Below are 144,179 nucleotides of genomic sequence, written 5' to 3' on the forward strand. Positions count from 1 at the left end.
TATTCAGTTTGTTATGATTCTATTATATTGTAACAGACCTTCATGAGAAATGTATGTCATGTGAAAACTTATTCAATCATTTCATTAAGGATAGAATTTGCAAATATATGGTCATTTAATTTAATTTGTAAACACATCATATACTAATTCATTTCATTAAATTACACGTGTGCCATGACTTTTGTATAGTGTTGATAACATTCATGTTGTCAGGTAAGGTGTGGGGGGTGCAAACTTAGTTTTGAGCACCGTGGGTACCATTTTGGGCCTGAGAAAATAGGAAATAGGAGCGCCACTTCACTCACTGTTTCACCCTCTGAAGTTTAGGCAGTACTCCGCCTGTCTGTTGGCGATGACCGACAAGCTGTTTGTTTGTTTGTACCGCCGTGGCGGTCGGAGTGTTAAAGTGGCTGTCTTTGTTGGCGGTTTCCGCCACGGTCGTAATTCCAAAATTTTTATCGCCGGCCTGTTGGCGGTCTTACCGCCGCTTTAACACCGTCCACCAGGATTGTAATGACCACCTATATCTTTATTGGTTCTAGTATCGAGACTTTTTTGTTTTGTTTTTTACACATAGTAACCTGGGAGTCTTTTTAATGTGAGTCCTTCCTTTATTTTTACTCCCCGACTTCGGGAGTCCGCTTTGCATTGCAATGAGTTGACGTTGACGAGCGTAGTCAAATCAAATCATTAACATTTATAAAGCGCGCTACTCACCCGTGCGGGTCTCAAGGCGCTAGGGGAAAAAGGGGGGGGTTACTGCTGCTCGAAAAGCCAGGTTTTTAGGAGTCTCCGGAATGCGGAGTGGTCCTGGGTGGTCCTGAGGTTGGTGGGGAGGGAGTTCCAGGTCTTGGCTGCCAGGAAGGAGAAAGTCCTCCCACCCGCCGTGGAGCGGCGGATGCGAGGGACGGCAGCGAGCGCTAGGCCAGAGGAACGGAGGAGGCGGGTGGGGACGTAGAAGCTGAGGCGTCGGTTGAGGTATTCCGGTCCCTTGTTGTGGAGGGCTTTGTGTGCGTGGGTGAGAAGTCGAAAGGTGATTCTTTTGCTGACTGGGAGCCAATGCAGGTGTCTTAGGTGTGCGGAGATGTGGCTGTTGCGGGGTACGTCGAGGATGAGGCGGGCCGAGGCGTTTTGAATGCGTTGCAGGCGTTTTTGGAGTTTGGCTGTGGTCCCAGCGTAGAGGGTGTTGCCGTAGTCCAGGCGGCTCGTGACGAGGGCGTGGGTCACGGTTTTTCTAGTGTCGGCGGGGATCCAGCGGAAGATCTTGCGGAGCATGCGGAGGGTGAGGAAGCAGGCGGAGGACACGTCGTTGACTTGCTTGGTCATGGTGACAAGAGGGTCCAAGATGAAGCCTAGGTTGCGGGCGTGGTCTGCGGGGGTCGGTGTGGTGCCGAGGGCCGTGGGCCACCAGGAGTCATCCCCAGCGGATGGGGTGTTGCCGAGGATGAGGACTTCCGTTTTGTCAGAGTTCAGCTTTAGGCGGCTGAGCCTCATCCAATCTGCGACGTCCTTCATACCCTCTTGTAGGTTGGTTTTGGCGCTGGCGGGGTCCTTGGTGAGGGAGAGTATAAGTTGGGTGTCGTCGGCGTAGGAGGTGATGATGATGTCGTGCTTGCGTATGATGTCGGCGAGGGGGCTCATGTAGACATTGAAGAGTGTCAGGCTGAGCGATGAGCCTTGAGGTACGCCGCAGATGATCTCGGTGGGGTTTGAGCGAAACAGTGGGAGGTAAACTCTTTGGGAATGGTTTGAGAGGAAGGAGGCGATCCAGTCCAGGGCCTGGCCTTGGATCCCGGTGGAGCGGAGGCGGGTGATTAGTGTGCGGTGACAGACGGTGTCGAAGGCAGCCGAGAGGTCGAGGAGGATGAGGGCGACTGTTTCACCGTTGTCCATCAGGGTTCTGATGTCGTCTGTGACTGAGATGAGGGCGGTTTCTGTGCTGTGGTTGGTTCGGAATCCGGTTTGTGAAGGGTCGAGCAGGTTGTTGTTTTCCAGGAAGGTGGTCAGCTGTTTGTTGACGGTCTTCTCTATTACCTTGGCTGGGAAGGGCAGGAGAGAGATGGGGCGGAAGTTTTTCAGGTCGCTCGGGTCAGCCGTAGGTTTCTTTAGTAGGGCGTTGACTTCGGCGTGTTTCCAGCATTCGGGGAAGGTAGCAGAAGAAAAAGAAGAGTTGATGACGGTCTGGAGGTGCGGGTCGGCTTTATTAAAGATGAAGTGAGGGCAGGGGTCCGAAGGGGCGCCGGAGTGGATAGAGTTCATGATGGATTTGGTTTCTTCAGTGTTGATGTGGGTCCAGTCGTTGAGGGTGATGGCCGGGGGTGCGGGTTCGGTGATGCTTGGTTGGATCTGGTGTCCGAAGCTGTCGTGGAGGTCGCTGATCTTGCGATGGAAGAAGGTGGCGAGGGATTCGCACAAATCCTGTGAGGGCGTGACGGTGTTGGCAATGGCGTTGGGGTTGGAGAACTCCTTGACGATGCTAAAAAGTTCTCTGCTGTTGTGGCTGTTTTTGTCCAGTCTGTCGGTGAAAAAGTTCCTTTTGGCAGCGCGGATCAGGTGGTGGTGTTCGCGGGTAGCGTTCTTGAGGGCGGTCATGTTGTCAGCGGTGTGGTCCTTGCGCCAGGCCTTCTCGAGGGCGCAACACGTTTTCTTTGATTCTTTGAGGGTGTCAGAGAACCAGAGAGGTCTTTTGGTGTTGGCCTGTCGATGCGTGCGTTTGAGGGGAGCAAGGTTGTCTGCGCAGTTGGAGATCCAATTCGTGAGGCTGAGGGCTGCGTCGGTGGGGTCGGTGGTGAGGGTGGGTTGGTTGGCGGCGAGTGCGGAGAAGAGTTGCTCTTCGGGGATCTTGTTCCACTGTCGGCGAGGGATGGGTTGAGTGCGGAGGTGGCGGGTCTCGCGTCGGAATGTGAAGTGGACACAGCTGTGGTCGGTCCAGTGTAGAGCGGAGGTGTGGCTGAAGAAGATGTGTTTGCTGGCAGAGAAGATAGGGTCAAGCGTGTGTCCGGCGATGTGGGTGGCGGTGTTCACCAGTTGTTTGAGGCCGAGGTTGTCGAGGTTGTCGAGCAGGGCGGTGGTGTTGGGGTCATTGTTCTGTTCCAGATGGAAGTTGAGGTCGCCTAGGAGAATGTAGTCTGGCGAGGCGAGGGCGTGCGGTGAGATGAAGTCGGCGATGGCGTCGCTGAAAGGGGCGCGCGGTCCGGGGGGACGGTAGACGAGGGATCCTCTGAGGGTGGTCCTGGGGTCGGTGTGAATCTGAAAATGCAGATGTTCAGCGGCGAGAGGGGTGTCTTTGGTGGAGGTGGTGACGCTGATGGAGTCTTTGAAGACGATGGCGATACCTCCTCCTACTTGGTTGGTGCGGTCTTTTTTGGAGATCTTGTTGCCTTCGGGGATGGCAGTGGCGATGTCTGGAGCTGATGAGGCGTTCAGCCAGGTTTCCGTGATGAAGGCGACGTCCGGAGCTGTGGAGTCCAGGAGGTCCCAGATTTCAACGGCGTGCTTGTGGACAGAGCGAGTGTTGACCAGGATGCACTTGAGGTGGTTGATGGCGCGTGGGCTGGTGGTCGTGGTAGTTGCGTGGTGGAAGATGCGTTTGCAGGAGTTACAGGCGAAGGGTCCATGGGTGCGTTTGGGGTGGGCTTGGAAGCAGGTGTTGGAGCGCCCGGGGTTGAGGGCGTGGATGGTGGTGGGGTCGTAGCGGGTCAGCGGGGTACGGGAGAGCTGGGGACCAGGGGTCCTGGCGCTGGGCGCCATAAGAGGGAGGACGGGGGGAGGGGTCAGCTGGGGGCGAATGGGAGCTGGGGGGCGGGGGCGTGCAGGAGGTCGCGGCGGGAAAGCGCGAGGGAGGGGGGGACAGGTAGAGTGAGAAGAGCTGGGGGAGGGGGGTTTAAGGGTGGAGGGGGGTGAGTGTTAGAGTTTTAGGAGAATAGGGAGATAGATAGGAGTAGGGTTGAGAAGATAGGGGAGGGGGGGTGGTAGAGGTGGGTGAGGGTGAGAGGTAGAGTGAGAGGATAGGAAGATAGGTAACAGAGGGGGTGTCAGGACGGGGGGAGAGATAGGGAAATAGATAGATGGAGAAAAAGGTGGAGAGATAGAAAAATAGGTAGATAGGAGGAGGGGGTGAGTGAGGGAGTTTGATGGAGAGATAGGTAGAGGAGTGAGGGAGGCAGGTAGCGAAAGGGTAGATAGGGGTGATAGTGAGGGGGAGGCGAGTGAGGGAGGGGGGTGAGGCAGAAGCAGGAGGGCAGAGACAGGGGCGGGAAGAGACAGAAGTCGGAGAAAACCGAAGAGCAGAAGAACACAGGAGAGCAGAAGAACACAGATGAACAGAAGAGAAGAAAACAGAAGAACAGAAGAACACGGAAGAACAGAAGAGAAGAACACAGAAGAACAGAGGAAGATGCAGGGGACGTAGAAGCAGAAGAGCAGAAGAACACAGAAGAACAGAAGAGAAGAACACAGAAGAGCAGAAGAACACGGAAGAACAGAAGAGAAGAACACAGAAGAACAGAGGAAGATGCAGGGGACGGACAAGCAGAAGAGCAGACGAACAGAAGATCACCAAAGAAGATGCAGAGGACGACGAGCAGAAGGCAGAAGACCAAAGAACAAGATGAGGAAGAAGAGAGGCGACAGGAGAGGCTGAGGAGCACACAGAAGAAGAGAGAAGACGGGGAAAAGAAGAGTACAGAAGAAGATTGCAGAGGAGGAGCGAGGAGGAAGAGACAGAGAGGAGGAAAAGAAGCAGGAGCAGGAGAGAGGGTGAGTAGCGCGGGGCAGGGCGAGGGGCTGGGAGGTACTTACTGTGAGGTGGGTCTCAGGAACCTGGAGGAGCTGGAGGAGCTGCAGCGGCAGGGGGAGCGACCTACCCTTGGGTCAAGGGTCGCTACCACTGTCGCGCAGCGGCCGCCATAAGAGGGAGGAGGGGGGGAGGGGTCAGCTGGGGGCGAATGGGAGCTGGGGGGCGGGGGCGTGCAGGAGGTCGCGGCGGGAAAGCACGAGGGAGTCTTGTTTATTGTTAGCTCTGTTGCTATGCAACACGAGCGTCAGAAGGACGGGCCTACTTCCGGCAGCCCGGGTCTTTTGAACCAGCCGGACCGTGGCGTCCCCAGTAATCCGGGAGCACGGCTGTGGGTAGGTTCCCCGTCTCGGCTTGGAGCGCTCTCAAGTAAGTGTTATTGACTGCGCGTATACTGACCCCACCACGCGCGCCTATTTTGCGCTGGTGTTTGGGTGGACTTTGTTTCTGTTTTTGAAAACTATGAGTGCAAGTATGCATTTCTTTAATAGGCACGCACTAGTCGGCTTAATGAACATGTGTGTCTTTGGGTGATTCTCAGTTTTATATATTTAATTAACTATGAAACATATTTGTACATGAAGTTGATTATAGGGAACCTTAATTTCGCCCATGAATGCAATGGACTCTCTTTTAAATGCACAATCATCGCTTTGTGACTAGTGACAATCTAGAGTACTCTAATCTTTTGTGTACAACTATTCCTTGTCCATGATGAGTTTTCTCTTTATTGGAAAGTTAGCTTTCTGCACAACTACATTCACTAAGTCATTGGGTTAGTAGTTTTTGTGAACTACCTAGGCCGGGTGAGGCAGGATAGAATCAGTTGTATTGTCTCATTGGGTATTTGTCCATGAGCATTCTGCACACGCTAATGGTTTCACATTGTTGTTTTGCTAATTACCCTGACTCATTTTTAGAGTACTTCGAGCCCGGCCATTGGCCTTTGTGGTCCCATGAAGCACGTTCCTTGACAAGGGATGGTAAGCTGCCAATCAAAAATCCTCCCCTTCTTTTTTGCATGCATACATGTGTCACGGCTGCCACTATCACCGTGTTCTCCACTGTTTGACACCGCCTTGTTGATGTCATGAATCTATGACATCATTACAACGTAGTTACTTGGTATGATTGCTACGTCTGATTGACCCGTATTCATTTCTATTACAGGGCGACTTGTAGAAATAGTACAGTCAGGCGAATGTAAGTGACTGGATACATTATTACTGATAATTTCAGTGGTTAGTAGTCTTTATAGTTTACTTAAAGGAGAAGTTTGATGTTATCAAGGTCCTGAAGAAGCGTCGTTGGATCCGGTTGGACCAGAGAGAGCCGCGAAACATGTTGACTCTCTGTTAGGGATGGATGGCAGTCCCTCCTTCCTTTGTTTTTGATACTTGTTGGTTAGAGTGTCAGACCATTATCTCTGTGCCACTCTCCTGATTGTTTTTAACCTTGGCCACAACCCCTCGGATGGATTAATAAATTTACCCTTGGTTGGGATTGTGAGCCAATTTTAGTCTTTAGTGTTACTCTCCTTGTTTTCCAAACCCACTCTTGGGGTGTTGGCATCATCAAGAAAAGATCTCCGCCAAAGACCCCCTCTTTGGGGGGTGCCGGTCAGACATTGCAGCGCCGGTCTGACGAGGAGCAACGCCGATGATGAAGCATGACACCCAGCTTGGTGTGTGAGGTTTCTTGCTCCTAAAGTTTAGGACTCAGCTGTATCTCGTTACTCTTTTTTTCTTCTTTTGGAACAGTGTATTTGTTTTTTCATAGTATTAACCCCGGGAGGATATACACTGGACAATTATCCCTCCCCATCCCTCTGTTTATTGATTTATCTAGTACAGCAGGTTAGCTATGGAATTTCTTTGTTGCCTTGAATATGGATAATTTCCAGGGGGTTAGTTTTGATGATGATATCGTGTCTGCTATCTTGCAGACTCTATCTATTTTAGGAAACGACGGTGCTGGACCTTCTGGTCCATCTAAAGAAGAGTGGGACAAACTGTCTACACTCAAACGTGGTCTCATTAAGACAGTCCTACATGGGACCATTATGACCGAGTATCTAAGAGCAAACATAGCCCCTAATGGGTTGTTTGTATCCAACATACCCAGGATTTTCTTACAGGATCTGGCCTTCAGAAAAGATTGGGCTCAGATCGCCTCGAAGTGCACCAGAGATTGGCTTGTCCTTATTATCAACACATCGAAACGGATAGCTGAATCTATCATGATACAGATCAATCTCATGGAAAGCACTTTGAAAACAACTGTCTCACTTGCCGCTTTCAAGAATCGGCTAACAGAGATCAATTCTGAACCTAATGAAACGAAAGACAGGGAGAAAGTCTATCCATACATTATGGAAGACTTTGCTGTCGACACTCAGTCCCTCTCTTCGGATGAGTCTGCCTCCTCGGTTAAGAAGCTCAGCAAATATAGCAACAGCTCCTCATCTGATGGGTGGAGCACAGATGATGATAGACCACAACCATTTTTTCACTTTCCACAATATCCTCCTGGGCAACCTCTAGCATGGCAACAGCTCTTTCCTTTCTACCAACCACGCCCCATGCTACCGTACTTGCCTTTTTTAGGCCGCTGCCGGGGCAGAGGAAGAGGCAGAAGGCGAGGAAGAGGAAGGAGAGTTCATTGGGCTCAGGACGAACCGCAAATGGTGACTCGGAGTCAGGGGAAGATTCAACCAAATCGGACTTAGTAGTGAACCTGTCACCTAGACCACTCTCCCCTGATGAGACGAAGGTCCTGAACAAGGGTTTCGGTTTTGTTCCCACCCCAAGAGAAGACTTCTTCCATCTTCAATGTGAATAATCCCAATTCTTCAGAAAGATCAGACTTCAGTTTTTCTTTAAGAACAAACCCAATGACAATCAATCTGAGGACTCAGGCCGCAGGAAACCATCCAAATCTATGTCTCTGACTTCATCAATACCTTGTGAAGTTTTGGCATTTGAGAAAGCAGTAACGAGTGATCTCTTGATGTTACAACCTAAACAGTGTTTTGTTAATATTTCCAATACTGAGAGGCATGCCTTGAGAACTTTGGCATCCGACACAAGCATTGTGATCAAATCAGCAGATAAAGGTGCGGCTATAGTCGTGATGAACTCTGTTGACTATAGACAGGAATACCTGCGTTTGCTTGATGACTCTACTTATTATGCCCAGATTAGACAGGACCCAACCGAGAGACTTCAAACAGAGATACATGGGATGATAGAGGAGGCTCTCAGTAATTCATGGATCTCCAAGAAAGAAGCTGAATTTTTAACTACCGAGAACCCCCGTACCTCCTATATTTACTGCCTCCCCAAAATTCATAAGGGGAGGATTTCTCCCCCGGGACGACCAATAGTCTTGGGAATCGGGTCAATTCTGGAGCCATTGTCCACCTTCTGTGATCACTTTTTACAACCCATTGTTCGGGAGTCGTCTACTTACCGTAAGGACACCAAGGATGTTCTTAATCTAATAGAAACTATCAATTTGACTGTCCATGTCCACGCTCTCATTACCTTAGATGTCGAAGCTTTATATACGAATATACCGCAAGAAGCAACACTGCAGGTAGTCGAGACTACTCTCTTATCCACCTCCCGGGAGTATACCACGCCAGTTCATTTCATCATGCACTGCGCTACACTGGCTATGAAAGAGAATTTCTTCCAGTTTGAGGAACTTCTCTTTCACCAGATACGCGGCACATCAATGATAGGCACCTTTGCCCCGAGTCTAGCTTGTCTATCCATGTATGATTTTGAAAAAAGATTCATACTGCCGGATTCAAATCCATTTCACTGCAATATCAAACTATGGCGAAGGTATATCGATGATATCCTGGTGGTCTGGCAAGGCGCACTTGATGAGGTACACCTATTCACGTCATGGATCAATGATTTAGACCCCTTTTTACATTTCACCTCATCGGTATCTAGAACACAGATACCTTTTTTGGATCTGCTGATTAACATAGAGGGTTGCAAATTGTACACGTGCACCTATCAATAAACTACTGACCGTAACAGTTTGTTGTTATATGAGAGTCATCACCCAAAAGCATTGCGAGACAACCTCCCTTATGGTCAGTTCCTCCAATTACGACGCAACTGCAGTAGTACTCACACCTTTGTTTCTCAATCTAACGATTTGTTTAACAAACTCAGTAATCATCACTATCCTAATCAGGTGGTGAATACAGCCTACAAGCGGGCCAAATCTTGTAACAGGGAGATACTACTATCCACAGCCTCCCATCCCACAGAAACCTGTCTGACCTGTGTGTCCACATTCACCCCCTTGTCCAATACTATTAAGAAAGTGGTGAACAAGACATGGGCAATCTTATGCAGTGGAGGAGAACAGCTGTCTAAACCCCTCTTTGCTTTTAAAAGAACAACCAACATCAAAGACTTATTAGTCCATACCCGACCTCGTCCTGTCTCTTCCCTCCCCAGACAGAGATTGCTATGGGATACTCCACCCGTTGTAGGCCATTTCCCATGTGGGAACTGCAATGTTTGTACCTTAACCAAACGTCTGAAGAGTCTTGATTTAGAATCAATAGGTACTTGGCACCTATTAACACATACTAATTGTAACACTCGCAATTGTGTTTATCTGATTACATGCCCCTGTGGGTTACGTTATGTGGGTATGACTTCCCGAGCAGTCAAATTACGAGTTAACGAACACCGCAGCAATGGGAGATGTGGCCACGTCACAACTAAATTGAGTATACATTATATGGAGGTTAAGCACAGCCCTGATGATATGTGGTGGGTTGTCCTCCAGACTAGCCCACACAAGGACACTAGGGTGGTCATTACAACCCTGGCGGATGGTGTTAAAGCGGCGGTAGGACCGCCAACATGCTGGCGGTAAAAAAACTGCAATTATGACCGTGGCGGAAACCGCCAACAACGACAGCCACTTTAACACTCCGACCGCCACAGCGGTACAAACAAACAGCGCGGCAGTCACCGCCAACAGACAGGCGGGAGACAATGTACTGCCCACACTATTATGACAGGCCAATCCGCCACCTTTTCCGGGGCGGATTCACCGCGGATAAAAACACGGCGGAAACAGGAATTTTGAAGGGAAAACGCTCACCTCTACACACTCCACGAGGAACAAGGACATCATGGATCCGGAACACCAAATTCTACCTGCGATAGTCTTCTTGCTCCTCTACCAGGAGCACGAACGCTGGCGGCGAAGACCACGGTGAGTACTGCACCTCCGACACAGGGGAGGGGGGAGGCAAAAAACAGGGACACACGCAACACCCCACACCCAACCCCACCCTCACCCACTACAACACACACACTAATGCATATCAATACATCACAGTTACACCCCCCAAGCCCCCCCGGAAGAATGCAAAGACCAAAGAAAATGAGTGTAACCATCAGAATATATTACAAACAAGTAGGGAGAAATATATATATACACCATGTACAAAATATATACCAGGCATAGTAGTCCAGGTACTGCACAAAGAAAGTCCGTGGAACACTGGGACCACACAATGTGGGCGAGGCCCACACAAGATCCCTGACCATGATGGAGAGAACACTGCAATGGCATCAGACAGCAACTAAACAGGCACCTCACGGGGAGGGAAAGGGGAGGCACCTCAGCCGCTTGAGTGCACGACGCCAAATCCACGAGAGGGCCACATGCCCACTGTTCAATCCTGGGGAGTGAAAAGCCACAGTCTCTCAAGTCTCTACAGTGGGTGGGTTACCCACTGATCAATCCTGGGGAGTGCAAAGCCACAGCTCCTCGAGTCTCTACAGTGGGTGGGTTGCCCACTGTTCCATCCGGGGAGTGCAAAGCCACAGTCTCTCAAGTCTCTACAGTTGGTGGGTTGCCCACTGTTCCATCCTGGGGAGTGCAAAGCCACAGTCTCTCAAATCTCTACAGTGGGTGGGTTCCCCACTGCTTTATCCTGGGGAGTGCAAAGCCACAGTCTCTCAAGTCTCACAAGTGGGTGGTTTGCCCACAGCTGCATCCTGGGGAGTGCAAAGCCACAGTCTCTCAAGTCTCTACAGTGGGTGGTTTGGCCACTGCTGCATCCTGGGGAGTGCAAAGCCACAGCCTCTCAAGTCTCTACAGTGGGTGGTTTGCCCACTGCTGCATCCTGGGGAGGGCAAAGCCACAGTCTCTCAAGTCTCTACAGTGGGTGGTTTGCCCACTGCTGCATCCTGGGGCGTGCAAAGCCACAGTTTCTCAAGTCTCACAAGTGGGTGGTTTGCCCACTGCTGCATCCTGGAGAGTGCAAAGCCACAGTCTCTCAAGTCTCTACAGTGGGTGGTTTGCCCACTGCTGCATCCTGGGGAGTGCAAAGCCACAGTCTCTCAAGTCTCACAAGTGGGTGGTTTGCCCACTGCTGCATCCTGGGGAGTGCAAAGCCACAGTCCCTCAAGTGGATAACATTCTCCACTGGTTTCTGGAGGGGGCTTTGTGCCCAGAGTGCTTCATCCTGCCAAGGACAGACATAGTGGATGTGTTTCTCCACTGGTCTCTGGAGGGGGCTTTGTGCCCAGAGTGCATCATCCTGCCAAGGACAGATGCAGTGGATGTGTTTCTCCACTGGTTCTGGAGGGGGATTTGTGCCCAGAGTGCTTCATCCTGCCAAGGACTGAGGTAGTGGATGTGTTTCTCCACTGGTTCTGGAGGGGGACTGGTGCCCAAAGTGCTTCATCCTGTGAAGGACAGAGGTAGTGGATGGATGTCTCCATTGGTTCTGGAGGGGGACTGGTGCCCAGAGTGCTTCATCCTGTGTAGGACAGAGGTAGTGGATGGATGTCTCCATTGGTTCTGGAGGGGGACTGGTGCCCAGAGTGCTTCATCCTGTGTAGGACAGAGGTAGTGGATGGATGTCTCCACTGGTTCTGGAGGGGGACTGGTGCCCAGAGTGCTTCATCCTGTGAAGGACCGAGGTAGTGGATGGATGTCTCCACTGGTTCTGGAGGGGGACTGGTGCCCAGAGTGCTTCATCCTGTGAAGGACAGAGGTAGTGGATGGATGTCTCCACTGGTTCTGGAGGGGGACTGGTATCCAGAGTGCATCACTCACCCCATGACGGACCCAGTTGCGTCAGTGCCCCTGCCGCTCATGGGCTAGCGGTGCTTGAGTTGGTGGTGCCCTGTGCAGTGGTGCTTGAGTTGGCGGTGCCCTGTTCAGCGGTGCTTGAGTTGGCGGTGCCCTGTTCAGCGGTGCTTGACTTGGCGGTGCCCTGTTCAGTGGTGATTGAGTTGGCCCAGCGGGGCTTGTGCTGGTGGTCCTTCATGGCCCTGCGTGGCTTGTGCTGGCGGTCCTTCATGGCCCAGCGGGGCTTGTGCTGGCAGTCCTTCATGGCCCAGCGGGGCTTGTGCTGGCGGTCCTTCATGGATCAGCTGGGCTGGGGCTGGCGGTGCCCTCCTGGGCAGCTGGGCTGGCGGTGGCCTCCTGGGCAGCTGGGCTGTTGCTGGCGGTGGCCTCCTGGGCAGCTGGGCTGGGGCTGTCGGGGTCCTCCTGGGCAGCTGGGCTGGGGCTGGCAGTGGCCTCCTGGGCAGCGGGGATGATGGCGGTCTTCTCCGCCGTGCAGCTCTTCCCAGACTTGCCAGGTTTCTTGTGGCCCTTCCCCAACTTGGAAGGTGTCACAGCTGACTCCACACTCCCACCAGGACCCCTGGGAGCGGCTTTGGTGGCTGGAGTCTTCCCCCTCTCCCGCCGGGCACTGGCCAACTTCTGATGCTTCACAGGTGGGGGACTGTCTGTGCTGTGGCTCCGTGCCACACTGGCTGTCCTGGTGGCCTGTGCACCCCACATACCGGTGACTACAGGCACCACTGGTCCCAGAGATGTTGTGGCTGAGGTGCTAGTTCGGGACCTATGAGATCGACGGGGTGGGGGAGGTGTGGGAAAAAGGTCAAGGCTGGACAGGAAAAGTTTTTTGGACACACTGGGGCGGGTAGCTGGAGGGGGTTTGGGAGTGGAGGAAGAGGTGGTGGTAGTAGGAGGTGTACGTTTGGTGACTTTGGTTGCAGGTGCATGCACTGGAGGCTGTCGTGAGGTGGATGGCTGTTGGGTGGGTGTGTGCCTGCGTTTGTGTATCTTGGGAGGGGGTGTCACAGACACACTGGGAGAGGACACAGGGGATGTGTGAATGGTAGTGGGGGTGGTGACTGCACGTGAGCGGGGTGTGCTGGTGGGTGTGCTCGTGAGGGACGTAGTGGCTGTAGAAGTAGTGCATGCAGGTGTGTGTGTAGACGAGACTGGGAGGGAGGAGGGAGACGAGGAGGAGGGGGACACAGTGGAGGCAGTGGATGTTGTTGTGTCTGCATGTGTGTGTGTTGCTTGCGTGAGTGCCTGTGGGATGTGTGGTGCTTATATTTGCGTGAGCTTCCCTTGTGTGTTGACGTGTGTGCATGCTGGTCTGTAGGTGTGCTTGGGATAAGCAGAGGTACTGGGGATTGGGCCTGGGTGGAGGAAGTTGGAGGGGGGAGGCTAGAGACGGGGACAATGGCTGCCATCAGTGCTGAGGCCAGACTTTGAAAAGCTCGGTGAAGGGCTGCCTGACCAGAATGAATGCCCTCCAGGAATACATTAGTTTGTTGCAACTGCCTTTCTACACCCTGGATGGCATTCAAAATGGTAGATTGCCCAACAGTGAGGGACCTGAGGAGGTCAAAGGCCTCCTCACTGAGGGCAGCAGGTGTGACTGGGGCATGGCCTGAGGTGCCTGGGGCGAAGGTGATGCCCACCCTCCTGGGTGAGCGGGCACAGGGCGAAGGCTGAGGGGCTGCTGGGAGGGCGGTGCTGGTAGGGGGGGTGGCGGCTGTACCTGTAGATGCGAGGGGCACAGATGTTGCCGCCACCACTAGGGAGCTCCCATCACAGGACTTGTCCATGTTGCTGGTCTCAACTCCTGTCCGTGCTGTGAAGCTCCCCTCGCCCTCCGTCCCACTGGTGAATTCCGAGTCCGTAGTCTCGCCCTCCAGGTCCATGTGGGATGCAGCTCCCTCGTGCTCCGGTGCCACTGCTCCTCCGCCTGATGATGCTAATGCACACAAGAACAGGGAGACCACAAAAGGGGGTGGGGACGACAGAAGAAAGACATGTTGAGTGCATGGATTACCGCTTCTGTTGGCGGACAAGACAGACACAGAAGCCCCCTGCCCCTACGCCGCGCTCTTGGGCTTCACTGTTCAATTCATGGGAAATGGCCTACAAGGCTATGGACGACATCTGCACACATAGATGACACAGGGGCATGAATAGCTGTACTTGGCAGTCTACAGAGGTGGGCTGGGGTGCCACATGGCCTGCCTTACGGAGGGGCCTTGCCTACGGAACTCGCCCTGGCCTAGGGAAACCCACATCCCTCCTCCCCCACCCAGACAACTCCACTGCGCGCAAAGTCGGCAGAATGAGAGTGCACTCACCCCTTGTGTCTGCTGTGATGCCCTCAAGCGCCCATTCAACTCCGGGTAGGCCACCGCCAGAATCCTGAACATCAGGGGGGTCATGGTGCGACGGGCACCCCTCCCACGTTGGAAGGCCATCCCTAGCTGAGCCTCCGCCGTCTTCTTGCTCCAGCGGCGAATGTCCTCCCATCTTTTCTGGCAGTGGGTGCTCCGTCTGTGGTAGACCCCCAGGGTCCGGACGTCTTTCGCGATGGCACGCCAAATATCTTTTTTTGGGTGGGCGCTGACGTACATGAAATGTACAGGGGAAAAAGAGAAGTTATTACCAGCTGCACCGTCAAAGTGATTGGCCCCCATCCCTACCCTTGCCATGTGGCACATGCATTCACCGTCTTTCAAGCACGCAGCACTCTGCCCCCTTCCTTCTTACATCCAGCCCTCTCCATACAAGCATAGCCCATACAACATGCACCCTGTGTACTTACCTGTTTGTCTGGAGGACCGTAGAGTAGCGTGTACTGGGAGAGGACCCCATCCATGAGCTTCTCCAACTCCTCCGATGTGAAGGCAGGGGCCCTATCCCCAGACGCACGAGCCATTGTCTCTTCCAGACCGAGGTCACAGCAGCACTTGCAGTGTAGGTCCTCTCCTGTCGAAGATCAGGTATCGAGTGATTGAACAGATAGAAAATGGCGGTCACGTCTGCGGCGGTGCGTACCGTCACCGCCGGCATACATCGTCATTGGCTCCTGGGACCCATAGGGTCCACTGTTAACCAATGCAACATTGCGTCGCGGTCTTCGACCGCCTACCGCAATGGTGTACAACGCCAGCGCAGTTACCTCACATCCCATTGTCCCACTTTACAGGTCAGGCAGCCGCCATTTCAGGGGCACACATGGCTTCATTTTCAACTGTGTCACACATACCTAGGCCTAGTCTCAACACACATACAGGCCACCTTTTGTGTATGATTGGTGTTCTGGGTAAACTGTGGGTAAGTACCTCTGAGTTGTTTGACTCTGTGCTTGCTGTTGTCCTTCATAGGCACCGTCCGCTGGGACATGTGAGGAGATGGCGGCATCCTCCGGTGTACCGACCGTTGGTGGACCTGTCGACAATGGAGGAGCGACATTTGATAATCACCTACGGGCTTGACCGTGCCACAATTCAGGAACTGTGTACCCAGTTGGAGCCAGACGTGATGTCAGCAATCCGCCATCCCACAGGAATCCCCCCTCAAGTGCAGGTGCTGTCAGTGCTCCATTTCCTTGCAAGTGGCTCTTTTCAAACAACTGTGGCCATGGCATCAGGGATGTCCCAGCCTATGTTTTCCAACGTATTGTCCAGAGTGTTGTCTGCCCTTCTGAAACACATGCAGAGCTACATCGTTTTCCCTCAGGTGGAGGATTTGCCTACAGTGAAAGGTGATTTCTGATGGATACAACTACCTGTGGATTCCTCACCTTATGAATTCGATCCTTGCGCCAGCATCCGACGGAAAGTCTTCTTCCTAGCTGTCTACGTCGACGAGGATGTCATAATGGCACGGCTCCGCGTGACTCCGTCTGACGTCAGCGTGCCAATAAGAGGTCCCCGTCGGCGTACTAACGTCAGTTTTTCCTTTTTCCGTGCATTCGACTTCAACGGTTTTCTTCCTGGCCCTTTGGTTACTGTAGTGATCTCTTGAAGTTACAATGTCGCCTCCGAAGAAGTCCGGTTTTAAGCCGTGTAGGGAATGCGGGGGTCGGATGTCAGTGACCGACCCCCATTCGGATTGTATTTGGTGTTTGAGCTCTGAGCAGTTCTTCGTGCCAGAGCATGAATCCAAAGGCTCTGAAGGAACGAGAAGCGAAGCTCTTCTTGGCCAAGGCAAAGAAGAAGGAACACAAGAAGTTTTCTTCCCATGCTTCTCCCAAAAAACATAAGAAGCGGCGTCATCATGACTCTCGGCGCCGTCATGACTCTCGGCGCCGTTCGGAGCGGAGCCGATCGAGGAGTCGTTCGAGGTCGAGGTCTCGTTCGTCACGGCGCCAGAAGACGTGGGAGATGAGTCCTACGGGCACGCCTCAGCCGGAGAGTCCGAAGTTGTCACCGGCGCCTTCAGTCTATGAGGTCACTCAAGGTAGTCCTCGTTTCTCACCGGCGCCGAGGGATCCTGATGTTCCCCAGACATCTACACAGCAGTACCCAGCGTTCCCGACTCCAGGGACGGATCCGGCCGCATTTTTGAATGCGATGTATGCTGTGTTTCAAGCCATGGCCCTGCTGGTGCACCAGCGGGTCCCACGGGGCGATTGGCATTCAATTTGGGCTCGCCGGCGTCGTACAGGGCTGCTCCATTCATGCCCTTCTGCCCTTCAGAGCCTGGTGGTCTGGTGCCGGGGGTTTCCCCTGGCAGGAGTCCTTCGCCTGGGACTGTGGATCCGTCCGCTTCTCGTCCGACTCCTTCTCCGCGCCATCCGGCGTCATTGGTGGCCTCATCCAGACCGGCTCCATCTCCCTCTGCACATTTGGCGTCGAGGAGGTCATCTGCCGACTTCGAGCCGGCACCAGCTCCGGCGCCGGTTGAATTCGGGGGCCTTCCGGAACCAACTCAAGGTCTGAGATCATCGGCGTCGATGGAGTCCTTGTCGACGCCGGCTCTGGAAACGCATTTAAGATCACGAAGGAAGGCATTGAGGCTTCTGGAGGAAGAGGAATACAGAATGCTTGAGGAAGGTGAGATAGAGCCTTCCGATGATTTCCAAGGACTTGCCACTGCAAGTGGTTTGGATACTTCCCCGGAGTGGGACATTGCTTCTCCGGGGGAGTTTACTGAGGAGGCCTCCTCTTTCCATGCTGTGGTGAGGAAGGCGGCTGACTATCTGGATTTGCCTTTGTCCTCGGCAGAAGTTAAGACTAACCTGCTCACGGAGGTTCTTCATCCTTCTTCCTCCAATGCTGACCCCTTGTTGCCTTTTAATGAGGCGTTGACTGAGCCTATTATGGACCTGTGGAAAAAGACGGTGACATCTCCGGCGGTGAACAGGGCAGTGGCGAGAAGGCATAGGAGTGCCCCAGGAGATCCATCATTTCTATCTCGTCACCCGACTCCGGAGAGTTTGGTGGTTCAGGCATCATGTTCTGCGAAATCTGCCCCTGGTACATTCCCTGGTGTTCCAACAGACAGAGAATCCAAGAGGATGGAGCAATCCTCGAAGAAAACTTTCTCTTCTTGCAGCATGGCCCTGAAGGCTACTAATTCCACTTGCGTGCTAGGCAGATACATTCATGCCCTGATGGACTCTGCGAAGGAGATGGCAAAAGATCTGCCACAGGAAGTGCGAAAATCTTTTGGGGCCCTTTTCTTGGATGCGCAGGCGGCTGCACAGCAAATTATTCAATCTGGCCTTGATACTACGGATTCTATAGCCAGGGCCATGGGAACATCGGTGGCTACGAGAAGGCATGCCTGGCTAAGGTTGTCGGGTTTCTCGTCGGATGTACAATCCACTTTAATGGACCTTCCATTTGATGGGGAAAAGCTGTTTGGGGACAAGGCAGATTCTGCCCTTGAATGGTTTAAGGACTGTCGGGCTACAGCTAAGTCCCTGGGTTTGCAGACCCCTTCTGCTACATTGTATAGGCCTTTTCGTAGGTTTCGAGGGTTTGCTAGAGGTTCTGCCTTTCGTAGGTCTCAATCTTATGCCCAACAACCTGCCAACCCGCCCTATCGTGCCTTCAGAGGGCGAGGTAGGGGCAGGGCTAGGGGTCCATCCCAGCAGCTCTCTTCTTCTTCATCCTCCTCGGGTGGACAGCAGCAGAAGCAGCCCTAGTTTTCCCCACTTTATCAGTCACACTTCTCCTGTAGGAGGAAGATTGAGTCTTTTTCTGCAGCAATGAAGGTCAATTACAACAGACTTGTGGGTGCTAGGAATTGTGGAATAGGGCTATGCTCTCCCCTTTCAGGAGTTTCCTCCTCCCTTCCCTCCCCGTCCCTCCTTTTGTTCAGAAGAACATCTTCTGTTGTTGCAACAGGAGGTTGTAGTCATGTTGGCAAAGGGTGCTATAGAGTTGGTACTGTTGCAGGAAAGGGGTCAGGGGTGTTATTCAAGGTATTTCCTGATTCCCAAAGTGGACGGTCGTCTAAGGCCGATCCTAGACTTGAGGATTTTGAATTTGTTCCTCAGGCAGGAGAAATTCAAAATGCTGACCCTAGCACAGGTGCTGTTGGCGTTGAACGAAGCAGACTGGATGGTGTCTGTCGACTTGCAGGACGCGTACTTTCATGTTCCCATAGTCAAGTCTCACAGGAGGTATCTCCGTTTTGTGGTCGGATCGCAGCATTACCAGTTTGCGGTCCTCCCATTTGGTCTTACTTCAGCACCCCGGGTCTTCACAAAGGTGATGGCAGTTGTTGCAGCACATCTCAGAAAGAGGGAGGTAGCGGTTTTTCCCTACCTGGACGATTGGTTGATCAAAGCCAAGTCTCCAGAGATTGTGTTGTCTCATCTGCGAATGACAACGCAGTTGTTGTTCGATCTGGGTTTTTCGGTGAACGTACCCAAGTCTCACCTAGAGCCCTCTCAGCGCCTCCTGTTCATAGGGGCAGTATTGGACACGACAAGGTTTCGGGCCTACCCCCCGCCTCAGCGGGTGCGGACATTCTGGCACTGATTCCTTTGTTTCAAAGAGGAGCGGTAGTTCCAGTCCTCAAAATCTTACGCCTGCTAGGTCTGTTTGCTTCTTGCATTCTGTTGGTCACTCATGCTTGCTGGCATATGAGGGCTCTTCAGTGGTGTCTCCGCAGACAGTGGTTCCAGCACAAAGGGGATCTCAGGGATTCAATAAAGATCTCCAGGGATGCTGTAGCGGATCTTCATTGGTGGTCAGTGGAAGACAACGTTTCCCAAAGGAAACCGTTTTCACTACCTCCTCCGGTGGCCACAGTGATATCGGATGCTTTCACTCTAGGGTGGGGAGCTCATCTGGGGGACCTGGAGATCAAGGGTCGTTGGTCTCCAGTGGAACAGATGTTGCATATCAATCTGTTGGAATTACGGGCTGTACGTTTGGCGCTCAAGGCTTTCCTCCCTTCCCTTCGTGGACAGTCAGTTCAGATCCTGACGGACAACACTACCGCAATGTGGTATATCAACAAGCAAGGAGGAGTGGGGTCGTATCTTCTTTGCCGAGAAGCCCTACGACTCTGGTCCTGGGCTCAGGACCATCGGATTTGCTTGATGGCAAATCATTTGGCAGGAGTGTTGAATGTACGTGCGGACGTTCTCAGTCGTCACTTCTCATTAGATCACGAGTGGCGTCTTCATACGGATGTCGTCCTCCACATCTTCGAGATGTGGGGTACTCCTCAGCTGGATTTATTCGCCACTCGGGAGAACGCGCATTGCCCGTTATTCGGCAGCCTCCAGTATCCGATGCAAGGGGCGTTGGGGGATGCATTTCAGGTGTCTTGGAATGGCCAGTTGCTTTACGCGTTTCCCCCCATTCCCTTGATTCCTCGGGTTTTGAGGAAGGTTCGTCAAGCCCGGGCCCAAGTCATATTGGTAGCACCGGACTGGCCGAGAAGGGTATGGTATACAGACCTACTTCAACTCTCTCAGTGCCCTCCGCTCCGTCTCCCGCTCAGGGCAGATCTCCTCTCTCAATCGCAGGGGCAGGTTCTACACCCCCACCTCCAGAGCCTGCACCTTCATGCCTGGAGATTGAACGGGGCAACCTGAGTTCTTTTTCTCTCCCACCGGATGTAGTGGATGTTATACTATCGTCCAGGCGACACTCCACTAAGTCTATTTATGCCGGAAGGTGGGCAAAATTTGTGTTGTGGTGTGGAGAGAACCAAAAAGATCCTTTAAAGGCCCATCTTTCAGATGTACTTTTGTTTGTTCTCAGTTTGGCGAAGAAAGGCTGTGCTATAGCTACAGTTAAGGGTTATTTGGCAGCTCTATCGGCGTTTCTTTGCCTTCCGGATCAGCCATCTTTATTCAAGTCTCCCATTGTACATAGGTTCCTTAAGGGTTTGGTGAATAGCTTTCCTCCTACTCCTTTTCACATGCCTCAGTGGGACTTAAATCTTGTTTTCACATTTTTAATGGGTTCGCCTTTCGAGCCCATGCATTCATGTCCATTGAGATATTTAGCCTTCAAGACTGTTTTCTTGATCGCGATTACTTCTGCTAGAAGGATTGGTGAGCTTCAGGCGCTCACCGTTAAGCCTCCTTTCACTGTGTTTTTCCCCGACAAAGTGGTTCTAAAAACCAGGGCTGCTTTTCTGCCGAAAGTTGTCACCCCTTTTCATTTAGGGCAGAATATCACTCGTCCTGCTTTTTACCCTCCTCGCACCCGTCTAAAGAAGAAGAGAGACTCCATAGGTTGGATCCTAGGAGGGCCCTGAGTTTTTATCTCGAAAGAACTAAAGACTTTCGTTTGGATGAGCAACTGTTTGTTGGGTATGCTGGTCAACAAAAAGGCAGAGCTGTACAGAAAAGGACACTCTCCAGGTGGGTCATATTGTGTATAAAGATCTGTTACTCTTTGGCAAAAAAGGTCCCTCCTGGAGGTATCAGGGCCCACTCTACTAGGGCTAAATCCGCATCCTCGGCTTTGGCGAGGGGAGTTCCATTGATAGACATATGTAAAGCGGCAACTTGGGCGTCCCTCCATACTTTCGTGAAACATTACTGTTTAGACTCCGAGATGAGGAGGGACGGTCGCTTTGCTTGCTCGGTATTGCAAGATTTCTTAGAGTAATCAGGTGGGCACCCACCACCGAGTGCGGTACTGCTTGGGACTCTATTCATAAGGTGAGGAATCCACAGGTAGTTGTATCCATCAGAAGAACAAGTTACTTACCTTCGGTAACGCTTTTTCTGGTGGATACACTGACTACCTGTGGATTCCTCACGGTCCCTCCCGCCTCCCCGTTGCCTGCCTGGTTACACTCTTATCTTGCAGTATTTAGGTTTATATTTATATATATGAAAGCGCATATATATATGTATATTTATATGTATATAGTGATATTTCTCTATTTATTTTCTATATTTATGTATCCCAGTTTTCAATAAGAATGGATTATTTAAATGATCAAGTTTTTGTGTGTGTTTATATTTTTCTATATTATTTATCAATTTTCATGGTCGGTTTACTCCTATTTGCTTTAAAGGCACGAAAAAAGTGAGGTGAAACTGACGTTAGTACGCCGACGGGGACCTCTTATTGGCACGCTGACGTCAGACGGAGCCGTGCCATTATGACGTCCTCGTCGACGTAGACAGCTAGGAAGAAGACTTTCCGTTGGATGCTGGCGCAAGGATCGAATTCATAAGGTGATGAATCCACAGGTAGTCAGTGTATCCACCAGAAAAAGCGTTACCGATGAGGTACTGGGTTTTTCAGAACCGGTACTGGTTCGGTAACCCAGTGGTGCCAGGGTACACCCAAAGACCTCGGGTACTTTCCTGATTCAGACCACAGAAACTCAGAGTCTTCTAGGTGAAGTCAAAGATCGAATTTATTGGCTGCAACCAAGTGACAAGCGTCCTAGAAGTACAACAGCACGGTTTGTATGTTCTCAGGAGACTGTGTTTAAATGCAAAGTCAGGTTTCCTTATATACAGTTTTTTAAGCTTCAGGCAAACATTCTTGACATTTTGGTTGGTCATTCACATGTTTTCACTACAAAGGAAAAAACAGTGTCATGATGAAACCTCATATTTCATGTCATCCAACCCATAATAAATTACCCGGCAAGGCCTAGTATTTTACATCAGATAAGTGTGGACCCCCAATAAAAACGGGCACCTCCCCCTCGTAAAGTAAGAAGAAGAAAAGAGCAGGTGCAGGTGTGAGCAAGATTAGGCAGGATGTGTGAGCGATAATAAGGGTTTTATGGCATGGTGTGCCTTGATGCTATCTGATTCGGCCACTGGGAGAGGGACTGACCAAACAGGTTTGGCCTGAGGCAATGGTTCCAGCTTGCCCAGGTCAGAGAAAAGTCAATCAAGGTGTACGTGTCCTTGGAATCAAATCTGACTGTATTATAAGCCTATGTGAGGGCAACTTTTAAAAAATGGCTGCCGTGTATAAAATGGGAACCACGAGTGCAGGACGAAAATGGCGATTTCGAGGTGAAAACGCTGCTGGAATTGAGCGAAAATGCTCATGCTTAGTGTACTAGTCATTATCGGTCTTTTGATACTAAAATCGTACTGCTGTGGCAAAGTAAATTTCATGGGTCCAGAATTTTTAGAACCACAAACCCTCCTTTTGCCCTTACATAGGCAATAAACCTATTCTCATGCTAATCTGAGTCCAGGTCTATGTTTCTAAAGTAGTTGAGATGTTGCTGTAACATCATCCTAGTATTTAGCTCGTCTCTTGGTGCAGGTTTCCTTATGCATGATGTAACACAGAGGCCACATATGGCAGGACAAAGTAAGGAATACCTCTATCTGCAGTAGGTGGCATAAGATCACACACCCAACAATTAGTGATGTTCACTACTAACTAGTGTTGATGCAGAAGCTGTACAAAAGAATTGCTTACGAATTCTGATCTTCTAACCTGCTCATGTTCAGGAAAAGGGTGAAAAGAGTGCAAAGAAACAATAGTAGGAAAAGACATAGGTTGGGAAGTGGGTGCAGAAGTCAATTGAGTAGAGAAAAACAATCCCACCCATAAATGACAACGTCATGTTTAAAAGACACTAGAAAACACGTTATTAAGAACATATAGACAACGGGAGAAAGTAGTGACCACTATTACAAATGAAATAATAATTTTTCACAACCCTAACCAAAAAGCAAATCCTAAAATTATCTAGTAACATTTTTAGGGCTCCTCTGCATTTCAGTAATTTTGGTATGTTCAGGTGGAACAGTGGTGACTCTCATCAATGCTCTAAGGTGAAAAGGGGGTACTCTTTCCACAGAAAATGGACTTTATTCTGCTTTTACTAAACAGAATAGTACTTTAAAACAATGCCAGCAAAACAATCAGTCTCCTAACACCTAGTCTATACAATCACACGGAAACCTCTTGTGAAACCAACTATGCCCAGAGTCCGTTCAAAAAGCCTCTCTGGCAGGCTTCTATTGTCCATCAAATTTTCTTTTGTTGTTTTCTTTTGCATGGGCCTCTCAATTCAGGCCTCTTCGTGAGAAAAGTACTGCTTAGTTGGAGTGCCCTCTGTGAGAAGGTAGCCTCTTTCTAGCCTTGTTACCCCCACTTTTGGCCTGTTTGTGAGTGTATGTCAGGGTGTTTGTCACTGTTTTCACTGTCTCACTGGGATCCTGATAGCCAGGCCTCAGTGCTCATAGTGAAAACACCATGGTTTCAGTATGGTTGTTATGTGTCACTGGGATCCTGCTGGTCAGGACCCCAGTGCTCATAGGTTTGTGGCCTATATGTATGTGTCACTGGGACCCTGTCACACAGGGCCCCAGTGCTCATAGGTGTGCATGTGTATGTTCCCTGTGTGGTGCCTAACTGTCTCACTGAGGCTCTGCTAACCAGAACCTCAGTGGTTATGCTCTCTCATTTCTTTCCAAATTGTCACTGACAGGCTAGTGACCATTTTTACCAATTTACATTGGCTTACTGGAACACCCTTATAATTCCCTAGTATATGGTACTGAGGTACCCAGGGTATTGGGGTTCCAGGAGATCCCTATGGGCTGCAGCATTTCTTTTGCCACCCATAGGGAGCTCTGACAATTCTTACACAGGCCTGCCACTGCAGCCTGAGTGAAATAACGTCCACGTTATTTCACAGCCATTTTACACTGCACTTAAGTAACTTATAAGTCACCTATATGTCTAACCTTTACCTGGTAAAGGTTAGGTGCAAAGTTACTTAGTGTGAGGGCACCCTGGCACTAGCCAAGGTGCCCCCACATTGTTCAGAGCCAATTCACTGAACTTTGTGAGTGCGGGGACACCATTACACGCGTGCACTACATATAGGTCACTACCTATATGTAGCTTCACCATGGTAACTCCGAATATGGCCATGTAACATGTCTATGATCATGGAATTGCCCCCTCTATGCCATCCTGGCATTGTTGGTACAATTCCATGATCCCAGTGGTCTGTAGCACAGACCCTGGTACTGCCAGACTGCCCTTCCTGGGGTTTCTCTGCAGCTGCTGCTGCTGCCAACCCCTCAGACAGGCAGCTGCCCTCCTGGGGTCCAGCCAGGCCTGGCCCAGGATGGCAGAACAAAGAACTTCCTCTGAGAGAGGGTGTGACACCCTCTCCCTTTGGAAAATGGTGTGAAGGCAGGGGAGGAGTAGCCTCCCCCAGCCTCTGGAAATGCTTTGTTGGGCACAGGTGTGCCCAATTCTGCATAAACCAGTCTACACCGGTTCAGGGACCCCTTAGCCCCTGCTCTGGCGCGAAACTGGACAAAGGAAAGGGGAGTGACCACTCCCCTGACCTGCACCTCCCCTGGGAGGTGTCCAGAGCTCCTCCAGTGTGCTCCAGACCTCTGCCATCTTGGAAACAGAGGTGCTGCTGGCACACTGGACTGCTCTGAGTGGCCAGTGCCACCAGGTGACGTCAGCGACTCCTTGTGATAGGCTCCTTCAGGTGTTAGTAGCCTTTCCTCTCTCCTAGGTAGCCAAACCCTCTTTTCTGGCTATTTAGGGTCTCTGTCTCTGGGGAAACTTTAGATAACGAATGCATGAGCTCAGCCGAGTTCCTCTGCATCTCCCTCTTCACCTTCTGATAAGGAATCGACCGCTGACCGCGCTGGAAGCCTGCAAACCTGCAACATAGTAGCAAAGACGACTACTGCAACTCTGTAACGCTGATCCTGCCGCCTTCTCGACTGTTTTCCTGCTTGTGCATGCTGTGGGGGTAGTCTGCCTCCTCTCTGCACCAGAAGCTCCGAAGAAATCTCCCGTGGGTCGACGGAATCTTCCCCCTGCAACCGCAGGCACCAAAAAGCTGCATTACCGGTCCCTTGGGTCTCCTCTCAGCACGACGAGCGAGGTCCCTCGAATCCAGCGACACCGTCCAAGTGACCCCCACAGTCCAGTGACTCTTCAGCCCAAGTTTGGTGGAGGTAAGTCCTTGCCTCACCTCGCTGGGCTGCATTGCTGGGAACCGCGACTTTGCAAGCTACTCCGGCCCCTGTGCACTTCCGGCGGAAATCCTTCGTGCACAGCCAAGCCTGGGTCCACGGCACTCTAACCTGCATTGCACGACTTTCTAAGTTGGTCTCCGGCGACGTGGGACTCCGTTGTGCAACTTCGGCGAGCACCGTTTCACGCATCCTCGTAGTGCCTGTTTCTGGCACTTCTCCGGGTGCTACCTGCTTCATTGAGGGCTCTTTGTCTTGCTCGACGTCCACTCTCTCTGCAGGTCCAATTTGCGACCTCCTGGTCCCTCCTGGGCCCCAGCAGCGTCCAAAAACGCCAAACGCACGATTTGCGTGTAGCAAGGCTTGTTGGCGTCCATCCGGCGGGAAAACACTTCTGCACGACTCTCCAAGGCGTGGCAGATCCATCCTCCAAAGGGGAAGTCTCTAGCCCTTGTCGTTCCTGCAGTATTCACAGTTCTTCAGCCTAGTAAGAGCTTCTTTGCACCAACCGCTGGCATTTCTTGGGCATCTGCCCATCTCCGAGCTGCTTGTGACTTTTGGACTTGGTCCCCTTGTTCCACAGGTACCCTCAGACAGGAATCCATCGTTGTTGCATTGCTGATTTGTGTTTTCCTTGCATTCTCCCTCTAACACGACTATTTTGTCCTTAGGGGAACTTTAGTGCACTTTGCACTCACTTTTCAGGGTCTTGGGGAGGGTTATTTTTCTAACTCTCACTATTTTCTAATAGTCCCAGCGACCCTCTACAAGGTTACATAGGTTTGGGGTCCATTCGTGGTTCGCATTCCACTTCTGGAGTATATGGTTTGTGTTGCCCCTATCCCTATGTTTCCCCATTGCATCCTATTGTAACTATACATTGTTTGCACTGTTTTCTAAGACTATACTGCATATTTTTGCTATTGTGTATATATATCTTGTGTATATTTCCTATCCTCTCACTGAGGGTACACTCTAAGATACTTTGGCATATTGTCATAAAAATAAAGTACCTTTATTTTTAGTATAACTGTGTATTGTGTTTTCTTATGATATTGTGCATATGACACTAAGTGGTACTGTAGTAGCTTCACACGTCTCCTAGTTCAGCCTGAGCTGCTTTGCTAAGCTACCATTATCTATCAGCCTAAGCTGCTAGACACCCTATACACTAATAAGGGATAACTGGGCCTGGTGCAAGGTGCAAGTACCCCTTGGTACTCACTACAAGCCAGTCCAGCCTCCTACATTGGTTGTGCAGTGGTGGGATAAGTGCTTGAGACTACTTACCACTCTTGTCATTGTACTTTTCATAAAAGAAAAATATACAAAACAAGGTCAGTGTATATACACATAGCCAAAAAGTTTTGCATTTCCTCTTTTCACTCTTTTCTAAGTGCTGAAAAGTACTACTAAACTTTCAAAAAGTTCTTAAAAGTTTAAAAAGTTTTTTTCTGTCTTTAAAAAAAGTTCTGAAAACTTTTTTCTCTTTGTCTATCACTTTAACTCTCTCTAAAAATGTCTGGCACAGGCCAAAATGTTGAACTGTCCAAACTTGCATATGATCACCTTAGCTGGAAAGGAGCAAGGAGTCTCTGCATAGAGAGAGGTTTGAGTGTAGGGAAGAATCCTTCCTTAGAACTGTTAATTAATATGCTTAGAGTACAGGATAAGGCCATAAGTGCCCAATCTGTAGAAAAAGTAGCTAATGGTTCTCAATCTGATCCAGGGACTCCCCCAGGAAAAGGTTCAGGAAAGAAACTTCTCAGCCTGCCCATTACTAGACAGTCTAGCATAGTTGGTACAGAGGTTGAATCACACCATACTGATGATGTGATCTCACATTATGCTGGTAGCCAAGCTGTTAGGGTGCCCTCTGTAAGGGACAGGTCTCCTTCTGTTCATTCCCATCATACCTCTGTATCTAGAAATGTCCCTCCCACCCACCCTGATGACAGATTGTTAGAAAGGGAGCTCAATAGATTGAGAGTGGAACAAACCAGACTGAAGCTCAAGAAGCAACAGCTGGATTTGGATAGACAGTCTTTAGAAATAGAGAGGGAAATACAGAAGTTGGGTTTAGATACCCATGGTGGCAGCAGCAGTATTCCCCATAGTCATCCTGCAAAAGAGCATGATTCCAGGAATCTGCACAAGATAGTTCCCCCTTATAAGGAGGGGGATGACATTAACAAGTGGTTTGCTGCACTTGAGAGGGCCTGTGCTGTACAGGATGTCCCTCAAAGGCAGTGGGCTGCTATCCTATGGCTATCATTTAGTGGAAAAGGTAGGGATAGGCTCCTTACTGTGAAAGAAAATGATGCCAATAATTTTACAGTTCTTAAGAATGCACTCCTGGATGGTTATGGCTTAACCACTGAACAGTACAGGATAAAGTTCAGAGAGACCAAAAAGGAGTCTTCACAAGACTGGGTTGATTTCATTGACCATTCAGTGAAGGCCTTGGAGGGGTGGTTACATGGCAGTAAAGTTACTGATTATGAAAGCCTGTATAACACAATCCTGAGAGAGCATATACTTAATAATTGTGTGTCTGATTTGTTGCACCAGTACCTGGTAGACTCTGATCTGACCTCTCCCCAAGAATTGGGAAAGAAGGCAGACAAATGGGTCAGAACAAGGGTGAACAGAAAAGTTCATACAGGGGGTGACAAAGATGGCAATAAGAAGAAAGATGGTGAAAAATCTCAAGATAAGCATGGGGATAAGGGTAAAACCAAAGATCCCACTTCAAATCTTAAACACTCTTCAGAGGGTGGGGATAAAACAAATTCTTCCTCTTCTTCCCAACCTGCACACATTAAAAAGCCTTGGTGCTTTGTGTGTAAAAACAGAGGCCATAGGCCAGGGGATAAGTCCTGTCCAGGTAAACCCCCTGAGCCTACCACCACTAATACATCAAGCTCTAGTGCCCCTAGCAGTAGTGGTACTAGTGGTGGGACTGCTGGCAACAGTCAAGCAAAGGGTGTAGTTGGGTTCACTTATGGGTCCATAGTGGAAACTGATGTAATCAGTCCCAAGACAGTTTCTGTCACACCTAGTGGCATTGGCCTTGCCACACTGGCTGCTTGTCCCCTTACAATGGATAAGTACAGGCAGACAGTTTCAATAAATGGTGTTGAGGCCTTGGCCTACAGGGACACAGGTGCCAGTTTCACTTTGGTGACTGAAAACCTAGTGCCTCCTGAACAACACATCATTGGACAACAGTATAAGATTATTGATGTCCATAACTCCACTAAGTTTCTTCCCTTAGCTATAATTCAGTTTAGTTGGGGTGGAGTTACTGGCCCTAAGCAGGTGGTGGTATCACCTAGCTTACCTGTAGACTGTCTCTTAGGTAATGACCTAGAGGCCTCAGGTTGGGCTGATGTAGAGTTTTATGCCCATGCAGCCATGCTGGGCATCCCTGAGGAATTGTTCCCTCTCATTTCAAGTGAAATGAAAAAGCAAAGGAGAGAAGGCCTGAAAACTCAGGATCCCTCTCCATCAACAGGTAAAAAGGGTATCACAGTATCCCCTAACCACCCTACCATTCAGGATACTATTCCTGTGGTGGGAGAAACCTCTCCTGGGGTGGCACCTGTTCTAAGGGAATCATCAGCTGGCAAAGCTGGACTCCCTGAGGTGGAAGTACCTCTCTGTGGGATAACTAACATTGGTGAGAAAAACAGCACCATTTTAGTTAACATGGAGCATCCCTCCAACCCTTCCAGAGAAACTTTAGTGCAGAAACCCTGCACTACCTCACAACACTTAGGACAGCATCCCTGCCCTAGTGTGGAGCTCATAGGACAGCATCCCTGCCCTGCTCCAACTCAAGAGAAACAGCATCCCTGTTCTCTCTTCCAGCCAGATGGACAAAGTTTTTGCCCAGCCATGGCTTTTCTGAGACAGCATCCCTGTCTGGCATTTCCATCACTACAAATAGGTTCAGTGGACAATTCCCACTGCTCTAAACTAAAACTTACTGATAGAAACTCTGAAAATACATCTTCACATTGTTGCTTAGCTAAAAAACTTCAAACAGGGTGGTTTACATCCCCACAGGGAAGTAACCATATAGTGGATGATAAAGGGAGTAACCAGTCTATTGCAGAGCTACTCTCTACTTATCACCACTTAGACAATAAAGTCTCAACTGGCCAAGGTTAGCCTTATTGTCCTTCGTTTGGGGGGGGGTTGTGTGAGAAGGTAGCCTCTTTCTAGCCTTGTTACCCCCACTTTTGGCCTGTTTGTGAGTGTATGTCAGGGTGTTTGTCACTGTTTTCACTGTCTCACTGGGATCCTGATAGCCAGGCCTCAGTGCTCATAGTGAAAACACCATGGTTTCAGTATGGTTGTTATGTGTCACTGGGATCCTGCTGGTCAGGACCCCAGTGCTCATAGGTTTGTGGCCTATATGTATGTGTCACTGGGACCCTGTCACACAGGGCCCCAGTGCTCATAGGTGTGCATGTGTATGTTCCCTGTGTGGTGCCTAACTGTCTCACTGAGGCTCTGCTAACCAGAACCTCAGTGGTTATGCTCTCTCATTTCTTTCCAAATTGTCACTGACAGGCTAGTGACCATTTTTACCAATTTACATTGGCTTACTGGAACACCCTTATAATTCCCTAGTATATGGTACTGAGGTACCCAGGGTATTGGGGTTCCAGGAGATCCCTATGGGCTGCAGCATTTCTTTTGCCACCCATAGGGAGCTCTGACAATTCTTACACAGGCCTGCCACTGCAGCCTGAGTGAAATAACGTCCACGTTATTTCACAGCCATTTTACACTGCACTTAAGTAACTTATAAGTCACCTATATGTCTAACCTTTACCTGGTAAAGGTTAGGTGCAAAGTTACTTAGTGTGAGGGCACCCTGGCACTAGCCAAGGTGCCCCCACATTGTTCAGAGCCAATTCACTGAACTTTGTGAGTGCGGGGACACCATTACACGCGTGCACTACATATAGGTCACTACCTATATGTAGCTTCACCATGGTAACTCCGAATATGGCCATGTAACATGTCTATGATCATGGAATTGCCCCCTCTATGCCATCCTGGCATTGTTGGTACAATTCCATGATCCCAGTGGTCTGTAGCACAGACCCTGGTACTGCCAGACTGCCCTTCCTGGGGTTTCTCTGCAGCTGCTGCTGCTGCCAACCCCTCAGACAGGCAGCTGCCCTCTTGGGGTCCAGCCAGGCCTGGCCCAGGATGGCAGAACAAAGAACTTCCTCTGAGAGAGGGTGTGACACCCTCTCCCTTTGGAAAATGGTGTGAAGGCAGGGGAGGAGTAGCCTCCCCCAGCCTCTGGAAATGCTTTGTTGGGCACAGGTGTGCCCAATTCTGCATAAGCCAGTCTACACCGGTTCAGGGACCCCTTAGCCCCTGCTCTGGCGCGAAACTGGACAAAGGAAAGGGGAGTGACCACTCCCCTGACCTGCACCTCCCCTGGGAGGTGTCCAGAGCTCCTCCAGTGTGCTCCAGACCTCTGCCATCTTGGAAACAGAGGTGCTGCTGGCACACTGGACTGCTCTGAGTGGCCAGTGCCACCAGGTGACGTCAGAGACTCCTTGTGATAGGCTCCTTCAGGTGTTAGTAGCCTTTCCTCTCTCCTAGGTAGCCAAACCCTCTTTTCTGGCTATTTAGGGTCTCTGTCTCTGGGGAAACTTTAGATAACGAATGCATGAGCTCAGCCGAGTTCCTCTGCATCTCCCTCTTCACCTTCTGATAAGGAATCGACCGCTGACCGCGCTGGAAGCCTGCAAACCTGCAACATAGTAGCAAAGACGACTACTGCAACTCTGTAACGCTGATCCTGCCGCCTTCTCGACTGTTTTCCTGCTTGTGCATGCTGTGGGGGTAGTCTGCCTCCTCTCTGCACCAGAAGCTCCGAAGAAATCTCCCGTGGGTCGACGGAATCTTCCCCCTGCAACCGCAGGCACCAAAAAGCTGCATTACCGGTCCCTTGGGTCTCCTCTCAGCACGACGAGCGAGGTCCCTCGAATCCAGCGACACCGTCCAAGTGACCCCCACAGTCCAGTGACTCTTCAGCCCAAGTTTGGTGGAGGTAAGTCCTTGCCTCACCTCGCTGGGCTGCATTGCTGGGAACCGCGACTTTGCAAGCTACTCCGGCCCCTGTGCACTTCCGGCGGAAATCCTTCATGCACAGCCAAGCCTGGGTCCACGGCACTCTAACCTGCATTGCACGACTTTCTAAGTTGGTCTCCGGCGACGTGGGACTCCGTTGTGCAACTTCGGCGAGCACCGTTTCACGCATCCTCGTAGTGCCTGTTTCTGGCACTTCTCCGGGTGCTACCTGCTTCATTGAGGGCTCTTTGTCTTGCTCGACGTCCACTCTCTCTGCAGGTCCAATTTGCGACCTCCTGGTCCCTCCTGGGCCCCAGCAGCGTCCAAAAACGCCAAACGCACGATTTGCGTGTAGCAAGGCTTGTTGGCGTCCATCCGGCGGGAAAACACTTCTGCACGACTCTCCAAGGCGTGGCGGATCCATCCTCCAAAGGGGAAGTCTCTAGCCCTTGTCGTTCCTGCAGTATTCACAGTTCTTCAGCCTAGTAAGAGCTTCTTTGCACCAACCGCTGGCATTTCTTGGGCATCTGCCCATCTCCGAGCTGCTTGTGACTTTTGGACTTGGTCCCCTTGTTCCACAGGTACCCTCAGACAGGAATCCATCGTTGTTGCATTGCTGATTTGTGTTTTCCTTGCATTCTCCCTCTAACACGACTATTTTGTCCTTAGGGGAACTTTAGTGCACTTTGCACTCACTTTTCAGGGTCTTGGGGAGGGTTATTTTTCTAACTCTCACTATTTTCTAATAGTCCCAGCGACCCTCTACAAGGTTACATAGGTTTGGGGTCCATTCGTGGTTCGCATTCCACTTCTGGAGTATATGGTTTGTGTTGCCCCTATCCCTATGTTTCCCCATTGCATCCTATTGTAACTATACATTGTTTGCACTGTTTTCTAAGACTATACTGCATATTTTTGCTATTGTGTATATATATCTTGTGTATATTTCCTATCCTCTCACTGAGGGTACACTCTAAGATACTTTGGCATATTGTCATAAAAATAAAGTACCTTTATTTTTAGTATAACTGTGTATTGTGTTTTCTTATGATATTGTGCATATGACACTAAGTGGTACTGTAGTAGCTTCACACGTCTCCTAGTTCAGCCTGAGCTGCTTTGCTAAGCTACCATTATCTATCAGCCTAAGCTGCTAGACACCCTATTCACTAATAAGGGATAACTGGGCCTGGTGCAAGGTGCAAGTACCCCTTGGTACTCACTACAAGCCAGTCCAGCCTCCTACACCCTCCTGGCAAACACCCACAGCTCACTCGAAAGTCTCAATGTCTTAAAGCAATGCACCAGTGTCTCTCCTCTGTGGCAGACACTACAAACAATGTGCTCTTCATTGATCAAGGGCACAAATCATCTCGTGCAGACCCAAGCACCATTAATTGGGAAATAGCTCAAGCTCAGCAGCACTTTCAGACTCCAACACTCATTGTTTAGTGTCAGAGGACGCTCAAGCTGCTCTTTCATGGGCACCACAATATAGTGCCTTTTTTCAAACTTGAAATCTCCGGTGCACTGCCCTTCTTCCGTTGGAGCAAAGAAAAAGGGGGTGTGTGGCCAAAACTCAGGCCAAGGGGCTCAAGGGATTGCACACTGTCAGAGGTTACCAGCACATGGCAGGTAGAGAAATGAAACCTCAAAACAGCTCTGCCATCAACAACAGGAATCCTTCTCTTTAGCTCTTTTACACTGAAACTTTGGTTTTGTGATGTCCAACGCCGTCTGATGGAGCAAGTACGATATCATGCGCTGGCGATCGCTGTCCAGCTTTGCTACTTTCTGGGTGCTGAGACTGTAGGGCCAAAACGTCCGTCTTTCATCTGTAGCTGTCACTGATGGGAATTAGGCTTAAATCAATGTCCTGCAGGTTATTATGACTTGATACCTGCAGAATCTAGTGACGTAGGAAATGTGCCACAGTTGTTAGTTCCCTTCAATTTAGTACAAAAACAGTTCATGGTTTTTAACAAGGGGACTGCAAGCAGGTGGTCTGCAATCTTCAAAGGAGTAGCCATACACCATGGGCATAAAATACAAAGACAAAGGCAGAAGGGCAAAACAGGGTCTCTAGCATCTTTAATTGGGTTCTCTCCATTATTCTCTGCCATCTATAGCTACATGAGAATTCTATCTGAATGGATTTCCTCACACAGTGGCATTGTCTAATGGGGTAAACACATTTTTTCCTCAATGATTAAGTCTAGGTGTTCCTCCTTATCTTAGAACATCTCAATAGAGAAATCACATGATACCGATTATCAGGGACATGTAGAAACCTTCCTTTAAAAACTGTGCATCAGGTGCACTATGTAATACACAGGCTAATAGTCAAATGTGCAAACAAAAAGACAAGAACTAGAGGGTCCTGATATTTGCATGATTAGGACACATCTGATCCCACCAAAAATTAAAGTAACAGGAACAGAAGGGAACCGAAAACCAAATTAAAATAGACATTGAAAATTTGTCATGTTCAAAAAGGTAAACATAAGATATCTCCTATTGAGATGGAAAACTTGTCTTACTATAATATTGAGTCAGTTAACCAGTCTATCGCTACCCTGACAGTCAGGCTGGAAAACATTGAAGCAGGCCTAAGGCAAATTCTTGAAAACCAGTCTGGTCATACCAAAGGGAATTATACATAACATGGGGGTCCCTGGTACATCACTGCAGTCTGGAAATGTGAACCTGAACAATACATCAATAATAATAAAAGGTCTGACTGGTGAAAGGAATTTGAAAAAGAGAAATGGGACTAGGACATAGCTAAAATCTCAATAACTAAGCATGATGCGACATTGGTCAGGGGAAGTAACAAAAGAAAAAATCTATAGGAAGAACAAAAAAATTATTTGGGTGATAGTCAGACATGTGACACAACACCGAGAGTACGGGTGATACACAAAGGCCAAAGTTACACAAATTTTAACTCTACCGTTGGTGACTACACCATATACGGTACTCCTAGCTAATGTTTCAGTTCCTTCTTCAGGAAAAAATGAAAACCTGGTTTTCTTTTAAGGAACAAAAGCCATATGCTACTTAGGAAACAGAACATCATTAATTAATGTAATATAGAAATTAGGCCACCTTGAGTCACAGATCTATAATTTCATCCTTAGGTCCAATCAAGGCTACATAAATGTAGGGCTGCCTGTTCCTTTAAGGGAAGGGGCAGAAACGTGACTAACTGCAGGTGACACACTTTGATCCTGTATATCTCTTTTTATTTTCCTTCAATACCATTATAGCCAAATAGACATGCACTGGTGAAGTGTTGTCTCTTATGTTCACAGTATGAAATATCATTATCTGTGGAATTTAGTAACCAGAACAAGTTCAACCAACTGTTGCGTAGCGATGGGCATCGTCATGACCATCCCCTCACAACACAGGGGAGCTTGTAATAGTATCAAAAGCAGCAACAAACATGCAAAAAACAAACAAAAAAAAAATAATAAAAACGCACAAAACGTCAAGCTATCAGATATACTTGCTGTGTATCAAGCACAAAAAGCATAGACAAAACAATAGCATGTGTGAATAAGCGGTGACACACAACACCATGTCATGTACTTTATGCACTGTAAACCTGCAGCCCAAAACCCAATATTTGGGCCTGTTTAATTTGTCAGGTTTAAAATCCTTACCCTCCTTTTGACAGTAGATCACCAGGCAATGGAAATCTGCTGTCAAATATAACTTTACTGTTTCTCTTCTAACATACAGGACCAGCAAGAACAATTCATGATAGGACCAAATACACGAAAATAAATTTCCATTACTTAACTGTTACCCTCTTGTCAGTTACTTCGCAACATCAAGCCACCTTAGTTTTACCTTTCTAAAAGTAAAAATTGTTACACTGACACTCCATATTAATTTGGCACCTACAATTTCCACTGTGAAAAATAAGTCTTAATTGGCAAATCATTCTCATTAAGGCATGTAGCCTTCAAAATTTTAGAAAAGGGCTGCATCTTATTTTCTGTCTAAGACTTAATGCAACACTTCGTTTTCTGTCAAATAAAAGCAACTAGCAGGCAGCGGAGACACAAATGTATCAGTTCTGCAGAGCATTTAACATGATGTTGGGACCTTCGAAGAAACCCCTTTTTTTTATATTTTCCCTTTGGAATTAAGTTCTTTAATTGTATTGATGTTCTTCTGGAGAAACCAGAAATCCCACTTTTAGAGGCCCGTAGGGTCATTCTGCATTTCACAGAGACAAGGCCCTAATTTAAAAGGTCACAAGTGTCAACATGACAGCCTCCTCCATTGTTTATGGGAAAACTAAAGATAGCATCTCAGCAGCGTGACTTGAGCCAGCCTCTGTAGCTCTCCTAGCTTCTGCCACTCTGAATCTGTCAAAGACAGTAGGCCTTCCTGTTTTCCTTCTAACCTGCAATAATTCACTCTATTTAAAAAAAAAAAAAAGAATTCCTTTTTAGGCGCTAATTTTTTTTATCTCTATTTCCAGATTATTAAACTACATTTACTGTGAATAATTCACAAACCTTAATAACACACATACCAGTTGTTAGAATAAATGCTTGTTGCAATCCCATGCAATGGTACATATTTCATCAACCTCGAATGAATGAACCTCTCAGTAGGCCCAGTTGAAGTTAGAACCTTCAACCTCGATATTAAAACAAGCCTTTGTACTGGCACATTGACTCATTGAATCATAAGAAGGCACAACCTGCAAATATATATCAAACCTAAATGTATGCATTTACTGAAGCCTGAGACACTTTAAAAAGTACTCTGAATGAAAGAAAATGCAGTTTAAACTGTGCTTTTGCCTAAAATCGACTTTGATATTTTAGGCATTAAAAATCAATATCCTACAATTTTCTTGCATAATATGCATTACCAGAATGTCTATTACACAATCCATGAGTCAGCCATTGAAAATATTAACTTATACTTTATAGAAATGAGCTTGTTTGCTCCTGCGCCAAGGGAAAATTGCACATACAAATTTCATTTTAGCGGTGCAACATAACTTAAATTAAATTTTAATGCTAGGAGGTCATAGTATAGGTATTAAGCTTTATAAATATTAAAAAACGATTTTGAAAGGCACTTATTTTTTAAATAATTTTTCCATAATTAATAATTTTCTTTTTTTTTAAAAAAAAACAATTATTCTTTTTTTTGTGATAATTCCACATATAAAAGCAAGCTGCATCCCTTGCCTATTATTTGGGATACATTAACTCACAAGCCTAAGCGCATAAGCCTAACTTGAAATGCGTCACATTTTTGCGCCACTTTCATTTAAAAGGAAGGTTATGCAAAATTCCACCCGTGTTTAACTGGGAAAGTGCTGGCTGAATTGAACATTCCTATCAAATATACTGCAGCTGAAAAGTTTGCCTGTGAACATCTAATACAATGCATCTAAGAAAAATGCTGTAAATTTATTTATTTTTTTGCAAAAATAGATAATTTCGTTTTTTTTGGGGGGCCCTATTTATATCTATTGAATGTGTTTTCTAATTTATTAAGCATTTAACGGCAGTTTTGTATATGTGCACAATTGCTCATTTTATAAATTAAAGAGCAACATATAGCTATGTTAGCACATCACATGGTTCATTTCTGGATTTTTTCTAAGTTTCGACTTAATATTAATTAACCAACATTTTACTTAACAAACTGAAAACATCAAGAAGACCCACAAACACACATTGAGCTCATTTCAGATATAAACAGAAAACACTCAGGACACACAATACAGCGCGCTTTAGCCATTTTTCATAAATAGCGCTGTCGCAATTTACTTACAGAACCGTTTGCAGATCCTAGTTGTAAGTCATATTTACAAGAGAAAAGAAAACTTTTCTCAATAGTGTTCCAAAAAACTGCAAAAACAGCCTCACAGACATTTATTTCCAAGAATAGCGGACCCATACTTTATTAAACGTGATGGGGCCCACTCCGTGCTTCACATATAGTTCATAGGTTGGAGTTCCAATCGGAGGAACCGGACATGAGTCCTCCAACCGGGAGTCCCTTTTACAACCAAGACAAAACAAATTTCCAAGTCTGCTAAGACCAGGCATCTTCGCTCACTAGTCTAGCTTCAAACTTCAAAGGATTATCGTTTACGATAGTCTCGTGAATACACGAGTCCTTCAGCTTTGGTACTTGCAAGTTCCAAATCAAAGTGATCCCGAAGGGATACCAAACCAAATGTCCAACTAAGGACCAAACCAAGTGTCCAACTAAGGACTGGGAGACGCTCCACTTATACTTAACTGAAAATATCGATGACGTCACCAGAAGACTCGTCTTATCGTTTCGCTCTACCAAACATCAAGGGTCCAAATCAGGGCGATAGCCAGGGCAGCAGCTCTTCGTAGCCGTCGGGAAGTGGGGAACCTCGCAGCAAAGACTTTCGGACCACGTCGACATGCAGGGGTCGATGAAGTGGCGGCCTTCCTCCAAAATTTCACACGAAGCTCCTCACGGACCTCAGGCTTGGACCGGTACCGCTGGTATCGCCCCACGTTGGGCGCCAACTGAGGTACTGGGTTTTTCAGAACCGGTACTGATCCGGTAACCCAGTGGTGCCAGGGTACACCCAAAGACCTCGGGTACTTTCCTGATTCAGACCACAGAAACTCAGAGTCTTCTAGGTGAAGTCAAAGATCGAATTTATTGGCTGCAACCAAGTGACAAGCGTCCTAGAAGTACAACAGCACGGTTTGTATGTTCTCAGGAGACTGTGTTTAAATGAAAAGTCAGGTTTCCTTATATACAGTTTTTTAAGCTTCAGGCAAACATTCTTGACATTTTGGTTGGTCATTCACATGTTTTCACTACAAAGGAAAAAACAATGTCATGATGAAACCTCATATTTCATGTCATCCAACCCATAATAAATTACCCAGCAAGGCCTAGTATTTTACATCAGATAAGTGTGGACCCCCAATAAAAACGGGCACCTCCCCCTCGTAAAGTAAGAAGAAGAAAAGAGCAGGTGCAGGTGTGAGCAAGATTAGGCAGGGTGTGTGAGCGATAATAAGGGTTTTATGGCATGGTGTGCCTTGATGCTATCTGATTTGGCCACTGGGAGAGGGACTGACCAAACAGGTTTGGCCTGAGGCAATGGTTCCAGCTTGCCCAGGTCAGAGAAAAGTCAATCAAGGTGTACGTGTCCTTGGAATCAAATCTGACTGTATTATAAGCCTATGTGAGGGCAACTTTTAAAAATGGCTGCCGTGTATAAAATGGGAGCCACGAGTGCAGGACGAAAGTGGCGATTTCGAGGTGAAAACGCTGCTGGAATTGAGCGAAAATGCTCATGCTTAGTGTACTAGTCATTATCGGTCTTTTGATACTAAAATCGTACTGCTGTGGCAAAGTAAATTTCATGGGTCCAGAATTTTTAGAACCACACCGAAGGTAAGTAACTTGTTCTTCTATGCCCAGGGACATATCCCCAACATCATAGGTGCCATTGATGGGACCCATGTGGCTTTCGTCCGCCCCCACAGGAGTGAACAGGTGTACAGAAACCGGAAGAGTTATCATTCTATGAATGTACAGATGGTATGTTTGGCATGCCAGTACATTTCCCATGTGAATGCCATGTTCCCTGGCTCAGTGCATGACGCCTACATCCTGCGGAATAGCAGCATCCCTTATGTGATGGGTCAACTCCAGAAGCACTGTGTGTGGCTATTAGGTGAGCACCTGGAAGCAAGTCAGTGGGAATGGTTGTCTGGGTCTGGGGTTATCCCTTCCAGGTTAGTGTGTGTCTAACAGTTGCCCCTCACCATTTGCAGGTGACTCTAGTTACCCAACCTGTCATGGCTACTGACCCCAGTGAGGAATCCCAGGACCAGGGCAGAGGAACGCTACAGTGAGGCCCATGGGCGAACTAGGAGGGTGATCGAGCGGACCTTCGGCCCCCTGAAGGCCAGGTTCAGGTGCCTCCATATGACAGGTGAATCCCTATTCTACTCACCAAAGAAGGTGTGCCAGATCATCGTGGCATGCTGTATGCTTCACAACTTGACTTTGCGACGGCAGGTGCCTTTTCTGCAGGAGGATGGTCCAGATGGCAGTGTTGTTGCAGCTGTGGAGCCTGTGGACAGTGATGAGGAGGAAGCAGAGGAGACATGCACAACAGGGACTCAGTGATCGAGCAATATTTCCAGTGAGACACAGGTAAGAATACAATCCTGCCTACTACATGTACTTTAACACTACTACCTCTCTCCTGTCTGTCGTTTTCACCCAGTGTATGGTCACTGAGTTGTCACTTTCCCTTACGGTTTCACAGATGTGGGTCCCACTGTGTGACATCTGCTTAGATTCTTCATGGACTATAGCTGTGACATAGGTATGTTGACATTACTATTTCAAATACATTTTGTCACTGTAATAGCTAATACACTATTTCAAAATCACAGACAGACTCCAGATTGTTTTGTGCTTTAGGTGTGTTTATTTAAATGTTCAAAATTGGAGGGGGTAGTGAAATGGTGAGGGGTGATGGCGGAGGAGTGTCCATGGCAGAGTCCAGTCTATTAGTCTCACAGGTGCATTGCCTTTTTGGGCATAGGAAGTGGATCTGGGGCAGTTTAATTATGGACAGGGTGACAAAGTGATGACAATCAGGGTGGTCTCATTTCTTGGCGGGGGTCTTGGCATCGTTCTCTGTCTTGTTCCTGGATCTCAGGGACCGTTTGCGGGGTGGTTCTCCCTCTGCATGGGGTGGGGTGCTGGTGTGATGGTCCTGTGGTGGGGCGTCCTGTCCACTTGTGCCGGCGGAGGTGGTGGGCAGTTCATCGTCCATGCTAATGTCACGGGCCCCTTGGAGTGCCACAGTGTCCCTCCTGGTGCTGAGTACTTCCTTCAGCACAACCTATGATGGTGCCCAGGGTGGAGCTGATGGTTCTGAGTTCCTCCCTGAAGCACATATACTGTTCCTCCTGCATGCGCTGAGTCTCCTGGAGCTTGGCCAGTACCGTTGCCTTCGTCTCCTGGGAGTGGTGGTATGCTCCCATGATGGAGGAGAGGGCCTCGTGGAGAGTGGGTTCCCTTGGCCTGTCCGCCCCCTGTCGCACGGCAGCCCTCCCAATTCCCCTGTGTTCCAGGGCCTCCGTCCCCTGGACCGTGTGCCCACTACCACTGCCCCCAGGTCCCTGTTGTTGTTGGGGTGGTGGGTTATCCTGGGTTCCTTGTAGTGGTGGACACACAGCTGATTGACGTGTCCTGGGGACGGAGGTATGGGCCGGCTGGGTGGGTGCTGTGCTGGTGTTTCCAGAGGGGGGAAGGTCTGTGGTGGCCTGTGCCTGTGTGAGGGAAACCGACTATCCAGAGGTCCCCGATGGTCCGGGCTGGTCATCTAGATCCAGTTGGACAGAGGTGCTGTCATCACTGTGGGCCTCTTCTGTTGGTGGTGTGGACATGTGTGGACCCTCCTGTCCGGTGATGTTGGGTAGGGGTCCCGCAGGGGTATAAAAGAATGTTTGTTAAATCTGTGTGTGTAATGGTGTGCAATGGGTGGGTGACCGTGTACCCCAGTGTTAGCATTCCTGTGTGGGAGCTTGTGTGATGGTGGTTTAGGGGGGTGTATGGGTATGTGCAGTGGCCATGCTTTGGTGATGGGTGTCCATGCTTTGTAGTTGCATGCAGGGCTTGGTGTTGGGATGTGCGGTTTGTAATGTTGGCACATTTGTGAGGAGTTGGGGTGCTGGGGGTGAGGGTGAAGGTGGGGGTATGTGATAGCATGAAGGTAGGGTGGGGGATGTATTAGTAAAGCTTTGACTTACCAGAGTCCATTTCTCCACCTACTCCTGCGAGGCCCTCAGGATGCAGAATCGCCAAGACCTGCTCCTCCCATGTTGTTAGTTGTGGGTGAGGAGGTGGGGGTCCGTCGCCAGTCTGCTGAACCGCCAGGTGGTGTCTTGAGACCACGGAACGCACCTTCCCCCGTAGGTCGTTCCACCTCTTCCTGATGTCCTCCCGATTTCTTGGGTGTTGTCCCACTGCGTTGACCCTGTCCACTATTCTGCGCCATAGCCCCTTCTTCCTAGCTATGGAGGTGTGCTGCACCTGTGCTCCGAATAGCTGTGGCTCTACCCGGACGATTTCCTCCACCATGACCCTGAGCTCCTCCTCCGAGAACCTTGGGTGACTTTACCGTGCCATGAGGTGGTGTAGGTGATGTGTGGGGTGGAGTGTGTGGTGATATGTGTGGTGATATGTAGTGGTGTGTTGTGTGAGGTGCGTGGAAGTTGTGTGGGTGATGGTGTTGTGTGCCTGTGGATGCTGTTGTTCTTGCTGGTGGTGTCTCTCTCTGGCCTTCTTTCTGAATTTTTTGTCGTGGGGGTTTGTGGGTGATGTGGGTGTGTGTTTTATATTGTAATGGGTGTGTGGGAGTGGTGTGTGTATGTGTCTCAGGTGTGTGTATTTTGAATTGTCCAATGTGGGGATGTTTTGTAAGAGTGTGTGTATTTTGAGTGCGACGGTGTGTACCGCCAATGGAATACCGCGGATGAAAGACCGCTGCATGGATTTGTGTGTCGTGATAGTGTGAGGCGTATTTCTGTTGGTGTGACAGTGGAGGTTTTTTCTTTTTGCCAGTTTATGACTGACCTTTGGTGTGGCGGACTTGTGTGGGTGTCTGACTTTTGGCGGATTCCAAGATGTGGGTCATAATAGCTGTGGCGGAATTCCGCGTCCGCGGTGGTGTGTTGGCGGTCTTCTGCACAGCGGTAAGCTGCTTTTACCGCCAATGTTGTAATGACCCCCTAGGTCTTTATTTGAATTAGAACAACTTTGGGTGTTTAAATTGAACACTCATATAAATGGACTCAATGATGACATTCCTTGGATCAGTTTGGCACATTAGTTCATTTTCTACATACCTTACCTACCTGATGATATTTTTCTAACCACCCATTAGTGAACTATGGGGCACTTTTTTCCCCCCACTTTCTCTTAACAAATTTCCAATGATTTCATTTTCCTTGGGTTGTACTTAATTTTGCCCTGTACAACATTATGGCGGTCATTCTGACCGCGGCGGGCGGCGGTCGCCGCCCGCCATGCGGTTACCGCCGAATGACCGCTCCGCGGTCAGGAGACCGCGGTGGCCATTCTGGCTTTCCCGCTGGGCCGGCGGGCAACCGCCAAAAGCCCGCCTGCCGGCCCAGCGGGAAAGCCCCTGCAACAAGGATGCTGGCTCCGAATGGAGCCGGCGGAGTTGCAGGGGTGCGACGGGTGCAGTGGCACCTGTCGCGATTTTCACTGTCTGCTAAGCAGACAGTGAAAATCTTTGTGGGGCCCTGTTAGGGGGCCCCTGCACTGCCCATGCCAGTGGCATGGGCAGTGCAGGGGCCCCCAGGGGCCCCACGACACCCGTTCCCGCCATCCTGTTCCTGGCGGTAAGAACCGCCAGAAACAGGGTGGCGGGAAGGGGGTCGGAATCCCCATGGCGGCGCTGCAAGCAGCGCCGCCATTGAGGATTCCCTGGGCCAGGGGAAAACCGGCGGGAAACCGCCGGTTCCCCTTTTCTGACCGCGGCTTTACCGCCGCGGTCAGAATAGCCCAGGAAGCACCGCCAGCCTGTTGGCGGTGCTTCCGCGGTCCCCGGCCCTGGCGGTCATGGACCGCCAGGGTCGGAATGACCCCCTATATCTTTATTGGTTCTAGTATCGAGACTTTTTTGTTTTGTTTTTTACACATAGTAACCTGGGAGTCTTTTTAATGTGAGTCCTTCCTTTATTTTTACTCCCCGACTTCAGGAGTCCGCTTTCCATTGCAATGAGTTGACGTTGACGAGCGTAGTCTTGTTTATTGTTAACTCTGTTGCTATGCAACACGAGCGTCAGAAGGACGGGCCTACTTCCGCGGCCCGGGTCTTTTGAACCAGCCGGACCGTGGCGTCCCCAGTAATCCGGGAGCACGGCTGCGGGTAGGTTTCCCGTCTCGGCTTGGAGCGCTCTCAAGTAAGTGTTATTGACTGCGCGTATACTGACCCCACCACGCACGCCTATTTTGTGCCGGTGTTTGGGTGGACTTTGTTTCTGTTTTTGAAAACTATGAATGCAAGTATGAATTTCTTTAATAGGCACACACTAGTCGGCTTAATGAACATTTGTGTCTTTGGGTGATTCTCAGTTTTATATATTTAATTAACTATGAAACATATTTGTATATGAAGTTGGTTGTAGGGAACCTTAATTTCGCCCATGAATGCAATGGACTCTCTTTTAAATGCACAATCATCGCTTTGTGACTAGTGACAATCTAGATTACTCGAATCTTTTGTGTACAACTATTCCTTTTCCATGATGAGTTTTCTCTTTATTGGCAAGTTAGCTTTCTGCACAACTACATTCACTAAGTCATTGGGTTAGTAGTTTTTGTGAACTACCTAGGCCGGGTGAGGTCGGATAGAATCAGTTGTATTGTCTCATTCGGTATTTGTCCATGAGCATTCTGCACACGCTAATGGTTTCACATTGTTGTTTTGCTAATTACCCTACCTAATTTTTAGAGTACTTCGCGCCCGGCCCTTGGCCGTTGTGGTCCCATGAAGCAAGTTCCTTGACAAGGGATGGTAAGCTGCCAATCAAAAATCCTCCCCTTCTTTTTTGGATGCATAGGTGTGTCACGGCTGCCACTATCACCGTGTTCTCCACTGTTTGACACCGTCTTGTTGATGTCATGAATCTATGACATCATTACAACATAGTTACTTGGTATGATTGCTACGTCTGATTGACCTGTATTCATTTCTATTACAGGGTGTCTTGTAGAAATAGTACAGTCAGACGAATGTAAGTGACTGGATACATTATTACTGATAATTTCAGTGGTTAGTAGTCTTTATAGTTTACTTATAGCAGAAGTTTGATGTTATCAAGGTCCTGAAGAAGCGTCGTTGGATCCGGTTGGACCAGAAAGACGTGAAACATGTTGACCCTCTGTTAGGGATGGAAGGCAGTCCCTCCTTCCTTTGTTTTTGATACTTGTTGATTAGAGTGTCAGACTATTTTCTCTGTGCCATTTTCCTGATTGTTTTTAACCTTGGCCACAACCCCTCGGATGGATTAATACATTTACCCTTGGTTGGGATTGTGAGACAATTTTAGTCTTTAGTGTTACTCTCCTTGTTTTCCAAACCTACTCTTGGGGTGTTGGCATCATCAAGAAAAGATCTCCGGCAAAGAGCCCCCCTTCGGGGGGTGCCCGTCAGACATTGCACCGCCGGTCTGACGAGGAGCAACGCCGATGATGAAGCATGACACCCAGCTGGGTGTGTGAGGTTTCTTGCTTCTAAAGTTTAGGACTCAGCTGTATCTCGTTAATCTTTTTTTCTTCTTTTGGAACAGTGTATTTGTTTTTTCATAATGTTAAACAGCAGTTCAAGCTGCTGTGCAGCATGTCTTAAACTTAAAACAGTGTTATGACGAGAATGACGCGGGGCACTTCATAGCACTTCCGTGTAACATGTCTAAAACAATTGACAAAACCAATAAATTTCACAGAGGTGGCCAGTGCTTGCTCCAAATGCCTTTTGTCAAAGATTTTCTGGATGGCATTGAGAAGTTAAATCTCCTCCTTGGGAGTTAAACACTGTCCTCTCTCGCGTGATGGTCTCTCCCGTCAAACCCATTTACAAAGGCTTCTCTCCAACACCTCTCTTGGAACGCATCCTTTTTGGAAGCCATCACGTCAGCTTGCAGAGTTAGCAGGATGCAAGCTATCTGTTTCCATGAACCTTACACAGTATTCCATAGCAATAGTGTAGTGATGAGGCCCCATCTTCCATTCCTCAGAGTTCATGTGAATCAAACTATACCTACTTCAAAACCCCTTTTGTCTTGCAGAGAGATCTCTACACAGTCTCAGTGTTAGAAGGGTTTTGAAGTTATAGCTGGATAGAAAAAATCTTTAACAAAATCAAAAGAACTCTTGGTCAACTATGGTCCTTTACGGACAGAATATGCCACTTCAAAACAATCCTTATCTAGATGGATTGTCTCCTGCATAATCCTTTGTTATCTAAAAGCAAACAAATCATATCTGGTAAACCTGGGGCCCACTCTACCAGGGGTAAATCGCCTACTGTTGCTTGGCATAGGAACATCCCAATTGCTAAGATTTGCAAAGGCTGCAACTTGGAGATTGTAGGAGGCTGGACTGGCTTGTAGTGAGTACCTAGGGGTACTTGCACCTTGCACCAGGCCCAGTTATCCCTTATTAGTGTATAGGGTGTCTAGCAGCTTAGGCTGATAGATAATGGTAGCTTAGCAGAGCAGCTTAGGCTGAACTAGGAGACGAGTGAAGCTCCTACAGTACCACTAGTGTCATATGCACAATATCATAAGAAAACACAATACACAGATATACTTAAAATAAAGGTACTTTATTTTTATGACAATATGCCAAAAGTATCTCAGTGAGTACCCTCAGTATGAGGATAGCAAATATACACAAGATATATGTACACAATACCAAAATATGCAGTAATAGTATTAGAAAACAGTGCAAACAATGTATAGTTACAATAGGATGCAATGGGGACACATAGGGATAGGGGCAACACAAACCATATACTCCAAAAGTGGAATGCGAACCACGAATGGACCCCAAACCTATGTGACCTTGTAGAGGGTCGCTGGGACTATTAGAAAATAGTAAGGGATAGAAGTCGTGATAGGGAAATTCTGCAGGAAAGACACAAACCAGCAATGCAATAACTATGGATTTCCAGTCGAGGGTACCTGTGGAACAAGGGGACCAAGTCCAAAAGTCACAAGCAAGTCGGAGATGGGCAGATGCCCAGGAAATGCCAGCTGTGGGTGCAAAGAAGCTGCTACTGGACAGTATAAGCTGAGGTTTCTGCAGGAACGACAAGGGCTAGAGACTTCCCCTTTGGAGGATGGATCCCCCACGCCGTGGAGAGTTGTGCAGAAGTGTTTTCCCGCCAAAAGACCGCCAACAAGCCTTGCTAGCTGCAAATCGTGCGGTTAGTGTTTTTGGATGCTGCTGTGGTCCAGGAGGGACCAGGATGTCGCCAATTGCGTCTGGGGACAGAGGGGGCGTCGAGCAAGACAAGGAGCCCTCTCCACAGCAGGCAGCACCCGCAGAAGAGCCAGAAACAGGCACTACGAGGATGCTGCGTGAAACTGTGCTCACCCGAAGTCGCACAAAGGAGTCCCACGTCGCCGGAGAACAACTTAGGAGGTCGTGCAATGCAGGTTAGAGTGCCGTGGACCCATGCTGGACTGTGCACAAAGGATTTCCGCCGGAAGTGCACGGAGGCCGGAGTAGCTGCAAAAGTCGCGGTTCCCAACAATGCAGTCTGGCGTGGGGAGGCAAGGACTTACCTCCACCAAACTTGGACTGAAGAGTCACTGGACTGTGGGAGTCACTTGGACAGAGTTGCTGGATTCAAGGGACCTCGCTCATCGTGCTGAGAGGAGACCCAGGGTACCGGTGATGCAGTTCTTTGGTGCCTGCGGTTGCAGGGGGACGATTCCGTCGACCCACGGGAATTTTTTCGGAGCTTCTAGTGCAGAGAGGAGGCAGACTACCCCACAGTATGCACCACCAGGAAAAGAGTCGAGAAGGCGGCAGGATCAGCGTTACAGAGTTGCAGTAGTTGTCTTCGCTACTTTGTTGCAGTTTCGCAGGCTTCCAGCGCGGTCAGCAGTCGATTCCTTGGCAGAAGGTGAACAGAGAGATGCAGAGGAACTCGGATGAGCTCTTGCATTCGTTATCTAAAGGATCCCCAAAGACAGAGACCCTAAATAGCCAGAAAAGAGGGTTTGGCTACTTAGGAGAGAAGATAGGCTAGCAACACCTGAAGGAGCCTATCAGAAGGAGTCTCTGACGTCACCTGCTGGCACTGGCCACTCAGAGCAGTCCAGTGTGCCAGCAGCACCTCTGTTTCCAAGATGGCAGAGGTCTGGAGCACACTGGAGGAGCTCTGGGCACCTCCTCGGGGAGGTGCAGGTCAGGGGAGTGGTCACTCCCCTTTCCTTTGACCAGTTTCGCGCCAGAGCAGGGCTGAGGGGTCCCTGAACCGGTGTAGACTGGCTTATGCAGAAATGGGCACCATGTGTGCCCATGAAAGCATTTCCAGAGGCTGGGGGAGGCTACTCCTCCCCTGCCTTCACACCATTTTCCAAAGGGAGAGGGTGTGACACCCTCTCTCAGAGGAAGTCCTTTGTTCTGCCATCCTGGGCCAGGCCTGGCTGGACCCCAGGAGGGCAGAAGCCTGTCTGAGGGGTTGGCAGCAGCAGCAGCTGCAGTGAAACCCCGGGAAAGGCAGTTTGGCAGTCCCAGGGTCTGTGCTACAGACCACTGGGATCATGGGATTGTGCCAACTATGCCAGGATGGCATAGAGGGGGCAATTCCATGATCATAGACATGTTACATGGCCATATTCGGAGTTACCATTGTGAAGCTACATATAGGTACTGACCTATATGTAGTGCACGCGTGTAATGGTGTCCCCGCACTCACAAAGTCCGGGGAATTGGCCCTGAACAATGTGGGGGCAGCTTGGCTAGTGCCAGGGTGCCCACACACTAAGTAACTTAGCACCCAACCTTTACCAGGTAAAGGTTAGACATGTAGGTGACTTATAAGTTACTTAAGTGCAGTGTAAAATGGCTGTGAAATAACGTGGACGTTATTTCACTCAGGCTGCAGTGGCAGGCCTGTGTAACAATTGTCAGAGCTCCCTATGGGTGGCAAAAGAAATGCTGCAGCCCTTAGGGATCTCCTGGAACCCCAATACCCTGGGTACCTCAGTACCATATACTAGGGAATTATAAGGGTGTTCCAGTAAGCCAATGTAAATTGGTAAAATTGGTCACTAGCCTGTTAGTGACAATTTGAAAGAAATGAGAGAGCATAACCACTGAGGTTCTGGTTAGCAGATCCTCAGTGAGACAGTTAGTCATAACACAGGTAAGACATTCAGGCACACTTATGAGCACTGGGGCCCTGGCTGGCAGGGTCCCAGTGACACATACAACTAAAACAACATATATACAGTGAAAAATGGGGGTAACATGCCAGGCAAGATGGTACTTTCCTACAGAGATCAGTTGACAACTTTATGTGGCACTATTTTCTTGATTCGGTTGCTAAGGCTGATGCCCAAGAAGGGCAAGCATCTCTAAAGAATGTTTGGCTAATTTAAGTTTTCTCCTTTTTTATCTCTTCCTTCTTAGAATCTTTGAGGAATAAGCTTGCAAATCTATTCAGTGCTTATGATTCTCAATGGAGATCTCCTGCGAAAGAAGAAATGGTTTCTTACCTGTAATCCTAGTTCTTTCTCAGGGAACTCTCCATTAAAATCATCAGCAACCCTCCCTCCTCACCGACGACAGCGACAATACACTTATACCATTATACTACTGATATGCTTGTAAAAAATGAACTGAGTAGACTGCCTACAGGGCTTGATATGACACTGGAGGTCAGAAGGCACTTAAAGCCACAGTGGTCTATTTATATTGTTTCAGTGTGGCAGCCTGTATAGGCTCCATTGATATGCATTATTCCTTAGCCTACTTTAAAAAGAAATAAAAAACATTTGTGAAGGATGTTTTTAAAAGATCAATTTTCATTTTTGCTTTAGTGACTTTTAAGGGTATGACCCTTTTTTCCTTCTTAATTGTAAAGTAATTCAATAAGCATTGACAAAATACCCTGGTTTTAAGGCTTCAAAAAACTTCTGTCACATATGTCTTTTCTGAAGTAAGGTGAAGTAGATGTGACTTTGAAAGAACTGCTCTGAGATCCTCGTTCACGTAGTGGTACTTATGATTTCAGTGGAGATTCCCCTGAGAGACAACTAGGATTACAGGTAAGAAACCATTCCTTGTTGATGTTTAATTAGAAGTCATGTGTATTCCACCTTAACAGAAGATCGATCAGGGAGTGAACTGTGAGTCCTGTGCTGTGGAATAAGTGGGTATGTTGTGTATTCATCTGTAATACAGTTAGGAAGCTCTCCAATATGGTATTTTGTAACCATGGCTTACAACACATACACATGCAGCTTCTAGAATTGGTTTCTCACACTATCTAGCTGTTTTACTATACTCCAGACAGCATAAAGTGTACTCCTTTAACCCACTGGCAGAAAAGGAACCAACTGACCTAATTAAAGGCACAGACTTTTAACACAATCCCTGCTCTCCAAATATCTTTAAATCCTCTCTACTAGAAACCTACCCTACCAATCTGGTGAGAGAGAACGTCAGTTTCTTCTGATCAATGAGTGAATTTCCTTACAAACTGAAACATACTCCATCAAACTGTTGTAAGGATCATGTCTTCCAGGGCAGAGACCTCTTTTTCATTTCAGTTTGAAGACGTGTTATTGAGAATGTTACAAGTGATGAATTGCTATTTCATCACTTGTAATGCAATTTACTGACATGTGCTTTTATTGTATAAATGTATAATGAATACGTCTGATAAGCAAAATCAATCAAAAACACACTCAGGGGGTCATTCTGACCCTGGCGGCCGGTGACCGCCAGGGTCACCGACCACGGGAGCACCGCCAACAGGCTGGCGGTGCTCCCGAGGGCATTCTGACCGCGGCGGTTCAGCCGCGGTCAGAAAGGGTAAACCGGCGGTCTCCCGCCGGTTTACCGCTGCCCCATTGAATCCTCCATGGCGGTGGAGCGTGCTCCGCCGCCATGGGGATTCAGACACCCCCTACCGCCATCCTGTTCATGGCGGGAATCCCGCCATGAACAGGATGGCGGTAGGGGGTGCCGCGGGGCCCCAGGGGGCCCCTGCAGTGCCCATGCCAATGGCATGGGCACTGCAGGGGCCCCCGTAAGAGGGCCCCGCAAAGTATTTCAGTGTCTGCTTTGCAGACACTGAAATACGCGACGGGTGCAACTGCACCCGTCGCACCTTCCCACTCCGCCGGCTCCATTCGGAGCCGGCATCCTAGTGGGAAGGTTGATTTGCCCTGGGCTGGCGGGCGGCCTTTTGGCGGCCGCCCGCCAGCCCAGGGCAAATCTCAGAATCACCGCAGCGGTCTTTCGACCGCGGTGCGGTGTTCTGACGGGGTTACTTTGGCGGACGGCCTCCGCCGCCCGCCAAAGTAAGAATCACCACCTCAGTGTCTCCAGTTTAGTTAAAATATCTAGTTTGTTTCCATTTGGCCCAGATACTGCCTGTCATTATGACATAAAGGGGGTCATTATGAGTTTGGCGGTTCCAAGACCGCCATGTGCTTTTATTGTGTAAATGTATAATGAATACGTCTGATAAACAAGATCAATCAAAAACACATTCAGTGATAATTTAGGCCCTCATTATGACATTGACAGTAAGTACCGCTTACCGCAATGCTGACTGCCGCCAGCATACCGCCGCCGCAGCGGATTACCGCCACCCATATTATGACACACACATAGCAATCTGTCACTATACAGCCACACACACAAGTCCGCCAGCCCAAAGGCAGGTCACTCCCCCCATCTGCCATGCAGCCCCCTATGGGTTGAACCTCCGTTGCCGCTTTTTCCGCCTGACTATTCGCTCCCTTTTTTCTGTACCCCTGCACTTGGCTTCTGTGCCACTTCGTTTTTTCATTCTGTGCCCTTGTGTTTTGCTTTCTGTACCCCTGTGCTCTGTTGTCCCTATCCCACCGTCTTTTCCCACCGTTTTTTCCCCCGGGTTTTTCCCTCGCCGCTGAGCCCCTGCTGCCCCGCCTGTGAGAAAGTAGCCTCTTTCTAGCCCTGTTACCCCCACTTTTGGCCTGTTTGTGAGTACTGTATATGTCAGGGTGTTTTCACTGTCTCACTGGGATCCTACTAGCCAGGGCCCAGTGCTGATAGTGAAAACCCTATGTTTTCAGTATGTTTGTTATGTGTCACTGGGACCCTGCTAGCCAGGACTCCAGTGCTCATAAGTTTGTGGCCTATATGTATGTGTTCCCTGTGTGATGCCTAACTGTCTCACTGAGGCTCTGCTAACCAGAACCTCAGTGGTTATGCTCTCTCTGCTTTCCAAATTGTCACTAACAGGCTAGTGACCAATTTCACCAATTCACATTGGCATACTGGAACACCCTTATAATTCCCTAGTATATGGTACTGAGGTACCCAGGGTATTGGGGTTCCAGGAGATCCCTATGGGCTGCAGCATTTCTTTTGCCACCCATAGGGAGCTCTGACAATTCTTACACAGGCCTGCCATTGCAGCCTGAGTGAAATAACGTCCACGTTATTTCACAGCCATTTACCACTGCACTTAAGTAACTTATAAGTCACCTATATGTCTAACTTTCACTAGCCAAGGTGCCTATATAATCACTAAGGGTGTGGGGTAGTAGAAGTTGATGGTAGAACTGAGTCAGTGTTCCCTCGGTCGGCGGTGTCAGTTAGGTCGCCTTATGCTGTGAAATGGGGAAAGAATGGGTAAAGAGTGTCCCAGCGGCGGGGAGCTGTGTTGTCCTACGGGGGAGGGGGGAGTTCCCTTACGAACTAGGTGGTCTCACACACATAATAGTGTCTTGCTTCATCATTTGACCACCTAGCCCCACCGAAGTAAGATGGTACTACTTGGGCAGACTCAACCTCTTGGTTAAAAGAACCAGAGGGAGTGCTGAAATTAAACTGACTGGATAATTACAGAGATCCACATGGGGTGGAGATAAAATTACCATACATGTCACTGGTTACTCCTAGTTAGTTTTAATGGGGGTGCATGTTGGTAAGGGTAAGAACAGGGGAGGAGGCTCATTCGAGGATAATGTCTCTTAGAGTCTAAAAGAAAATACGTATGACCAACATGTTTCTGCCCTCACAAAGTGCTGGTAGGTCAGGGGCATTCGTCAGGGTCGGAGCACTAGCAGTAGGTGAAGTGCTCAAAGTGAATCATGAATGGCCTACCTGAACAGGTAGTTCATGGTGTGGTAGGTCTGTAAAAGCCCGGAGTCGGGGCGGGTGGCCTCTGGTATGGCTAGTGCCGGGGTTTTCCCTTGTAGTCACACTCACTCCAAAGGGATTACCGGGGGGAGTACCTACATGCCAGTGCCAGGCCGCTCTGGCCAAGGTGCCCATCGTTCAGGGCATATTCCCCGGACTTTCTGAGTGCGGGGACACCATTACACGCGTGCACTATACATAGGTCACTACCTATGTATAGCGTCACAATGGTAACTCCGAACATGGCCATGTAACATGTCTAAGATCATGGAATTGTCGACCCAATGCCATTCTGGCATTGGGGAGAGAATTCCATGATCCCCCGAGTCTCTAGCACAGACCCGGGTACTGCCAAACTGCCTTTCCCGGGGTTTCACTGCAGCTGCTGCTGCTGCCAACCCCTCAGACAGGTTTCTGCCCTCCTGGGGTCAAGCCAGGCCTGGCCCAGGAAGGCAGAATAAAGGACTTCCTCAGAAAGAGGGTGTTACACCCTCTCCCTTTGGAAAAAGGTGTCAGGGCTGGGGAGGAGTAGCCTCCCCCAGCCTCTGGAAATGCTTTGATGGGCACAGATGGTGCCCATCTCTGCATAAGCCAGTCTATACCGGTTCAGGGATCCCCCAGTCCTGCTCTGGCATGAAACTGGACAAAGGAAAGGGGAGTGACCACACCCCTGACCTGCACCTCCCAGGGGAGGTGCCCAGAGCTCCTCCAGTGTGCTCCAGACCTCTGCCATCTTGGAAACAGCGGTGCTGCTGGCACACTGGACTGCTCTGAGTGGCCAGGACCAGCAGGTGCTGTCAGAGACTCTTTCTGATAGGCTCTTAACTGTGTTGCTAGCCTATCCTGCTTCCTAGGTAGCCAAACCTCCTTTTCTGGTTATTTAGGGTCTCTGCTTTGGGGAATTCTTCAGATAACGAATGCAAGAGCTCATCAGAGTTCCTCTGCATCTCTCTCTTCACCTTCTGCCAAAGGATCGACCGCTGACTGCTCAGGACGCCTGCAAAATCGCAACAAAGTAGCAAAGACGACTACTGCAACCTTGTATCGCTGATCCTGCCGCTTTCTCGCCTGTTTCCTGGTGGTGCATGCTCTGGGGGTAGCCTGCCTCCTCTCTGCACCAGGAGCTCTGAAGAAATCTCCCGTGGGACGACGGAATCCTCCCCCTGCAACCGCAGGCAACAAAAGACTGCTTTACCGATCCTCTGGGTCCCCTCTCAGCACGACGAGCCTGGTCCCTGGAACTCAGCACCTCTGTACAAGTGACACCCACAGTCCAGTGACTCTTCAGTTCAAGTTTGGTGGAGGTAAGTCCTTGCCTCCCCACGCTAGACTGCATTGCTGGGTACCGCGTGATTTGCAGCTGCTCCAGCTCCTGTGCACTCTTCCAGGATTTCCTTCGTGGACAGCCAAGCCTAGGTCCCCGACACTCCAACCTGCAGTGCACAACCTCCTGAGTTGTCCTCCGGCATCGTGGGACTCCCTTTTGTGTCTTCGGGTGAGCTCCGGTTCACTCCTCTTCCAAGTGCCTGTTCTGGTACTTCTGAGGGTGTTGCCTGCTTCTGTGAGGGCTCTCTGACTTGCTGATCGCCCCCTCTGTCTCCTCATCCAAGTGGCGACATCCTGGTCCCTCCTGGGCCACAGCAGCATCCAAAAACCCTAACTGCAACCCTTGCAGCTAGCAAGGCTTGTTTGCGGTCTTTCTGTGTGGGAACACCTCTGCAAGCTTCTTCACGACGTGGGACATCCATCCTCCAAAGGGGAAGTTGCTAGTCCTCTTAGTTCTTGCAGAATGCACAGCTTCTACCATCCGGTGGCAGCTTCTTTGCACCCTCAGCTGGCATTTCCTGGGCATCTGCCCACTCTCGACTTTGTCGCGACTCTTGGACTTGGTCCCCTTGTTGCACAGGTACTCTCGTCCGGAAATCCACTTTGGTTGCATTGCTGGTGTTGGTCTTCCTTGCAGAATTCCCCTATCACGACTTCTATGCTCTCTGGGGAATACAGGTGCACTTTACACCTACATTTCAGGGTCTTGGGGTGGGCTATTTTTCTAACCCTCACTGTTTTCTTACAGTCCCAGCGACCCTCTACAAGCTCACATAGGTTTGGGGTCCATTTGTGGTTCGCATTCCACTTTTGGAGTATATAGTTTGTGTTGCCCCTATACCTATGTGCTACTATTGCAATCTACTGTAACTTTACATTGCTTGCATTACTTCCTTTTGCTATTACTGCAGATTTTTGGTATTGTGTACATATATCTTGTGTATATTTGGCATTCTCATACTGAGGGTACTCACTGAGATACTTTTGGCATATTGTCATAAAAATAAAGTACCTTTATTTTTAGTATATCTGTGTGTTGTGTTTTCTTACGATATTGGGCATATGACACCAGCGGTATAGTAGGAGCTTTGCATGTCTCCTAGTTCAGCCTAAGCTGCTCTGCTATAGCTACCTTCTATCAGCCTAAGCTGCTAGAAACACCTCTTCTATACTAATAAGGGATAACTGGACCTGGTACAGAGTGTAAGTACCCCTTGTTTCCCACAATAAGCCAGGCCAGCCTCCTACACCGCCCCCTTCACTCCCATTGGCCGCCCCGCTCCCACCTCCCAGCTTCTCCTCCCTCACTCTGGCCCCATATGGAGGCCACGAAGCGGCCGCACCGCTGGTGTGCCTAAGGCAAGCCCGTCTGCGTCCGTCCGCGCCTGGACCGCACCCAGCACCAGAACCCCTGGAACCTGCACCCCGCGACGCCAGACTGCACTACGACGCAAGCACCCTCCACACACTCAACACCAGACGAGACCACCCCTGCTACCGGGCCACCCCAAAACGCACCCAGGGGCCTTTCATCTGCCGGAACTGCAGATTCACCAGCATCCAACCCTTCACACCACCAGCCAGAGAACCCAACCACCTCCGCTGCATCCTCCTCAACATCTGCGCCGCTCGCAAGCACGCCATCGAACTTTGGGACCTCCTAGACTCCACCGCCCCGACGTCGCCTTCCTGACGGAGACCTGGCTGAATGCCACCTCAGCACCAGACATTGCCATAGCCATCCCACAGGGCTACAAGATCTCCCGCACAGACCGCACCAACGGAGTGGGAGGAGGAATCGCCATCATCCACAAAGACTCCATCAAAATCTCAACGAACACCGATGACACCCTCACCACCGCCGAGCAGATGCACTTCCAGATCCATACCGACCCCAACACCACCCTCAGAGGAACTCTCATCTACAGACCTCCCGGACCCCGCCCACAGTTCAGTGACACCATCGCCGACCTCATCAGCACCCACGCCCTCGCTTCCACGGACTACATCCTCCTCGGGGACCTGAACTTCCATCTCGAGAACAACAACGACGCCAACTCCACCGCCCTGATCGACAACCTCAGACTCAAAAAGCTCGTAACGACACCCACTCACGCCGCTGGACACACGCTCGACCCCATCTTCTCCGCAAGCCCCCATGTCTCCTTCAACCACACCACTGAACCACACTGGACCGACCACAGATGCGTCCACTTCACCTTCAGAAAACCCACCACACACCACCGCACCCAACAGCTACCACGCCGCTGCTGGGGCAAGGTCACCGAGGACCAACTGACTACTGCCCTCGCCCTGAGACACCCCACCTACCCAGACACCGCCGCAACCAACCTCACACAGTGGATTAACGACTGCGCCAACACCCTCGCCCCTCTCAAGACCTCTACAACTAACCACACCAACAAGAAAGCCGTCTGGTTCACCGAGGACCTCCGGATCTCCAAGCACACCTGTCGGAAGCTGGAGAAGAAATGGCTCCACGACCGAACACCAGACAACCACACAGCCCTCAAGAGCGCCACCCGCAGACATCACCAACTCATCAGGACCGGCAAGAAGACAACACCAAAGAGCTCTTCATCATCGTGAAAGAACTCTCCAAACCCTGCTCCATCACCAACGACATCCCGCCATCTCAAGACCTGTGCGATTCCCTGGCCACCTTCTTCCACTGCAAGATCACCGACATCCACAACAGCTTCAACCCCGACCCCCCGCACTCACCACCGAGTCCACCACCCCTGCGACTACCACTCGCACCAGTCGCATGACCGTCTGGTCCAGCGTCAGCGACGAAGACACCATCAAAACCATGAACTCCATCCACTCCGGATCCCCATCGGACCCCTGCCCTCACCACGTCTTCAACAAAGCCAGCGCAGCCATCGTGCCCCACCTCCGGAAACCAATTAACTGTTCCTTCGAGACAGCAACCTTCCCAGAAAGCTGGAAGCACGCCGAGATCAACGCCCTTCTGAAGAAGCCCAAGGCGGACCCCAAGGACCTCAAGAACTTCCGGCCCATCTCCCTGCTCCCTTTCCCGGCAAAAGTGACCGAGAAGATTGTCAACAAACAGCTGACCCCCTAACTCGAAGTCAACAACATCCTGGACCCTTCCTAATCCGGTTTTCGCAGTAATCACAGCACCGAGACCGCCCTCATCGCCGCCACTGACGACATCCGGACCCTGATGGACAAAGGAGAAACAGCCGCCCTCTTCCTCCTGGACCTATCAGCAGCCTTTGACACAGTCTGCCACAGCACCCTATCAGCAGGCCTCCATGACGCCGGTATCTAAGAGAAGGCCCTGGCCTGGACCACATCCTTCCTCTCCGGCAGAACCCAGAGCGTCCGCCTCCCACCCTTCTGCTTCAAAACCACTGAGATCCTCTGCGGCGTCCCACAGGCATCCTCCCTCAGCCCGACACTGTTCAATATCTACATGGCCCCCCTCGCCCACATCACACGACAACACAACCTCAGCATCATCTCCTACACCGACGACACCCAGCTGATCATATCCCTCACCGAAGATCCCCACACCGCCAAAGCTAACCTCCACCGAGGAATGAAGGCCCTAGCCGACTGGATGAAGGACAGCAGACTGAAGCTGAACTCAGACAAGACGGAGGTCCTTCTCGGACCCACCCCATCTGCCTGGGATGACTCTTGGTGGCCCACGTCACTAAGCACAGCCCCGGAACCCACGGACCACGCACGCAACCTGGGGGTCATCCTCGACTCCACTCTCTCCATGACCAGGCAAGTCAACGCCGTCTCCGCATCCTGCTTCAACACTCTCTGTATGCTCCGCAGGATCTTCAAATGGATCCCCCTCAACACGAGAAAAACCATTACCCAGGCCCTCATCACCAACAGACTCGACTACGGGAACGCCCTCTACTCAGGAACTACAAACAAGCTCCTGAGATGACTCCAACGCATCCAGAACGCCTCGGCCCGACTCATCCTCGATGTCCCCCGCCGCAGCCACATCACACTCCACCTGAGAGGCCTGCACTGGCTCCCTGTCAACAAAAGGATCACATTCAAGCTCCTGATCCACGCACACAAAGCACTGGACAACACCGGACCCACCTACCTCAGCAACCGACTCAGCTTCCACACCCCCACCCGAAGCCTCCGCTCAGCCAACCTCGCCCTTGCCACAGTCCCCCGTATTCGAAAAACCACCGCCGGCGGCAGATCCTTCTCCTACCTCACCGCCAAGACCTGGAACACTCTCCCCACCATCCTACAACAGACCCAGGACCTGCTGGCCTTCAGAAGACTCCTCGAAACCTGGCTCTTCGACCAGTAGCACTCCCCTCCCCAGCGCCTTGAGACCCTCGCAGGTATGTAGCGCGCTTTACAAATGCAGTGATTGATTGAAAGGTCAGTGATAAACTGGCGGTATCAAAACCCACACCGTTACGCCAACAGAACTACACCCACAGCATTATGACCCATGAATCACCGCGGCGGACATTCAATGGTGCTCAACCATTGGCGGTACATACCGCCGCGCTCAAAATACACACAACCTAACAAAACAACACCACATTGGACAATTCAAACTACACACAACTAACACACATACACACACCACACCCACACACCCACACCACAATAAAACACCCACCCACAATACCCACAACCCTTTACAAATACAAACAATTGCCAAAAGAGAGATAGCAAGACCACATACCAGACCACAGTCACACACCACCATTACCTATACACCATCCACGCACCTATATCATACCCCCAACACATCACCCCACACACCCTCATCCACACCACTCACACTACACCCATGGCACCACAACAACCCCAGGTTCTCAGAGGAGGAGCTAAGGGTCATGGTGGAGGAAATCATCCGGGTAGAGCCACAGCTATTTGGATCACAGGTGCAGCAGACATTCATTGCTAGGAGGATGGAGCTATGGCAGAGAATCGTGGACAATGTCAACGCCGTGGGACAATACTGCAGAACAAGGGATGACATCAGGAAGAGGTGGAACGACCTGTGGGGGAATGTGCGTTCCACAGCAGCAAGACACCAAATAGCTGTACAGAGGACTGGCGGTGGACCCGCACGTCCTCCCCCACAAATAACAACATGGGAGGAGCAAGTCTTGGCAATACTGCATCCTGAGGCCCTGGCAGGAGTAGGAGGAGGACTGGACTCTGGTAAGTCAAATCTCTATTACTATCACCCCCCTACCTGCATGCCATCACAAACCCCCACCCTTACCCTCACTCCCATCACTCCACCACCTCACACACACCCCACCATCACATTCCACCCCTCCCAATACCAAGCCCTGCATGTAACACCAATGCACGGACCCCCATCACAGACTTGCATGGACATCCATCACTAAAGCATGCACACTAGAGAGAATCACTGAGCCCACCAAATAACTACTCACACAAGGCAAAGCTGCCAGGGCAGTGACAACCATAGAGGGCAACACAACCATGCACAAGATGACACACACACAGAAACAATAACACTGCATTTATATCCCCATCCAACGTCACCGGAGAGGAGGTGCCAGCAACATCCAGTCCACCCCCAGAAGAGGCCTACAGTGATGACAGCATCTCTGGACGCCTGGATGTGGATGACCAACCTGGCCCATCAGGTATCTCCGGACAGTTGGTAACCCAGGCACAGTCCCATACCACCACAGACCCTCCCCCTCAGGAAACACCAGCACAGCACCCACCCAGCGGGCCCATACCTAGTCCCCAGGACACGTCAATCAGTAGTGCGTCCCCCACTACAGGGACCCCAGGCCACACCAAAAACACAGGACGATCAGGGACCTGGGGTCAGTGGCAGTGGGCACACAGTTCAGGGGAGAGAGGCACAGGACAACAGGGAAGCTGGGAGGACTGCTGTGCGACAGGTGGAGGACAGGCCCAAGGAACCAGCTCTCCAGGAGGCACTCATCAACATCCTGGGAGCATACCACCATTGCCAGGAGACGATGGGCCAGATACTGGACAAGTTGCAGGAGACCCAGCGGCTGCAGGAGGGACAGTACCTGGGGAGCAGGGAGGACTTGAAGGACATCAACACCACCTTGGTCTCCATTGCAGGGGTGCTGGCAGACATGGCTAACACCATGAGGGAGGCAGTGGCACACCAGCGGGCCCCTGACACTAGCCAAACCGATGAACAGCCTTCCACCTCTGCTGCAGCTAGTGAACAGGAGGCCCCGCCACAGGAACAACAGGCTACCAGCACCCCACCCCCTGCAGAAGGAGAACAACCCTGCAAATGGTCCCTGCGATCCACGCAGAAGCCAGAGACTATTACCAAGATCCCCGTCAGGAAATAAGACTCTCCTGATTGTCACCCTTGTGTCCCACTCTGTCACCCTTTCCACCTTGAACTGCCATTGCTCCACTTCCTATGCCCCCTTGGACAATGCACTTGTGAACTACATAGACTGGACTCTGTCCTGTACATTCCTCCACCATCATCCCAGCCCATTGCACATCCCCCTCTACTTATTAGCACTTAAATAAATACCATTTGAATAAATACAAGTATGGAGTCTGTCAAATGATTGAACTATGTATTTGTTTAACAAGCTTTAAACACTGCAATACAGCTGTACAGTAATGTATACATATGAATGACCTGTAGTTGGCTGCAGTCAACACACCAGGAGCGACAGCGGGGGACAAATATTTGAAAATAGAGATGCCCAAGGGTACAGTAAGTGGCCATAGAAGTGGGAAAATCAGCCTGCCAGTGACAATGTCAAATATAAAACTGTCAATGTAAAGTGAAATGACAGTGTCTTACCTGTGTGTCACTGGAAGTATTGTTGTATAGTTGCATTTCTGTTGTCCTCATCCTCACCCTCTGCCTCCTCATCTTCACTGTTCACAGGGTCCACGGCTGCAAAAGCCCATCTCCAGCCTCATCCTCCTGCAGAAAAGGCATCTGGTGACGTAAGGTAAGGTTGTGCAACATACAGCATGCCACGATGATCTGGCACACCTTCTTGGGTGAGAAATACAGAGATCCACCTGTTAGATGGAGGCAACGAAACCTGGGCTTCAGGAGACCGAATGTCCTTTCTATTATTATTCTTGTTCGCCCATGTGCCTCATTGTAACGTTTCTCTGCCCTTGTCCTGGGATTCCTCACAGGGGTCAGTAGCCATGAGAGGTTGGGGTAACCAGAGTCACCTGCAAATATAGAGGGACAACACACTAACCCTTAGGGCCCACACCATACCCATACACCAACACCTACTGGGTGGGAACCAGGGCTCACCGATGCCCGAGACACCCGGTGCCTCTGGAGTTGAGCCATCACATATGGGATGCTGCTGTTCTCTCGTAGGGGATTTCCATGTATGGTCATAAGCAATGAATATTCCCCGCCCGCCTGCGGGGACCCCAGAGCACTTTTTCCAATATAACTTCTTAAGTGTCCATGTTCGCCTTACTTCAGAAAGGCCTGCCAAGTCACTTAAGAATGCTCTGTGCAGCCTATAGGAAAGGCTACAGTGTTCAAACTTCTTTTCCAGTTTGTTCTTGAGGTAAATGCATTTAAATGCCAGAACAAATTAATATATTTTTCAGAAAAATTCCTTCACCAACCTTTTTTATATTAGAAAACCCCTATGAAGGAGTGCAGAACAGTGTAGCCCATAGGCTGCCATTAGTAATGAAGAAAAAGGAGACTATGGCCCTCATTCTGAACCGCCAGGGCCGCGGGCAACGGAAGCACCGCCAACAGGCTGGCGGTGCTTCATTGCCCACAGCCGCGGTCGGAAAACCGGGTCCGGCGGTTTCCCGCCGGATTTCCCCCGGCTGGGCGAATCCTCCATGGCGGTGCTGCAAGCAGCGCCGCCATGGGGATTCTGACCCCCTTCCAGCCACCCTGTTTCTGGCGGTTTTTACCGCCAGGAACAGGATGGCGGCAACGGGTGTCCTGGGGCCCCCTCACAGGGCCCCAGCATGCTTTTCACTGTCTGCATAGCAGACAGTGAAAAGCACGACGGGTGCAACTGCACCCGTCGCACTCCTGCAACACCACTGGCTCCATTCGGAGCCGGCTTCAGTGTTGCAGGCCCTTTCCCGCTGGGCCGGCGGGCGCCCGCCAGCCCAGCGGGAAAGTCTGAATGGCCCCAGCGGTCTTCTGACCACGGAGCGGCCAATTGGCGGTTCCCGTTTGGCAGGCGGCAACCGCCGCCCGCCAAACTTGGAATGACCCCCTATACCTTTAAGAGCAGCCAGTCCTCCAGTATCCCATCATGCCTAGAGAGAGGCAGTTACCTCAGTTCTTTTTTCCGGCTCCTGCTGACAGGATCCTGGAGCATTGAGCTCGACCTATTTAGGTTATTTTCTTCAAAAACAGACAAAAACTTTGAGAAAAAACAACTTTGAGGCATTTTTACACAAACAATGCCTTCCTTATTCGACAAATGTCCAAAATGTGGCAGAAAAAAGGCCAAAACAGACCCTCACAAGGTCTGCATCATCTGCCATCTTCACACATACCTGCCTCCTGTAACATCTGCAAGACATTTTCTAGGTGCACACAGCGTGACAGAGAGAAGATTCGCCTTCAAGGGAGAGCAGAGAGAAGACACCAGGAAACCAGTGGGACTTCTGAGCAAGGGGAAGGTCAGTCTTTCAGCAGAGCTCATCCCTCAGCCTCCAGTGGACGTGGAAGGTCTGAGAGGCGTTCTTCAGGTAGAAAACGCATTCAGTCCCAGTCGAGAAGATCGACGTCGAGAGGAGGTACGGCGCCGACACGCTAGCTGTCGAAGTCCGGCTTGACGTCGTATATGCATTGGCGTTCGACGTCAAGGCACCGCACAACATCGAAGACTCCACGACACACGATGTCAAGGAGCAGATCGACGTCGTTGGAATCGACATCGAGAAGAAAACGTAGATGTCATGAGTCGAGGTCCCGCACAACGTCGACGACAAGACGTAGAGGAAGATTGACGTTGAGGAGCCCATCGACGTCGAGGAGACACAAACGAAGAAGAATTTATTCTTCCTCAGAGTATTCTACTTCGGTAGTGCTGCTTCCCTTGTTTCCTTCTACTCGTGCATCTCCTCATGCCTCTCCTCCACCAGATTTACCACCAGCTTCTCCTCAGCCACAGACACTGCGACCTACAGATCAGGTTTTACCGGCATCTGCACCACTTCCAGTGCCTCAAGTGCCTATCAGTGTCCCAGCAAGACCGCGCTCTACATCGCGCCACCGTTCATAACACGGCCATCACTCATCCCGCTCAAGATCTCACCGCAGATCTAGACGTAGATCAAGCTCAAGGGGTCGTGAGAGAGATTCTTGTCCTTCTACCAGAGAATATTCTCCTACTTTATCGGATTCACCCCCACCTCGGTCCTCGCCGGTTGATGATATGAACACCTTTCATGAAGTGCTGGTCCAAGGAGCGTCAAAACTTAACATTCCGATGGTTGCCCCTACACCATCTACGTCGATCATATTTGAGACTCTCCAACAGCGTATAACCACCAGACCTTTGCTGCCTCTGGTACCTAGCCTTTTAGAGCCTGCTATGGAAGCCTTCCTCACGCCGGCTACAACAAGGCCTGCACCATCTAGACTGCAGAAAAAGTATCGTTCTCCTGAACGATGTGTTTTTGCATTCCGACCTTCAACCTGATTCAGTGGCTATATTAGCGGCTCGCAAAGCTCACGCTACCTCTCCGTCTTCCACCTCTCCTCTGGATGAAGAGAGTAAACGACTAGATTCAACAGGCCGTAAAGTCTGCAGTTCGGCCGCATCCTCCATGAAAACTGCAAGTGCAACAGCCCTTTTGGGAAGATATGATAGGTCCTTATGGGATTCAATATTACAGTTTGCAGAGCATCTCCCGAGAGATCAGAGACAGGATTTCTTAGAGAAAGCCATGGAGGGTGCTATGGTTTCCAATCAGATCATCAGTGCAGCGGCAGATTCGTCTTTACTCTCAGGGCATATATATTGCCATGGGGTGACACTAAGGAGACAACGATCTTATCAGCCTCATCGTAAAGCACAGAGAGGACGATCGACCCATCAGTCCAATCAGGGTTCCCGACAACCTGCAGCTTCAAAACCCTGAGAATTTCCTCCCCCCAACTTAATTAACCACTCCGGTGGGGGGAAGCGTCACCAATTGCCTGGTAGAGTGGCAAAGAATTACAACAGACGGTTGGGTCTTAAACATTGTACAACATGGATATTGTCTCAGGTTTTCTACTACCTCCAAACATTCCGCCAAAACCCTCCACTGCGCACCTCGGCCTCTTAAAGGCGGACGTTTCCATCCTCCTCGAAAAGAGAGCAGTGGAATCTGTTCCCCTCAACCAAAGGGGAAAGGGGCATTTACTCCAAATACTTTCTCATCCCAAAGAAGGACAAGAGAGAGTTCAGACCCATTCTAGACCTCAAAATTGCCAACAAATGGATCCGAAAGGAAACGTTCAGGATGCTATCCTTACACCAGATATATCCTCAGATTCAGCAAGGGAGCTGGCTTTGCTCAGTGGATCTACACGATGCGTATTTTCACATCCCCATCGCAAAGAAGCATTGGAAGTTCCTGACGTTTGTGGTGGGTAATGATCACTTCCAATACACTGTCCTACCATTCGGTCTCAGGTCAGCACCCAGAACCTTTTCCAAATGCATGGCGGTGGTGGCAGCACATCTCAGAAAAAATCGGATTTTCATATACCCATATCTGGACGACTGGCTAATCAAAGCTTCCACCTATGCAGAAGCCAAACGGCATTTCCAGATGACCTGCGATCAACTGTATCGGCCAGGCCTTCATGTCAACTTTCACAAGTCAAAGACAGTTCCTGTCCAGAAGTTACACTACTTAGGAGCTACCATAGACACACTGTAGGCAAAAGTGTGTCCTTCAGAGAAACGACGCTTATCCATTCTCCAGAAGTGTTGGGCTCTCCGATCAATGCATCACCCAACAGTGCGCACTGTCTCCTCACTTCTCGGCTCCATGGCCTCCTGCAACTTTCTGACATCCAACGCTCACCTCCACATGCGGCCGCTTCAGGAATGCCTGGAGGACCGATGGAATCAACTGTTGAGGAACTGGGAAGACCGAATTCGTCTGTCCACCCACGGAATTAGATCTCTAACTTGGTAGTGTTCTCCAGCCAATCTCCTAAAGGGGATGCCTTTCCGTCCACAGTCTCCAATACAGACTACGGACTATTGTGACAGATGCCTCTGTCCTCGGATGGGGAGCTCATATGGATCATCTGCAAATACAAGGTCGATGGTCTCCCAAGGAATCATTATACCACATCAATCTCCTCGAGCTACGGGCGGTGCACCTAGCTCTCAAGGCCTTTCTCCCCTCAAACACCACCAACAACTTGCTGGTATAGACAGACAATACCACCACCATGTACTATCTGAAACAAGCAATGGGGCACCAGATCCATTGTTTTGTCTCAAGAGTCCCAGACAATATGGCACTGGCTCCTAGCCAGGAAATTGAACATAGTGGCAACCCACCTTCCAGGTGTTCAGAATGTGCAAGCGGATGCCCTCAGCAGAGTTCTAGAAGAGAACCACGAGTGGGTGCTCAAAGAAGACGTTACTCGAGACACCTTCCGTTTGTGGGGTACACCTTCTATCGACCTCTTCACCACAGAAGGAAACAGGAAATGCTGCGCCTTCGCCGCCAGGATTTACCACCCAGAATCGCTGGGGAACGCTCTGTGGATAGACTGGTCCAACAAATTTCTGTACGCCTTTCCACCAATTCCACTGATCCCAGCAGTCCTCCTCAAGCTCTCGATGACGTCAGCCACAATGATCCTCATTGCACCAGAGCGGCCGAGACAGTGGTGGTTCCCGGATCTCCTTCACCGATCATTCCGTCCACATCTCAGGCTACCCTGCAGACCGGACCTCCTGACAAAGTTCGGAGGTCAAATAAGACACCCCAATCTCTCCTCCTTGAATTTGGCAGCATGGCTCCTGAGTTAGTCCAGTATGGGCATCTAAACCTTCCACAGGATTGTATGCAAATCCTAAAGGAGGCGAAGCATCCATCTACCGGTTCAGCAGACTCCTTCAAGTGGAAAAAGTTCTGCATCTGGTGTTCTTCTAAGGGGATAGACCCTACATCTTGCAAGGAAGATGTCATTCTCCCATACTTGTTACATTTGACTCGATCTGGGCTGCAACTTTCTTCAATAAAAGTTCATTTGGCAGCTTTGACTGCTTATAGGAAAACTCCTTCGCACACCTCTTTCTTTAGGATTCCAGTCATCAAAGATTTCCTAGAGGGGTTAAAAAAGATCTTTACTCCAGTTAGGCGCCCTTCCCCACCATGGGAACTCAATGTGGTCCTTTCACGACTCATGCAACATCCATTTGAACCCATACACAAGGCATCTCTCCAACACCTAACTTGGAAAACTGCCCTTTTAGTGGCAATCACATCAACACGAAGGCTTAGCGAGATTCAGGCCCTCTGTACCCACAAACCTTACACAGTATTTCACTCCTCCAAAGTAGTACTGAGAACACATCCTAAATTCCTGCCCAAGGTTATATCTGACTTTCACATCAATCAGTCGATTTCCTTACCTACTTTCTTTCAAAGCCCATCTACCCCAACAGAGAGAGCTCTCCATTCTCTAGATGTAAAGACGGTGTTAACATTTTATTTAGATAAGACTAATTCCCTTTGGAGAACTTCACAACTGTTCGTTAATCATGGTACGGTACATACCGGTTAAGACACCTCCAAACAGTCAATATCAAGATGGATAGTCTCCTGTATTTTATTTTTCTATAAACTAGCTAAGGAAACTCTGCAGGGCAAACCAAAAGCGTATTCCACCAGAGGCAAGTCGGCAACGACTGCTTTATTGAGGAATGTTCCATTAGCAGACAATTGTAGAGCTGCGACTTGGAGATCTATTCACACCTTTACCAAGCATTATTGCCTTGACTCCGATGCTAGGGCAGATGCTCAAGTAGGACAGGCTTCTCTTAGGAACCTCTTTGCTTGAGAGAGTGGTTTCTGAGTGTTCTGTCTGCTCCTCCGCGTGTTTTGGGATGAGCTTGCTACTCTATTCAACGCTTATGACTATACATGGAAATCCCCTACGAGAGAAAGTATAGTATCTGATAGAGACTTCTAGCTGCAGCTTCCTTACCTTAGAATTCCCTGGCACCAGCTTCGAATCCGGAGTTTTTTCTGAGCAGTATCCTGCGCGCGCGCCGTCGGGCGTCGTCGTTCGGATCCGTGCACGTCGACCAGCTCCGCGTGCGTCGTTGGAGCCGTCTATGACGTCACAGTTGTCTATATATAAGCCGTATCGGCGCGCGTATGTCAGTTCTTTTCCTTCCGCGCCGGTTAAGCGCAGTTTTGGAAAGAGCTACCCTGGTTCGACAGTTTGTCGATGCTTTTTTGGCTGTTTGGAGTCATGTCTTCGAGAAAGACAGGATTCAAGCCGTGTGGTGCGTGTCATCGCACCATGTCGGTGACGGATCCGCACCGAGTTTGTCTTTGGTGCCTGGACAAGGACCACGATTCCACCTCGTGCTCCGATTGTCGGGCCATGGCACCGAAGGCCTTGAGGGACAGATCCCTTAAGCTTCTTGCGGCCCAACATTCGTCTTCGGTCGACGCAACTCCGCGGATGTCACGGTCTCGCAGTAGAAGGAGGTTGCAGCACCAAGTCCTCTTCCTCGCATTCAAGGTCATCTTAAGGTAAGAGGCACAAGAAGAAGAAGAAGTCCAAGGGGACTTCGTCTTTGCCATGTCCGTCGACCGACAAGGCGTCTAGGAAATTTCGATGTTCCGAGCACGGTTCTGCGGAGCCGTCGCCAGGGTCGACTCCGCATCTTCCCCCCTTTCCGTGGGACCGCATCAACCCCCGCTCAAATAAAAGAATTCTACGAGGCCATGCGTCTCGTTTTTGAGCAGGCTGTAAACAGGCCCCGCAGGGTCAGCAGGGGCCCCTTCGGATTCGACGCCAGCGGCTTCGGCCTCGGCACCGTTGGGGACCTCAGGATCCGATACCGGATCTGGACCGTCGCCGGTCTCTCACAGTCGGCCTCCTTCGGCGTTGGTCTGACGTTGACGATTCCGCCACCGGCGCCCACTGGTGGCAGCCCCATCCTTATTCCGGATGATCCGGAGCCGGAGCGACGTCGTATGACGTCGACTCCGACTTCAACGGAGCCAATTCGTTCCAGATCATTGTCTAAGCATTATTTAGAGCAGCCAGATGCAGGAGAGGAATGGGAGGGGTCTGAGGACCCTTTAGAATCAGGATTGCAGCAGGACTGGTATGAGGATCTAAGGGAGGCCAGTGGACTGGACACGTCTTTAGATACTGGTATGCTCTCTCCTCCTAATGTGGCTACGGAGGAGGGGGCTTCTTTCGCTATGGTGGTGCGTAAGGCAGCTGAGGTCTTGGACCTAGATTTGCCTATGGTGTCAGTCAGGACGAATATCCTGACAGAAGTTGTAGGAAAGTACCATCTTGCCTGGCATGTTACCCCCATATTTCACTATATATATGTTGTTTTAGTTGTATGTGTCACTGGGACCCTGCCAGCCAGGGCCCCAGTGCTCATAAGTGTGCCCTGTATGTGTTCCCTGTGTGATGACTAACTGTCTCACTGAGGCTCTGCTAACCAGAACCTCAGTGGTTATGCTCTCTCTTTGCTTTCCAAATTGTCACTAACAGGCTAGTGACCAATTTCACCAATTCACATTGGCATACTGGAACACCCTTATAATTCCCTAGTATATGGTACTGAGGTACCCAGGGTATTGGGGTTCCAGTAGATCCCTATGGGCTGCAGCATTTCTTTTGCCACCCATAGGGAGCTCTGACAATTCTTACACAGGCCTGCCACTGCAGCCTGAGTGAAATAACGTCCACGTTATTTCACAGCCATTTACCACTGCACTTAAGTAACTTATAAGTCACCTATTTGTCTAACCTTTACCTGGTAAAGGTTGGGTGCTAAGTTACTTAGTGCGTGGGCACCCTGGCACTAGCCAAGGTGCCCCCACATCGTTCAGGGCAAATTCCCAGGACTTTGTGAGTGCGAGGACACCATTACACGCGTGCACTATACATAGGTCACTACCTATGTATGGCGTCACAATGGTAACTCCGAACATGGCCATGTAACATGTCTAAGATCATGGAATTGTCACAATTCCATGATCCCCTGAGTCTCTAGCGCAGACCTGGGTACTGCCAAACTACCTTTCCTGGGGTTTCACTGCAGCTGCCGCTGCTGCCGACCCCTCAGACAGGTTTCTGCCCTCCTGGGATCCAGCCAGGCTTGGCCCAGAAAGGCAGAACAAAGGACTTCCTCAGGGAGAGGGTGTAACACCCTCTCCCTTTGGAAAAAGGTGTCAGGGCTGGGGAGGAGTAGCCTCCCCCAGCCTCTGGAAATGCTTGGATGGGCACAGATGGTGCCCATCTCTGCATAAGCCAGTCTACACCGGTTCGGGGATCCCTCAGCCCTGCTCTGGCGCGAAACTGGACAAAGGAAAGGGGAGTGACCACTTCCCTGACCTGCACCTCCCCTGGGAGGTGCCCAGAGCTCCTCCAGTGTGCTCCAGACCTCTGCCATCTTGGAAACAGAGGTGCTGCTGGCACACTGGACTGCTCTGAGTGGCCAGTGCCAGCAGGTGACGTCAGAGACTCCTTCTGATAGGCTCCTTCAGGTGTTGCTAGCCTATCCTCTCTCCTAAGTAGCCAAACCTCCTTTTCTGGCTATTTAGGGTCTCTGCTTTGGGGAATTCCTTAGATAACGAATGCAAGAGCTCATCAGAGTTCCTCTGCATCTCTCTCTTCACCTTCTGCCAAGGAATCGACTGCTGACCGCGCTGGAAGCCTGCAAAACTTCAACAAAGTAGCAACGACGACTACTGCGACCTTGTAACGCTGATCCGGCTGCCTTCTCAACTGTTTTCCTGGTTGTGCATGCTGTGGGGGTAGTCTGCCTCCTCTCTGCACTAGAAGCTCCGAAGAAATCTCCCGTGGGTCGACGGAATCTTCCCCCTGCAACCGCAGGCACCAAAGAACTGCATAACCGGTCCTCTGAGTCTCCTCTCAGCACGATGAGCGAGGTCCCTTGAACTCAGCAACTCTGTCCAAGTGACTCCCACAGTCCAGTGACTCTTCAGTTCAAGTTTGGTGGAGGTAAGTCCTTGCCTCCCCACGCTAGACTGCATTGCTAGGAACCGCGTGTTTTGCAGCTACTCCGGCTCCTGTGCACTCTTCGAGGATTTCCTTTGTGCACAGCCAAGCCTGGGTCCCCGGCACTCTAACCTGCATTGCACAACCTCCTGAGTTGTCCTCCGGCGTCGTGGGACCCTCTTGTGGAACTTCGGGTGAGCTCCGGTTCACTCCACTTTGTAGTGCCTGTTCTGGCACTTCTGCGGGTGCTGCTTGCTTCTGAGTGGGCTCTTTGTCTTGCTGGATGCCCCCTCTGTCTCCTCACGCAATTGGCGACATCCTGGTCCCTCCTGGGCCACAGCAGCATCCAAAAACCCTAACTGCAACCCTTGCCGCTAGCATGGCTTGTTCGCGGTATTTCTGCGGGAAACCACTTCTGCACGACTCTTCACGACGTGGGACATCCATCCTCCAAAGGGGAAGTTTCTAGCCCTTGTCGTTCTTGCAGAATCCTCAGCTTCTACCATCCGGTGGCAGCTTCTTTGCACCCACAGCTGGCATTTCCTGGGCATCTGCCCACTCCCGACTTGATCGTGACTTTTGGAGTTGGTCCCCTTGTTCCACAGGTACCCTCGTCTGGAAATCCATCATTGTTGCATTGCTGGTGTTGGTCTTTCCTGCAGAATTCCCCTATCACGACTTCTGTGCTCTTTGGGGAACTTAGGTGCACTATGCACCCACTTTTCAGGGTCTTGGGGTAGGCTATTTTTCTAACCCTCACTGTTTCTTTACAGTCCCAGCGACCCTCTACGAGGTCACATAGGTTTGGGGTCCATTCGTGGTTCGCATTCCACTTCTAGAGTATATGCTTTGTGTTGCCCCTATCCCTATGTGCCTCCATTGCATTCTATTGTGACTATACATTGTTTGCACTGCTTTCTATTGCTATTACTGCATATTTTGGCATTGTGTACATATATCTTGTGTATATTTGCTATCCTCATACTGAGGGTACTCACTGAGATACTTTGGCATATTGTCATAAAAATAAAGTACCTTTATTTTTAGTATATCTGTGTATTGTGTTTTCTTATGATATTGTGCAAGTGACACTAGTGGTACTGTAGGAGCTTCACTCGTCTCCTAGTTCAGCCTAAGCTGCTCTGCTAAGCTACCTTTTCTATCAGCCTAAGCTGCTAGACACCCCTCTACACTAATAAGGGATACCTGGGCCTGGTGCAAGGTGTAAGTACCCCTTGGTATTCACTACAAGCCAGTCCAGCCTCCTACATTGGTTGTGCAGCGGTGGGATAAGTACTTTTCAACTACTTACCACTTTTGTCATTGTACTTTTCATAAGAGAAAAATATACAAAACAAGTTCAGTGTATGTACACCTAACCAAAAAGTTTTGCTTTTCTCCTCTCACTTCTTTGCTAAGTGCTGAAAAGTACCTCTAAACTTTCAAAAAAGTTCTTAAAAAGTTTCAAAAGTTTTTTTTCTGTTCTTTAAAAAGTTCTAAAAACTTTTTCTTTCTTTTTCTGTCCCTTAAACACTTTCTAAAATGTCTGGTACAGGCCAAACTGTTGATTTGTCCAAACTTGCTTATGATCACCTTAGCTGGAAAGGAGCAAGGAGTCTCTGCATTGAAAGAGGTTTAGGGGTAGGGAAGAATCCCTCTAGAGAACTGTTGGTTAATATGCTCATTGAACAAGATAAGACCAGAGTTGGCACTTCTGTTGAGAAATTAGCTGATGGTTCCCAATCTGACCCTGGGGCACCCCTAGCAAAAGATTTAGAAGGGAACCTTCCCAACCTGCCCATTAGCAGACCACCTAGCATAGCTGGTACTGATGTGAATTCACACCACAGTAATAGTGTTACCTCACATCACAGTAAGAGTGTTCCTTCTCATCATAGTAGGAGTGTTACGTCTGTTAGCCAGGTTGCTAGAGTGCCATCTGTTAGGGCCAGGTCTCCCTCTGTTCATTCTCACCATACATCTGTTTCAAAGCATGCCCCACCCACCCACCCTGATGACAGAGTGTTAGAAAGGGAGCACAATAGATTGAGAGTGGAAGAATCCAGGCTGAAGCTCAAGAAGCAACAGCTGGATTTAGATAGGCAGTCCTTTGATTTAGAAAAAGAAAGACAGAGGTTGGGGTTAGGACCCCATGGTGGCAGCAGCAGTGTTACTGCTAGTAATCCTGTAAAAGAGCATGATTCTAGGAATCTGCATAAGATAGTTCCCCCTTACAAGGAGGGGGATGACATTAACAAGTGTTTGCTGCACTTGAGAGGGCCTGTAATGTACAGGGGGTCCCTCAAAGGCAGTGGGCTACTATCCTATGGCTATCTTTCACTGGAAAGGGTAGGGATAGGCTCCTTACTGTTAAGGAAAGTGATACCAATAATTTTGCAGTTCTTAAGAATGCACTCCTTGATGGTTATGGCTTAACCACTGAACAGTACAGGATGAAGTTCAGAGAAACCAAAAAGGAGTCTTCACAAGAGTGGTGGTTACATGGCAGTAAAGTTTCTGACTATGAAAGCCTGTATAACTTAATCCTGAGAGAGCATATTCTTAATAATTGTGTGTCTGATTTGTTACACCAGTACCTTGTAGACTCTGATCTGACCTCTCCCCAAGAATTGGGAAAGAAGGCAGACAAATGGGTCAGAACAAGGGTGAACAGAAAAGTTCATACAGGTGGTGACAAGGATGGCAAGAAGAAGGATGGTACGTCTTCTGACAAGGGCGGGACAAATCTAAAAATGAGTCTTCATCAGGCCCACAAAAACACTCTGGTGGGGGTGGTGGGCCCAAATCCTCTTCAAATCAAAACAAAGAAAAGAAACCATGGTGCTATTTATGTAAAATAAAAGGCCATTGGACAACAGATCCCAGTTGTCCAAAGAAAAGCACCAAGCCTCCTACCACTACAACCCCTGCTGCTACACCTAGTGCCCCTAGTAATAGCAGTGGTGGTGGGAGCAAACCTACTAATAGCCAATCCAAGGGAGTAGCTGGGCTCACTTTTGGTAACTTAGTTGGGGTTGGTTTTGTTAGGGAGACCACAGAGGCTGTGTTAGTCTCTGAGGGGGCTATTGATTTAGCCACCTTGGTTGCTTGTCCCCTTAACATGGATAAGTACAAGCAACTACCCCTAATAAATGGTGTTAAGGTTCAGGCCTACAGGGACACAGGAGCCAGTGTTACAATGGTAATAGAGAAACTGGTCCACCCTGAACAACACCTACTTGGTCACCAGTACCAAGTAACCGATGCTCATAACAACACTCTTAGCCACCCCATGGCTGTTGTGAATCTCAACTGGGGGGGGGGTTACTGGTCCAAAGAAAGTTGTGGTTGCCTCAGATTTACCTGTAGACTGTCTACTAGGGAACGATTTAGAGACATCAGCTTGGGCAGAAGTGGAGTTGGAGGCTCATGCAGCAATGCTGGGCATTCCAGGGCATATTTTTGCTTTGACCAGGGCTCAGGCCAAAAAGCAAAAAGGACTGGGTGACTTGGATCCTGGAAGAATGGACCAAGTGCTCCCTAAAGCTAGGGTTAGTAAAGGTAAAACACTACCTACTATCCCTCCCTCTACAGTGGATTCAACTTCTGAGGAAGGAGAATGTCCACCCTGTGCAGAACCTACACCAGAGGAGCTGGAAGCAGACACTGCTGAGCTTTTGGGTGAAGGGGGGCCTGCCAGGGAGGAGCTGAGTGTGGCACAGCATACCTGTCCCACACTAGAGAGTCTAAGGCAGCAAGCTGTCAAACAAGCAAATGGGGATGTCAGTGACTCTCACAGAGTTTACTGGGAGGACAACCTCTTGTACACTGAAGCAAGGGATCCAAAACCTGGAGCTGCCAGGAGATTGGTGATTCCTCAGGAGTACAGAAAGTTCCTCCTAACTCTAGCCCACGACATTCCCTTAGCTGGACATTTGGGGCAAATGAAAACTTGGGACACGCTTGTCCCCTTGTTTCATTGGCCTAGAATGTCAGAGGACACAAAGGAATTTTGTAAGTCCTGTGAAACCTGTCAAGCCAGTGGCAAGACAGGTGGCCCTCCAAAGGCACCCCTTATTCCACTACCTGTGGTTGGGGTTCCCTTTGAAAGGGTAGGGGTTGGCATAGTTGGCCCCCTTGACCCTCCTACTGCTTCAGGCAATAGGTTTATCTTGGTGGTAGTGGACCATGCCACAAGATATCCTGAAGCAATTCCTCTAAGGACCACTACAGCTCCTGCAGTGGCAAAGGCCCTCCTGGGAATCTTTTCCAGGGTGGGCTTCCCAAAAGAGGTGGTATCAGACAGGGGAAGCAATTTCATGTCTGCTTACTTAAAGTCCATGTGGAAGGAATGTGGTGTGACATACAAGTTCACCACACCCTATCATCCACAAACAAATGGACTGGTGGAGAGATTTAACAAAACTCTCAAAGGTATGATAATGGGACTCCCTGAAAAAATCCGCAGGAGTTGGGATATCCTGTTACCTTGCCTCCTTTTTGCTTACAGGGAGGTACCCCAAAAAGGAGTGGGCTTCAGCCCCTTTGAACTCCTATTTGGTCACCCTGTAAGAGGTCCTCTAACACTTGTTAAGGAGGGTTGGGAACAACCTCTAAAAGCTCCAAAGCAAGACATAGTGGACTATGTACTTGGCCTAAGATCTAGGATGGCTGAGTACATGAAAAAGGCCAGTAAAAACCTTCAGGCCAGCCAAGAGCTCCAAAAGCAATGGCATGACCAGAAGGCTGTTTTGGTTCAGTTCCAACCAGGGCAGAAAGTGTGGGTCTTGGAGCCTGTGGCCCCAAGAGCACTCCAAGACAAATGGAGTGGACCCCACATAATTGTTGAAAAGAAGGGTGAAGTCACCTACTTAGTTGACTTAGGCACTGCCAGGAGTCCCCTTAGGGTGCTCCATGTCAATCGCCTGAAACCCTACTATGACAGGGCTGATCTCACCCTGCTCATGGCAACAGATGAGGGACAGGAAGAAGAGAGTGACCCTCTCCCTGATCTCTTCTCTTCCACAGAACAAGATGCTCTAGTGGAAGGTGTAGTACTGGCAGATTATCTTACTGCTGAGCAGAAAGACCACTACATAAATCTCCTGGGTCAGTTTACTGAACTCTTCTCTACTGTGCCAGGCACCACTTCTTGGTGTGAGCACACTATAGATACTGGAGACAGCTTGCCTGTCAAATGTAAGATCTATAGGCAGCCTGACCATGTCAGAGACTGCATAAAGCAAGAAGTGCAGAAAATGCTTGAACTGGGAGTGGTTGAGCACTCTGAAAGTCCATGGGCCTCTCCTGTGGTACTTGTACCAAAACCTCATTCCAAAGATGGTAAAAGGGAAATGAGATTTTGTGTTGACTACAGAGGTCTCAACCAGGTAACCAAAACTGATGCTCACCCTATACCCATGGCAGATGAGCTAATAGATACACTGGCATCTGCCAAGTATCCAAGCACTTTTGATTTGACTGCAGGGTATTGGCAGATCAAGTTATCAGAAGATGCAAAAGCAAAAACTGCATTTTCAACCATTGGAGGCCATTACCAATTCACAGTAATGCCTTTTGGATTGGAAAATGCACCTGCCACTTTTCAAAGGTTGGTGAACACAGTCCTGCAAGGGCTGGAAGCTTTTAGTGCAGCATATCTAGATGATATAGCTGTCTTTAGCTCCAGCTGGGATGATCACCTGGTCCACCTATGGAAAGTTTTGGAGGCCCTGCAAAAGGCAGGCCTCACTATCAAGGCTTCAAAGTGCCAGATAGGGCAGGGGAAAGTGGTTTATCTGGGACACCTGGTAGGTGGAGAACAGATTGCACCACTGCAGGGGAAAATCCAAACTATTATAGATTGGGTTCCCCCTACAACTCAGACTCAGGTGAGAGCCTTTTTAGGCCTCACTGGGTACTACAGGAGGTTCATAAAGAACTATGGCTCCATTGCAGCCCCTCTTAATGACCTCACATCTAAAAAAATGCCGAAGAAGGTATTATGGACAGCAAACTGTCAGAAAGCTTTTGAGGAGCTGAAGCAGGCCATGTGCTCTGCACCTGTCCTGAAAAGCCCCTGTTACTCCAAAAAATTCATTGTCCAAACTGATGCATCTGAATTAGGGGTAGGGGCAGTCTTATCACAACTTAATTCTGAGGGCCAGGATCAACCTGTTGCTTTTATCAGCAGGAGGTTGACCCCTAGAGAAAAGCGTTGGTCTGCCATAGAGAGGGAGGCCTTTGCTGTGGTCTGGGCACTGAAGAAGTTGAGGCCATACCTGTTTGGCACTCACTTCATTGTTCAGACAGACCACAAACCTCTACTTTGGCTAAAGCAAATGAAAGTTGAAAACCCTAAATTATTGAGGTGGTCCATATCTCTACAGGGAATGGACTAATACAGTGGAACATAGACCTGGGAGAGTACCCAGTCCAATGCAGATGGACTCTCCAGATATTTCCACTTAGACAATGAAGACTCATCAGGTCATGGCTAGTCTTGTTGTCCTTCGTTTTGGGTGGGGGGTTGTGTAGGAAAGTACCATCTTGCCTGGAATGTTACCCCCATATTTCACTGTATATATGTTGTTTTAGTTGTATGTGTCACTGGGACCCTGCCAGCCAGGGCCCCAGTGCTCATAAGTGTGCCCTGTATGAGTTACCTGTGTTATGACTAACTGTCTCACTGAGGCTCTGCTATCCAGAACCTCAGTGGTTATGCTCTCTCATTTCTTTCCAAATTGTCACTAACAGGCTAGTGACCAATTTCACCAATTTACATTGGCATACTGGAACACCCTTATAATTCCCTAGTTTCTGATGGATACAACTACCTTTGGATTCCTCACCTAATGAATACTCTCATGGCGCCAGCATTCGACGGAAATCTTCTTCCTAGCTTCTGCACGTCGACGAGGACCTCACATTTGCCCACGCGACGCCGTCTGACGTCATACAGGCAATAAGAGGTCCTCGCCGACGTCAGTTCCCTTTTTTCCGTGCGTTCGAAACGGTTATCTTCGAGGGAGCTACTGTTGCTTTCGAAGTTACAGTGTGTTTTTCTGCATCGTGTTTTTTCTCTGAGGTTACTATGTCTCAGAGGAAGTCTGGTTTCAAGCCCTGTCGGGAGTGTGGGGGCAAGATGTCCGTTACTGACCCACATTCGGACTGCTTATGGTGCTTAAGCTCCGACCACGACGTTGCAACATGTGATTCATGTCAACACATGAATCCGAAAGCCCTATAAGAGCGAGAAGCCAAGCTCTTCATGGCGAAGTCAAAAAGGAAGTAGAAGAAACATCATAGGAAGTCCTCCTCGCCGAGGTCTCATCGGCGTCATCGAGACTCCCGGCGCCGTAGGGATTCACGGCGCCATTCCAGCAAGGAGAGGTCTCGATCGAGGTCGCCTTCGGCTCGGCGTCGAAAGACTTGGGAGGTCAGTCCCACAGTCACTCCACATCCATCGACGCCGTTGCCTTCTCCGGCTTCGCCGACTTCGCCTGGGCAGACATCTTCAGTGGTTGAAGTGACGCAGCCTCAGGTGTTCTCTCCGGCGTCGCAGACGTCGAGGCTGGCGTCGGGGTCGCCTTCGATCCAGGCACCCCAGTATCCGGCTTTTCCTGCCCCTGAAGCCGATAATTCCGCATTTTTTAATGCGATGTTTACCATCTTCCAGCAGATGGCTCCAGGCTGTGCTCCGACTGGTCCTTCGGGGCCGTTGGCTTTCACCTTGGGTGCTCCGGCGCCACTACGGCCAGCACCCTTCATGCCCTTTCTCCCCTTGGGGAATGTGGGCTCGGCGCCGGTGTCGGCTCCGGTGTCGGCTCCGGTGGCTCCAGAGGTTTCGGCCCCGGAGGTTTCCATCCCGTCGACTTCGGGGTTTCGGCCAGTGACCCCGACAGGACCATCTGAGACTCCGAGACGAACCTCTCTTCATCCGGCTCCTAGCTCGGCGTCGAAGCTTCTTGTGGCGCCGGACATGGCGTCGGATGGATCCGGCGGTCGGCGTCGTTCCTCGACTTCGGCAGATGCCATGTCGACGCCGCGTATTGAAGAGAGGCTACATTCTAGGAGACGTGCTCTCCGTCTCTTGGAGGAACAGGAATACCAACGGGTCTTGGAGGAAGGAGAAATTGAGGATTCTGGCGAGGGTCTTCATGGACTGGATACAGCTAGTGGGCTGGATACTTCCCCTGAGTGGGACTTGTCATCTCCAGGGGAGTATACTGAGGAGGCAGCCACTTTTCATGCTGTAGTAAGAAAGGCAGCTAACTTCCTCGAACTGCCTTTGCCGGTAGCGGAGGCGAAACAGAATTTATTAACTGAGGTCCTACATCCGGCCTCTACTGCGGCAGAGCCTCTTTTGCCATTTAACGAGGCTTTGCTTGATCCGGTATTGGAGGTTTGGAAGAAGCCGGTATCTTCCTCGGCTGTTAATAGGGCTGTGGCTAGGAGGTATCGGGCTGCACCATCTGACCCTGGCTTTCTATCCAGACACCCTACGCCAGAGAGCTTGGTGGTCCAGGCTTCCTGTTCTGCTAGATCTGCGCCTGGATCTTTTCCGACAGTGCCGGGGGACAGAGACTCCAAAAAGTTGGACTCACAATCAAAGAAAATATTCTCGTCCTGTAGCATGGCGTTGAAGTCCACCAACGCTACATGTATCTTGGGGAGGTACATCTATGCTCCTATGGACGAAATAACATCATGGCATACGGAGCTTCCCCAAGGACTCTTGAATATCGTGTCGGATGCTCAGGCTGCTGCAACACAGGTTATCCAATCTGGGTTGGATACAACTGACTCAGTGGCTAGAGCGATGGGCACGGCGGTGGTTGCGAGGAGACAGGCTTGGCTTCGCAACTCAGGGTTCTCTTCAGACGTGCAGTCGACCCTGTTGGACCTCCTGTTTGATGTGACAAACTTTTTGGGGCCAAAGCGGATTCGGCCTTGGAAAGGTTTAAAGAAAGCAGGGCCACAGCCAAGTCATTAGGACTGCAAGCTGCTTCTTCTGCCTCATCCAGGTTTTTTAGGAGGTTTTGTGGATTTGGACGTGGCTCTTCCTCCTCTTCCTTTCGGGGGAGATTCCAACAACCTGCCTCTTCTCTCACCTTTAGATCAATTAGAGGGAGGGGTAGGGTCCGCACCAGGGGAGCCTCTCAGCAGCACTCTGCCTCTTCCTCGTCCTCTCTAGGGGTGCAGCAGGGGAAGCAGCCTTAGGCTTCCACTAATTCCCACTCACTCCTCTCCTGTAGGGGGAAGGTTACTGCATTTTCTTCACAAGTGGGAAGCTATTACATCAGACACTTGGGTTATCAGCATTGTGGGAAAAGGATACACCCTTCCCTTTCGGGAGTTTCCGCCCCCCATCCCGCCCGCCCATCTTATTGTTCAAAAGAACACCTCCTGTTGTTAGAACAGGAGGTTCAAGTCCTCCTTTCAAAGGGCGCGGTGGAGTTGGTTCCAGAGCAGGAAAGGGGTCAAGGTTGTTACTCGAAGTACTTCCTGATTCCCAAGAAGGATGGTCGATTGCGACCAGTCCTGGACCTGAGGATTTTGAATTGGTTCCTCAAACAGGAAAAGTTCAAGATGCTGACCCTAGCTCAGGTGCTTTTGGCGTTGAACAAGGGAGATTGGATGGTGTCTGTCGACTTGCAGGATGCTTATTTTCACATCCCGATTCTCAAGTCGCACGGGAAGTATCTCCGGTTTGTGGTGGGGTCGCAGCACTATCAGTTTGCGGTCCTCCCGTTTGGTCTTACTTCAGCACCTCGAGTCTTCACGAAGGTGATGTCGGTGGTTGCGGCAGAGCTCAGAAGGAAGGGGATAGCAGTATTCCCTTACCTGGACGACTGGTTGATCAAAGCCAAGTCCCCGGAGCTTGTGTTGCATCATCTACAGTCGACAACCCAGTTGTTTTTCGATCTGGGCTTTTCGGTGAATGTGCCCAAATCTCACCTAGAGCCCTCTCAACGCCTCCTGTTCATAGGGGCAGTATTGGATACAACATTGGATCGAGCCTTTCCTCCGCCTCAGCGGATTCAAGATATTCAGGAGTTGGTTCCAATGTTTCGAAGTGGAGCGGTCGTTCGAGTCCTCAAGGTCCTTCGTCTGCTCGGTCTGTTTGCCTCTTGCATACTGTTGGTCACGCATGCTCGCTGGCACATGAGGGCTCTTCAGTGGTGCCTCCGAAGGCAGTGGTCTCAACACAAAGGAGATCTCGAAGGTTCTGTCAAGATCTCCAGAGATGCTGCTACGGACTTGAAGTGGTGGATTGCGGCCGATAATCTTTCCCAAGGAAGGCCGTTCACGCAGTCGCCACCAGTGACCCCGGTCATAACGGATGCTTCCACTCTAGGGTGGGGAGCTCATCTGGGGGATCTGGAGATCAAAGGGCTTTGGTCTCCAGAGGAACCGATTTTTCATATCAATCTGTTGGAGTTGCGGGCTGTACGTCTGGCTCTCAAGGCCTTCCTCCCATCCCTTCGCGGTCAGTCGGTTCAGGTCCTGACGGACAATACTACTGCGCTGTGGTATATAAACAAACAGGGAGGAGTGGGGTCATAACTTCTCTGCAGAGAAGCTCTTCGGCTATGGTCCTGGGCGAAGGACCATCAGATTTGCTTGGAAGCAAATCATCTGGCCGGAGTCTTGAATGTACGTGCGGACAGTCTCAGTCGCCACTTCTCGGCCGACCACGAGTGGCGTCTCCATCCAGATCAAGTCCGTCTAATCTTCCAGTTGTGGGGGTTTCCTCGGATAGATCTGTTTGCCACCCGGGAGAACTCGCACTGCCCGTTATTCTGCAGCCTCCAGTATCCGGTGCAAGGAGCATTGGGGGACGCGTTTCAGAGGACCTGGTGTGACCAGTAGCTTTACGCGTTTCCCCCCATACCCTTGATTCCTCGAGTATTGAGGAAAATTCGCCAGGACCGGGCCCAAGTAATCTTAATAGCTCCGGATTGGCCAAGGAGGGTGTGGTATTCCGACCTTCTCCAACTCTCACTGTGCCCTCAGCTCCGTCTCCCTCTCAGGGCAGACCTCCTCTCGCAGACGCAGGGGCAGGTTTTACACCCCAACCTCCAGAGTCTGCACCTACATGCCTGGAGATTGAACGGGGCAACCTGAGTTCCTTCTCTCTCCCGCCTGATGTAGTGGATGTTATCTTAGCGGCCAGGCGACACTCCACTAAAACTATCTACGCTAATAGGTGGTCTAAATTTGTGGTATGGTGTGGAGAGAGACAGATTGATCCTTTACATGCTCATTTGTCAGATGTTTTATCTTTTGCTTTGTCTTTAGCGCAGAAAGGTTGTGCAGTGGCTACTATTAAAGGTTACTTGTCTGCCCTGTCAGCCTTCATTTGTCTTCCAGACCAACCTTCGTTATTTAAATCTCCTATAGTACTTAGATTCTTGAAGGGCCTTATGAATAAATACCCTCCAAAACCTTTCGTTATGCCTCAATGGGATTTGTCCTTGGTCCTGACTTTCCTTATGGGGTCCCCTTTTGAGCCTATGCATTCTTGCCCATTAAGGTTCTTAGTTATTAAAACAGTTTTCCTGGTGGCCATAACATCTGCAAGGAGAGTGAGTGAGTTGCAGGCTTTATCGGTAAAACCCCCTTATACATCTTTTTATGGGGATAAGGTGGTGTTGAGGACCAAGGCTGCTTTCCTTCCGAAGGTTGTTTCACCCTTCCATTTGGCTCAAACAATTACTCTGTCCACGTTCTATCCTCCGCCTCATCCTTCAAAGGAAGAAGAGAGACTTCATCGCTTTGACCCAAAGAGGGCGTTAAGCTTCTTCATAGACAGAACGAAGGATTTCAGGCTGGATGATCAGCTTTTCATCGGATACGTGGGCAAGAGGAGAGGAAAGGCAGTCCACAAGAGAACACTCTCCAGGTGGGTTGTTCTTTGCATTAAAATTTGTTACTCTTTAGCAAAGAAGGATCCTCCTGATGGTATTAGAGCCCATTCCACCAGGGCTAACTCGGCCACTTCGGCCTTGGCTAGGGGTGTTCCTGTGGTCGACATCTGCAAGGCCGCAACTTGGTCGTCCCTTCACACTTTTGCGAAGCATTACTGCTTGGACTCTGAGGTCAGAAGGGATGGCCATTTTGCACGGTCAGTGCTGCAGGATTTCTTGGTTTGACCATACAGGCACCCACCACCGGGCGTGGTACTGCTTTGGGACTCTATTGATTAGGTGAGGAATCCACAGGTAGTTGTATCCATCAGAAGAACGAGTTACTTACCTTCGGTAACGACTTTTCTGGTGGATACATTAGCTACCTGTGGATTCCTCACGGTCCCACCCGCCTTTTTGTTCTTACCAAGTAATCCTTGAGTGTGCTCCTCTTGGTTTTGAGGACGGGTGTAGATTATGTATATATGGATATTTGTATATATATATATTTATTTGTGAATATACATATTTAGTGTATATATGTATTGTTTTAATAAAATAAAAATAAAATAAAAAGTTTTTATTAAATCTATAGCCATCTTCTTGCAATGATGTGTAGTATGCGATGTTATGAAATGTTGCCTTTATTTTTCATTACATGGAATTATTGTTCTCAGGCACGTAAAAAATGTTGGTACTGACGCCGGCACGTCGGCGAGGACCTCTTATTGCCTGTATGACGTCAGACGGCGTCGCGTGGGCAAATGTGACGTCCTCGTCGACGTGCAGAAGCTAGGAAGAAGATTTCCATCGAATGCTGGCGCCATGGGAGTATTCATTAGGTGAGGAATCCACAGGTAGCTAATGTATCCACCAGAAAAGTCGTTACCGAAGGTAAGTAACTCGTTCATATGGTACTGAGGTACCCAGGGTATTGGGGTTCCAGGAGATCCCTATGGGCTGCAGCATTTCTTGTGCCACCCATAGGGAGATTTGACAATTCTTACACAGGCCTGCCAGTGCAGCCTGAGTGAAATAACGTCCATGTTATTTCACAGCCATTTACCACTGCACTTAAGTAACTTATAAGTCACCTATATGTCTAACCTTTACCTGGTAAAGGTTGGGTGCTAAGTTACTTAGTGTGTGGGCACCCTGGCACTAGCCAAGGTGCTCCCACATTGTTCAGGGCAAATTCCCCAGACCTTGTGAGTGCGGGACACCATTACCTGCGTGCACTATACATATGTCACGACATATGTATAGCGTCACAATGGTAACTCCGAACATGGCCATGTAACATGTCTACGATCATGGAATTGTCACCCCAGTGCCATTCTGGCATTGGGGAGACAATTCCATGATCCCCCGAGTCTCTAGCTCAGACCCGGGTACTGCCAAACTACCTTTCCCGGGGTTTCACTGCAGCTGCTGCTGCTGCCAACCCCTCAGACAGGTTTCTGCCCTCAAGGGGTCCAGCCAGGCCTGGCCCAGGAAGGCAGAACAAAGGACTTCCTCAGAGAGAGGGTGTTACACCCTCTCCCTTTGGAAAAAGGTGTTAGGGCTTGGGAGCAGTAGCCTCCCCAAGCCTCTGGAAATGCTTTGATGGGCACAGATGGTGCCCATCTCTGCATAAGCCAGTCTACACCGGTTCGGGGATCCCTCAGCCCTGCTCTGGCGCGAAACTGGAAAGGGGAGTGACCACTCCCCTGGGAGGTGCCCAGAGCTCCTCCAGTGTGCTCCAGACCTCTGCCATCTTGGAAACAGAGGTGCTGCTGGCACACTGGACTGCTCTGAGTGGCCAGTGCCAGCAGGTGACGTCAGAGACTCCTTCTGATAGGCTCCTTCAGGTGTTGCTAGCCTATCCTCTCTCCTAAGTAGCCAAACCTCCTTTTCTGGCTATTTAGGGTCTCTGCTTTGGGGAATTCCTTAGATAACGAATGCAAGAGCTCATCAGAGTTCCTCTGCATCTCTCTCTTCACCTTCTGCCAAGGAATCGACTGCTGACCGCGCTGGAAGCCTGCAAAACTGCAACAAAGTAGCAACGACGACTACTGCGACCTTGTAACGCTGATCCGGCCGCCTTCTCGACTGTTTTCCTGGTGGTGCATGCTGTGGGGGTAGTCTGCCTCCTCTCTGCACTAGAAGCTCCGAAGAAATCTCCAGTGGGTCGACGGAATCTTCCCCCTGCAACCGCAGGCACCAAAGAACTGCATCACCGGTCCTCTGGATCTCCTCTCAGCATGACGAGCGAGGTCCCTTGAACTCAGCAACTCTGTCTAAGTGACTCCCATAGTCCAGTGACTCTTCAGTCCAAGTTTGGTGGAGGTAAGTCCTTGCCTCCCCACGCTAGACTGCATTGCTGGGAACCGCGTGTTTTGCAGCTACTCTGGCTCCTGTGCACTCTTCGAGGATTTCCTTTGTGCACAGCCAAGCCTGGGTCCCCGGCACTCTAACCTGCATTGCACAACCTCCTGAGTTGTCCTCCGGCGTCGTGGGACCCTCTTGTGCAACTTCGGGTGAGCTCCGTTTCACTCCACTTTGTAGTGCCTGTTCCAGCTTTTCTGCGGGTGCAGCTTGCTTCCGAGTGGGCTCTTTGTCTTGCTGGACGCCCCCTCTGTCTCCTCACACAATTGGCGATATCCTGGTCTCTCATGGGCCACAGCAGCATCCAAAAACCCTAACCGCGACCCTTGCAGCTAGCATGGCGTGTTTGCGGTCTTTCTGCGGGAAAACACTTCTGCACAACTCTTCACGACGTGGGACATCCATCCTCCAAAGGGGAAGTTTCTAGCCCTTGTCGTTCTTGCAGAATCCTCAGCTTCTACCATCCGGTGGCAGCTTCTTTGCACCCACAGCTGGCATTTTCTGGGCATCTGCCCACTCCCGACTTGATCGTGACTTTTGGACTTGGTCCCCTTGTTCCACAGGTACCCTCGTCTGGAAATCCATCGTTGTTGCATTGCTGGTGTTGGTCTTTCCTGCAGAATTCCCCTATCACGACTTCTGTGCTCTTTGGGGAACTTAGGTGCACTTTGCATCCACTTTTCAGGGTCTAGGGGTGGGCTATTTTTCTAACCCTCACTGTTTCTTTACAGTCCCAGCGACCCTCTACGAGGTCACATAGGTTTGGGGTCCATTCGTGGTTCGCATTCCACTTCTAGAGTATATGGTTTGTGTTGCCCCTATCACTATGTGCCTCCATTGCATTCTATTGTGACTATACATTGTTTGCACTGCTTTCTATTACTATTACTGCATATTTTGGTATTGTGTACATATATCTTGTGTATATTTGCTATCCTCATACTGAGGGTACTCACTGAGATACTTTGGCATATTGTCATAAAAATAAAGTACAACCACCTCCTCTTCCTCCACTCCCAAACCTTCACCCTCTTTCTGCACTAATGTCCCTAAGAAGCTTTTCCTCTCCAACGTGGACCTCTTCCCTACTACTCCCCCTCCATCCTTCTCGTCGGGACAGGGAGGTCAGAATCCAGGGGAGCACCTCAGCCACCCAGTCCATGGCCACAGTAGTGTCGACAGCTACTCCAGGTGGGAAAGGATCCCGGGCACCAGGCAGCAACACTGACATGGTGCCTGCACCAGGTGCATCAAGGAAAGGCAGGGAGGCAGAACCAGCTGTGACAGGAAAGGGAAGGAGGCACCACCAGCAGTGTCTAGGAAGGGCAATGAGGCACCACCAGCTGCAGGAGGGAAGGGCAAGGGCTAATCCCCGGCTGCTGACAGGAAGGGCAAGGGGCCTGCACCAGCAGGCAAGAAGGACAGGAGGCCTGGTGCTGGGACTCGATCGGAGCCACCACCACCAACCATGGTGGTTCAGCCGTCCAAGGCTGCAGGGGATGGGCTGGAGTCTCCCCCCACCACTGACAGCACAGCCACCAGCACCACTGCCAGCAGCAGCAGCTCCAGTGGGCAGCAGTCCGAGGCTGCAAGGGATGGGCTGGAGCCTCCCCCCACCACTGCTAGCACCGACACCAGCCCCACCACTGCCACCTCTGAACAGCTGTCACCGCCGGTGGACAGTATGTAGTCGTGACTCCATGGGCTGTTGTGCGTCCTGGCCCCTGCAAATCCTGTGGGTCTGACACCCTCGTTAGAGACTGTGACCTTCACTCCCCAAGATCTGCATCACAGGGCACAATGCCCCCTCTAGACCCAGTGGAAGAAGCCATCCACTCACCCCATCCTTCCCAGGATGAAGCACACTGAGCACAAGGCCCCCTCCAGAACCGGTGGAGATGCCATCCACTCACCCCATCCTTCCCAGGATGAAGCACACTGGGAACAAGGCCCCCTCCATTACCAGTGGAGATGCCATTCACTCACCCCATCATTTCCAGAATGAAGCACACTGGGCACAAGGCCCCCTCCAGAACCAGTGGAAAAAGCCATCTACTCACCCCATCCTTACCAGGATGAAGCACACTGGGCACAGGGCCCCCTCTAGAACCAGTGGAGATGCCATTCACTCACCCCATCATTTCCAGAATGAAGCACACTGGGCACAAGGCCCCCTCCAGAACCAATGGAAGAAGCGATCCACTCACAGCATCCTTCCCAGGATGAAGCACACTGGGTACTAGGCTCCCACCAGAACCAGTGGAAGAAGCCACCCACTAACCCCATCCTTCCCAAGATGAAGCACACTGGGCACAAGGACCCCCCCAGAACCAGTGGAGAAGCCACCCACTAGAGAGAATGTGGCCTTGCACTCCCCAGGACCAAGCAGTGGGCAAACCACCCACTTGAGAGAATGTGGCCTTGCACTCCTCAGGACCAATGTAGGAGGCTGGACTGGCTTGTAGTGAGTACCTAGGGGTACTTGCACCTTGCACCAGGCCCAGTTATCCCTTATTAGTGTATAGGGTGTCTAGCAGCTTAGGCTGATAGATAATGGTAGCTTAGCAGAGCAGCTTAGGCTGAACTAGGAGACGTGTGAAGCTACTACAGTACCACTTAGTGTCATATGCACAATATCATAAGAAAACACAATACACAGTTATACTAAAAATAAAGGTACTTTATTTTTATGACAATATGCCAAAGTATCTCAGAGTGTACCCTCAGTGAGAGGATAGGAAATATACACAAGATATATATACACAATACCAGAAATATGCAGTATAGTCTTAGAAAACAGTGCAAACAATGTATAGTTACAATAGGATGCAATGGGGACACATAGGGATAGGGGCAACACAAATCATATACTCCAAAAGTGGAATGCGAACCACGAATGGACCCCAAACCTATGTGACCTTGTAGAGGGTCGCTGGGACTATTAGAAAATAGTGAGGGTTAGAAAAATAGCCCACCCCAAGACCCTGAAAAGTGAGTGCAAAGTGCACCAAAGTTCCCCAAAGGACAAAGAAGTCGTGATAGGGGAATAAGGCAGGAAAGACACAAACCAACAATGCAACAACGCTGGATTTCCAATCTGGGGTACCTGTGGAACAAGGGGACCAAGTCCAAAAGTCACAAGCAAGTCGGAGATGGGCAGATGCCCAGGAAATGCCAGCTGCGGGTGCAAAGAAGCTTCGAGTGGACTGAAGAAGCTGTGGTTTCTGCAGGAACGCAAAGGGCTAGAGACTTCCCCTTTGGAGGACGGATCCCTCTCGCCTTGTAGAGTCGTGCAGAAGTGTTTTCCCGCCGAAAGAACGCCAACAAGCCTTGCTAGCTGCAAATCGTGCGGTTAGCGTTTTTGGACGCTGCTGTGGCCCAGGAGGGACCAGGAGGTCGTAAATTGGACCAGGAGGTAGAGGGGACGTCGAGCAAGACAAGGAGCCCTCTTAGCAGCAGGTAGCACCCGGAAAAGTGCCAGAAACAGGCACTACGAGGATGCGTGAAACAGTGCTCACCCGAAGTTACACAAAGGAGTCCCACGTCGCCGGAGACCAACTTAGAAAGTTGTGCAATGCAGGTTAGAGTGCCGTGGACCCAGGCTTGGCTGTGCACGAAGGATTTCCGCCGGAAGTGCACAGGGGCCGGAGTGGCTGCAAAAGTCGCGGTTCCCAGCAATGCAGTCTAGCGAGGTGAGGCAAGGACTTACCTCCACCAAACTTGGACTGAAGAGTCACTGGACTGTGGGAGTCACTTGGACAGAGTTGCTGGATTCGAGGGACCTCGCTCGTCGTGCTGAGAGGAGACCCAAGGGACCGGTAATGCAGCTTTTTGGTGCCTGCGGTTGCAGGGGGACGATTCCGTCGACCCACGGGAGATTTCTTCGGAGCTTCTAGTGCAGAGAGGAGGCAGACTACCCCCACAGCATGCACCACCAGGAAAACAGTCGAGAAGGCGGCAGGATCAGCGTTACAGAGTTGCAGTAGTCGTCTTTGCTACTATGTTGCAGTTTTGCAGGCTTCCAGCGCGGTCAGCAGTCGATTCCTTGGCAGAAGGTGAAGAGAGAGATGCAGAGGAACTCGGATGAGCTCTTGCATTTGTTATCTAAGGAATCCCAAGAGACAGAGACCATAAATAGCCAGAAAAGGAGGTTTGGCTACCTAGGAGAGAGGATAGGCTAGCAACACCTGAAGGAGCCTATCACAAGGAGTCTCTGACGTCACCTGGTGGCACTGGCCACTCAGAGCAGTCCAGTGTGCCAGCAGCACCTCTGTTTCCAAGATGGCAGAGGTCTGGAGCACACTGGAGCAGCTCTGGGCACCTCCCAGGGGAGGTACAGGTCAGGGGAGTGGTCACTCCCCTTTCCTTTGTCCAGTTTCGCGCCAGAGCAGGGCTAAGGGGTCCCCTGAACCGGTGTAGACTGGCTTATGCAGAATTGGGCACATCTGTGCCCAAGAAAGCATTTCCAGAGGCTGGGGGAGGCTACTCCTCCCCTGCCTTCACACCATTTTCCAAAGGGAGAGGGTGTAACACCCTCTCTCAGAGGAAGTCCTTTGTTCTGCCATCCTGGGCCAGGCCTGGCTGGACCCCAGGAGGGCGGATGCCTGTCTGAGGGGTTGGCAGCAGCTGCAGTGAAACCCCGGGAAAGGCAGTATGGCAGTACCAGGGTCTGTGCTACAGACCACTGGGATCATGGGATTGTGCCAAGTATGCCAGGATGGTATAGAGGGGGCAATTCCATGATCATAGACATATTACATGGCCATATTCGGAGTTACCATTGTGAAGCTACATATAGGTAGTGACCTATATGTAGTGCACGCGTGTAATGGTGTCCCCGCACTCACAAAGTCCGGGGAATTGGCCCTGAACAATGTAGGGGCACCTTGGCTAGTGCCAGGGTGCCCTCACACTAAGTAACTTAGCACCCAACCTTTACTAGGTAAAGGTTAGACATATAGGTGACTTATAAGTTACTTAAGTGCAGTGTAAAATGGCTGTGAAATAACGTGGACGTTATTTCACTCAGGCTGCAGTGGCAGGCCTGTGTAAGATTTCTCAGAGCTCCCTATGGGTGGCAAAAGAAATGCTGCAGCCCATAGTGATCTCCTGGAACCCCAAAACCCTGGGTACCTCAGTACCATATACTAGGGAATTATAAGGGTGTTCCAGTAAGCCAATGTAAATTGGTAAAATTGGTCACTAGCCTGTCAGTGACAATTTGAAAGAAATGAGAGAGCATAACCACTGAGGTTCTGATTAGCAGAGCCTCAGTGAGACAGTTAGTCACTACACAGGTAACACATTCAGGCACACTTATGAGCACTGGGGCCCTGGAGAACAGGGTCCCAGTGACACATACAACTAAAACAACATATATACAGTGAAAAATGGGGGTAACATGCCAGGCAAGATGGTACTTTCCTACACAACCCCCCCCCAAACGAAGGACAATAAGACTAGCCATGACCTGATGAGTCTTCATTGTCTAAGTGGAAATATCTGTAGAGTCCATCTGCATTGGAGTGGCTACTCCCAGGTCTATGTTCCACTGTATAGTCCATTCCCTGTAGGGATATGGACCACCTCAACAATTTAGGATTTTCACCTTTCATTTGTTTTAGCCAAAGTAGAGGTTTGTGGTCTGTCTGAACAATGAAGTGAGTGCCAAACAGGTATGGCCTCAACTTCTTCAGAGCCCAGACCACAGCAAAGGCCTCCCTCTCAATGGCAGACCAATGCTTTTCTCTAGGGGTCAACCTCCTACTAATAAAAGCAACAGGTTGATCCTGGCCCTCAGAATTAAGTTGTGATAGGACTGCGCCTACTCCTAATTCAGATGCATCAGTTTGGACATAGAATTTTTTAGAGTAACAAGGGCTTTTCAGGACAGGTGCAGAGCACATGGCCTACTTCAGCTCCTCAAAAGCTTTCTGACAGTTAGCTATCCACAATACCTTTTTAGGCATTTTCTTGGATGTGAGGTCATTAAGAGGGGCTGAAATGGAGCCATAGTTCTTAATGAACCTCCTGTAATACCCAGTGAGGCCTAGGAAGGCTCTCACCTGAGTCTGAGTGGTAGGGGGAACCCAATCATTAATTGTTTGGATTTTCCCCTGAAGTGGTGCAATCTGTTCCCCACCAACAAGGTGTCCCAGATAAACCACCTTCCCCTGCCCTATCTGGCACTTTGAAGCCTTGATAGTGAGGCCTGCCTTTTGCAGGGCCTCTAAAACTTTCCATAGGTGGACCAGGTGATCATCCCAGCTGGAGCTAAAGACAGCTATATCGTCCAAATATGCTGCACTGAAAGCTTCCAGCCCTTGCAGGACTGTGTTCACCAACCTTTGAAAAGTGGCAGGTGCATTTTTCAAACCAAAAGGCATTACTGTAAATTGGTAATGGCCTCCAATGGTTGAAAATGCAGTTTTAGGTTTAGCATCTTCTGACAATTTGATCTGCCAATACCCTGCAGTCAAATCAAAAGTGCTTAGATACTTGGCAGATGCCAGTGTATCTATGAGCTCATCTGCCCTGGGTATAGGGTGAGCATCAGTTTTGGTTACAAGGTTGAGACCTCTATAGTCTACACAAAACTGCATTTCCTTCTTTCCATCTTTGGAATGGGGTTTTGGTACAAGTACCACAGGAGAAGCCCATGGACTTTCAGAGTGCTCAACCACTCCTAGTTCTAACATTTTCTGCACCTCTTGCTTTATGCAGTCCCTGACATGGTCAGGCTGCCTATAGATCTTACTTTTGACAGGTAAACTGTCTCCAGTATCTATAGTGTGCTCACACCAAGAAGTGGTGCCCGGCACAGTAGAGAAGAGTTCAGAGAATTGATCTAGGAGATTTATGCAATGGTCTTTCTCCTCAGCAGTAAGACAATCAGCCAAAACTACACCTTCCACAAGAGCATCTTGTTCTGTGGAAGAGAAGAGATCAGGTAGAGGATCACTGTCTTCTTTCTGTCCCTCATCAGTTGCCATGAGCAGGGTGAGATCAGCCCTGTCATAGTAGGGTTTCAGGCGGTTGACATGGAGCACCCTAAGGGGACTCCTGGCAGTGCCTAAGTCAACTAAATAGGTGACTTCTCCCTTTTTCTCAACAATTGTGTGGGGACCACTCCATTTATCTTGGAGTGCTCTTGGGGCCACAGGCTCCAAGACCCACACTTTCTGCCCTGGTTTGTACTGAACCAAAACAGCCTTCTGATCATGCCATTGCTTCTGGAGCTCTTGGCTGGCCTGAAGGTTTTTACTGGCCTTTTTCATATACTCAGCCATCCTTGATCTGAGGCCAAGTACATAATCCACAATATCCTGCTTAGGAGCTTTTAAAGGTTGTTCCCAACCCTCCTTTACAAGTGTGAGTGGACCCCTAACAGGGTGTCCAAAAAGAAGTTCAAAGGAGCTGAAGCCCACTCCTTTCTGGGGTACCTCCCTGTAGGCAAAAAGGAGGCATGGTAACAGGATATCCCATCTCCTGCGGAGTTTTTCAGGGAGACCCATAATCATGCCTTTGAGAGTTTTATTAAATCTCTCCACCAGTCCATTTGTTTGTGGATGATAGGGTGTAGTGAACTTGTAAGTTACACCACACTCCTTCCACATGGCCTTTAAGTATGCAGACATGAAATTGGTTCCCCTGTCTGATACAACTTCCTTTGGGAAGCCCACCCTAGAAAATATTCCCAGGAGGGCCTTTGCCACTGCAGGTGCTGTAGTGGTCCTTAAAGGAATTGCTTCAGGATATCTTGTGGCATGGTCCACTACCACCAAGATAAACCTATTGCCTGAAGCAGTAGGAGGGTCAAGGGGGCCAACTATGTCAACCCCTACCCTTTCAAAGGGAACCCCAACCACAGGCAGTGGAATAAGTGGTGCCTTTGGAGTGCCACCTGTCTTGCCACTGGCTTGACAGGTTTCACAGGACTTACAAAAATCTTTTGTGTCCTCAGACATCCTAGGCCAATGAAACAATGGAACCAGTCTGTCCCAAGTTTTCATTTGTCCCAGGTGCCCAGCTAGGGGAATGTTGTGTGCAAGAGTTAGGAGGAACTTTCTGTACTCCTGAGGGATCACTAATCTCCTGGCAGTTCCAGGTTTAGGATCCCTTGCCTCAGTGTACAAGAGGTTGTCCTCCCAGTAAACTCTGTGAGAGTCACTGACATCCCCATTAGCCTGTTTGACAGCTTGCTGTCTGAGACCCTCTAATGTGGGACAGGTTTGCTGTGCCACACTCAGCTCCTCCCTGGCAGGCCCCCCTTCACCCAAAAGTTCAGCAGTGTCTGCTTGAAGCTCCTCTGGTGTAGGTTCTGCACAGGGGGGGAATTCTTCTTCCTCAGAAGTAGAATCCACTGTAGAGGGAGGGATAGTAGGAAGTGGTTTGCTTCTACTAGCCCTAGCTTTAGGGAGCACTTGGTCCATTGTTCCAGGATCCAAGCTTCCCTGTCCTTTTTGCTTTTTGGCCTGAGCCCTTGTCAAAGCAAAAATATGCCCTGGGATGCCCAGCATTGCTGCATGGGCCTCCAACTCCACATCTGACCAAGCTGATGTCTCCAAATCATTCCCTAATAGACAGTCTACAGGTAAATCTGAAGCTACCACAACTTTCTTTGGACCAGTAACCCCCCCCCAGTTGAGATTTACAACAGCCATGGGGTGGCTAAGTGTGTTGTTGTGAGCATCGGTTACTTGGTACTGGTGACCAAGTAGGTGTTGTTCAGGGTGGACCAGTTTCTCTATGACCATAGTTACACTGGCTCCAGTGTCCCTGTAGGCCTGAACCTCAACACCATTTATTAGGGGTAGCTGCTTGTACTTATCCATATTAAGGGGACAAGCAACTAAGGTGGCTAAATCAGTAGCCCCCTCAGAGACTAACACAGCCTCTGTGGCCTCCCTAACAAGGCCAACCCCAACCTAAGTTACCAATAGTGAGCCCAGCTACTCCCTTGGATTGGCTATTAGTAGGTTTGCTCCCACCACCACTGCTATTAGTAGGGACACTAGGTGTAGCAGTAGGGGTTGTAGTGGTAGGAGGCTTGGTGCTTTTCTTTGGACAACTGGGATCTGTTGTCCAATGGCCTTTTATTTTACATAAATAGCACCATGGTTTCTTTTCCTTGTTTTGATTAGAAGAGGATTTGGGCCCACCACCCCCACCAGAGTGTTTTTGTGGGCCTGATGAAGACTCATTTTTAGATTTGTCCCCACCCTTGTCTGAAGACTTACCATCCTTCTTCTTGTTGCCATCTTTGTCACCCCCTGTATGAACTTTTCTGTTCACCCTTGTTCTGACCCATTTGTCTGCCTTCTTTCCCAATTCTTGGGGAGAGGTCAGATCAGAGTCCACCAAGTACTGGTGCAACAAATCAGACACACAATTATTAAGAATATGCTCTCTCAGGATCAAGTTATACAGGCTGTCATAATCAGTAACTTTACTGCCATGTAACCACCCCTCCAAGGCCTTCACTGAATGGTCAATGAAATCAACCCAGTCTTGTGAAGACTCCTTTTTGGTCTCTCTGAACTTTATCCTGTATTGTTCAGTGGTTAAGCCATAACCATCCAGGAGTGCATTCTTAAGAACTTTGTAATCATTAGCTTCATTTTCTTTTACAGTAAGGAGCCTATCCCTACCTTTTCCACTAAATGATAGCCATAGGATAGCAGCCCACTGCCTTTGAGGGACATCCTGTACAGCACAGGCCCTCTCAAGTGCAGCAAACCACTTGTTAATGTCATCCCCCTCCTTATAAGGGGGAACTATCTTATGCAGATTCCTGGAATCATGCTCTTTTGCAGGATGACTATGGGGAATACTGCTGCTGCCACCATGGGTTTCTAAACCCAGTTTCTGTCTCTCCTTCTCTACTTCTAAAGTCTGTCTATCCAAATCCAGCTGTTGCTTCTTGAGCTTCAGTCTGGTTTGTTCCACTCTCAATCTATTGAGCTCCCTTTCTAACAGTCTGGCATCAGGGTGGGTGGGAGGGACATGCCTTGAAACAGAAGTATGGTGAGAATGGACAGTAGGAGACCTGTCCCTTACAGAGGGCACCCTAACAGCTTGGCTCACAGAAACATCAGTACCACTGTGGTGAGAATAAATGCTTTTGCTATGATGTGAGACAACACTATTTGTATGGTGTGACTCAACATCATTACCAACTATGCTAGACTGTCTAGTAATGGGCAGGCTAGGAAGTTTCTTTCCTGAATCTTTTCCTGGGGGAGTCCCTGGATCAGATTGGGAACCATTAGCTACTTTTTCAACAGATGGGGCACTTCTTGCCTTATCTTGTTCTCTAAGCATGTTAAGTAACAATTCCAAGGAAGGATTCTTCCCTACACTCAAACCTCTCTCTATGCAGAGACTCCTTGCTCCTTTCCAGCTAAGGTGATCATATGCAAGTTTGGACAGATCAACATTTTGGCCTGTGCCAGACATTTTTAGAGACAGTTAAAGTGATAGAAAAAGAGAAAAAAGTTTGTCAGAGCTTTTAGAAAGACAGAGAAAAAAACTTTTAAAACTTTTTAGAACTTTTTAGAAAGTTAGAAGTACTTTTCAGCACTTAGAAAAGAGTGAAAAGAGGAAATGCAAAACTTTTTGGCAATGTGTATATACACTGAACTTGTTTTGTATATTTTTCTCTTATGAAAAGTACAATGACAAGAGTGGTAAGTAGTCTCAAAGCACTTATCCCACCGCTGCACAACCAATGTAGGAGGCTGGACTGGCTTGTAGTGAGTACCTAGGGGTACTTGCACCTTGCACCAGGCCCACTTATCCCTTATTAGTGTATAGGGTGTCTAGCAGCTTAGGCTGATAGATAATGGTAGCTTAGCAGAGCAGCTTAGGCTGAACTAGGAGACGTGTGAAGCTACTACAGTACCACTTAGTGTCATATGCACAATATCATAAGAAAACACAATACACAGTTATACTAAAAATAAAGGTACTTTATTTTTATGACAATATGCCAAAGTATCTCAGAGTGTACCCTCAGTGAGAGGATAGGAAATATACACAAGATATATATACACAATACCAGAAATATGCAGTATAGTCTTAGAAAACAGTGCAAACAATGTATAGTTACCATAGGATGCAATGGGGACACATAGGGATAGGGGCAACACAAACCATATACTCCAAAAGTGGAATGCGAACCACGAATGGACCCCAAACCTATGTGACCTTGTAGAGGGTCGCTGGGACTATTAGAAAATAGTGAGAGTTAGAAAAATAACCCTCCCCAAGACCCTGAAAAGTGAGTGCAAAGTGCACTAAAGTTCCCCAAAGGACAAAGAAGTCGTGATAGGGGAATAAGGCAGGAAAGACACAAACCAACAATGCAACAACGCTGGATTTCCAATCTGGGGTACCTGTGGAACAAGGGGACCAAGTCCAAAAGTCACAAGCAAGTCGGAGATGGGCAGATGCCCAGGAAATGCCAGCTGCGGGTGCAAAGAAGCTTCGACTGGACTGAAGAAGCTGCGGTTTCTGCAGGAACGCAAAGGGCTAGAGACTTCCCCTTTGGAGGACGGATCCCTCTCGCCTTGTAGAGTCATTGTAGGAAAGTACCATCTTGCCTGGCATGTTACCCAAATTTTTCACTGTATATATGTTGTTTTAGTTGTATGTGTCACTGGGACCCTGGTAACCCAGGGCCCCAGTGCTCATAAGTGTGCCTGAATGTGTTACCTGTGTAGTGACTAACTGTCTCACTGAGGCTCTGCTAACCAGAACCTCAGTGGTTATGCTCTCTCATTTCTTTCCAAATTGTCACTGACAGGCTAGTGACCATTTTTACCAATTTACATTGGCTTACTGGAACACCCTTATAATTCCCTAGTATATGGTACTGAGGTACCCAGGGTATTGGGGTTCCAGGAGATCCCTATGGGCTGCAGCATTTCTTTTGCCACCCATAGGGAGCTCTGACAATTCTTACACAGGCCTGCCACTGCAGCCTGAGTGAAATAACGTCCACGTTATTTCACAGCCATTTTACACTGCACTTAAGTAACTTATAAGTCACCTATATGTCTAACCTTTACCTGGTAAAGGTTAGGTGCAAAGTTACTTAGTGTGAGGGCACCCTGGCACTAGCCAAGGTGCCCCCACATTGTTCAGAGCCAATTCCCTGAACTTTGTGAGTGCGGGGACACCATTACACGTGTGCACTACATATAGGTCACTACCTATATGTAGCTTCACAATGGTAACTCCGAATATGGCCATGTAACATGTCTATGATCATGGAATTGCCCCCTCTATGCCATCCTGGCATAGTTGGCACAATCCCATGATCCCAGTGGTCTGTAGCACAGACCCTGGTACTGCCAAACTGCCCTTCCTGGGGTTTCACTGCAGCTGCTGCTGCTGCCAACCCCTCAGACAGGCATCTGCCCTCCTGGGGTCCAGCCAGGCCTGGCCCAGGATGGCAGAACAAAGAACTTCCTCTGAGAGAGGGTGTGACACCCTCTCCCTTTGGAAAATGGTGTGAAGGCAGGGGAGGAGTAGCCTCCCCAGCCTCTGGAAATGCTTTCTTGGGCACAGATGTGCCCAATTCTGCATAAGCCAGTCTACACCGGTTCAGGGACCCCTTAGCCCCTGCTCTGGCGCGAAACTGGACAAAGGAAAGGGGAGTGACCACTCCCCTGACCTGCACCTCCCCTGGGAGGTGTCCAGAGCTCCTCCAGTGTGCTCCAGACCTCTGCCATCTTGGAAACAGAGGTGCTGCTGGCACACTGGACTGCTCTGAGTGGCCAGTGCCACCAGGTGACGTCAGAGACTCCTGCTGATAGGCTCCTTCAGGTGTTAGTAGCCTATCCTCTCTCCTAAGTAGCCAAACCCTCTTTTCTGGCTATTTAGGGTCTCTGTCTCTGGGGAAACTTTAGATAACGAATGCAAGAGCTCATCCGAGTTCCTCTGCATCTCTCTTCACCTTCTGATAAGGAACCGACTGCTGACCGCGCTGGAAGCCTGCAAACCTGCAACAAAGTAGCAAAGACGACTACTGCAACTCTGTAACGCTGATCCTGCCGCCTTCTCGACTGTTTTCCTGCTTGTGCATGCTGTGGGGGTAGTCTGCCTCCTCTCTGCACCAGAAGCTCCGAAGAAATCTCCCGTGGGTCGACGGAATCTTCCCCCTGCAACCGCAGGCACCAAAAAGCTGCATTACGGGTCCCTTGGGTCTCCTCTCAGCACGACGAGCGAGGTCCCTCGAATCCAGCGACTCTGTCCAAGTGACCCCCACAGTCCAGTGACTCTTCAGCCCAAGTTTGGTGGAGGTAAGTCCTTGCCTCACCTCGCTGGGCTGCATTGCTGGGAACCGCGACTTTGCAGCTACTCCGGCCCCTGTGCACTTCCGGCAGAAATCCTTTGTGCACAGCCAAGCCTGGGTCCACGGCACTCTAACCTGCATTGCACGACTTTCTAAGTTGGTCTCCGGCGACGTGAGACTCCTTTGTGCAACTTCGGCGAGCACCGTTTCACGCATCCTCGTAGTGCCTGTTTCTGGCACTTCTCTGGGTGCTACCTGCTTCAGTGAGGGCTCTTTGTCTTGCTCAACGTCCCCTCTCTCTTCAGGTCCAATTTGCGACCTCCTGGTCCCTCCTGGGCCCCGGCAGCGTCCAAAAACCCCAAACGCACGATTTGCAACTAGCAAGGCTTGTTGGCGTCCTTTTGGCGGGAAAACACTTCTGCACGACTCTCCAAGGCGAGAGAGATCCGTCCACCAAAGGGGAAGTCTCTAGCCCTTTTTGTTTCTGCAGAAACCTCAGCTTCTTCTGTCCAGTCGAAGCTTCTTTGCACCCGCAGCTGGCATTTCCTGGGCATCTGCCCATCTCCGACTTGCTTGTGACTTTTGGACTTGGTCCCCTTGTTCCACAGGTACCCTAGATTGGAAATCCACAGTTGTTGCATTGCTGGTTTGTGTCTTTCCTGCATTATTCCTCTAACACGACTACTTTGTCCTTAGGGGAACTTTAGTGCACTTTGCACTCACTTTTCAGGGTCTTGGGGAGGGTTATTTTTCTAACTCTCACTATTTTCTAATAGTCCCCGCGACCCTCTACAAGGTCACATAGGTTTGGGGTCCATTCGTGGTTCGCATTCCACTTTTGGAGTATATGGTTTGTGTTGCCCCTATCCCTATGTTTCCCCATTGCATCCTATTGTAACTATACATTGTTTGCACTGTTTTCTAAGACTATACTGCATATTTTTGCTATTGTGTATATATATCTTGTGTATATTTCCTATCCTCTCACTGAGGGTACACTCTAAGATACTTTGGCATATTGTCATAAAAATAAAGTACCTTTATTTTTAGTATAACTGTGTATTGTGTTTTCTTATGATATTGTGCATATGACACTAAGTGGTACTGTAGTAGCTTCACACGTCTCCTAGTTCAGCCTAAGCTGCTCTGCTAAGCTACCATTATCTATCAGCCTAAGATGCTAGACACCCTATACACTAATAAGGGATAACTGGGCCTGGTGCAAGGTGCAAGTACCCCTTGGTACTCACTACAAGCCAGTCCAGCCTCCTACATTGGTTGTGCAGTGGTGGGATAAGTGCTTGAGACTACTTACCACTCTTGTCATTGTACTTTTCATAAGAGAAAAATATACAAAACAAGGTCAGTGTATATACACATAGCCAAAAAGCTTTGCATTTCCTCTTTTCACTCTTTTCTAAGTGCTGAAAAGTACCTCTAAACTTTCAAAAAGTTTAAAAAGTTTTTTTTCTGTCTTTCCAAAAAAGTTCTGAAAACTTTTTTCTCTTTTTCTATCACTTTAACTCTCTCTAAAAAATGTCTGGCACGGGCCAAAGTGTTGATCTGTCCAAACTTGCATATGACAACCTTAGCTGGAAAAGAGCAAGGAGTCTCTGTATAGAGAGAGGTTTGAGTGTAGGGAAGAATCCTTCCTTGGAACTGTTACTTAACATGCTTAGAGAACAGGATAAGGCCATAGGTGCCTCATCTGTTGAAAAAGTACCTAATAGTTCTCAATCTGATTCAGGGACTCCCCCAGGAAAAGATTCAGGAAAGAAACTTCCTAGCCTGCCCATTACTAGACAATCTAGCATAGATGGTAATGATGATGAGCCACACCATATAAATAGTGTTGTCTCACACCATAGCAAAAGCATTTATTCTCACCATACTGGTAGTAATGTTTCTGTAAACCAAGCTGTTAGGGTGGCTTCTGTAAGGGACAGGTCTCCTTCTGTTCATTCCCATCATAGCTCTGTTTCTAGAAATGTCCCTCCCACCAACCCTGATGACAGAATGTTAGAGAGGGAACTCAATAAGTTGAGGGTGGAACAAACCAGACTGAAGCTTAAAAAGCAACAGCTGGATTTGGATAGACAGTCTTTTGAATTAGAGAAGGAAAGACAGAAGTTGGGTTTAGATACCCATGGTGGCAGCAGCAGTATTTCCCATAGTCATCCTGCAAAAGAGCATGATTCCAGGAATCTACACAAGATAGTTCCCCCTTATAAGGAGGGGGATGACATTAACAAGTGGTTTGCTGCACTTGAGAGGGCCTGTGTTGTACAGGTTGTCCCTCAAAGGCAGTGGGCTGCTATCCTATGGCTATCATTTAGTGGAAAAGGTAGGGATAGGCTCCTTACTGTGAAAGAAAATGATGCTAATAATTTCCAAGTTCTTAAGAATGCACTCCTGGATGGTTATGGCTTAACCACTGAACAGTACAGGATAAAGTTCAGAGAGACCAAAAAGGAGTCTTCACAAGACTGGGTTGATTTCATTGACCATTCAGTGAAGGCCTTGGAGGGGTGGTTACATGGCAGTAAAGTTACTGATTATGACAGCCTGTATAACTTGATCCTGAGAGAGCATATTCTTAATAATTGTGTGTCTGATTTGTTGCACCAGTACTTGGTGGACTCTGATCTGACCTCTCCCCAAGAATTGGGAAAGAAGGCAGACAAATGGGTCAGAACAAGAGTGAACAGAAAAGTTCATACAGGGGGTGACAAAGATGGCAACAAAATGAAGGATGGTAAGTCTTCTGACAAGGGTGGGGACAAATCTAAAAATTAGTCTTCATCAGGCCCACAAAAACACTCTGGTGGGGGTGGTGGGTCCAAATCCTCCTTTAATCAGAACAAGGAAAAGAAACCATGGTGCTATTTATGTAAAATAAAAGGCCATTGGACAACAGATCCCAGTTGTCCAAAGAAAGGCACCACAGCTCCTACCACTACAACCCCTACTGCTACACCTAGTGTCCCTACTAATAGCAGTGGTGGTGGGAGCAAACCTACTAATAGGCAATCCAAGGGAGTAGCTAGGCTCACTTTTGGTAATTTAGTTGGGGTTGGTCTGATTAGGGAGACCACAGAGGCTACTTTAGTCTCTGAAGGGGCTATTGATTTAGCCACTTTGGTTGCTTGCCCCCATAACTTGGAGAAGTACAAGCAACTAACCCTAATAAATGGTGTTGAGGTCCAGGCCTACAGGGACACAGGTGCCAGTGTCACAATGGTGATTGAGAAACTGGTGCACCCTGAACAACACATACTTGGACACCAGTACCAAGTAACCGATGCTCACAACATAACACAAAGCCACCCCATGGCTGTTGTAAATCTCAACTGGGGGGGGGTAACTGGTCCAAAGAAAGTTGTGGTAGCTTCAGATTTACCTGTAGACTGTCTATTAGGGAATGATTTGGAGACATCAGCTTGGTCAGATGTGGAGTTGGAGGCCCATGCAGCAATGCTGGGTATCCCAGGGCATATTTTTGCTTTGACAAGGGCTCAGGCCAAAAAGCAAAAAGGACAGGGAAGCTTGGATCCTGGAACAATGGACCAAGTGCTCCCTAAAGCTAGGGCTAGTAGAAGCAAACCACTTCCTACTATCCCTCCCTCTACAGTGGATTCTACTTCTGAGGAAGAAGAATTCCCTCCCTGTGCAGAACCTACACCAGAGGAGCTGGAAGCAGACACTGCTGAGCTTTTGGGTGAAGGGGGGCCTGCCAGAGAGGAGCTGAGTGTGGCACAGCAAACCTGTCCCACATTAGAGGGTCTCAGACAGCAAGCTGTCAAACAGGCTAATGGGGATGTCAGTGACTCTCACAGAGTTTACTGGGAGGACAACCTCTTGTACACTGAGCATAGGGATCCTAAACCTGGAGCTGCCAGGAGATTAGTGATTCCTCAGGAGTACAGAAAGTTCCTCCTAACACTGGCACATGACATTCCCTTAGCTGGGCATCTAGGACAAATGAAAACTTGGGACAGGCTTGTTCCCCTGTTTCATTGGCCTAGGATGTCTGAGGACACAAAAGAATTTTGCAAGTCCTGTGAAACCTGTCAAGCCAGTGGCAAGACAGGTGGCACCCCAAAGGCACCCCTTATCCCACTGCCTGTGGTTGGGGTTCCCTTTGAAAGGGTAGGGGTTGACATAGTTGGCCCCCTTGACCCTCCTACTGCTTCAGGCAATAGGTTTATCTTAGTGGTAGTGGACCATGCCACAAGATATCCTGAAGCTATTCCTTTAAGGACCACTACAGCACCTGCAGTGGCAAAGGCCCTCCTGGGAATATTTTCCATGGTGGGCTTCCCAAAGGAAGTAGTATCAGACAGAGGAAGCAATTTCATGTCTGCATACTTAAAGGCCATGTGGAAGGAGTGTGGTGTAACGTACAAGTTCACAACACCCTATCATCCACAAACAAATGGACTGGTGGAGAGATTTAATAAAACTCTCAAAGGCATGATTATGGGTCTCCCTGAAAAACTCCGCAGGAGATGGGATATCCTTCTACCATGCCTCCTTTTTGCCTACAGGGAGGTACCCCAGAAAGGAGTGGGCTTCAGCCCCTTTGAACTTCTTTTTGGACACCCTGTTAGGGGTCCACTCACACTTGTAAAGGAGGGTTGGGAACAACCTTTAAAAGCTCCTAAGCAGGATATTGTGGATTATGTACTTGGCCTCAGATCAAGGATGGCTGAGTACATGAAAAAGGCCAGTAAAAACCTTCAGGCCAGCCAAGAGCTCCAGAAGCAATGGCATGATCAGAAGGCTGTTTTGGTTCAGTACCAACCAGGGCAGAAAGTGTGGGTCTTGGAGCCTGTGGCCCCAAGAGCACTCCAAGATAAATGGAGTGGTCCCCACACAATTGTTGAAAAGAAGGGAGAAGTCACCTATTTAGTTGACTTAGGCACTGCCAGGAGTCCCCTTAGGGTGCTCCATGTCAACCGCCTGAAACCCTACTATGACAGGGCTGATCTCACCCTGCTCATGGCAACTGATGAGGGACAGGAAGAAGACAGTGATCCTCTACCTGATCTCTTCTCTTCCACAGAACAAGATGCTCTTGTGGAAGGTGTAGTTTTGGCTGATTGTCTTACTGCTGAGCAGAAAGATAATTGCATAAATCTCCTAGGACAATTTTCAGAACTCTTCTCTACTGTGCCAGGCACCACTTCTTGGTGTGAGCACACAATAGATACTGGAGACAGTTTACCTGTCAAAAGTAAGATCTATAGGCAGCCTGACCATGTCAGGGACTGCATAAAGCAAGAAGTTCAGAAAATGTTGGAACTAGGAGTGGTTGAGCACTCTGACAGTCCATGGGCTTCTCCTGTGGTACTGGTACCAAAACCCAATTCTAAAGATGGAAAGAAGGAAATGCGGTTTTGTGTAAACTATAGAGGTCTCAACTTGGTAACCAAAACTGATGCTCACCCTATACCCAGGGCAGATGAGCTCATAGATACACTGGCATCTGCCAAGTATCTAAGCACTTTTGATTTGACTGCAGGGTATTGGCAGATCAAATTGTCAGAAGATGCTAAACCTAAGACTGCATTTTCTACCATTGGAGGACATTACCAGTTTACTGTAATGCCTTTTGGTTTGAAAAATGCACCTGCCACTTTTCAGAGGTTGGTGAACACAGTCCTGCAAGGGCTGGAAGCTTTCAGTGCAGCATATCTGGACGATATAGCTGTCTTTAGCTCCAGCTGGGATGATCACCTGGTCCACCTATGGAAAGTTTTGGAGGCCCTGCAAAAGGCAGGCCTCACTATCAAGGCTTCAAAGTGCCAGATAGGGCAGGGTAAGGTGGTTTATCTGGGACACCTTGTTGGTGGGGAACAGATTGCACCACTTCAGGGGAAAATCCAAACTATTATTGATTGGGTTCCCCCTACCACTCAGACTCAGGTGAGAGCCTTCCTAGGCCTCACTGGGTATTACAGGAGGTTCATTAAGAACTATGGCTCCATTGCAGCCCCTCTTAATGACCTCACATCCAAGAAAATGCCTAAAAAGGTATTATGGACAGCAAGCTGTCAGAAAGCTTTTGAGGAGCTGAAGCAGGCCATGTGCTCTGCACCTGTCCTGAAAAGCCCTTGTTACTCTAAAAAATTCTATGTCCAAACTGATGCATCTGAATTAGGAGTAGGGGCAGTCCTATCACAACTTAATTCTGAGGGCCAGGATCAACCTGTTGCTTTTATTAGTAGAAGGTTGACCCCTAGAGAAAAGCGTTGGTCTGCCATTGAGAGGGAGGCCTTTGCTGTGGTCTGGGCTCTGAAGAAGTTGAGGCCATACCTGTTTGGCACTCACTTCATTGTTCAGACAGACCACAAACCTCTACTTTGGCTAAAACAAATGAAAGGTGAAAATCCTAAATTGTTGAGGTGGTCCATATCCCTACAGGGAATGGACTATACAGTGGAACATAGACCTGGGAGTAGCCACTCCAATGCAGATGGACTCTCCATATATTTCCACTTAGACAATGAAGACTCATCAGGTCATGGCTAGTCTTATTGTCCTTCGTTTGGGGGGGGGTTGTGTAGGAAAGTACCATCTTGCCTGGCATGTTACCCCCATTTTTCACTATATATATGTTGTTTTAGTTGTATGTGTCACTGGGACCCTGGTAACCCAGGGCCCCAGTGCTCATAAGTGTGCCTGAATGTGTTACCTGTGTAGTGACTAACTGTCTCACTGAGGCTCTGCTAACCAGAACCTCAGTGGTTATGCTCTCTCATTTCTTTCCAAATTGTCACTGACAGGCTAGTGACCATTTTTACCAATTTACATTGGCTTACTGGAACACCCTTATAATTCCCTAGTATATGGTACTGAGGTACCCAGGGTATTGGGGTTCCAGGAGATCCCTATGGGCTGCAGCATTTCTTTTGCCACCCATAGGGAGCTCTGACAATTCTTACACAGGCCTGCCACTGCAGCCTGAGTGAAATAACGTCCACGTTATTTCACAGCCATTTTACACTGCACTTAAGTAACTTATAAGTCACCTATAAGTCTAACCTTTACCTGGTAAAGGTTAGGTGCAAAGTTACTTAGTGTGAGGGCACCCTGGCACTAGCCAAGGTGCCCCCACATTGTTCAGAGCCAATTCCCTGAACTTTGTGAGTGCGGGGACACCATTACACGCGTGCACTACATATAGGTCACTACCTATATGTAGCTTCACAATGGTAACTCCGAATATGGCCATGTAACATGTCTATGATCATGGAATTGCCCCCTCTATGCCATCCTGGCATAGTTGGCACAATCCCATGATCCCAGTGGTCTGTAGCACAGACCCTGGTACTGCCAAACTGCCCTTCCTGGGGTTTCACTGCAGCTGCTGCTGCTGCCAACCCCTCAGACAGGCATCTGCCCTCCTGGGGTCCAGCCAGGCCTGGCCCAGGATGGCAGAACAAAGAACTTCCTCTGAGAGAGGGTGTGACACCCTCTCCCTTTGGAAAATGGTGTGAAGGCAGGGGAGGAGTAGCCTCCCCCAGCCTCTGGAAATGCTTTCTTGGGCACAGATGTGCCCAATTCTGCATAAGCCAGTCTACACCGGTTCAGGGACCCCTTAGCCCCTGCTCTGGCGCAAAACTGGACAAAGGAAAGGGGAGTGACCACTCCCCTGACCTGCACCTCCCCTGGGAGGTGTCCAGAGCTCCTCCAGTGTGCTCCAGACCTCTGCCATCTTGGAAACAGAGGTGCTGCTGGCACACTGGACTGCTCTGAGTGGCCAGTGCCACCAGGTGACGTCAGAGACTCCTGCTGATAGGCTCCTTCAGGTGTTAGTAGCCTATCCTCTCTCCTAAGTAGCCAAACCCTCTTTTCTGGCTATTTAGGGTCTCTGTCTCTGGGGAAACTTTAGATAACGAATGCAAGAGCTCATCCGAGTTCCTCTGCATCTCTCTCTTCACCTTCTGATAAGGAACCGACTGCTGACCGCGCTGGAAGCCTGCAAACCTGCAACAAAGTAGCAAAGACGACTACTGCAACTCTGTAACGCTGATCCTGCCGCCTTCTCGACTGTTTTCCTGCTTGTGCATGCTGTGGGGGTAGTCTGCCTCCTCTCTGCACCAGAAGCTCCGAAGAAATCTCCCGTGGGTCGACGGAATCTTCCCCCTGCAACCGCAGGCACCAAAAAGCTGCATTACCGGTCCCTTGGGTCTCCTCTCAGCACGACGAGCGAGGTCCCTCGAATCCAGCGACTCTGTCCAAGTGACCCCCACAGTCCAGTGACTCTTCAGCCCAAGTTTGGTGGAGGTAAGTCCTTGCCTCACCTCGCTGGGCTGCATTGCTGGGAACCGCGACTTTGCAGCTACTCCGGCCCCTGTGCACTTCCGGCGGAAATCCTTTGTGCACAGCCAAGCCTGGGTCCACGGCACTCTAACCTGCATTGCACGACTTTCTAAGTTGGTCTCCGGCGACGTGGGACTCCTTTGTGCAACTTCGGCGAGCACCGTTTCACGCATCCTCATAGTGCCTGTTTCTGGCACTTGTCCGGGTGCTACCTGCTTCAGTGAGGGCTCTTTGTCTTGCTCGACGTCCCCTTTCTCTTCAGGTCCAATTTGCGACCTCCTGGTCCCTCCTGGGCCCCGGCATCGTCCAAAAACGCCAAACGCACGATTTGCGACTAGCAAGGCTTGTTGGCGTCCTTTCGGCGGGAAAACACTTCTGCACGACTCTCCAAGGCGAGAGAGATCCGTCCACCAAAGGGGAAGTCTCTAGCCCTTTTCGTTCCTGCAGAAACCTCAGCTTCTTCTGTCCAGTAGAAGCTTCTTTGCACCCGCAGCTGGCATTTCCTGGGCATCTGCCCATCTCCGACTTGCTTGTGACTTTTGGACTTGGTCCCCTTGTTCCACAGGTACCCTAGATTGGAAATCCACAGTTGTTGCATTGCTGGTTTGTGTCTTTCCTGCATTATTCCTCTAACACAACTACTTTGTCCTTAGGGGAACTTTAGTGCACTTTGCACTCACTTTTCAGGGTCTTGGGGAGGGTTATTTTTCTAACTCTCACTATTTTCTAATAGTCCCCGTGACCCTCTACAAGGTCACATAGGTTTGGGGTCCATTCGTGGTTCGCATTCCACTTTTGGAGTATATGGTTTGTGTTGCCCTTATCCCTATGTTTCCCCATTGCATCCTATTGTAACTATACATTGTTTGCACTGTTTTCTAAGACTATACTGCATATTTTTGCTATTGTGTATATATATCTTGTGTATATTTCCTATCCTCTCACTGAGGGTACACTCTAAGATACTTTGGCATATTGTCATAAAAATAAAGTACCTTTATTTTTAGTATAACTGTGTATTGTGTTTTCTTATGATATTGTGCATATGACACTAAGTGGTACTGTAGTAGCTTCACACGTCTCCTAGTTCAGCCTAAGCTGCTCTGCTAAGCTACCATTATCTATCAGCCTAAGCTGCTAGACACCCTATACACTAATAAGGGATAACTGGGCCTGGTGCAAGGTGCAAGTACCCCTTGGTACTCACTACAAGCCAGTCCAGCCTCCTACAGTCATGCAGAAGTGTTTTCCCGCCGAAAGAACGCCAACAAGCCTTGCTAGCTGCAAATCGTGCGATTAGCGTTTTTGGACGCTGCTGCGGCCCAGGAGGGACCAGGAGGTCGCAAATTGGACCAGGAGGTAGAGGGGACGTCGAACAAGACAAGGAGCCCTCTTAGCAGCAGGTAGCACCCGGAGAAGTGCCAGAAACAGGCACTACGAGGATGCGTGAAACAGTGCTCACCCGACGTTACACAAAGGAGTCCCACGTCGCCGGAGACCAACTTAGAAAGTCGTGCAATGCAGGTTAGAGTGCCGTGGACCCAGGCTTGGCTGTGCACAAAGGATTTCCGCCGGAAGTGCACAGGGGCCGGAGTAGCTGCAAAAGTCGCGGTTCCCAGCAATGCAGTCTAGCGAGGTGAGGCAAGGACTTACCTCCACCAAACTTGGACTGAAGAGTCACTGGACTGTGGGAGTCACTTGGACAGAGTTGCTGGATTCGAGGGACCTCGCTCGTCGTGCTGAGAGGAGACCCAAGGGACCGGTAATGCAGCTTTTTGGTGCCTGCGGTTGCAGGGGGACGATTCCATCGACCCACGGGAGATTTCTTCAGAGCTTCTAGTGCAGAGAGGAGGCAGACTACCCCCACAGCATGCACCACCAGGAAAACAGTTGAGAAGGCGGCAGGATCAGCGTTACAGAGTTGCAGTAGTTGTCTTTGCTACTATGTTGCAGTTTTGCAGGCTTCCAGCGCGGTCAGCAGTCGATTCCTTGGCAGAAGGTGAAGAGAGAGGTGCAGAGGAACTCGGATGAGCTCTTGCATTCGTTATCTAAGGAATCAGAAGAGACAGAGACCCTAAATAGCCAGAAAAGAGGGTTTGGCTACCTAGGAGAGAGGATAGGCTAGCAACACCTGAAGGAGCCTATCACAAGGAGTCTCTGACGTCACCTGGTGGCACTGGCCACTCAGAGCAGTCCAGTGTGCCAGCAGCACCTCTGTTTCAAAGATGGCAGAGGTCTGGAGCACACTGGAGGAGCTCTGGGCACCTCCCAGGGGAGGTACAGGTCAGGGGAGTGGTCACTCCCCTTTCCTTTGTCCAGTTTCGCGCCAGAGCAGGGCTAAGGGGTCCCCTGAACCGGTGTAGACTGGCTTATGCAGAATTGGGCACATCTGTGCCCAAGAAAGCATTTCCAGAAGCTGGGGGAGGCTACTCCTCCCCTGCCTTCACACCATTTTCCAAAGGGAGAGGGTGTAACACCCTCTCTCAGAGGAAGTCCTTTGTTCTGCCATCCTGGGCCAGGCCTGGCTGGACCCCAGGAGGGCAGATGCCTGTCTGAGGGGTTGGCAGCAGCAGCAGCTGCAGTGAAACCCCGGGAAAGGCAGTATGGCAGTACCAGGGTCTGTGCTACAGACCACTGGGATCATGGGATTGTGCCAACTATGCCAGGATGGTATAGAGGGGGCAATTCCATGATCATAGACATATTACATGGCCATATTCGGAGTTACCATTGTAAAGCTACATATAGGTAGTGACCTACCTACAGTGCACGCGTGTAATGGTGTCCCCGCACTCACAAAGTCCGGGGAATTGGCCCTGAACAATGTGGGGCCACCTTGGCTAGTGCCAGGGTGCCCTCACACTAAGTAACTTAGCACCCAACCTTTAGTAGGTAAAGGTTAGACATATAGGTGACTTATAAGTTACTTAAGTGCAGTGTAAAATGGCTGTGAAATAACGTGGACGTTATTTCACTCAGGCTGCAGTGGCAGGCCTGTGTAAGATTTCTCAGAGCTCCCTATGGGTGGCAAAAGAAATGCTGCAGCCCATAGGGATCTCCTGGAACCCCAATACCCTGGGTACCTCAGTACCATATACTAGGGAATTATAAGGGTGTTCCAGTAAGCCAATGTAAATTGGTAAAATTGGTCACTAGCCTGTCAGTGACAATTTGAAAGAAATGAGAGAGCATAACCACTGAGGTTCTGATTAGCAGAGCCTCAGTGAGACAGTTAGTCACTACACAGGTAACACATTCAGGCACACTTATGAGCACTGGGGCCCTGGAGAACAGGGTCCCAGTGACACATACAACTAAAACAACATATATACAGTGAAAAATGGGGGTAACATGCCAGGCAAGATGGTACTTTCCTACACCCACGGGAGATTTCTTCGGAGCTTCTAGTGCAGAGAGGAGGCAGACTACCCCCACAGCATGCACCACCAGGAAAACAGTCGAGAAGGCGGCAGGATCAGCGTTACAGAGTTGCAGTAGTCGTGTTAGCTACTTTGTTGCAGTTTTGCAGGCTTCCAGCGCGGTCAGCAGTCGATTCCTTGGCAGAAGGTGAAGAGAGAGATGCAGAGGAACTCTGATGAGCTCTTGCATTCGTTATCTAAGGAATCCCAAGAGACAGAGACCCTAAATAGCCAGAAAAGAGGGTTTGGCTACCTAGGAGAGAGGATAGGCTAGCAACACCTGAAGGAGCCTATCACAAGGAGTCTCTGACGTCACCTGGTGGCACTGGCCACTCAGAGCAGTCCAGTGTGCCAGCAGCACCTCTGTTTCCAAGATGGCAGAGGTCTGGAGCACACTGGAGGAGCTCTGGGCACCTCCCAGGGGAGGTACAGGTCAGGGGAGAGGTCACTCCCCTTTCCTTTGTCCAGTTGCGCGCCAGAGCAGGGCTAAGGGGTCCCTGAACCGGTGTAGACTGGCTTATGCAGAAATGGGCACCAAATGTGCCCATGAAAGCATTTCCAGAGGCTGGGGGAGGCTACTCCTCCCCTGCCTTCACACCATTTTCCAAAGGGAGAGGGTGTAACACCCTCTCTCAGAGGAAGTCCTTTGTTCTGCCATCCTGGACCAGGCCTGGCTGGACCCCAGGAGGGCAGATGCCTGTCTGAGGGGCTGGCAGCAGCAGCAGCTGCAGTGAAACCCCGGGAAAGGCAGTTTGGCAGTACCAGGGTCTGTGCTACAGACCCCTGGGATCATGGGATTGTGCCAACTATGCCAGGATGGCATAGAGGGGGCAATTCCATGATCATAGACATATTACATGGCCATATTCGGAGTTACCATTGTGAAGCTACATATAGGTAGTGACCTATATGTAGTGCACGCGTGTAATGGTGTCCCCGCACTCACAAAGTTCTGGGAATTGTCCCTGAACAATGTGGGGGCACCTTGGCTAGTGCCAGGGTGCCCTCACACTAAGTAACTTAGCACCCAACCTTTACTAGGTAAAGGTTAGACATATAGGTGACTTATAAGTTACTTAAGTGCAGTGTAAAATGGCTGTGAAATAACGTGGACGTTATTTCACTCAGGCTGCAGTGGCAGGCCTGTGTAAGATTTGTCAGAGCTCCCTATGGGTGGCAAAAGAAATGCTGCAGCCCATAGGGATCTCCTGGAACCCCAATACCCTGGGTACCTCAGTACCATATACTAGGGAATTATAAGGGTGTTCCAGTAAGCCAATGTAAATTGGTAAAATTGGTCACTAGCCTGTCAGTGACAATTTGAAAGAAATGAGAGAGCATAACCACTGAGGTTCTGTTTAGCAGAGCCTCAGTGAGACAGTTAGTCACTACACAGGTAACACACTCAGGCACACTTATGAGCACTGGGGCCCTGGAGAACAGGGTCCCAGTGACACATACAACTAAAACAACATATATACAGTGAAAAATGGGGGTAACATGCCAGGCAAGATGGTACTTTCCTACAACCAAGCAGTGGGCAAACCACCCACTTGAGAGACTGTGGCCTTGCACTCTCCAGGACCAAGCAGTGGGCAAACCACCCACTTGAGAGACTGCGGCCTTGCAGTCCCGAGGACCAAGCAAAGGGCATGTAGCCCCCTCCAGGACCAGTGGTGTTGTACCATCTTCCGGCTGAGGTGCCCCCCCATTCCCCGTCCTCCTGAGGTACCTGTGTATTTTCGACCTGATGCCCCTGCAATGTTCTCTCCGTGTTGTTGCAGGAGTGAGGTCGGGGCTGGGCCTATGTGATGTGGCCCTGTGGCCCACGGACATTGAGGACTACATTTGTAAATTTGTATATACGTTTGTATTTTGATGCACTTATTCATGTTATTTTGTCGTATTACACTCACTTTTTTCCAATCATTTTGTCCTTGCATTATTCCTGAGGGGTACGGGGTGGATATGTAATGTTTATGCATCTGATTGTGTGTATGGTGTTGGGGGTGGGGGTATTGCGTGTTGCGTGTGTGTGTCACTCTCTTTTTCCTCCCCCCTCCCTTGTGTGTTAGGCGGCAGTACTCACCGTGGTCGTCTTCGCCGGCGTTGGTGTTCATAATGCAGGAAAAGGTAGACGAGCATCGGAAATATGTGCAGCTTGGGCTCCATGGTGTCATGGTTGTTCCCTGAGTCTCCAGAGGTGAGTCCTTTGACTTCTGTGTTCTGTTTCCGCTGTGCTTTTGATGTTGTTAGTACCGCCACGGAAAAGGTGGCAGATAGGCCTGTCGTAATAGTGTGGGCGGTACATTGTCTTTCGCCTGGCTGTTGGCAGTTACAGCCGTGGTGCTTGTTGATACCACCGTGGCGGTTGGTGTGTTAAAGTGGTTGTCTGTCTGAGTGGTTTCCACCGTGGTCATAGTTCCATTTTTGTTACCACCGGCCTGTTGGTGGTATTACCACTGCTTTATCACCGACTGCCATGGTTGTAAGGAGGGCCGTAGTGTCTATTTAGTTTAGAAATTGTTCCAGGAACGTCATAAATCTTATGACTGTTTCTCTCTAATTCTGTTGTTTTATCTGTTTTAATCATCACTTGCTTTTAGGCTTCTTTCTTTTAGCCTTAGGTTCTTAACACATAAAGGAGAGGTTTCATTTTTTCAGCTATAGTCTCCAGTTTAGTTAAAATATCCAGTTTGTTTGCATTTGGCCTAGATACTGCCTGTCATTATGACATGAAGGGGGTCATTATGAGTTTGGTGGTTCCAAGACCGCCAACAGGCTTGCGGAGAAGACCGCCATTATGACCATGGCGGTCACCACTACAGAATTTAACCAATTCAGCGCGGCACCGCCAGTGCGGTAAGGCCGCCAAGGACGGTGGAAGGCACCTTCAGGCCGGCAGAGACCATATTACCACCGGACAGATTAAGAAGTTGCACACCGCCAAGGTTTCCGCCACGGTCGCACCCCCACAGAAACTCTGGCAGAAACCAACAGTATAAAAGAAGACACTCACCCTTAGGAAGCCATACCCATCTGGAGCTGCCACGGAACCTGAACTAAATGTCTTCCCGCTGCTCCTGCTCTCCCAGTGACTCCAGAACCAGCGACGATGATGGCAGCAGCAACCATGAGTATACGCACGTACCTGTCACTGTTGCATAATGCCAAGGTCGAGCCGCACACACAACATACACATCCAGTATGGGTGGCGATGGTGACACATACACGTACTCTTACACTGACATGCACGCACATTCACACACAGCCACATACACACATGCACAGTCTCAGTACACACACCACAGCCAACACACACTACCAAAACACGCACTGAGCCACACACACACAGCACCTGCACTGTCAAACACAACACACAACACTAGCCAAGTACACAACTACACAGCAACAACACCTCACACACATCATCAACACTCCAAAACACACCCCCCCACCTCAAAGTGTTGTGTAGCCATTTTAGCTATAGTTGTATACACATTATTTTAGCAAACTAGGCCTGCCGATGTGCACTTTAACCTAGATAATGTTTTATTCTAGCTTCATTATATTATTTTAACAATAGCTACATTTGTGGTATTGTTTTATTTTCTCTATCTAGCTGTTCTTAGTCGAGGTCAGCACTACGTTCATAAACAAGACATTTCTTTCACTCTATGCTTTTCTCAAGGCAGCAGTGAGATAGGTTGCCAGCAAAAGTGGTACGCTTTCTCTCCAATGTTCACAGAAACATACACACTCTTATGTGTGGATCCTTTCTTGGAACCACAGCTGTTTTATTATAAAAACGCTACTTTGACTCATGCACGTTAGAGGGAGATTTCAGCCAGATGACCATGACTGTATGCTGATTGCTGAGTGCTTCGCTGCAGCTGCTAATGTAGACTACAGGCCTCTTGCTCAGGTATGAGGGATGATGTCTTTCCCAGGGGGAACCCTGAAGGGCAGAATTAGAGCTTGACATACTGTGCTCTAACAAGCGTAGGTAGGAACTACTCTTAAAAACCATAGTAACAACATGGCAGTGTTATTTTTGTGTTTTACTCTCCTTGTCACAATTTTTATCCTATTGTGCTTTATCGTCCTAGTTATTCCAATACATGCATTATTATCTAAGATGCAGTTACTTCAATAAAACTTTACTGAACTATACTCTGCCTCTGATTGTCCTTACTAATGTGAGACTAATGTAACAGAGAGAAACGGATGAGATCTGAGTGATCACGATTCCCCTGAGGAGTCATTTGTGTCATGCACCCGGTTGCCCAGTCATCCCTGGAACATAACCCAGATTAGGCTGACAGGCATCACCAGGAGCGGGTTCAGACCCAGTCCCCCGCAGTACAGGTGATTCTGCCACCCAAATCCAGTAGTCTCATTAGGATAATGGGAACCTACGTGACAACAGTACATACAAACACAAAGTACCAACACCATTGTACCAATACACACAATCACACAGCTATACAACAAGCCATATATCACACCACGCAAACACATCACACAGTGTTTCGGACATACCAATCACCACACGCACACAGTACAACTACACAAGGGCACACCACAAACCAAATAACAAATGCCAACACTAACAAAACACAATATCAACACAAATGAATGTCCCAAACACAGACATGCTCAACACACCATACCCAGCCATCATAGCGGGACAAATAGAAAGCACACACCCGCACAAGCAGCCCAGACACAACTGGTAGCACAACCACAAAACATAAAACACACACACAAAAGAAAACAGGCAAGACCATGACAGCGATGAGGAATGAAAGGCAAGACAAAGATGTAACTTTGGGACCAAATAATGGGCGTCCCAGATGTATGTACATTAAAAAATATAAATATATAAATAAATAACTATAAACAATCAAACATTGCCATAAGTCAAGTCCAAACATGATCGTGACTAATGCACAGATGGCATATTATAGTGCCCCTACTTGACTCCTGACTGCTAATCAACCTTCACGGGTAGGGGCATCAAGGGGACAGGCAGGCACCTCAGGGATTGTGGGAGGGCTGAAGCAGGGTGTTGGAATAGGTTTCAGAGGTGGGTCTTTGGGCTTGGGAGGGGGACTTTGGACGTGGATTACAGGAGGGCTGGGAATACTTTAGAGGGGTCGACCTTTTGATGGGGGAGGGGCATGGGTCGTTGCGGGGGCAGTGGAGAAGTTGGAGGTGGTAGGGGAGGACTTGGGGAGGGAAACTGATATTTTGGGGGGGTCTCACAGGGTGGAAGAGGAATAAGGAAAAGGTTCAACTCCGAGAGGCGAAACTTCGTAAACCCACTAGGACGGTCATGGCAAAAGGGTTTGGGAGTGGAGGGAGAGGGAGTGCTTGTGTCGTTGTGGATGTTTTGGTGCATGTGTGTGCGAGGAATGCTTTTGTGTGCTGGTGTCTGTTGGGTGGGTGAGTGTGGGCGTTTATGTGTCTTGGGAGGAGGAAGGTGGAGGAGGGGGTTGATGCCGTGCTGGATGGGTGACTGTCTGTTGGGGTGGTGCCCGCAGGTGTGTTGGACGTGCTGCATGTGGGTGTTTGTGAATATCTGTGGGTCTGCTATTGTGCCGACTGTGGGCAGGATAGGTGCTGTGGCTGTATCAGTGAATGTGGATTTAGTGTCTGCAGGTGTATCAGGTGTAGTGCAGGTGGGGGTGGTGGGAGTCTGTGCAGGTAGTGGCTGTTGGTGTGTCTGTAGGTGGGTGTTGTTTGTGTGCATGGCTGTAGTGGGCCTTGTGGTGCTTGTGCTTGTCTGCGGAACCCTTGGATGTTGAGGTGGTTACATGACTGTCTGTCTATGTGCTCTGACTGGGATGGGGAAAAGGGGTGTGGGATTGGGAAGAGGAAGATGGAGGGGGGAGGACAAAGGGTGACTGGCTGCCATCTTTGGGAAGGCCAGAGCCAGAAAGGATCTCTGTAGGCTAGCCAGTGCACCATGAATGCCCTCTACGAACGCATTGCTCTGTTGTATCTGAGTTGCCAGTTCCTGGATGGCATTCACGATAGTCGACTGACCCACAGAGATCGACCTCAGGCAGTCAATATCCTCCTCACTGAGGGCAGCAGGGCTGACTGGGGCAGGGTCAGAGGTGCCTGCGGTGAAGGAGACACCCACCCTCCTGGGTGAGCGGGCATGGACAACTAGGTGTGGGAGCTACAGGGAGGGCTGTGGCAGTAAGAGGAGTGGTGGACAAAGACGGTGCTGGGGGGTTCCCAGATGAGTCCACCACCTCCAGGGAGTGTCCACTGGAGGAGGATTCCCAGGATGATGATGCAGAAGATCCAGTCTTCCCCGTCGCACTCCCCTTGGCTTCTGGGCCACTGGTCCTTCACTGTTGCTGGTCGCAGCACTCCGGGTCCCATGGGCAGCAGCATCTCCACTTCCCTGTGTCCTGACTCCTTTGCCTGCCGATGCTGATGCACACAAATAGAGAGACAGGAAGGGAAAGACAGAGAGGGTGAGAAAGGGTTATCATATTCCTTACATCTTACATACACACATTTATACATACACTGTAGGTACTCATCTCCAGGCTAGGCAATCCCTGTTGGCATTACTCATATCCTACAATTATGTCACAACGTGTTACAACTATCCACCCCTTAATGTCAACCCTCACACCCACATCTGATTCACAAGCAATTTTGCATGACTGAAGTAATCCTGTTGAACACCTGTAAAACCATGTCAGCATGCTACTAATGCCGGGCCACAAGTAGGCATATCAAGCAGATTTCAGAACATATCTCTCAATACTCCTATCACCTACTGGAAGAGCAGGTGACTGATCACAACACACAATGCATGTCCTGAGATAACACCTGACCAGTCCTTCTCAAATAGCAATGTCCCTTGATAGTCTAGACTACCCTATTCACAGACTACACAGCACCTGCCTTACATATTGTAGGAAAGTACCATCTTGCCTGGCATGTTACCCCCATTTTTACATGTATGTAAGTTTGTTTTTGCCTGTCTCACTGGGATCCTGCTAGCTAGGACCCCAGTGCTCATAGTTTGTGGCTTGAATGTGTATACCTGTGTAGTGACTTTACTGTGTCACTGAGGCTCTGCTAACCAGAACCTCAGTGCTTATGCTCTCTCTGCCTTTAAATTTGTCACTATAGGCTAGTGACAAGTTTTACAAATTTCAATCAACACACTGGAACACCCTTATAATTCTGTAGTTTATGGTACCTAGGTACCCAGGGTATTGGGGTTCCAGGAGCTCCCTATGGGCTGCAGCATTTATTTTCCACCCATAGGGAGCTCAGACAAACCTTTACACAGGACTGCTCTGCATCCTGAGTGAAATAACACACACGTTATTTCACAGCCATTTTCACTGCACTTAGGTAACTTATAAGTCACCTATATGTCTAATCTTCACTTGCTGAAGGTAAGGTGCAAAGTTACTAAGTGTGAGGGCACCCTTGCACTAGCAAAGGTGCCCCCACATAGCTCAGGTCAATTTCCCCGGACTTTGTGATTGCGGGGACACCATTACACACGTGCACTACGTATAGGTCAATACCTATATGTAGCTTCACAATGGTAACTCCGAATATGGCCATGTAACATATCTAAGATCATGGAATTGTCCCCCTGTTCCAAATCTGGTATTGGGGAGCCAATTCCATGCATCCCCGGGGCTCCACTATGGACCCCGGGTACTGCCAAACCAGCTCTCTGGGGTTTTCTCTGCAGCTGCCACACTACAGACAGGGTTCTGCCCTCCTGGGGTCTGGGCAGCCCAGTCCCAGGAAGGCAGAACAAAGAATTTCCTCTGAGAGAGGGTGTTACACCCTCTCCCTTTGGAAATAGGTGTTAAAGGCTGGGGAGCGGTAGCCTCTCCCAGCCTCTGAAAATGCTTTGAAGGACACAGATGGTGCCCTCCTTGCATAAACCATTCCACACCGGTTTAGGGAACCCCCAGTCCCTTCTCTGGTGCGAAACTGGACAAAGGAAAGGTGAGTGACCACTCCCCTGTCCATCACCACCCCAGGGGTGGTGCACAGAGCTCCTCCAGTGTGTCCCAGACCTCTGGCATCTTCGATCCATAGGTGTGAGGGCACTCTGGAAGCCTCTGAGTGGCCAGTGCCAGCAGGTGACGTCAGAGACCCCTCCTGATAGGTGCTTACCTGACTAGGTGGCCAATCCTCCTCTGAGGGCTGTTTATGGTCTCTCCAGTGGGCTTTTCCTCAGATAACAACTTGCAAGAATTCACCAGAGTTCCTCTGCACCTCTCTCTTCGACTTCTGCCAAGGATCGACCGCTGACTGCTCCAGGACGCCTGCAAAACTGCAACAAAGTAGCAAGAAGACTACCAGTGACATTGTAGCGCCTAATCCTGCCGGCGTTCTCGACTGTTTCCTGGTGGTGCATGCTTTGGGGCTGCCTGCCTTCATCCTCCACTGGAAGCCACGAAGAAATCTCCAGTGGGTTGACGGAATCTTCTCCCTGCTTCAGCAGGCACCAAACTTCAGTGTCACCGGGACTGTGGGACCCTTCTCATTCTGAGGAGCGTGGCCCCTGGAACACAGGTGTTGGACCCAAGTGACCCAGACTGTCCAGTGGTCCAAATTCCATATTTGGAGGAGGTAAGTCTTTGCCTCCCCTCTCCAGACAGTAATCCTCTGCACAGTGTGAACTGCAGCTACTAGGGCTTCTGTGCACATTTCCACAAAATCCTTCATGCACAGCCAAGCCTAGGTCCCCAGCACTCTATCCTGTGATGCTCAGCTCCCTGAGTTGATCTCTGGCTTTGTGGGACCCTCTTTTGCAGTGTTGAGATGACCGCCGTGTTCAGACTTCTTGAACCCGTGTGCAAGTACTTCTGCGGATGCTACCTTCTTGTGCGTGGGCTCTCTATGTTGCTGATGGCCCCCTCTGTCTCCTCTCCCAAGTGGTAACATCCTGGTCCTTCCTAGGCCCGGGCAGCACCCTTTTTCTAGCAAGGCTTGATTGCTGTCTTTTGCCAAGGAAACAACTCTGCATCCTCCAGCACTCCGTGGAACATCTTCTGCATGAAGGAGAAGAACCTAGCACCTTTCGTTGTTGCAGAATCTTCAGCTTCTTCCATCCGGAGGCAGCCCTTTTGCACCTTCATCTGGGGTTTAGTGGGCTCCTGCCCCACCTGGATACTTTTGCGACTCTTGGACTTGGTCCCCTTCCTTTGTAGGTCCTCAGGTCCAGGAATCCGTCTTCAGTGCTTTGCAGTCTGTTGTGGTCTTTGCAAAATCCTCTATCCCGACTTTAGTGTGTTTCTGGGGAAACAGTAGTACTTTGCTCCTACTTTCTAGGGTCTTGGGGTGGGGTATCTTGGACACCCTTAGTGTTTTCCTACACTCCCAGCGACCCTCTACACACTACACTAGCCTAAGGGTCCATTCGTGGTTCGCATTCCACTTTCTTAGTATATGGTTTGTGTTGCCCCAGGCCTATTCCATCCTATCGCATTTTACAGTGTTTGCACTACTTTCTGACTGTTTTACTTACCTGATTTTGGTTTATGTGTATATTTTGTGTATTTTACTTACCTCCTAAGGGAGTATATCCTCTGAGATATTTTTGGCACATTGTCACTAAAATAAAGTACCTTTATTTTTAGTAACTCTGAGTATTGTCTTTCTAATAATATAGTACCTATATGATATACGTGGTATAGAAGGACCTTTGCATGTCTCCTAGTTCAGCTTAAGCTGCTCTGCTATAGCTACCTCTATCAGCCTAAACTGCTAGAACACTACTAATCTACCAATAAGGGATAACTGGACCTGGCTCAAGGTATAAGTACCATCAGGTGCCCACTATAAGCCAGGCCTGCCTCCTACACATATCACATGGCTGGCTGACCCCCAATACATAAATGTCAACATGGGTATATGAACGGATGAAGCTAGAACAAGTGGAACTCCCATGCAGGTGCCAAATGATGTGTAGAACACAAGTCTGGAGTACAGGCATGGCATGACATTCACACATTCAGAGAGGGAAATCTGCTGACACAAAACACAGATACGCCACATCACTGCATAAATACATGTGCAGCTACAATGGCCTACAAAGCACACATAATACATCCGTAGGCAATTACTGAGTGCTGTCTCACAACAACTACACTACAGACAGCCACAATTGACATCATAGACCAACTACCCTTCCACCTGACATACAGTTACAGTTCCAGGACTTCACAACATGAGTAAACCAACATCAGTCACACCATACCTGACTAGTGAGTCCATGTACCCAACTCCAGACTACACATATTGCACACCGAAATGACATGTACACATGATGTACACATGGACCTACACGACTGCCAGTGTATATACAACATTTCCCATTACAACAAATACCTGCACAAGAAATAGTGGTCCAAATAAACTATTACATCATGATCACATAAGTAATGTTAAACATAATCCTCACCAGACTAAACACATCAGCTAGGTCAAGGGTAGCAAAGATTGTCCCACTTCATATCTTGTGTCCCCAAGTAACTATTGAGACATGATGTAGGCAGGACATTACCCTGGTTGCTAAGGAATTGTTAGGGCATTGCCAGACATAGCATTGACACAGCATATTGTAAAAGGCAAACTCTGTCAAGGAACTCACCTCCTCTAGAACCAAACCACTAGGACATAGAAGAAATGCCCACATATCAATCACATGGAAGATCATGATGAGTCCAAATACGCAAATCAGACACCCAAAGTAGAATGTCCTATTGTTGCAACCTTCACATACGCCATTGAATGGAGATGAACGGACAATGGGTGTACAGCAACATACGCAGATATGTACTGTCTTACACAGGGCAAAACTGTGTTGTAATTGAGATGGCAGCCTCACATGTAGTCGATAGCTGAACCAGTACTAGTTATGTATTGACCCTGTACCATATAAGTGAGTCACCTAGTTGACACAACAGGTGATCAGCACAGCTAGGTCACACACCTTGAAGCCACTAACGCTCATATGCAGAGGGATAGGCCAGGTTAGAGTCAATGGGTATGGTGAAACACCAGCTCACACCCAAAGTAATGGCAGGATGGGGCAACACATGTTGCATTGACATTTGAGCATCTCCACATGCAGTCAGAATGAAGTTTGGATACAGGAGTCCAAATCTTACACATAGCTAACCATGATGCCAGATCCACATCTCCTACATTTGCAAGGTGGTACCAACTGATTCCCACTAGTCTACAGAAATTCCTATCCTACTACAATTCCACAGAAGCTACAGGGAGATAGCAAACCCCATACAACCAGAGCCAAATATGAGGAAACAGTTAGTACTTGTGGCTGCTGTTCTACCTTCAAAAGCCCATCCAACTCAGGGTAGGCCACCGCCAAAATGCGGGCAATTAGGAGGGGTCAGGGTCTGATAGGCACCCCTCCCTCATTGGGAGGACATCCCCAACTGGGCCTCCCCGGTCTTCCAGGCCCAGCGTCTTAGGTCCTCCCACCGCTTGCGACAATGGGTGCCCGCCGGCTGTGGACCCCCAGGGTCCGCACTTGCTTGGAGATGGCACGCCAGATCCCTTTTTTCTAATGAGCGTTCACCTGCATCGATGACAAAGACAAAAGTAGAAAGTCATGTACACATGCCCCACACCAACAGGAGTTGACACTACACAACTGTAACAGCAAGTGAGCACACATACCCATCCTCTCAGCACACACGCCTGTATGGTATGCCACATGCATTCAGCTACTCCAACAACAGTTCACATACCAGACTCACCGTCACACATATCACCAATCACACATAGCAGTGGCATTGGACTCCCCTGTTACTCCTGTGCCACATATAGCTGCTCAAACAGGGGTAGGACCTCCTCCACCAACTTCTCCAGCTCTTCCTGTGTGAAGGCAGGGGCCCTATCACCTGCAGGACGTGGCATGGTGGCTCCCAGAGGCGGTACACAGCAGTTCACACAGCAGAGGACTTGCAAGCAATAGTGTCAGGAGTCAAGTGAACAAGACCGCAAAAAATGGCAGTCACAGCTGCCATGTACAGGACTGTCACTGCCTGCAGTCATTGCCATTGGCCGGAGTCTGCCATAGGCAGCAATGTTAAGCTGCGACCGCCTACTGCCATGACAACTTCCACTGGCAGACTTAAGTCAAGTCCAACTGTCCAGAACAATAGGTCAGGCTCCTGCCATTTTGGGCACATATACTAGATGCATCTGCTTAAACAAGTGCGTCAGACACCTAATTGTCCTGATATCTGTGTGACTCAATGTAGTGACTTCATGGTTGTGCAACAGAATGGGCCAATCATAAGAATATGACGTGTTGAGTATAAATATATGTGGCTAGTTCTGTGTAGCTACTCTGAGGTACATAGGCGTCAGATAGCCATTCGTTCATTTAACTACATATGTGTGATCGGTGCAGGACTGAACAGTCACCCACACTTTTCCTGATTCATATGTGGCATATGTCCAATCCGAGTCACATTTCTGCCAATTTGCTGCAATGCCAGTGTATGATGTGCATTGTATTGTTTGAGTCAGCACTGCTACACATCCCCCACACATGTCAGGTGTCTGCTACTATTCCATGTGCTGCTGACGTGTGTCTACTGCATGACTCATTGTACATTCTCTCCTCTATACATAGATATCCTGCCATGAGCGAAATGAGAAAACCACCAGTGTACCGTCCACTGGTAGACCTGGCAACCATGGAGGACAGGCATGTCATCCAGACCTATCGTCTGAATCGACAGACCATCATGGATCTACGTAGACAGTTGGAACCAGAACTGATGCCAGGCAATCCCAATCCCTATTGCATACCTTCCAACATTCAAGTGTTGTCAGTGCTACACTTCCCGGAGACAGGGTCATTCCAGAATACTGTCACCTTAACAGCAGGAATGTCTCAGCTCATGTTCAGTCTGTTGTTGAGGGATGTACTGTGTGTGCTTTCTTGAAACACCTGGACAGCTACATCAGATTTCCCCAAAGAGCAGATATGAGCTATGTGAAAGTGGACTTTTATCAGATAGGACAGATTGCTCATGTGGTAGGGGCCATTGATGGCATCCATGTATCCCTGATCACTCCCATTGTCAATGAACAGGTGTATAGGAAAAGGAAGAACTACCACTCTATCAACGTGCAAATGGTGTGCCTGGCAGATCAGTACATCTTCCAAGTAACAGACAAGTTTCCGTGTTCAGTGCATGACTCCTACATTATGCAGAACAGCAATGTCCCACACATGATGGTACGACTACACACATAGAGGGCCTGGCTGGTTGATAAGCAGGCATTGTAATGTGTTGTTATGTAATGTGACCTGTCATCACCATCTGCCCACTCGCTGAACTTCAATTTTCGTTCTACCATTGTGTTCACAGCTGACTCTGGCTATCCAAACCTTGCTTGGCTGTTGAAACCTGTGAGATACCCAGCCACACTGGGGGAACTGTGTTTCAATGAGACCCACAGGAGGACAAGGCGTGTCATCGAACAAACTTCGCCTCCTGAAGGCAAGATTCAGGTGCCTGGACCTATCTGGAGGTTCCCTCCTCTACTCACCCCACAAGGTTTGCCAAATCATTGTAGCCTGCTGCATGCTCCACAATCTAGCCCTGAGGCGTCATGTACCAATGCTAGCTGATGACAGTGAGGCAGATGTACGTGTGGCTGCACATGGTGATATGGAAAGTGATGAAGAGCCAGAGGAAGAAGGAGCAGCTGACTGTAGGACAGAGCTCATCAATCAGTACTTCCAGTGACATGCAGGTTTGTGGGGTGGGCCTTTTCAAGTTTTGTCTGTGCACTATTAGAAGTGAATAACTGACATTACACCTCCTGACCTTTGACATATGTGATGGCGTAATGATGTCCAATGCTTATGTGTGAGGGGTGAAAGCAGATAGATAGAATGTAAGGTGTATAGTATTAGTGGTTCACCTCTAACATATTGTAGCTACTGATTCCAACATTCTCTTCTCAAATGGACTGACCATTTTAGACCTGGATTACCTGTATTCTCCTATTCTCATCTCCTCCCACCCACTGGATGTGGATTTTATCTGTGGGTCTGCTACCTAGGGCTTGAGGAATACATTGTCAGTAGTCAGTGGTGATTGAGTACAGTTCTGAGAGGCGTACATGACAGATAGCTTGTTAAATTGATCATGTGAAGGGCCAGAGCCTGGTGCTATATAGGTCTGTAGGAGGCTGGCCTGGCTTGTAGTGGGTACCAATGGTACTTACACCTTATGCCAGGTCCAGTTATCCCTTATTAGTAGAGTAGTAGTGTTCTAGCAGCTTAGGCTGATAGAGGTAGCTATAGCAGATCAGCCAAGGCTGAACTATGAGACATGCAAAGCTCATGCAATACCACTTATATTATATAGGTACTATATCATAAGAAAGACAATACTCATAGTTACCAAAAATAAAGGTACTTTATTTTAGTGACAATGTGCCAACTTTATTTTAGTGACAATGTGCCAAAACAATCTCAGAGGATATACTCCCTTAGGAGGTAAGTAAAATACACAAAATATTCACAACAAACCAAATCAGGTAAGTAAAACATTCAGAAAGTAGTGCAAACACAGTAGAATACAATAGGATGTAATAGGCCTAGGGGCAACACAAACCATATAAATGGAATGCGAACCATGAATGGACCCCTAGGCTAGTATAGTATGTAGAGGGTCACTGGGAGTGTAAGAAAACACTAGGGGTGTAAAAGATACCCCACCCCAAGACACTGGAAAGTAGGAGTAAAGTATTACTATTTCCCCAGAAACACACTAAAGTCGTGATAAAGGATTTTGCAAGAGGGGGGGGGGGCAAGCAGCCCACTAAACCCCGGATGAAGGTGCAAAATGGCTGCCTCCAGTTGGAAGAAGCTGAAGATTCTGCAACAACGAAAGGAGGTAGGAAGTTCTTCTTTGTGCAGAAGATGTCCTATGGCGTGCTGGAGGATGCAAAGTTGTTTCCTTGGCAAAATACCGCAAACAAGCCTTGCTTGCTGCAAGAGTCGCGGTTGGAGAAAAAGGGTGCTGCCCGGGCCCAGGAAGGACCAGGATATCACCACTTGGGAGAGGAGACAGAGGGGCCCTCAGCACCATAGAGAGCCCACGCACAAGAAGGAAGAACCCGCAGAAGTACTTGAACATGGGTTCAAGAAGACTGAACCCAGTGGTCGTCTCAACACTGTAAATGGAGGTCCCACGACACCGGAGATCAACTTAGGGAGCTGAGCATCACAGGACAGAGTGCTGGGGACCTAGGCTCAGCTGTGCATGCAGGATTTCTTGGAAATGTACACAGAAGCCCTTGTTGCTGCAGATCAAGCAGTGCAGAGGATTACTGTCTAGGTAGGGGAGGCAAGGACTTACCTCCTCCAAATTTGGACAGTTGGACCACTGGACAGTCTGGTTCACTTGGGTCCACCACCTGTGTTCCAGGGGCCACTCTCATCAGGATGAGAGGGGTCCCAGAGTACCGGTGAAGCTGAAGTTTGGTGCCTGCTGAAGCAGGGGGAAGATTCTGTCGACCCACAGGAGAGTTCTTCATGGCTTCCAGTGCAGGGTGAAGGCAGGCAGCCCCTATAGCATGCACCACCAGGAAACAGTCGAGGAAGCCGGCAGGATTAGGCGCTACAGTGTTGCTGGTAGTCTTCTGGCTACTTTGTTGCAGTTTTGCAGGCGTCCTGGAGCAGTCAGCGGTCGATCTTCGCAGAAGTCAAAGAGAGAGGTGCAGAGGAGTCCTGCTGGATTCTTGCAAGTCGTTATCTGAGGAAGAGCCCACTGGAGAGACCCTAAATGGCCCTCAGAGGAGGATTGGCCACCTAGTAAAGTAAGCACCTATCAGGAGGGGTCTCTGACGTCACCTGCTGGCACTGGCCACGCAGAGGCCTCCAGAGTGCCCTCACACCTCTGGAAACAAGATGGCAGAGGTCTGAGACACTCTGGAGGAGCTCTGGGCACCACCCCTGGGGTGGTGATGGACAGGGGAGTGGTCACTCCCCTTTACTTTGTCCAGTTTCGTGCCAGAGCAGGGACTGGGGGTTCCCTGAACTGATGTAGACTGGCTTATGCAAGGAGGGCACCACCTGTGCCCTTCAAAGCATTTCCAGAGGCTGGTTAGAGGCTACCACTCTCCAGCCTTTAAAACCTATTTCCAAAGAGAGAGGGTGTAACACCCTGCTCTCAGAGGAAATTCTTTGTTCTGCCTTCCTGGGACTGGGCTGCCCAGACCCCAGGAGGGCAGCACCCTGTCTGTGGGGTTGCAGCAGCGGTAGCTGCAGAGAAAACCCCAGAGAGCTGGTTTGGCAGTACCCGGGGTCCATAGTGGAGCCCCGGGGATGCATGAAATTGGCTCCCCAATACCACATTTGGAACGGGGGGACAATTCCATGATCTTAGACATGTTACATGGCCATATTCGGAGTTATCATTGTGAAGCTACATATAGGTATTGACCTATATGTAATGCACACGTGTAATGGTGTCCCCGCACTCACAAAGTCTGGGAAAATGGCCCTGAGCTATGTGGGGGCACCTTTGCTAGTGCAAGGGTACCCTCACACTTAGTAACTTTGCACCTAACCTTCAGCTAGTGAAAGTTAGACATATGGGTGACGTATAAGTTACTTAAGTTCAGTAAAAATGGCTGTGAAATAACGTGTGGGTTATTTCACTCAGGCTGCAATGGCAGTCCTGTGTAAAGGTTTGTCTGAGCTCCCTATGGGTGGCAAAAGAAATGCTACAGCCCATAGAGATCTCCTGAAAACCCAATACCCTGGGTACCTAGGTACCATATGCTAGGGAATTATAAGGTTGTTCCAGTATGCCAATTGAAATTGGTAAAAGTGGTTACTATCCTATAGTGACAATTTTAAAGGCAGAGAGAGCATAAGCACTGAGGTTCTGATTAGCAGAGCCTCAGTGACACAGTTACACACATTCAGGTCACAAACTATGAGCACTGGGGTCCTGGCCAGCAGGATCCCAGTGAGACAGGCAAACACAAACTGACATACATGTAAAAATAGAGGTAACATTCCAGTCAAGATGGTATTTTCCTACAAGGTCCAATCTGTGTGCCCATGAATAGGAATCATACTGCAATAGTGATGCAGTCGATTACCAGTATATGTGCTTAATGTGTCATCTTGCCTTCCATTCTCATGATACTCTCTGTCTTGCTCTAACTGCAGATGACTCAACTGACTTTTGCCTGGTGTTACTGTGTATTGCAACCTCACTCTCTGACATCTGTATATGTACAATACTGTTGTCATGTGTGTCCTGCTGAGGAAGCCTCCGTCCGAAGGCCATTACACTGCTAGTACAAATGAGGGGTGCATTACCAGACCATTACCAGATCACACTTGTGTAGAAGGACAAATGTTGTTGGACCATTAAACACACATTTACAGTAGTTGGGTTCAAAAGTGACTTATTGTGCAATTCAGTTTTGTGAAATTGATGTGAAGAACATGACAAACAGGTGATGAGTGGACTCATGGTAGATGGATAGATCAGAGTAGCCGCTACAACAATGGGTCACACAGGTTCAGTGTCCTTGTACCAAAAGGAAATCGAGTTCTGTCTCAGTCTAGTTAAAAGGGTGTCTCAAGTAGCACACTAGCGTGACAAATCAGGAGAGGTTCACTTCCTGGCAGTGGGTTTGGTCTTGGCATCTGCTCCAACAGGATGTATGGATGGACATCCACGTTTGCAGGGGGTGTACTTCAGGTACAGAGGGAGGGCTGTCTGAGGTTTGGCCTTCCCTTGGCAGGGCCTCCTTTTCACTGGCTGCCACTAATGTAGAGGGGGCAGATGTCACCCAGCAAGTGGAATAGGCCGGAGGGTGGGTTGCTAAACCACGCATGGTGCCGGTCATGTCTCTTAGCACTCCTGCTATGGAGGCCATGGTGGCATTGTGTACCTGCCACTGCTGCATGATCTCCTGGTGGTATTCCCTCTGTAGCCCTTGATTTTCCCCCAACATGGTGATGATCTAGCCCATCCTGTCCTGGGAATTTTGGTATGCTCCCAGGTCTTGGGAGATGGTATCCTGGTCAGTGGAGTCCCTTGGGTGCCCCATCCTCTCTCCCACAGCATCTCTTCCACGCCCCCTGCTCCCAGGTGCCTGTGCCCCTGGCACTGTGTGCCCACTCCTAGTGTTAGCCGGATCATCATTGTCTGGGGCGTCAAGGTCCTACTCAGGTCCCTGTACTGTGGGGTAAACAATAGATTGAACAGTCCTTGAGACACAGATTTGGAGGTGCTAGCTGTGCTGTGATGTCGGAGCAACAGGGAGTTGTCGACTGACCAGGTGTTTCGGTTGGGCCAGGTAAGTCATCACTGTCCAGACATCCAGGTGTGTTGTCCTCACTGGGGCCTTCATCCTGAAGAGGGCTGGCAGTGTCTGGTATCCTCTCCATGGTGTCAATGGCAGAGTTACCTGTGAATGGAGTGAGACTCAGAGTACAGTTGAGTAAGTGTGTTTGGTTACCTCTTTGTGAAATGCTGGCAGTGGCTTACCATGATTCCCTGCAATGACAATGACAGATGCTGCACAGCATAGCTTGTTAGTACAGGCAAGACTGTGACAGGAGTACCATACTCCATTTTGGGTGCTGTAATCAATGATTATTACATATAGCACTGCTGATGGGTTCTATTACTATCTGATACTTGACGCAACTATTCCCTCTGGTACCTAGTGAGTATTCAGGCTTGGTAGTTGTCACAGAGTTTGGCTGCACATTGCATCGTGATGCCCCATTGGGTACACAGTATGTGGGCATACAGGGTAATATTCCTGTATCTGGATGTTGTGCATGTGCATGGAGTATGGCATCTTACTTTACAACCCAGGGTCAGTCCATTACGGGCTTGGGGATATGGACCTGTGTCCATTTGCAATTGTCACTGTGCTGTAGATGTGTTTAGCCTTGGTTGCCATTGTGGTGTGCCATTCCATTGCTGTCATTGCCATGTACTGGTCCTCAGTCATTCATTTTAGTTGGTGTATGTAGTACAATAGTGATACATGCATGAAAAATGACCTGATGTGCACATTGCACGTTTTCGCATAAATGGTTTTGTGCATTGTGGGAGTCGGATTAGCCTGTGGTATCAGTGTTTTTGCCAAGGGCTGTATGGGCAGTAGGGCTGTGTGGAGTGGTGGCATGCAGGAGTGGGGCATTGGGTGATTGGTAGGTAGATGTAGGGGAACACTCAGTAAATTAAGGGGCATTTGGGTTGGTAGGAGGCATGCAGGACACAACAATTTTGTGACATTGATGTTTTGGGTACTTACCAGACTCCAGTCCCCCAGGTATTCCAGTCAGGCTCTCCGGATGCAGTATCTCCAAGACCTTCTCCTCCTAAGATGTGAACTGTAGGGGAGGAGGTGAGGGCCCACCGCCGGTCTTGTGCACTCTATCTGATGTCTTGATGCCATGGAACGCACCTTCCCCTGTAGGTCGTTCCACCTCTTCCTGATGTCATCCCTTGTGCATGGATGGCTGCCCACTGAGTTGACCCTGTCGACTATTCTTTGCCATAACTCAATTTTCCTGACAATTGATGTTAGCTGGACCTGTGCTCAAAACAGTTGTGGCTCTACCCTGACAATTTCATCCACCATGACCCTCAACTCATCATCGGTGAATTGTGGGTGCTTTTGTGGGAACATGGTTGTGATTGTGTTGACAGTGTGGGGGGTGTTGTGTATGGAATGGTGCAGTGTTGGGTGATTGATGGGGTAGAGGGGTGCATTGTCAGGGATGTCCTGTTGTCGTGAAATGTGTGTGCTCTCTGTGTGTGTATTGTGTTCACTTAGCTGGTGTGTGATGTGTGTGCCTTCAGTGTTAGGGTGCTCTCTTTGTGTTTGTGCCTGCTCACTGTTTCTCAGTATTGAGTTTTTTTTGTAAAGGATTGTAGATTGTGTGGGGGTGTGTTATATAGCGGTGTGTGTATGTGTGTCGAGTGTGCCGATGTGTGTCAGGTGTGGGGTATTTAAACTGTCCAATGTGGTGTTGTGTTTTGTCAGTGGTAGTTTCTGACCGCGGCAGCTTGGACCGCCAACGTTTTTCCGCCATAGAAGAACCGCTGTGGTGATTTGTGGGTTGTAATATGGTGGACGGATTTGTGGCGGGCTGGACGTGCTGGTGGTGGAACCGTCTCTTTCCCTCCCGGCAGTGTCCTGGCGGTTTCAGATTTTTGGCTGTTTCTTGGCGGTCTTCATGGTGTGGATCGTAATATGGTGGTTGTAGGAGGCTGGCCTGGCTTATAGTGGGTACCTTGTGGTACTTACACCCTGTGCCAGGTCCAGTTATCCCTTATTAGTAGAATAGAGGTGTCTCTAGCAGCTTAGGCTGATAGAAGGTAGCTATGGCAAAGCAGCTTAGGCTGAATTAGGAGACATGCAAAGCTCCTACTATACCAATTATATCATATAGCACAATATCATAAGAAAACACAATACTCAGAGTTACTAAAAATAAAGGTACTTTATTTTTATGACAATGGGGGTCATTACAACATTGGCGGTAAAAGGCGCTTACCGCCGTGCAGAAGACCGCCAATACACCGCTGCGGCCGCGGAATTCCGCCACAGCTATTATGACACACAACTCGGAATCCGCCGAAATTCAGACACCCACAGAACTCCGCCACACCAAAGGTCAGTGATAAACTGGCGAAAACAAAACCTCCACCTCCACGCCAACAGAAACACGCCCATGCTATTACGACCCACGAATCCACGCGGCTGTCATTCAAACGCGTTATTCCATTGGCGGTACACACCGCCGCGCTCAAAATACACACACATCTCCAAAACACCGCCACATTGGACAATTCCAAATACACACAGCTGATACACATACAAACAACACTCCCACACACCCAACACACTATAAAACACACACCCACATCAAACACAAACCCCTACGACCAGAACTTTAGACGAAGGCCAGAGAGACAGCACATCAAAGACAACCCCACCATACAGAGGCACACAACACCATCACCCACACAACATCCACGCACAAAACACCACACACCACTACACATCACCACACTCCTCAACACTCACACCGCCCCACACATCACACACACCACCCCATGGCACGCCAAAGAGACCCCGCTTTTCTGAGGAGGAGCTCAGGGTCATGGTGGAGGAAATTGTCCGGGTAGAGCCACAGCTATTTGGCTCACAGGTGCAGCACACATACATAGCAAGGAAGATGGAGCTATGGCACAGAATAGTCGACAGGGTCAACGCTGTGGGACAGCATCCAAGAAATCGGGAGGACATCCGGAAGAGGTGGAATGACCTACGGGGGAAGGTGCGTTCAACGGTCTCCAGGCACAACATCGCGGTGCAGCGGACTGGCGGCGGACCCCCACCTCCTCCCCCACAACTAACAACATGGGAGGAGCAAGTCTTGACCATCATGCATCCTGAGGGCCTCGGAGGAGTCGGTGGAGGATGGGACACTGGTAAGTCAAATCTTAACTATCATATCCCATACCCTACCTGCATGCTATCACACACCCCCACCCTCACACCCTCCCCTATCACCCAGACTCCTCACTAATGTACTACTAACACAAACTACACATCCCAACAACAAGCCCTGCATGACACAACTAAGCATGGACACCCATCACCTAAGCATGCCCACTGCACATACCCAGAACAACCCCCTAACCATCATCACACAAGCCCCCAAACAGGAATGCTTGCACTGGGGTACACAAACACCCACCCATTGCACACCATCACACACACACATGCAATAATCATGCTCTTATGCCCCTGCAGGATCACGAAGGACCGTCACCACACCAGAGGGTCCCGACAACACCACTCCACCCACAGAAGAGGCCCACAGTGACGATAGCAGCTCTGCCCTACTGGAGCCTGATGACCAGCCCGGACCATCGTGGGCCTCGGGACAGCACAGCCCAACACTGACCTTCCACCCTCTGGTAACACCAGCACAGCACCCACCCAGTGGGCCCAAACCTCCCTACCCAGGACAGGTCAATCAGCGGTGTGTCCACCACTACAGGGAACCCAGGGTAACCCACCACCCCAACAACAACAGGGACCTGAGGGCAGTGGTAGTGGGCACACGGTCCAGGGGACGGAGGCACAGGAACACAGGGGAACTGGGAGGGCTGCTGTGCGACAGGGGGCGGACAGGCCAAGGGAACCCACTCTCCACGAGGCCCTATCCTCCATCATGAGAGCATACCACCACTCCCAGGAGACAATGGCGACGGTCCTGGTCAAGGTTCAGGAGACCCAGCGCCCGCAGGAGGACCAGTATTTGGGGTTCAGGGAGGAGCTCAGGACCATCAGCTCCGCCTTGGGCACCATCGTAGGGGTGCTGAAGGACATACAGCAGACCCTGAGGGACACAGTTGCACTCCAAGCGGCCCCTGACACTAGCCAGGACGATGAACTGCCCACCACCTCCGTCTGCGCTAGTGGACAGGACGCCATGCCACAGGACCACCACACCAGCACCCCACCCCCTGCAGACGGACAACCACCACGCAAGCGGTACCTGAGAGCCAGGAACAGGACAGAGCAAGATGGCAAGACCCCTGCCAGTAAATGAGACCACCCTGATTGTCCCCCCACTGTCCCACTTTGTTACCCTGTCCATACTTGAACTGCCCCAGCTCCACTTACTATGCCCATATGGGCAGTGCACCTGTGAGACTAATAGACTGGACTCTGCCATGGACATTCCTCCGCCATCACCCATCACCATTTTACCACCCCCTCCCATTTTTGAGCACTTCAATAAACACCCTTGAAACACAAAACAATCTGGAGTCAGTCTATGATTTGGTAAAATGTAATATCTATGACAGTGTCAAAATGCGTTGTGAAATGTAAAGGCAACATACCAATGTCACACATCACAAGTACTTGAAGGATGCAAGTAGATGACACACGTTGGTAACCACACCTGTGAAACCGTAATGGAAAGAAACAACTCAATTACTAAATAATCCCATGAAATAACACACAGGATAGAGGAGGACGTGTGACAGTGAATGTAATGGTAAAAATCTAAATGTTCTCACCTGTGTGTCACTGGAAATATTGCTGTATGACTGACTCCCTGTTGTCGTTGTCTTCTTCCTCAGCTTCCTCCTCATCACTGTCCACAGGCTCCACAGCTGCCACAACACCGTCATCTGGACCATCCTCCTGCAGAAAAGGCACCTGGTGTCGCAAAGCAAGATTGTGAAGCATCGAGCAGGCGATGATGATCTGGCACACCTTCTTAGGTGAGTAGTAGAGGGAACCACCTGTCATATGGAGGCACCTGAACCTGGCCTTCAGGAGGCCGAAGGTGCGTGCGATCACCCTCCTAGTCCGCCCATGTGCCTCATTGTAGCGTTCCTCTGCTCTGGTCCTGGGATTCCTCACTGGGGTCAATAGCCAGGACAGGTTGGGGTAACCAGAGTCCCCTAATAGCCACACACGGTGCCTCTGGAGTTGACGCATCATATCAGGGATGCTGCTATTCCGCAGGATGTAGGCTTCATGCACTGAGCCAGGGAACATAGCATTAACCTGGGAGATGTACTGGTCTGCCAAACAGACCATCTGTACATTCATTGAATGATAACTCTTCCTGTTCCTGTACACCTGTTCACTCCTGTGGGGGGGGACTAGAGCTACATGGGTCCAATCAATGGCACCTATGACGTTGGGGATATGTCCAAGGGCATAGAAGTCAGCTTTAACTGTAGCCAAATCTTCCACCTCAGGGAAAATGATGTATCTCCTTACGTGTTTCAGCAGGGCAGACAACACTCTGGACAAGACGTTGGAAAACATAGGCTGGGACATCCCTGATGCTATGGCCACTGTTGTCTGAAAAGACCCACTTGCAAGGAAATGGAGCACTGACAGCACCTGCACTTCAGGGGGGATTCCAGTGGGATGGCGGATTGGTGACATCAGGTCTGGCTCCAACTGGGTACATAGTTCCTGGATTGTGGCACGGTCAAACCTGTAGGTGACGATTACATGTCGCTCTTCCATTGTCACCAGGTCCACCAGCGGTCGGTACACCGGAGGATTCCGCCATCTTCTCAAATGTCCCAAATGACGGCGCCTACGAAGGACAACAGCGACGATAAAGTCAATTTTTTTCCAGGTATGTACCCACAGTTACACAGAAGACTACACCAAACACAAAACCCTTCCTGTATGTGTGTTGAGTGTAGGCCTAGCTATGTGTGACGCAGAAGTAAATGAAGCCATGTGGGCCCCTGAAATGGCGGCTGCCTGACCTCTAAACTGGGACAATGGGATTGTGGGGTAACTGCGCTGGCGTTGCACACCGTCGCGGTAGGCGGTCGTAGACCGCGGCGCAATGCTGCATTGGTTAACATAGGAACCTATGGGTCCCAGGAGCCAATGAACAGGTGCACCGGTGGTGATGATACGCACCGCCACGGACGTCACCGCCGCGGACATCACCGCCATTTTCTATCTGTTCAATCATTAGATACCTGATCTTCGACAGGAGAGGACCTACACTGCAAGTGCTGCTGTGACCTCGGTCTGGAAGAGACAATGGCTGCTGCGTCTGGGGAAAGGGCCCCTGCCTTCACTGCTCAGGAGTTGGAGAAACTGGTAGACGGGGTCCTCCCCCAGTATACGCTACTCTACGGTCCTCCAGACCAACAGGTTAGTACACAGGGAGCATGTTGTATGGGCTAAGCCTGGGTGGAGAGGGCTGGTTGTAAGAGGGAAGGGGCCAGAGTTCAGGGAACATTAATGCATGTGAATGAATGGGCCACATGGCTAGAGTAGGGAGGGGGGCCACTCACATCGACGGTGCAGTTGGTAATGACTTTTCGTCTTCCCTTGTGCATGTCATGGAGGTCAGCGCCCACCAGAAGAGGGACATTTGGCGTGCAGCAAGAAGACGGCGGAGGCTCAGCTGGGGATGGCCTCCCAACGTAGGAGGGGTGCCCGTCGCACCATGACCCCCCTGATGTTCTGGATCCTGGCAGTGGCCGACCCTGAGTTGGATGTGCGCTTGAGGGCATCACAGCAAACACAAGGGGGTGACTACACTCTCATTCAGCTGACTTTGCGCGCAGTGGAGGGGTCTGGGTGGGGGAGGAGGCCTGTGGGTGTACCTAGGCCAGGCAGAAATATGTAGACTAGGCCCCTCTGTAATGCAGCCCATGTGGCACTGTAAACCACCGCAGTAGAGTGCCAAGTACAGGTATATATGCCCCTGTGGCATCCATTTGTGCAGATGTCCACCATAGCCATGTAGGCTAGATCCCAGGAATTGCATCTGCAGAGGCCAGGAGCACGGCATAGTGCAGGGGGCTGCTGTGTCCGTCTTGTCCGCCAACGGTAGCGGTATGCCATGCACTCAACCTGTTCTTCTTCTGTCTTCCACCCCCTTTTTGTGCTTTCGCTGTTCTTTTGTCCATCAGCATCATCAGGCGGAGGTACAGTGGCACCGGAGCAAGACGGAGCTGCATCCCACATGGCCACACCACGGACTCAGAATACACCAGTGGGACAGAGGGCGAGGGGAGCTTCACGTCGGCCACCGGATCACCAAGCAGCGACACGGACTCGTCCGCCGATGTGAGCTCCCTTGTGGTGGCGGCACCATCTGTGCGCCCCACTTCTACAGGTACAGCTGCCACCTCCCCTACCAGCACCGCCCTCCCAGCAGCCCCTCAGCGTTCGCCCCGTGCCCGCTCACCCAGGAGGGTGGGCATCACCTTCGCCCCAGGCACCTCAGGCCCTGCCCCAGTCACCCCTGCTGCCCTCAGTGAGGAGGCCATTGGCCTCCTCAGGTCACTCACTGTTGGGCAGTCTACCATTGTGAATGCCATCCAGGGTGTAGAAAGAGAGTTGCAACACGGTAATGCATTCCTGGAGGGCATTCATTCTGGTCAGGCTGCCCTTCAGCGAACCCTGCAAACTCTGGCCTCAGCACTGATGGCAGCCATTGTCTCTGTGTCTAGCCTCCCCCCTCCAACCTCCTCCACCCAGACCCAATCCCCTGTACCGCAGCCCATCCCAAGCACACCTACAGACCAGCATGCACACAAGTCAACACACGAGGGAAGCTCAAGCAAACATAGGCACCACACAGCCCACAGGCACTCACGCAAGCATCACCCACAAGCAGACACAGCAACATCCACTGCCTCCACTGTGTCCCCCTCCTCCTCTTCTCCCTCGTTGCTCCCAGTCTCGTCTACACTCTCACCTGCATGCACTACATCTACAGGCACCAGGACTCGCACCAGAACACCCAGCACCACTTCCCGCTCACCTGCACTCACCACCTCCACTCCCATTTACACGTCCCCTGTGTCCTCTCCCAGTGCGTCTGTGACGCTCCCTCCCAAAGTACACAAACGCGAGCACCCACACACCCAACATCCATCCACCTCACGACAGCCTCCAGTACCTGCACCTGCATCCAAAACACCTAAAGTGACACCTCCTACAACCACCTCCTCTTCCTCCAATCCCAGGCCCCCTCCAACTACCCATCCCAGTGTTTGTCAGAAACTGTCCCTCTGTAAAGTTGACCTTTTTGCCCCCCCCCCCCCCCCCTCCAATTCATCAGTCCCATCGTAGCGCCTCAGCCAAAAAGCCTCAAATACCAGTGGTGCCTGTTCAAGGTGTGTGGAGTGCACCGGCCACCAGGGCAGGTAGTATGACCCGGAGCCAAGGCACTGGCAGCCCACCCCCTGTAAAGGCTCTGAAATTGGAAAGTGGCCGACGGGACCCTGTGAAGACTCCTGGAGGGAAAACAAATCACAGGGGTCCCAAGGGGATTGCAGAGTCAGCTGTGACTCCTCCAAAGGTGGGGAAGGGCCAGAGGAAGTCTGCACAGCCTGTTGTGAGTATCACGGTGGAGAAGGGCGGCATCCTTCCCGGCGGTCGAGACGCAACCGCCAGCACCGTCGTCACTGGTCCGGAGACCACCCCCAGAGTCATTGCCCAGGAGGGCCCAAGTATCGCCACTGGTCAGGAGACCACCACCGGAGTCATTGCCCAGGAGGGCCCAAGTATCGTCACTGGTCAGGAGACCACCGCCGGAGTCAATGCCCAGGAGGGCCCAAGTATCGTCACTGGTCAGGAGACCACCGCCAGAGTCATTGCCCAGGAGGGCCCAAGTATCGTCACTGGTCAGGAGACCACCGCCGGAGTCAGTGCCCAGGAGGGCCCAAGTATCGTCACTGGTCAGGAGACCACCGCCACCGCCGGAGTCAGTGCCCAGGAGGGCCCAAGTATCGTCACTGGTTAGGAGACCACCGCCACCGCTGGAGTCAGTGCCCAGGAGGGCCCAAGTATCGTCACTGGTCAGGAGACCACCGCCAGAGTCATTGCCCAGGAGGGCCCAAGTATCGTCACTGGTCAGGAGACCACCGCCGGAGTCATTGCCCAGGAGGGCCCAAGTATCATCACTGGTCAGGAGACCACCGCCGGAGTCAATGCCCAGGAGGGCCCAAGTATCGTCACTGGTCAGGAGACCACCGCCAGAGTCATTGCCCAGGAGGGCCCAAGTATCGTCACTGGTCAGGAGACCACCGCCGGAGTCAGTGCCCAGGAGGGCCCAAGTATCGTCACTGGTCAGGAGACCACCGCCGGAGTCAGTGCCCAGGAGGGCCCAAGTATCGTCACTGGTTAGGAGACCACCGCCACCGCTGGAGTCAGTGCCCAGGAGGGCCCAAGTATCGTCACTGGTCAGGAGACCACCGCCAGAGTCATTGCCCAGGAGGGCCCAAGTATCGTCACTGGTCAGGAGACCACCGCCGGTGTCATTGCCCAGGAGGGCCCAAGTATTGTCACTGGTCAGGAGACCACCGCCGGAGTCAGTGCCCAGGAGGGCCCAAGTATCGTCACTGGTCAGGAGACCACCGCCAGAGTCATTGCCCAGGAGGGCCCAAGTATCGTCACTGGTCAGGAGACCACCGCCGGAGTCAGTGCCCAGGAGGGCCCAAGTATCGTCACTGGTTAGGAGACCACCGCCACCGCTGGAGTCAGTGCTCAGGAGGGCCCAAGTATCGTCACTGGTCAGGAGACCACCGCCAGAGTCATTGCCCAGGAGGGCCCAAGTATTGTCACTGGTCAGGAGACCACCGCCGGAGTCAGTGCCCAGGAGGGCCCAAGTATCGTCACTGGTCAGGAGACCACCGCCACCGCCGGACTCAGTGCCCAGGAGGCCCCAAGTATCGTCACTGGTTAGGAGACCACCGCCACCGCTGGAGTCAGTGCCCAGGAGGGCCGAAGTATCGTCACTGGTCAGGAGACCACCGCCAGAGTCATTGCCCAGGAGGGCCCAAGTATCGTCACTGGTCAGGAGACCACCGCCGGAGTCATTGCCCAGGAGGGCCCAAGTATCGTCACTGGTCAGGAGACCACCGCCGGAGTCAGTGCCCAGGAGGGCCCAAGTATCGTCACTGGTCAGGAGACGACCGCCACCGCCGGAGTCAGTGCCCAGGAGGGCCCCGGCTGCCACAGCCCCGCTGGGCTATGAGGGAAGATCATGCCACACACCAATGCCCAGTCCAAGGAACGTCATGCCACACACCAATGCCTGTTCCAGAGACCGCCATGGCAAAGCACCGCTGAACAGTCCAGAGACCGCCATGGCAAAGCACCGCTGAACAGGGCATGCACCGCTGAACAGTCCAGAGACCGCCATGGCAAAGCACCGCTGAACAGGGCATACACTGTTGAACAGTCCAGAGACCGCCATGGCAAAGCACCACTGAACAGGGCATGCACCGCTGAACAGTCCAGAGACCACCATGGCAAAGCCCAGCTGAACAGTCCAGAGACCGCCATGGCAAAGCACCGCTGAACAGTCCAGAGACCGCCATGGCAAAGCACCGCTGAACAGTCCAGAACCGCCATGGCACAGCACCGCTGACCAGGGCATGCACCGGGGAAGAATGAAAAGACCGCCACATCAAGCATTGTTATCTCATGTGCAGCTGGGATAGTGACGGGACAGGAACTTTCACTGGGAGACTAATCCAGTCTGGGCACCAGTCCCCCTCCAGAGCCAGTGGCGGCTGTCATCTACTTGCGAATTTGTGGCTTTGCACTCCCTGGAATGGTCCAGTGGGCAACCCACCCACTGTAGAGACTTGAGAGACTGTGGCTTTGCTCTCCCCAGGATGGTACAGTGGGCAACCCACCCACTGTAGAGATTTGAGAGACTGTAGCTTTGCACTCCCCAGGATGGTACAGTGGGCAAACCACCCAGTGTAGAGACTTGAGAGACTGTGGCTTTGCACTCCCCAGGATGTAACAGTGGGCAATACAAGGGCCGGTAGAATGTGTAATTCGGGCTCCATGGAGTCCTCGTGGGATGTGTTCAGGTGAGTGTTTTCCCATTGCAGTAACTGTTTCCGCAGTGTTTTTATCCACGGTGAATCCGCCCCGGAAAAGGTGGCGGATTGGTAGGTTGTAATAGTGTGGGCGGTACATTTTCTTCCGCCTGTCTGTTGGCGGTGTCCGCCGCGCTGCTTGTCTGTACCGCCGTGGCGGGCGGTTTCCGCCAGGGTCATAATTCCCTTTTTTTGTACTGAGGTACCCAGGGTATTGGGGTTCCAGGGGATCCCTATGGGCTGCAGTATTTCTTTTGCCACCCATAGGGAGATCTGACAACTCTTACACAGGCCTCCCAGTGCAGCCTGAGTGAAATAACGTCCACGTTATTTCACAGCCATTTACCACTGCACTTAAGTAAGTTATAAGTCACCTATATGGCACTAGCCAAGGTGCACCCACATTGTTCAGGGCAAATTCCCCAAACTTCGTGAGTGCGGGGACACCATTATATGCGTGCACTATACATAGTCACTACCTATGTATAGCGTCACAATGGTAACTCCGAACATGGCCATGTAACATGTCTAAGATCATGGAATTGTCACCCCAATACCATTCTGATATTGGGGGGACAATTCCATGATCCCCCGGGTCTCTAGCACAGAACCCGGGTGCTGCCAAACTGCCTTTCTAGGGTTTCCACTACTTTGTTGTGGTTTTGCAGGCGTCCTGAGCAGTCAGCGGTCGATCCTTTGGCAGAAGGTGAAGAGGGAGATGCAGAGGAACTCTGGTGATCTCTTGCATTCGGTATCTGAAGAATTCCCCAAAGCAGAGACCCTAAATAGCCAGAAAAGGAGGTTTGCCTACCTAGGAAGGAGGATTGGCTACTAAGAGAGGTAAGAGCCTATCAGAAGGAGTCTCTGACGTCACCTGCTGGCACTGGCCACTCAGAGCAGTCCAGTGTGCCAGCAACACCTCTGTTTCCAAGATGGCAGAGGTCTGGGGCACACTGGAGGAGCTCTGGGCACCTCCCCTGGGAGGTGCAGGTCAGGGGAGTGGTCACTCCCCTTTCCTTTGTCCAGTTTCACACCAGAGCAGGGCTGGGGGATCCCTAAACCGGTGTAGACTGGCTTATGCAGAGATGGGCAGGATCTGTGCTCATCAAAGCATTTCCAGAGGCTGGGGGAGGCTACTCCTCCCCAGCCATCACACCTATTTCCAAAGGGAGAGGGTGTCACACCCTCTCTCAGAGGAAATCATTTGTTCTGCCTTCCTGGGCCAGGGCTGCCTGGACCCCAGGAGGGCAGAAACCTGTCTGAAGGGTTGGCAGCAGCAGCAGCTGCAGTGGAGACCCCGGAATGGCAGTTTGGCAGTGCCCAGGTTCTGTGCTAAAGACCCAGGGGATCATGGAATTGTCTCCATGGTATTGGGGTGACAATTCCATGATCTTAGACATGTTACATGGCCATGTTCGGAGTTACCATTGTGACGTTATACACAGGTAGAACCTATGTATAGTGCACGCGTGTAATGGTGTCCCCGCACTCACAAAGTCCGGGGAATTTGCCATGAACAATGTGGGGGCACCTTGGCTAGTGCCAGGGTGCCCACACACTAAGTAACTTTGCACCCAACCTTCACCAGGTGAAGGTTAGACATATAAGTGACTTATAAGTTACTTAAGTGCAATGGTAAATGGCTGTGAAATAACGTGGACGTTATTTCACTCAGGCTGCAGTGGCAGGCCTGTGTAAGAATTGTCAGAGCTCCCTATGGGTGGCAAAAGAAATGCTGCAGCCCATAGCCTGAGCCCTTTGTCAAAGCAAAAATATGCCCAGGAATGCCCAGCATTGCTGCATGTGCCTCCAACTCCACTTCTTCCCAAGGTGATGTCTCCAAATCGTTTCCTAGTAGACAGTCTACAGGTAAATCAGTGCCCCCACCCCCCAGTTGAGATTCACAACAGCCATGGGGAGGCTAAGAGTGTTGTTATGAGTGTCTGTCACTTGGTACTGCTGACCAAGCAGGTGTTGATCAGGGTGGACCAGTTTTTCTATCACCATAGTTACACTGTCTCCTGTGTCCCTGTAGGCCTCAACCTCAATACCATTGATTAGGGGAAGTTGCTTGTATATACCCATATTAAGGGGACAAGCAACCAAGGTGGCAAAATCAATGCCACCATCAGAGACTAAAACAGCCTCTGTGGTCTCCCTAACAAGACCAACCCCAACTACATTGTCAATAGTGAGCCCAGCTACACCCTTGGATTGGCTAATAGTAGTAGATTTCCCACTGCCACTGCTATTACTAGGGGCACTAGAATTTGCAGCAGGGGTTGTGGTGGTGGGAGGTTTGGTGTTTTCCTTTGGACAAGTGGAGTCACTTGCCCAATGGCCTTTGACTTTACACAAATAACACCAAGGCTTTTTCTGATTATTAGAAGAGGATTTGGACCCACCATCCCCAGAGGATTTTTGTGGGCCTGATGTAGGAGGCTGGACTGGCTTGTAGTGAGTACCAAGGGGTACTTGCACCGTGCACCAGGCCCAGTTATCCCTTATTAGTGTATAGGGTGTCTAGCAGCTTAGGCTGATAGATAATGGTAGCTTAGCAGAGCAGCTTAGGCTGAACTAGGAGACGTGTGAAGCTACTACAGTACCACAAGTGTCACTTGCACAATATCATAAGAAAACACAATACACAGTTATACTAAAAATAAAGGTACTTTATTTTTATGACAATATGCCAAAGTATCTTAGAGTGTACCCTCAGTGAGAGGATAGGAAATATACACAAGATATATATACACAATAGCAAAAATATGCAGTATAGTCTTAGAAAACAGTGCAAACAATGTATAGTTACAATAGGATGCAATGGGGAAACATAGGGATAGGGGCAACACAAACCATATACTCCAAAAGTGGAATGCGAACCACGAATGGACCCCAAACCTATGTGACCTTGTAGAGGGTCGCTGGGACTATTAGAAAATAGTGAGAGTTAGAAAAATAACCCTCCCCAAGACCCTGAAAAGTGAGTGCAAAGTGCACTAAAGTTCCCCTAAGGACAAAGAAGTCGTGTTAGAGGAATAATGCAGGAAAGACACAAACCAACAATGCAACAACTGTGGATTTCCAATCTAGGGTACCTGTAGAACAAGGGGACCAAGTCCAAAAGTCACAAGCAAGTCGGAGATGGGCAGATGCCCAGGAAATGCCAGCTGCGGGTGCAAAGAAGCTTCTACTGGACAGAAGAAGCTGCGGTTTCTGCAGGAACGAAAAGGGCTAGAGACTTCTCCTTTGGTGGACGGATCCCTCTCGCCGTGGAGAGTCGTTTTTTCCCCGCCGAAAGAACGCCAACAAGCCTTGCTAGCTGCAAATCATGCGGTTAGCGTTTTTGGGCGCTGCTGTGGCCCTGGAGGGACCAGGAGGTCGCAAATTGGACCAGGAGAGAGAGGAGACGTCGAGCAAGACAAGGAGCCCTCTCAGCAGCAGGTAGCACCCGGAGAAGTGCCAGAAACAGGCACTACGAGGATGCGTGAAACGGTGCTCACCCGAAGTCGCACAAAGAAGTCCCACGTCGCCGGAGAACAACTTAGGAGGTCGTGCAATGCAGGTTAGAGTGCCGTGGACCCAGGCTGGACTGTGCACAAAGGATTTCCACCGGAAGTGCACGGAGGCCGGAGTAGCTGCAAAAGTCGCGGTTCCCAGCAATGCAGTCTAGCGAGGTGAGGCAAGGACTTACCTCCACCAAACTTGGACTGAAGAGTCACTGGACTGTGGGGGCGACTTGGACAGAGTTGCTGGATTCGAGGGACCTCGCTCGTCGTGCTGAGAGGAGACCCAAGGGACCAGTAATGCAGCTTTTTGGTGCCTGCGGTTGCAGGGGGAAGATTCCATCGACCCACAGGAGATTTCTTCGGAGCTTCTGGTGCAGAGAGGAGGCAGACTACCCCCACAGCATGCACAAACAGGAAAACAGTCGAGAAGGCGGCAGGATCAGCGTTACAGAGTTGCAGTAGTCGTCTTTGCTACTTTGTTGCAGTGTTGCAGGCTTCCAGCGCGGTCAGCAGTCGATTCCTTGGCAGAAGGTGAAGAGAGAGATGCAGAGGAACTCGGCTGAGCTCTTGCATTCGTTATCTAAAGTTTCCCCAGAGACAGAGACCCTAAATAGCCAGAAAAGAGGGTTTGGCTACTTAGGAGAGAGGATAGGCTAGCAACACCTGAAGGAGCCTATCACAAGGAGTCTCTGACGTCACCTGGTGGCACTGGCCACTCAGAGCAGTCCAGTGTGCCAGCAGCACCTCTGTTTCCAAGATGGCAGAGGTCTGGAGCACACTGGAGGAGCTCTGGGCACCTCCCAGGGGAGGTGCAGGTCAGGGGAGTGGTCACTCCCCTTTCCTTTGTCCAGTTTCGCACCAGAGCAGGGCTAAGGGGTCCCCTGAACCGGTGTAGACTGGCTTATGCAGAATTGGGCACATCTGTGCCCAAGAAAGCATTTCCAGAGGCTGGGGGAGGCTACTCCTCCCCTGCCTTCACACCATTTTCCAAAAGGAGAGGGTGTAACACCCTCTCTCAGAGGAAGTCCTTTGTTCTGCCATCCTAGGACAAGCCTGGCTTGACCCCAGGGGGGCAGAAACCTGTCTGAGAGGTTGGCAGCAGCAGCAGCTGCAGTGAAACCCCAGGAAAGGCAGTTTGGCAGTACCAGGGTCTGTGCTACAGACCACTGGGATCATGGGATTGTGCCAACTATGCCAGGATGGCATAGAGGGGGCAATTCCATGATCATAGACATGTTACATGGCATATTCGGAGTTACCATTGTGAAGCTACATATAGGTAGTGACCTATATGTAGTGCACGCGTGTAATGGTGTCCCCGCACTCACAAAGTCCGGGGAATTGGCCCTGAACAATGTGGGGGCACCTTGGCTAGTGCCAGGGTATCCTCACACTAAGTAACTTTGCACCCAACCTTTACCAGGTAAAGGTTAGACATATAGGTGACTTATAAGTTACTTAAGTGCAGTGTAAAAATGGCTGTGAAATAACGTGGACGTTATTTCACTCAGGCTGCAGTGGCAGGCCTGTGTAAGAATTGTCAGAGCTCCCTATGGGTGGCAAAAGAAATGCTGCAGCCCATAGGGATCTCCTGGAACCCCAATACCCTGGGTACCTCAGTACCATATACTAGGGAATTATAAGGGTGTTCCAGTAAGCCAATGTAAATTGGTAAAATTGGTCACTAGCCTGTTAGTGACAATTTGAAATAAATGAGAGAGCATAACCACTGAGGTTCTGGTTAGCAGAGCCTCAGTGAGACAGTTAGGCACCACACAGGGAACACATACATATAGGCCACAAACTTATGAGCACTGGGGTCCTGACTAGCAGGGTCCCAGTGACACATAACAAACATACTGAAAACATAGGGTTTTCACTAT

Source organism: Pleurodeles waltl, chromosome 7 (assembly GCF_031143425.1).
Source record: "Pleurodeles waltl isolate 20211129_DDA chromosome 7, aPleWal1.hap1.20221129, whole genome shotgun sequence".
In the NCBI taxonomy this organism is placed as follows: Eukaryota; Metazoa; Chordata; class Amphibia; order Caudata; family Salamandridae; genus Pleurodeles; species Pleurodeles waltl.